General features: G+C 33.4%; 1 protein-coding gene across 1 annotated transcript; it reads left to right on the plus strand.

Annotated features, from left to right (window-relative positions):
* Positions 1-47,781: 47,781 nt before the first annotated feature.
* LOC124368576 (homeotic protein deformed) lies at positions 47,782-108,995 on the plus strand. Its single transcript, XM_046825819.1, has 2 exons — positions 47,782-48,586; positions 106,473-108,995. Exons 1-2 carry the CDS (start codon positions 47,962-47,964, stop codon positions 106,994-106,996), a joined length of 1,149 nt encoding a protein of 382 aa, XP_046681775.1. The 5' UTR covers positions 47,782-47,961; the 3' UTR covers positions 106,997-108,995.
* The last annotated feature ends 35,184 nt before the right edge of the window (positions 108,996-144,179 follow it).

Here is a 144,179-nt window from a genome sequence, read left to right on the forward strand (position 1 = left end):
ATACAATCTACTGTAGCATATTGGATGTGTACCTTGTTGTTTAAAAATTCAATTGGTTATATACTTTATTTAACTTGTAATCATTTATAGAATTATAAGCTTAAAGGGTTTATAAAAACATGTGTGTTTTTGTAAATTAATACCTTGTTGTTTACTAATACCTATTAAAATTGTTTAGTTGGTAGTACTAAATATGTAATTTTAATGGTTTTTACTTGTGGTTTGCATTTCTTGGAAAATTGCAATTTTTTTAAACTTGTTGCAATGATTGATCTCTGTTTTACTTAACCTTGTTATTAAGGAACCGTAGATGCAGATATTAATAAAAGAATATATCAAGAACAATGAGATCAGTCATCAATCGAATAATACGTATTTTTTCAGTTCATATAAACTGACACTCAAAAATTTGTTTAAATTTTGTTTACCGTTTGAAATAAAATAGGCTTCTGAACACGATAATTTTGTTATTCTTAATCTGTTATTACCAAAACTCTTATGGGGTGATCTAAAGCTTGGATGATTTAAAGGGTCTATACATTAAAAATATATCACAGCTTATCCTATTGTGTAGGGTATGTTTATAAGAATATAACTAATATGTTTACTGTCATCGATGTTGTATACAGAGCGTAGTTAAAATCATTTTTAATATGTAAGGGTTTTTAATATTATAGTTCTCACCAATCGCGATACATAAAAATAAAAAGTAGTTTAAAGTATTTTAATAGGGACTATGTATAAGAAGTTGGTGTGAATTTACGAAGCAACATAAACTGCTTTTTTATATTTGATCTTTGGGCTGAACCCAAATAGTGATTATTAAGAAAATCTACCATTATTCTGTGTACCATCTAAATACGCAACATGTGCCTTTTTATGTTAATGGCTTGTTTTTTCCTAATCTTGAGTGACATTTCTCTGTTGACTACGCCTACTGTTTAAACAGCTACGGAGATCGTATTCCAAATAATATGCATTATGTTCCCCATTTCAAACAAAAAATTAGAAGAACTCTTCCGCTGCCTCTGAAGAACAGAAGGACTTCCTGTTCCCGAAGAGAAACTGGGTCACACACAACTGGGGCACAAAGGCATAATTTACAACCCTTGCAGACTAGAGCAGAACCACCCTCGAAACGTCGTAGAATTCATTTATAACTGTAACTAATGGCTGGACAGCGAAGCGGTCAGCTGAATGCATGATAAATCATGTAGGGCTACCGGTGTTTGAGAGAGAATGCTCGCCCAGTTCGGGAGAAAGCATTCGAGACGTTCGCGTCAGTGGATAGCGGAGGGTTCCATTCCCGTTTGGCATTTCTTTGAGGCTTAACGGGGAGAAAGCTGTGGAAGTAAACGCGTTCAGAACCTCATGTCGATTTCTCATTTTATAACTAAATAGCTATAATACGTGCTACTGAACACAAACGTGCAATTTAGTAAATAAATAACATTAAAAAGATTAAATACTGAATTATTTCTTTGATTATTGTTCTTGCTACTAAAAATGAATTATTTAAAATATTTACAGGATTACTGAATTACCATCATGATGTGTTATTAAAATACTGAAACATTAATAATCGAGAAATTGTATCTGTTCTCCTAACAAAGTGCCAAACAATAAACATCTTATCTTATTTGGTTTTAGGTAAAGGTTTTGCAAGGACAATTTCTATTATATATTTAAAAAGTTACTATCATTTTAGTCTTATGTTTCAGGTTTTCACACCTAAAGAAAGAGGAGATACTACCTTTAAAATACCATGTTTAATATATTTATTAAGACAATTAAAAAGGTTTTAGCCATCCTGTTGTTACACTTTCAATTCCGTTGAATTCTTCGTCATAGAAGCTAAAACGTAATATACTGAAATCAAATTGAAGAAGTATATTAGTTCATGGTTATTTATTTCAAATTTTATTGGTTCAATTTGTTTCGTTTTGTGAAAATTGGAATAAAGTATACTAGAAGATTCTAATAAAATCTGAACTGAGAAAATTCTTTGTGTAATTTGTTTAATTGAAATAAGTGTTAATTTGAAAATAACGAGAGTGGAATGTTGCTAATGTGGAAGGCCTGATAAAATGAGAAACAATAGATACACGGCAGGGATAGGTCAACATGTATAAACAATTTGCAGAAGTATTTCGTAAAATTTTGGTGTATAAACGAAATACAGGTCACGTTAAGAAATTAATATTTCGGTTGTTCAAAATTAAATAAAATCTAAAAATACAAAATAATCCATTTCTAAATAGATTATGTTTCTATAAGCCATTTTGAAGTTAAATTATGAAAGCTGTTTATAGTTATGTGTAAGAAGCTTCGTGTGAGTATGCCTAAATATATGTCAGATAATTATAGAACAGATCGTATCAGCATATTAAATGTAACTCGTGTGTAAATTATTAGGTTTAAATTTTTTATCAATTATCTGGTATTGTTTCTTATTTTAACACGATGAATTTTCTCTAAATTACCTGTTACATAACATGTTTCTTTAATATTATGTGTGGGTATATAATAATAAACTTTATCTCCCATTTTTAATACATATCTTTCATGATATACAGTAAATTAATATTTTGAGGAATAATAAGGAACAATATTTTGTTTAAGAACAAACCTCAAAAACTTATCCTATATAGCAATTACAACAAAAAATGTTACTCTAAATTCATGTTCAAAACTAAATAAATACGCTCAGTGTGTTTTTAAGTTGCAAGCACAAAAAATAACATTGTATGTCTTAACTAAAAAATATTTTTTTATAATATTGAAAATTATTGTGTAATACGAAATGTATTCTACTCTTATATAAATTTTTTTTAAATTTTAATACGACACAAAACACGTTTTTTATTTTCAGCATACAACAGAATATTTAAGGTTTCCTCACGAAACATTTGGGCTTCAACACATTGGCCATGAAGTATCATTATTTATACATGGTCTTGAGCACATTACATAAAGTGTAAGAAATAAACAGTCTATATTATTTAATAAATGTCGAATATATTAACAGGAGTTGTTATATTCTGGCTGCTACGGGAAACGAATTGGTAGGTTATGGTGCACAGAACAAGTGGCCGTATCGATCACTCGACCCAAAACAGTTTTTCAGACATGGAACCGCCCATTTCACTAGTCGCAGAGGGATTCACGGGTTTATACGTCGTCAAAATATTGTTGAGCCACATTCGTCGGGCATAATAGTCGGGGACGATCAGTCATTGCAATGACAGGCGGACGTCAAGGATCAAGTTGTTGTACGGTGTATTACAGTCGCAGAGCCTCCTCTAGGGACCTCGAAGGGTCTACTGTGAACTTTGTCAGAATGGGGAACCGTATATATGGAGCATAGGGAAGAAAACGTCTGGTACTAGTAGTATAACTACTGAACATTACTATTGCCAGATAGTGTGATATAGTTTATACAAGGTGTTTGAAAAGTATGGTACGGCTTAATATTTTACAAATCATAGCAGATAACATCTATAAACTTTGCCCAGTGTCATATGGCTATGTAAACTATTTTTCATTGCTATTACCATGACATGTCAACCATGGGGGGACGACCCACAGAGGAAAACATGCAAATCTTAAATAAAAGCATGGGTCGAGTGATTTTAGGTACACATTGTGAAGTACATTATGCGCTGCCATTTCTGACTGGATCGTCGTATACTGATGCGGTAGGCGGCCTTTCACTCCACTAACCGATGTGTTTTAACTGATTTTTTTTTAATTAGCAAGTTATGTCATAAATTTATAACCAATAAAAAAACTAAAATGAATTAGTCGTCTTTACGTTTATGAATTAATTAAGTTCTACCATTGTTCTTTGCTGGTGAAATAGTTAACTTACCACTTCATTTTTTAATTAAATTTTTTTGTTATTTTTTATAAACACTAATCAGTGAAACCATTAGTTAGTAGAGTGAAACGTCGCATACCGCATCAGAATACGACGATCCAGTCAGAAATGGCAGCGCATAATGTACTTCAAAATGTGTAACTAAAATAACCCGCCATTTCTGATTGGATAAACCTTTTGAGATGCGGTTTGCGGCATTCCACTCTACTAAGTGAGCTCTTTCAAATAAGGTATCACTCGACCCATGCTTTCATTTAAGATTTCCATCTTTTCCTCTGTGGGCCGTCCCCCCATGGTTGGCATGTCATGGTAATAGCAAGGAAAAATAGTTTACATAGCCATATGACACTGTGCAAAGTTTATATATGTTATCTGCGTAGCAAACGTGTGGAGCACGTATGGGAAAGATACCGTTGGCTATTCACATATGAAACACAACTACCAACATAAAAATCACTTATAGAACAGTATACGAAAAATATATTATTTTATAGAAAGTGAATGCATATAACGAGACAAGAATGTCAAATTATTGTCATACGTTACACAAAATCTTTTGTGGCAGCCGATGAAAATATTACGATGGCCGCAACGCACAAGTTTTTTGTTATGGGTCGAACAAATTTTTGTGTATGTGTCTCTAAGAATATAATACACAATTTACCTCTAATAACAGATATAAAAACTTCTGATTAAATAAGTTAGGCTTCATAACAGACTAGAGAGGTTGCCACCCTTAAAAGTACAGGATGTTAAAACGTATATACTTACTAAATTAGTTGTTATAAATATCTTAACAATTCAACAAACTTATTTTCAACAAAAGCTTCTAGGTATATATGTTTTACGAAGGAATTATGTACATGTATATAAAAATATTATTGAAACATGGAGTCCTGAGAATAGTGTTGCATACAAAAAGTAATATGAATGTTATAGCTCTTTTGAACATAACAGTCTTTTTCTAAAAATTTGTCATACCAAATATAAAAAATGCCAATCGTTGTAGTCAGATATCCAGACAGATTCGATTTGTGTCCCATATTTTTTATAGTAAAACTAGATAAATTAAAAATTTTCTGTCGTATAATGGGTAAAAATATCATGTATTTATTATGATTCATGAGTTTAAATGGCTGAAAATAATTTTTAATTACGATCAGATTAAAAGTAGGCTATATTTATAATCTGAAAGAACTTTTGCTTTTTATAAATCTTAAGCTTAACCAAAAATAGAAAAGTACCAAATAATAATTAGCAAAGTATTAAAATAAACTTTAATATATTAATAAGCTAAAGTTATTTCCTTTCCAATTCTAATAATACAAATAAGTTTTCAAGAACAAAAAGTTGCTGTTGCTAGAGCTTAACATAGGCTGTTAAATTTGAAAATGTTTACAAATCTTTAGATTTACCTAATAATGTAATAAATTTATAGTATATTCTTTTATGATATAGAAAAGCTTTTAGTTTTTATACAACTCAAAAATTGATATAAACATTGAAAGATTAAATTAATTATTAAATGAGTTTAAACTAATTTGGTTTTTCAATCACCTCATGTGCACATTTTTTACATTTTTGCTCATGAGGATCCATACCAATATATACATTTTAGCAGACATTTGTTTATTATTATTACATATACATTTATAATCACAGAAATAGAAATGAAATTTTTGCCTATAGACATCTTAACTTTAAGTACATGTCCAAGAATTTCTAATATATCATCAAATGTGTGTTCCTTGGCATTTTGTATTTCTAGCGGTCATTATTTCATCGTTTATTTTATTACTACATGAATTGCTATTTAATGTTAAGGGATATCTATGGCGACATTTATACGTTTTTACTACTTGAGTATGCAATAAGTTCTCTTTTAATGGTGAATTATATTGTGCTTCTTATTTTACAGTGCAAAATTTATTGGCTGAGCAGTATTGAAGTCTGAGGCAGGGAAAATTACATTTGCGCACAATATCTCGAAAATGAACTGACATAAAGACTTGGAAGTTTCCATTAAGATTCATTTTTGTATGAGTAAATCTGAGTCTCCGTGGGATTTGGCTAAGCGTTAGTGAATTGTTTATATTGGCCTTATAGGTAACTGTGACGGCAACGATAAAATAGCAGAAGAATTAATTTGTAAGCAAACTGAGTACAATTGTTTCAATTAAATTCACAGAGTTATAAGAAAAATAATATTATTCATACATGGACAAGAATGACTTTTATTATGGTGCAGGTTTCATTATGGAATTTGGTTGAGAGTTGTTGAAGAATATCACTCAGGAGGTTGACACAATTTCTTATACAATACTTATCCAAAGATGGAAAGAGCCGGCATTAAAAAACCGTTTATCGTATTATTTTTGTGTTCTTAGATTATTTCTAAACAAAGTCGTGAAGAGTTTAGTGCAAAGCTTTTAACTTAGTGAAATATCAATAAAGTACTCAATTCACGGCCATAACAGTCTAGTTAAGTAAAATTTAAATTTGAATGTTTGAAAACTGTGTTTTTACTAGAAGACCTCAAGAGCTAAGTGTATGGTGACCTATCAGGATATGTGACAACTGTAACTGCTACGATATGCACTAGAGTTACAATATTATTATCATAGGTCAATGCTGATCCTCTATTGCTATATAAAAATTTAATTTATATGAATTATTATTTTATATTATTTTTTTTTTTATTTATTTACTAATTAATTGAATCAGTTTGAAGGCTTGTAGTATATACCATTCCAACAGCTCTTTTTAACAAGCAGAAAAACAAAACTATTAAACTTGAATAAGTTTTATCATGCCCAAAGGTTTTAATTAAAAATGATGTATAACAAATAATTCATAAATTATTAAATATATTTATAAACAATATCTAATTACCAACAAAATTTGTAAAATTCAATTGCATGACGTCATTCAAGTATAAAGAATACAAGTCACGTAAAATAATAATAAAATACTACAAACCGAACACCATAGGCTTTGAAAGCCCCAAAAATTGCTTTGTTTGATACACATCCAATTAAAAAAAATGCTAGAATAAATTATTTATTGTTACTTAATGCTTCTACTTATTGTATTTAGAGTATTGATCAATTTTACTTCTTCATGAAACAAGTTGCACATGGGTTCTTGGAATAACCGTTATAGTAAAAACTTCCATAATCTTCTGTCTTTTTTCTAGGAAAAAAAATAAACTGTCACTTTTACAAAACATATCCTAGTAGTTTAATGTGTTGATTTGAAAAGATCAGAAGTATCGATATACGTATAGTATCTCATAATACAGTATTGCTCAAATAATTTGTTCACTATTTGAAGAAACATTATCTAGTGAAGGAGTTTTTTTAACAATTAAGAACCAATTTCTTGGTCTCCACCGAATAGATTGAGATGAAACTATACAGTCAAACTTAAACTTCACAAGTAAATAAAAATAATAATATTAATTTTTGAAAATTTTGATGTTCATGAGTTATGATCGGCAATATTTTTGGGTATTATGGTGGACAGCAATCTAAAAAGTAAAGAACACGTAACATTACTTGCAGCCGCAAGAACAGGTCAATTTTGAGACGTTGAATCTACTACCTTTCTTCGCATCTGAGACATACAGTGGTGTTTTTGGGAATGTCGTTGGACAATGTCAAAACCTCCATAATTTAAAAGAGTTGTACAAATGACGTTTCAGCTTGGGTATAGATAGTCAAGCTACAGACAGTATTCAATTAATTGAAATACCATGATATTGATTGCAAGTCAAAACAAAAAAGTAAACATTTTGCATACACCGTTCTAAAACTAATTATCAACTGAAGCATAGGAATCTGCAATACTCAGTCCACCGATTACTTAGAGTATACAGGTGTATTACCTGTATTACCCTAACGACACTATAGAAGACTCCCTAAAAATCTCAAAACCCAAATTTCTTTAAGGCAAATCAAAATTTGTGTAATACAATGTATTTTAATACAGGAATACTCAGTTAATAAATTCCTTAACCAGTAATTTAATCATTTTCATGAAAATTTATGTTACGTTATATAGATGATCTGTGAAACAAGACTGTTGTTAGGATTAGCAGTATTTTTTACTTATTCACATTTTATTATACGTAACTTATAAAAATATTTTGTTTTAGCTATAATATCTCTACTTTTTGATATGTCATATGTTAACTTCAGACAAGCTCAAATATTTTGATCAAATGATGAATGAAAATGCCAGTAAAAGCACGAAACTAAGCACATTACTTGAAACACATAATATTAGTTTGAACTTTTTTTACGTATCGACTTGAAGTAAGGTTTAGGAACAAAGTTTGGAATCATCTTGTACGCACACACAGCTGCTGCTGCCTGCCCAGAGCGAGTGAGGGTCAGGAATGCAAGTCACCGGCTTCCCTGTTGAGGCTGAGCCGCTTTTCGCCGCATTCATCACCCAAATCTCAAAGTGAAATGGGATAAGTCAGATGCCTGTGACTTGCTGGATTTATTTGCCTTGTATGGGTTACCGTTTTGTAGCCCTTTCGTCTCCCTTCCGTACAAGAACTTATCAGTTTTGATCTAAGGATTATTTCATAATAAACACAAAATTATTCAAATTGATAACAACCAGTTAGTAAAGCCTGAAAAATAAATCGGATTGATCACTCTCAGTGTAATCATTTTCAGACAATCTACTATATATCACTATTGTAGTTGTATTTATTCCTTTAAATAACATTAGCGAATTTAATAGCTAAGTATCAGTCAACAGAAGAAAGACTAATATCTTTTGCCTTGAAGTGTTGACCTTTTGATGAACAAAATAGAAAATGAGATGTTCAATATTTCCCACCTAATGATATATTGCTTTACTTTGTTTTCACCAATTTCTGACTTAATATATGGTTGTTATTGAAGATCTTTACTTAAAGTTATTCTGGGTACTCTTTGATACATTTGAGTAATCAATATTATTGTTCTTACTATGTCTTGTTATGGTTCTTAATATTATTGTTGCTGTAGCTCTCATATTTGTACCTATTGTTAACGGTTTTGTTATATGTTTGTTACCTGTTTATGATTCCTTATTTGTTAAGTTATCATTGTTTGTTAGTTTGATTTTTCTGTTATTTTTGTAATAAATAGTTCATATCAGAAGATTGCATCTTTTTGTTTGTCCTGTACTTTGTTAATAACTGTAACATTTTTATGTATTTCCGTTACAAAAATTCATAAAAAGCACACTTACAGTACATATATGCTATAGTAAAGGCTTATTAGGCATAAATTCAGAGAATACATGGAATAAATTAATAAAAATGGAATAATCATATAAAACATATATGGCATTATAAATGGGAAAGTGTATTTTTAAATGCAGATCAATCTGCAAAATTAGGAACCTTTTTGATTGTTAATATTGGAAATTAAATAATGTAACACTTATATATCAGAACTAATAAAATTGATAAGACTACTTAAATGATCTAAAATTTTGGCAGATAATGGCAAAAATGTGCAGTTAACCGTTTAGCAAGAGCATCTTACACCGAACTATTGGTTTTTTTTAATCTAATGGATTGTTATAAAATCCTATCACATAAACCACAAGAATCACTTGCCACCGATATTAATTTAAGCAACTAAATAGTGAATTGCAATATTTTAGTTTCGTTTTATATTGTAAATGTTATACATTACTGCCATCGTCAGTTGAAGGTTGTAAAATTAAGTCCAAAAAGGGTTTTTACATTTTGAGTACCTGCAGGTTTGTTTGACTCAATGTTTGCATTAATTTATTGCTGCTAATAAAATTTTTATTTGATTTGTATTATTTACTTTATTTTGTACTAATTCATTACATATGAAAACAAATAAAATCACATGTAACGTGACATTTAAATACTAACATAATTGTAATTAGAATAAAATATATATATATATACACACACACATAATATATTAAAATATATAATATCATCAGTTTAGTATCTTATAATGTTTAATACGTATATTAGAATAAGAATATTCACTGTGCTCCCAAAATGATAATACATTTTAAACATATGTTAAACATTCACCTTTTTCTGAACCCCCATTGTATTATTATTCTTTTTAACTATGAGAAAGGTTCTTATGAAAACATTGTTGAATCTTTTTTAATTAGTTCACTAATAGTACTGTTTACTTTTAAATAAGGACAATGGTGATTTTTACAAAGTCAGTTTAAAAAAATGTCTACTTCCATAATATTAACTTTCCATAACCTAGACCACAACACCATTCCACATTTTACAGTGCACATCGCTAATGAAAGGCATCTTACATCTTTGAGCCTTAAACATCTCCTGCCGAATTTCACGTTAAGTAAATAGCACCTTTCAAATTACTAAACGTGTAGTGTCGTTCAAAAATGCTTAGAATAAAACTCAAAAATGCTTGGGTATAAAACTCAAGACTTTTCGAGATCTGGCAACTGCCCTCTTCTTAATATTCATATCTCGTATTGCCATATTTTAAAGCATTAACACGTACAACGTAATAATAATGTAAATAATTTAAACACACGTTTCGATATCTCTCTATTCATCACTTTAGTAAATGAGCATCGAACTAGAGAATCAAAAATTAAATAAAATGTTATATTATAAAAAATTACTACGATTTTTCGATTGCCTGAAAATTAAAACAATTCCAGATAAGTTGACAAACGAAAAATAATAAAATACATCACTAATGTTTTACCACAAAGTATCACAAGTGACTAAAGTTATTGTTAATTTGGTATCATATGAATTTGGTAAATCTGTCTTTTTAGCATCAAATTAGGGTCAGAATTAAATTAAGTCTAAGGAAAAAACTGTATTATAAATCAAAGATGACTAAAATAGACACTGATTTAAAAATTAAAAAAAAAAATAGTTTATTTAATATTTCATAATAAAACCTGTCATTTCCGTAAATCTTAAAGCGTTAAAAATGTAATCTTGTCCTTCAAAAACGACTAATTCGCTTAAGTGATTTTGTCATATGCATAAAATACAGCAGGAAATTCATAACTAAATCAGCAGACACGTTCCTTGGGCATGGTGAAAAATCGTACAAAACTAATATAGTATAGGTTTATAATTTATTGTTGAGTAATAAGAAACTTGAGTAATAAGAAACGACTGTGACTGTTTCTAAATTAACCAAACTAACAACCAATTATACTGTGCTTTTCATTACATCAAAATTCATTTTTGTAGGTTTTAAAATTAGGCCAAGCATTGATAAAGACCAGATTTGTACTAGAATTTTTAAATTTTACTATAACAAGTCGATTTATAACTGCTTAAATGTTCCCGTAATAGTCTTAAACAATTATGATTAATCATTAACAATTGAAGATTCTCATCATTGGGAAAATTCATCCGCATGAGGTTATTTTTTGGTTTTGTTTTCTAGTGTTGGAAACTTATCTTACATCGATACGGTGAAATGTGTATGATGATGGCGATTTTTTTTAAGTTTTTCAATACGTTTAAATATATTTTGTTTATTTATTAATAACCTAGTATAATATAATTGTACAATACATCAAAATTAAGTAATATTTCAATGCAACAAGGGGGGAAGAGTCCTTAGCTTTTCTTTTGATAATTAATGTATGTCATGTCATTGCTATGAATTAACAGATCTAGGAATAAAAAAAGTTAATTTCGCTGGTCCAACATTGCGCTGAAACTTTTCGAATTTGAAGATCAGATTTGCATTAATTGGAAGTGCTGATTTTATCTACGATGTGACTGGGAAGAGGATCCAAGTGGATTTTTTATTTGAAAAGCAGAATTGTTTAGATTCTTGATTCACAGTTGCTGATATCTTAATCACCGCCTGAAGGAGTATTGAGGAGAGAATCTCAAAGCTTTTAAATTTCAGGACAACAATTGCATTGATTGTAATTGCTGATTTCATTCAACGTCTGCGGGAGGATCGGGGGGAGAATCCCTGCGAATCCTGGGATACAACTACCTGCGGTAGAAGAGTAGCGGCACCGTGTGATTGATTGTATTTCTAGTCACTGTCTTGTGTGGTGAGTCCATTCAGGACTGATCATGAGATACATCAATATGATATCACTGGATGTAAATTCCATCTCTTTGAAGTTAAAAAATTCTTTATATATCATATCATTTTGTAGCTGAAACGAATTAACCTGTGACAAATTATTTTTATTTAGTTCGTAACCTACAGTTCTGACGTTCAGGGAAATTTGAATAAATGTGAACTTGTTTCCGTAGATAAAACATTGAATATCCATTCAGATTCAGATATGAGAATGGATTCCGACGCTAACTGCTTCAATGCAAGTTAAATCAATGAGAATAAACTCAAATAGCTTGTAATTTTGAAATTACTGCAATAGGACCTATTGCAGTTTTTATAGTATGAGGGGTTTTTTGGTAACAACTGGAATCTTATGGTTGTACTCACGGCATGTTCTTACAAGTCGCGTGTTATTTTAATTATCGTTAGAGTTGTATCACAAACTTTTGGGGGAGGTTTATAGAGGCCGGAGTAGCGAAATTAGGGGTTTTGTGTTGCGATAAATATTTTTAGTATGCACTATTACATTTTCCCATCGTTCTGTTACCAAACAAGTAATATATTTTTAAATCCAATAAAAATATATTTCATAAGAAATACAATTTTATTCATTTTGTTGCCTTTTTGTGCAATTTTCACTAAACTCACAAACAAGTTTTCAAGGGCCACAAGTTATTTTGGTTTGGGTCCTAGAACTTGTAAACCGCCTCGGGGTTTATTAATTGAGTACCGCAGTTTTCAAAAACATTTAGCTGTATACAATCCTATAAGGAACTGTAACGCTTGGACTTCAGCAATTATACGTGTTAAGAATTATTTTGAAATTTCAACAGCATAATTTCAAAACAAGCAGGAAAGAAATATATGAGGAAATCAAGGCTATAACGAAGGTACTAAACTATTGCGACGAGACGTCGCCCTCTTCCTCAGTAACTACATTCGTGGGATAGTTGGAAGAGATACCAGAGTCTTTATAAGGCCCAGACATCTGGAGGAAATGTTTTTCCACCTATTACTCTCGGATGAATATGTCTACTCGTAGATACCCAAGTTTCAACGTTAAGGGCAAACTAAGTATTACGGCAATAAATACGGGCGTTGGGTTGACATTTGGCTGGTTTATTTCTGAGTTTAGAAATATAAAGCAAATTATTTACAACAATAACTTTAATAAGAATAATTATTTAATAAATATAATAATCTCAGCATAAGGTACAGGTTTTTTTCAACCAAACTGTAACTAAAATTCATAACTCGGAAACTTGTGATCGTTGTACAAACAAATATACAGGGTGTCAATTAAGTCTGGAACCTCTTTTTTAATTTTTAAACCACAATATAAATAAAAATACTAAAGTTCGCACGTGCTTACTGGTGATAGTAACACACATATCTGCCCAATTACCGACCAGATAATCCCTTTGGGGGACAGTCCACAAGGAGTCAGACAAAATTCTTAAATAGCAGCATAGGTCAAGTTTGTTATCAAATTAAAGGTCTTACTTAGCAGAGTACAATGCCGCAAACCGGACTTAAAAAGGTGGATTCATTCAGTAGTTATAGCTATTTGAATTTTAAAACAATTGCACAATGTAAATTATTAAGTATTACAAGTAAACACCAAGTTTTAAGTACCTGTGATCAAAGTAAGTGTTCAAAATGTTCCCCTACCATCGTTTGGCAATGTCCTAGGCGGTTGTAAAAGCCATCCACTGCATTTTGAAGGTAGTCACGAGGAATATCTTGAGCTTCTTGGACTATGAGATTTCTTAGGTGCGCCAAATCTCGAGGCTTAGTACGATAAACTTTATCTTTGAGGTATCCCCAAAGAAAAAATCCAGCGGAGATAAATCAGGGGAACGAGCAGGCCACTCTACTGCACCACGTCTTCCAATCCATCTGTGAAGGAATATTGTATCCAAGTATTCTCTAACAAGGAGAGCAAAGTGTGGTGGCGCGCCACCTTGTTGGAAATAAATTCTTTGAAATTGTCGACCAAGAGCAGCTTGTAGTGCAGGAATTATCTCATTTTGGAGCATTGCTAGATAGGAGTCACCATTTAAATTACCATTGATAAATAATGGGCCCATAATTTGATTTCCTATAATACCTGCCCAACGTTAAGTTTCTGTGGATGCTGTGTATGACTCAATCTGCCACTTTCACATTCTAACAGTAGTTGTGTTATTGGTACTAATAATTATTGATTCCTGGCTTCGATTACTACATTGTCAGATGATGGGAGGGGAACATTTTAAACACTTACTTTGATCACAGGTACTTAAAAATTGGTGTTTACTTGTAATACTTAATAATTTACATTGTTCAATTATTGTAAACTTCAAATAGCTATAACTACTGAATGAATCCACCTTTTTAAGTCCGGTTTGCGGCATTGTACTTTGCTAAGTGAGACCTTTAATTTGATACCAAACTTGACCTATGCTGCTATTTAAGAATTTTGTCTGACTCCTTGTGGACCGTCCCCCAAAGGGATTATCCGGTCGGTAATTGGGCAGATGTGTGCGTTACTATCACCAGTAAGCACGTGTGAACTTTGGTATTTCTTTCTATTATGGTTCAAAAATTAAAAAAGAGGTCCCATACTTAATTGACACCCTGTATATACAAGATACGTACAAGTGCATTGTTTTTCAATGTCTAATTTTATAATTTTTAAATTATATGAATAAAGGTTGATTTAAAAATAAAACTTTTACTTTTATTCTTGACCGGACGGAATATATGGGTTGCACTATGAACTCTAGTCCATTCTCACAAGGAAAACGAAAGGATTCTCGGAAATCGCTTTGAAAGTGAGGCTGAAGTTTAAAGCTACATGCCTCGGCTCCTAATATGTTTTTAAATATAATTAAAAAACAGTATATTTTAGTTTATGTAACTTATTAAATTGTCCAGTTTATATGTGATGTTCCAATCTAACGTGATAAGATTTAGTTTGTGAAATTTAGATGAGGGTGAATCATCACATCATGAATAGTTGATTATTAATATTAATAAAACAAAAAAATTACATATACAGTATATAATATTTTATATATATATATATATACCATATATATATATATATATATATATATATATATATATATATATATATATATAAATGAGAGAGAGAGAGAGAAGATTAATTAACTACATATAGTTCATTAACTTCTGTCTAATCGATGTTTTATTATCAATATTCTCATCTGAAAACATTTTTGTACATAGATGTGAAGTGGTGAAATACGAGGTCCAATAAATTTTCGTTCATTCGAACGTATGTCAGAGATTTTGTATCCACGGTTTGCCCTACTGGGCACCATGTCGGTACTGGTTCACTCTATTTATCCGTGGAAAATGCAGATATACCATGTTACCCACGTGCTAAACGTATCCCCATAAATGCTAAATGAGGAACCGTAGCTCGTCATTAATCGTATTTACGAGCGAACCCTTTCCCGGTGGCAGAGGCAGCTCTGTGGCGAGCTGGCGGGTTATATGGTACAGTCGGCTGAATGCCCGGCCCGGGGCCGGAATGTGATATATTGTGTGCCACCTATTCATGTCAAACTGTATAGCAAGCAGTGTGCCTCTGCAACAGAGGTACGCGCCGCGCCACGCTTGCCACCATAACTACTAAACTGTACAGACTCTCTCGATATTTACACTCTGATCAAAATTATTGTTAACAGAGTTTGAACATTAACTACAAACTAAATAGTAAAACTGCAATAACGGGAGTTTCATGAAAACTTTGTTTGTTTTTTATGCGTTTTATAAAGCAAATTATTTAAAAAAATAACTTCTACTATTTATGTCAGTAAAAACGAAAAAGGTACCAGTTTTAGCACTTTTCAACCAAACTGCAACTTTGAACATTTATAACTCGAAATCTTGTGATCTGACTAAGGCTAAATTCTTATACAAGATAGGTCAATGTGTACTCTCTTTGTATATTTAACTATAATTGCAAAAGTATTTTTAAAAGTTATTATTGAATTACCACCTTAATTTCTGTCCTGAACCGGATGGTTTAAAAGTTAGGTCACGTTGTGAAGCTCATAAAACCATTATCCTGGGCGTGTAATTTTGCAAAACACAGTTTAAAACGTTTAACTTTTAACACAGATTTAACACAGAGGAGTGGTTTTAAATATTTACTACTGTTTATACTTTTTGATTCGAGAGTAACTTTTCTATTTAGTTCACAATAAGGCTGAAGTTCAGATTATTCCGTAATTAAAATGTTACTGCAATAAACTGTAGTAGTATATAGTATAATAGTTACTTCATAAAAAAAAACTATACTTTACGCTCGGCCTTAGGGCAGGAAAGTTACGCATTTTATTCATTAATATGTGACAGAAAATTTGTCCTATACGTTTTTTATAAATATTTGGTTCAACCCGTATCGCACGGGTATAGGAATGTCACCATTACAAATGTAAACATTCTTGCTGTTTCAGAAAGTAATGCAATGGTACTATTATTGTTGTAAACGAATAAAATAATAACAAAATAGTATGTTTAAACATAAAATTTATTTTTAAGTCTTAACCTATTCTATGATTTAATGATAAGACATGAATGAGGTTAAAAAGTTCTGACAATTTTTTGGTTCCAAATATCAGTTGTATATTTTTATTAAATCATTTAGTTTTATTACACACACACACACACATACATACATATATATATATATATATATATATATAAACATCAAGAGTTAAAGACTGTATATGAAAATTCTTAAGAATGGTTACAAGAGAATGAGAATATTTTAACCGTACATATAGCTTATAGGTAAAAACGGTTTTGATGTATTTAGAATTCTTTAATGATTTAATATTAATAATTTGCTTCATTTTGATAATGCTAATAAACTATGGAAGCATATATTTTTAAAGGTGTCGTAAGATACTTTTTACCGTTATGATTCAGTCATTTGTGAAAAGGAAGACATCAATGTTAATGTATCAAGAAGTATAAGCTTAATTCACGGTCTGGTGGATGGTTTAGTTGCATCATGTATGCATGACACACCAAACTCAAGGCCATAGAAGATTTACATGTCCTACTGTTAATACGGGTTAAGTGAGTTTCAAATGTCCCCTTCCTCCATTTCCGCCATTGAGATCACGAGTCCGGAAAAGCTGATCATTGTTAAGTAGCAAGTACTTTTTTATCGTATTTTCGACCACCATTTTGGATCCCCCATATTAGAATTGGATAAAATGTTTTTAATGTAAAGATGGTGTGTTGGCATATAACAAAAAGATGTAGTATTTTGCGATGAAAATTACGCCACAAAGGACTTTTTCAAGCCGTGTTTTGTTGTTTATCAGACAAATGATCGTTGCTTGAACACATTAATATTCATGCCAATTTAGGCATGTTACAATTTATATTTAACCTAAAATGTATAATATGTCTAAAAATGAATAATACCTACACTTATAATATTGTAGTTATTGTAGTCATGCTATCTCTACCATAATATAATCAATAATTGTAAAAATGGGTTACCGTTGGAAATAAGTAAATGACATTACTCATCACAATAGAATAACTTTTGAAATATTATAGTCATAAAATGTTTACACGATCAGTTTAAATCATTCATTTAAGTTTATCATTCATTTATCATTCCTTTAAGTTTAAGGTTAAAGAAACAATTTTTACAGTGTGACATGATTTAGAACTGCCATTAAAATAGGAAAAGAATAAAAATAGAAATATTTTTAATTAATACATGATAAAATACATGTCGTAAAACAAAAAAACCACGTAGGTTATTCTGTTATTATTGTACATCAAATTGAAAATACACTTTACCCTTTGATGGATTTCGCTAAAAAATCTGATAAGTTACAGCATATAAGTGCACTGAAAATTACAGGGAGTGTATGAAATAAAAGAATATGTTAGCCTTAATGGCGTATAACAACAATGTTATATAAGGAACAGGTTACATAGGATATATAGCGCCCTAGACGAGTTGCTGACGGATGTTTTAATTTCACCATTCAATATATACTGGTTCTATAACCCTTTTCTACTTACTAACCATAACACTTCTTTTCTAATATCCTAGCCTAACCCTATAACCCTTATCTTACTGCTAACGATGAACACTTCCTCTCTGATATCGCAACGTTTATAATATTTTCAAAATGAAAACACTTCCCTTTGACTGGATATGTTCAACCTTCTCAAGATCATAGGGGGTACTGTGGTGTGGTTTATCAGAATAATTTAAAGATGTGACTTTTCAATTCTGGCTCTATATAGCCTTTAATCTACAAAAAAGATGTATATCACGCCTAAACCAACCCTAAAATAATTAGCATTAATCCGTCATTAATTTGTATTAAATAACAAAACAATTGTTGGACCTAATGGGTCAGGCACTTGCTCTTAAAAACCACTGCATGAACAATTTAAAAGAAAAGTTAACTTTGTAATATCTTCCATCATACATTAAATTTAGTTAAATTTAGTACATAATACTCTCAGGTTTACTGAAACTATTTTAATACGCTTATCAATTACTTGCGGGCAAGACTCGCAAGATTTGGCTCCTTGCTGAGACATGCCATTTGATCGGAATTCACAATATTTATACCGGAAGTGTAAGTTTAACTAAGCCATAAAAGGTCAGAGGCGTTAAATATCATTGTTTCATCGAACCATTGCATAATATAATTAATTAAAATGCGTATTATAAATGGTTGATATTGCAATCGCGAGCCTTTACAATAAAGAGGTAAAGTAAATGTAAAACATATTGAATAATACACTGTTGAATATGATAATATTATCACTTCTTGTACTTAGCACCTCTATCTACTGCGTGCAAAGAAGACTTATCGGGAATTCGTACACGAATAGTGAGACTACATCGCCAATGCCATTATTGGCCCCAAAAACAACCAAGCTGATTATTCCAATTTCCATACCTTAACCCATCTAAATACAGGAAACTTAACGACATGTAGGCTGCAGCACAAGCACAATCTGAAACTTTTGGATGCTAAGGTCTCCTCAAGCACATCAGAGGTCAATGTAGGTAATTATAAGAAATATCCATATCTGAAGTGTTGCCCACGAGGCACACCACCATTCTCCATATCGTATAGCACTCCAGGTCGAAAAATATTATATGAACAAATATTTATTATGTGTCATAAATAATCTGAGGGGTAGGAGGACTTTTATAACAAGGCTGTCAAAATGGAGAAATACTCTGCTCTGCTGTTCGTAATTCATTACAATAACCCACATTATCCTACTAGTAACTACTAGAACACCCGTTTACTGTTTATTATATATATTTTATTTAATTTTTTTTTTTTTATTCTATTTATTTATTTTTAGTTTCATAGAGAACCTTCATTTCATTTTATTACTTTATATAAATATAGATTATAATTTTTGAATGTAATATAGTAATGTAGACTATATTGTGACTCTTGTTTTACACTAATAGTATAGTTTATTAATTTATGGTTAGGTGTAAGAGAGGACTTGATAGTCATAACCTCGCCATTTGAGTATGTTTTACGTTGTATTCAATAAAGACATTTTTTATTTAATTTAATTTAATTTTCATTTCATTTTATTTTATTAGCTGTATTTAATCATCATAGTAACATTACTCTACAGGTAAATTAATATGGAACTTTTAAAAAAGAGTGCAGAGCTTTTGGGATTAAAAAGTGGAATGTCAGAGGTATCACTGTAACAAGCACACAATCATGTTTAAGGGTTTTTGGTATGTTTTGCTCTAAAAACCAGAGGATGGGACTATTTAAATTGAGAAAATGAGCTCACTAAATTCATGGAATTAGGTGCAATAGTTTATAGAATTTCGGTAATGCTTCAAAAGTTGTTTTCTTAGGTTCAGTTTCGATGCCAAGTGTTGAGCCCCGAAGTAACCGAGTCTCTCAAAGAGCACACTCAATTAAACCTTTATGAGTTATCAGTAAAGTTGTATATAATTTCACTTGCTGGAGTTTATAGTTGTTTGTTTTTGTAATTCAAATGCCAAATCAAATTTTTTAATTCAAATGGTTTTATATTGTTGGTTTATATAATACAAATTTAATCAAAATCTGCTCAGTGGCTTAAGCGAAACATTTGATAAAAACTACAACACTTCAAAAACTACATGAAGGAAATAGGATTTATTTGGGACATTTGCCATGGTTCAGAGAAACAAAATATCAGTAACACTACGTTTCAAGATATGAAATCTGATCTCTTCTTCAGGTAAATAACTAACCTAACACATATTTACAAACTAGGTTAAAATAAACAACCTTCGAGTTGCAGATCTCGAAACGTAGTGTTACTGATTTTTCATTTCACTGAACGGTGGCATATGTCCGGAAAATCCTGTCTCCTTCACAATCCATCCATCGTCAAAAATAAACTTCAAACAAAGAAAAACTACATATCCTGCTGGAATTTACTAAATACTAGTCCTTACTAGTAAATACTAGTCGCCTTGGGCTACTTCGACGCTAATCATACAGTGTGCTCCTACACTACGTGGCCTATGTAGTAGCATATGAAGTGAATGCTGATTGTAGGTCTACTTTGAGTACCATTTTATAACAATATAATATTTGTATTTTCTACCATTTTACACTTTATAACCTTCCAACTTGAGAAATATTTGGGTTTATTTAAATTCACACTTTGGTTTTAAAACATTGGCCAACGCACTATTTAAAACCTAGTGTTTGTTTCAGTGTTCTTGGTGATTGTTGAAGATACAAATAATGTCAAAAGATTCTCAGAAGTCGAAAATAATCCTTCTCCAAGGATATTTATCAAATATCAAATGAGGCTAATCAAGGAATAATTAATATAAATGTATAATATTGATTTCAAACAATAATATGTTAAGCTCAAATTGTCGATCGTTTATATAGTGACTAAGATAACAGTGTTTCAATAATCCGCTACAGAATTCCTCTGCTAGTGGAAAATAATCCCTGTCCAAAGATATTTATCAAATAGCAAAAAGGCTAATCAAGGATAAATTAATATAAATTTATAATTTTGATTTACCACATAAGAATTTGTTCGCTTTAGATATGAAGGTGCTATGTGATTTGACCGCTTAAAATTAAAATGTCCTATTTATTTATAGAAAAATGTAAAATCCGGAACAAAACAACTGAAGCTTGGAAATGAAGTCGGAACTCTTGTTCTCTCTTGATCGGTTCCAGGAACGTTGAGAAAGACATCGCGTTCCTGTGATAACAACTTAATTATCAGACCAACTTTCTTTATCCAATTTTCTCGTCGAGTGCAGGCGAGGAGAGAGAGTGGTGCGTCCACCCCATTTGATTCTGTCTGTAATTACTGCCCCCTCTTCCCCCTACCAACCGCCAACTCTCCCCCTAGATGTCAGTACAGGCAGCCCCTCTCAACAATACTACTCAAAGTTGTCTGAGTGACGTTTTAATCAGCTAGGGAGAGCGCCTTGTGCCGGCTCTGAAATCTTCGAAACTGGAACAAGCTCTGATTACGGTTCACTACTAAATCAATTATAACGCGGTTCAGCAAAGCGTTTAGTTCTTTGCGAAATTCTATGACGTTTTAAAAAAATAAGTAGCGTGTTAAATGGAAAAAGTATAAATGCGCGTTATTTTTCGAACACTTTAGTTTTCAGTTGGCTATTGTGTATCTTTTAACAACAGTACAATTAATCGAAAAACTTCACAGTGCCCTTTGTCTGAAGACGATTGTTAGGAATTTCAAATTCCTAAAAGGGTTCAAACCCGACAAATTACATTGAAAGGTGTTCTTAGCAATACTCATATCTTTCATTTAGTATTCATTTACTAAGTTTAACTTTCACAACTTGAGCCAAGACAAGAATATTAAACTATCTAGAACAGGACCTACATTGTAAATGTTTCAAACTTTAAACCAGAATATTTCTTTAAGGAGTGAACCCTTTGAAGTCGTATTTGCGGCATCGTACTTGACTAATAAAGACCTTTAATGTACTACTCGACCTACGCTCGCATTTAAGATTTCGTTCTGGCTCCTTGCGGGCCATCCCCTTGACATGGCAAAAATGTAGTTTTACTTCATTTATAGGTGCAGTAATGCTGGACCAAGTTTTATTGCTTTACCCGTAATCCTTCGGGATTCATCAAGCCCGTGCGATACTTTTTTACACAATGTATATTATAATGGAATAAAACAAAATAATGTACAAAAGTCTTAATAAATTTGAACATTTCGGAACAGGCAATTTGAAACATTATTTCTCAACATGGTGGAACATATTGTCACTGTCCTGCTCATTGCAACGTAATGGAATTAACGCACTGCTTATATTTATTCAAACAGTGAAATACATTTTCTGATAATGGTTTCTAACCATTTACAACAAATAAAGTTCAAATAAAATTTGCTTACCTTACCGTCAATATTTTATTACCTATTTTTTTTACTATAATATAAAGTGGCTTCTTGCAATAAAATACTACATCGCCATTTTTCAAATACTTTTAATTTTAACTGAATGTTTTAACACTAAATTAGGTTGCATCTAAATTTTAATTGCAACGATGTAATTAAGAAGATTTTTGAGTTATGGATTTTAGGTGAAAACACAAACACATGTCAATTACAGATAGAAAAGGCCGTGTTATTGTTCTAATTAAAATTGATTACTTACTTTTTTAACAATCAGAACATTTATGAAATAAAATTGTATATTTTACATCTATTGCTTATTCAAAAGATATTTATATAAATGTATAATAAGGTACGGACGTCTGAAACAGTGTTACAGTCAAGAACCAAAAAACAGAAACGCTTCGAATACTCTTTTTATTGCAAGCTCTAAAACATGAAATTAAAAAGCATTAGCATTTTAAAAAAAATAAAGAAACGTGGTAATGAAAATTCCGGAGCGAAAAAGTACGTATGACCAAACCTTTTAACTGAAATCGAATGTCAACAAAACATTATTGATTAATAATAATATCCCCCACTTCAAAACATAGAGACCGACGCATAAATAACATTTAAATAAACACAAATGAATGGTCTATCGGTCAATTTTTTTATCAGTATATTACATTTATAACCAATAGTAATACTTACCTCTATGTATATGTAAGAAAAAAAATCAAAGTTGTCCCAAAATAACCTTAGCGGAAGTATACAAGCGCGGACAAAGTTTGGCAATATCATTACAACTACATGCGTGACAATCTCTTCCACTAGCCTCAGTGATACTATTTTTAATACTAAGCGGTCAACCTCAGACGAACCTAAATCACGTTGCATAACCGAACCAACACCAGAAAAAAAAAAAATAAATAAATAAATAAAACAGAAAATCTATATAAAACTGAAATGCAAGACTTCGCTTCACTTGCCGTACGTTAAGTAGCCACGAAACGTAGGGGGTTCACTATACATCCTAGGGTTTTTTTGTCTAGTTTATGCAGATACTTGGGGGGGGGGGGGCACGATTATGATCAGCAATGGTAATTGCTTGTAAGTAATATTAATGTTCAATGAATACTTTGTTCGTTATAATAGCGAATTGTTGCAAATTTAGGTTGTGTGAGTACCATATTTTTTTTTTAATTTGGACATATTGTCATGATTATATTTCGTAGATAGAATGATTCGAAACTTACGGTTCTTTATTAGACAGTTCAAAGAATCCCATAATCGGTTTTTTCGGACTCTTAATTTCCATAATCTTGATATAGGATATAATCTTGATATATGAGGTAGAGAGGGCTAAATAGCCCTAACTCCGCCTCTTAAATAAAGGCATATTTCATTTAATTTCACATATTTTCGGTAGCTTTGAAACATTTCAAAATAAAACCTTTGGCTTTACAAACTTTATTGAACGACAGATGTTCCAGTCAGTTTTAGATTATAATCTGCCATTTTTATTATAAAGAAACGTGTTCATTAAGCTGAAATAACTAGAGTGAATAATTTTAGAAAAAACTTTTTGCAGTAAAAATATTTATTATTCAACTCTTTCACGTGCAAATATTTTACTTCATAACTAGAGAAAGAAAGAATACAGACAATTAAGTCCTGAATTTGCGATGATACTTTATGCATTACAGCATATTTATTGATAGATCTCCCAGCATTTAGCATATAAGTCTAGGTTTAATGCATTGTCTAATTACAGCTTCTAGGGAACGGATAATGACAAGTACATCATTTCTTTTTGAACGTTACACTTTGAGGTGTTTTCTAGGAGAGTATGTAATATTAAAACATCAAGACAAAGATATGACATTTTCCCTGACATTTTTGTAATCAATTTATTTATTTCTTGAGCCTCAGTAATTTTTATGGTTGGGCGGTTGGTAATCTCATTTCAGATCCAGGTAAACCAATCATGAGTAGGCACAATAATATTTTAAAGTTTTGTGTATTCAAAAATAAGATATTGAATTTAGAGCTGGAATACAATCTGTATGCAAATAGTCTAATGCCGTTTCACTCGGCAAATCTGTTCCCAGTGTCTCGGAAATGCAGCATTCAGTCTTCATTAGAAAAATAATTCCTCACCAATTTTAGACTTACGTGTAAATTGTGTCATTTAAATGACACAAAGGACAAAAAATATTATCGGGTTGAGAGATTGGATTGAAACATTTTTTTTATTTATTGGTAAATTTAGCATAGTATATTCTAGTGAGTACTTTGGCATAACTCGATGTCATTGAAAGTGAAAGCATATTTTCCATGGTGATGGGAGGAAAAGGGAGTTTTAGTGTATCCCAGATTCTATAAGAGATACAGGAATGTTTTTTACATTCGTCCCTGAAGGTAAAATTTGCAATACTTAGTATGGGTTTTACAAAATACTGATTAATAAGGTTAAAGCGTTATATCCTAGGAAATATCGAAAACATTACTTTTTAGAGTCATTTTGTTCACAGTTTTTTTACAAACCTATGTTTTAGATTATAAACAAATCACTAATAGAACAAAATAAAATAAATGATCTCTCTATAACGATATGAGAAAAAGATTTGAATTTTCGGCGTGAACTGGCCTTTTAAGTTGAATAATTTAATTGTTATACCTGAGTAATGCGTAGAGCAGCTAAGGTTGTTCTCAGTGATTTTACTTAAACGATTCTCTTGTGTTGGTTTTTTGTTTATAAAATTTGGTATAAAATTGTTTATTAATGAAGTAGTCATTTTTATACTTCAGACTTTATAATTCTTACTACTTAAATAATCATTGAAAAAAATTTGGCAACTTACCTCATTACAAAATTACTTGAAGACCTAAATTGGTACTCTTGAATAGTTTTGGATTAAAACCCCCACCAAAAAACGTTATCAAGGTAAAACATCTCGGTTTTGTAAGATAAATACTGCAACTACAATCTGGAATGAAAAGTGAAATCGTTTAACTCTTTGAGTGCCAAACTTCTGAATGGCTACTCTTAAACATATATACGACCCTATATGTGACACGATTATTAAAAGTGTTTACATAACATGCTATAGCTATTTAAGTATCATCATAAAAAGGTATAACTAGATTTAGTGAAATTGTTTTTTGAGTGGAAACCTGTTTTAAAATTATATAAACTGCTGATCCAAACTGTACACCCGAGTTTTATTAATCTATTAAATTATTTTATCTCCCTTTGATCTCTTATAAACCTACTTTATCTGTGGTATACTATATATAAATATACATCCAAACCTAGCCATGAAATTAATAACAATAATTGATAACTTTCCAGATTATTTTCAAAATATTTAAAATATGGAAAGAGATTAAAAGGGGCCTTTTTCAATCGAACATTTCAAGTCACAACTGTCTTAAAGGTATTTCAGTACATGTATCTGAAAAGAACAATAACCAAAATTTGTTAGAAATTACTAATATTCTGTACTTTCAGGTTAAATCAGGTTAGTAAATAATCGTTTCCCAAGGAGTAGTCCCTTGAGTTTAATATCGGTTGGGCGTAGAAAGAATATATGCATACTCTTCAATAGAGGTGCTACTACGGCAAACTGGTTTGTAATGGTTTGGTTTTGTAGTATACTTTACGGTTTACGGTTGGTAATCTCATTTCAGATCCAGGTAAACCAATCATGAGTAGGCACAATAATATTTTAAAGTTTTGTGTATTCAAAAAATAAGATATTGAATTTAGAGCTGGAATACAATCTGTATGCAAAATAGTCTAATGCCGTTTCACTCGGCAAATCAGTTCCCAGTGTCTCGGAAATGCAGCATTCAGTCTTCATTAGAAAAATAATTCCTCACCAATTTTAGACTTACGTGTAAATTGTGTCATTTAAATGACACAAAGGACAAAAAATATTATCGGGTTGAGAGATTGGATTGAAACATTTTTTTTATTTATTGGTAAATTTAGCATAGTATATTCTAGTGAGTACTTTGGCATAACTCGATGTCATTGAAAGTGAAAGCATATTTTCCATGGTGATGGGAGGAAAAGGGAGTTTTAGTGTATCCCAGATTCTATAAGAGATACAGGAATGTTTTTTACATTCGTCCCCTGAAGGTAAAATTTGCAATACTTAGTATGGGTTTTTACAAAATTACTGATTAATAAGGTTAAAGCGTTATATCCTAGGAAATATCGAAAACATTACTTTTTAGAGTCATTTTGTTCACAGTTTTTTTTACAAACCTATGTTTTAGATTATAAACAAATCACTAATAGAACAAAATAAAATAAATGATCTCTCTATAACGATATGAGAAAAAGATTTGAATTTTCGGCGTGAACTGGCCTTTTAAGTTGAATAATTTAATTGTTATACCTGAGTAATGCGTAGAGCAGCTAAGGTTGTTCTCAGTGATTTTACTTAAACGATTCTCTTGTGTTGGTTTTTTGTTGATAAAATTTGGTATAAAATTGTTTATTAATGAAGTAGTCATTTTTATACTTCAGACTTTATAATTCTTACTACTTAAATAATCATTGAAAAAAAATTTGGCAACTTACCTCATTACAAAATTACTTGAAGACCTAAATTGGTACTCTTGAATAGTTTTGGATTAAAACCCCCACCAAAAAACGTTATCAAGGTAAAACATCTCGGTTTTGTAAGATAAATACTGCAACTACAATCTGGAATGAAAAGTGAAATCGTTTAACTCTTTGAGTGCCAAAACTTCTGAATGGCTACTCTTAAACATATATACGACCCTATATGTGACACGATTATTAAAAGTGTTTACATAACATGCTATAGCTATTTAAGTATCATCATAAAAAGGTATAACTAGATTTTAGTGAAATTGTTTTTTGAGTGGAAACCTGTTTTAAATTATATAAACTGCTGATCCAAACTGTACACCCGAGTTTTATTAATCTATTAAATTATTTTATCTCCCTTTGATCTCTTATAAACCTACTTTATCTGTGGTATACTATATATAAATATACATCCAAACCTAGCCATGAAATTAATAACAATAATTGATAACTTTCCAGATTATTTTCAAAATATTTAAAATATGGAAAGAGATTAAAAGGGGCCTTTTTCAATCGAACATTTCAAGTCACAACTGTCTTAAAGGTATTTCAGTACATGTATCTGAAAAGAACAATAACCAAATTTGTTAGAAATTACTAATATTCTGTACTTTCAGGTTAAATCAGGTTAGTAAATAATCGTTTCCCAAGGAGTAGTCCCCTTGAGTTTAATATCGGTTGGGCGTAGAAAGATATATGCATACTCTTCAATAGAGGTGCTACTACGGCAAACTGGTTTGTAATGGTTTGGTTTTGTAGTATACTTTTACGGTTTACGGTTGGTAATCTCATTTCAGATCCAGGTAAACCAATCATGAGTAGGCACAATAATATTTTAAAGTTTTGTGTATTCAAAAATAAGATATTGAATTTAGAGCTGGAATACAATCTGTATGCAAATAGTCTAATGCCGTTTCACTCGGCAAATCTGTTCCCAGTGTCTCGGAAATGCAGCATTCAGTCTTCATTAGAAAAATAATTCCTCACCAATTTTAGACTTACGTGTAAATTGTGTCATTTAAATGACACAAAGGACAAAAAATATTATCGGGTTGAGAGATTGGATTGAAACATTTTTTTTATTTATTTGGTAAATTTAGCATAGTATATTCTAGTGAGTACTTTGGCATAACTCGATGTCATTGAAAGTGAAAGCATATTTTCCATGGTGATGGGAGGAAAAGGAGTTTTAGTGTATCCCAGATTCTATAAGAGATACAGGAATGTTTTTTACATTCGTCCTGAAGGTAAAATTTGCAATACTTAGTATGGGTTTTACAAAATACTGATTAATAAGGTTTAAAGCGTTATATCCTAGGAAATATCGAAAAACATTACTTTTTAGAGTCATTTTGTTCACAGTTTTTTTTTTACAAACCTATGTTTTATATTATAAACAAATCACTAATAGAACAAAATAAAATAAATGATCTCTCTATAACGATATGAGAAAAAGATTTGAATTTTCGGCGTGAACTGGCCTTTTAAGTTGAATAATTTAATTGTTATACCTGAGTAATGCGTAAGAGCAGCTAAGGTTGTTCTCAGTGATTTTACTTAAACGATTCTCTTGTGTTGGTTTTTTGTTTATAAAATTTGGTATAAAATTGTTTATTAATGAAGTAGTCATTTTTATACTTCAGACTTTATAATTCTTACTACTTAAATAATCATTGAAAAAAATTTGGCAACTTACCTCATTACAAAATTACTTGAAGACCTAAATTGGTACTCTTGAATAGTTTTGGATTAAAACCCCCACCAAAAAACGTTATCAAGGTAAAACATCTCGGTTTTGTAAGATAAATACTGCAACTACAATCTGGAATGAAAAGTGAAATCGTTTAACTCTTTGAGTGCCAAACTTCTGAATGGCTACTCTTAAACATATATACGACCCTATATGTGACACGATTATTAAAAGTGTTTACATAACATGCTATAGCTATTTAAGTATCATCATAAAAAGGTATAACTAGATTTAGTGAAATTGTTTTTTGAGTGGAAAACCTGTTTTAAATTATATAAACTGCTGATCCAAACTGTACACCCGAGTTTTATTAATCTATTAAATTATTTTATCTCCCTTTGATCTCTTATAAACCTACTTTATCTGTGGTATACTATATATAAATATACATCCAAACCTAGCCATGAAATTAATAACAATAATTGATAACTTTCCAGATTATTTTCAAAATATTTAAAATATGGAAAGAGATTAAAAGGGGCCTTTTTCAATCGAACATTTCAAGTCACACTGTCTTAAAGGTATTTCAGTACATGTATCTGAAAAGAACAATAACCAAATTTGTTAGAAATTACTAATATTCTGTACTTTCAGGTTAAATCAGGTTAGTAAATAATCGTTTCCCAAGGAGTAGTCCCTTGAGTTTAATATCGGTTGGGCGTAGAAAGATATATGCATACTCTTCAATAGAGGTGCTACTACGGCAAACTGGTTTGTAATGGTTTGGTTTTGTAGTATACTTTACTTTTTGTTCCTGGCTTACTACATTTGCAGGTCCCAGACAGTCTACACCATACGAAGAGAAATAGGAACTGCTCGACTTATGGAGTGGATTTAAGTAATTACCAGCTGGGGTATACGTGAGTATATGTGAAATATGTAACACGGGCGTTCGCCGAGCGGCAGGCGGCGCTGGCTAGGCGGAAAGCGAGACAGGATCACCCTCTGTCTCTCTCCCTCTCGCGGCATAATCAATCACCGGAGACAGTCGCTCTCTCTCGCTCTCACTATCTCTGTCTCCGTCGCTCCCGTGGAAGGATCGATACTCATTCTACACTCGCTGAAAGCTGGGACGCCTGTCAGACCACCATTATAAATAGCTGCTAATGAACCACCCACGGCGCGGCGCAACGACCAGACTGAACTTTTTAATTATTATTGTCGCACTTTTCACAGGAAAGTTTGCTTTGACACGGAAGTTTCGGTGGCGATTGATGGCCGCGAGCTGCTATTGGCGTTTTATCGATATGAGAAATAGATCATGACTTCGTAAAAACACGTTTGCTCGATAAAGTGGATTTTCTGTGTACTTTGTGGATGGGATTTTGTTGTTATTCTACCCCTTCCCCCCATTGGTACAGAACCAGTGATTAAACTAACAGGAAGAGAAAGTTTGTGCAATGCTATAGAGGCAGTCGTTGTACCATTGTTTGAGATATAAACGCATGTTTTATTAAAGTACTCATCGACCTAATGCTTAAATTTCAATATAACACTGCTCTTTTTCACTAAATTGTATGTGAAGTGATAAATAGAATTAATATGAATAATTGTTTGTGACTGCACCTTTATGACTCCAACATAACCAGCACACAATGCTAATGGAAGGTTGTTGACGTTCTTGATACGAGGAAAGGTTTTATGTTTCAATAGATCTTTAGTTAGGACATTTCGTTCAACAGAAATAGCCGTTTAATACAACTCTTCTAAAACAGAAAAAAGTAGAAACACGTTAGTTTTTTCTCTACAGGCATTTAAGGTAGGAAATTTTGGTAATTTTTTAACCAGGCCCAAATAAAACCTGCTGAAATTTAAAATGTGAATGTATATTAGCCAGGAAAGGAAGTGATAGGGTTTTCAAAAGATCTATGATTAAAAAATGTTATTTTTCAGTTGCATAAATAATAAAAATACATGTGTGAAATAACAAGTTTCATAAGAAAATTTGTTTTTGTCAATAAAAAACACGTTATTCCCCACCGTTATCTTCATATACGAATTATAAAATTCATTTGCTTATAACCATTTTCTTTAGTTTAATTATAATATTCACCAAAAATTCTGCTTCAAATGCCTATCAGAATTAAATGATAACATACGTTTGATTAACAATAAAATCATGAACACCATATACTCTGAAACTAGAACTTTAAACTATACAGTTACATATCTTTTATTAATCTCTTCAGTAACACCACTTCCTAATTACCTCTGAAAATGTAACACCGCATATCTTTCTTAAAACCCACCTTGTACAATACCGTAAATATATTTGTGGCGTAGAGGAGTAAGTAAACAAGTGTACCTCGTTATTATTTTTGTTATCAGAAAATGAATAATTATTATTATGATTTATTATTTTATAATAGAAGAAACCATTACAGAATTGTTTCATATATTTTTAGTGCAATGAAGTGAAACGAGAAATGTTTTCATTTTGCGATTAAAATGGGAAGTTAAAACTTAACATTGTAATGTAACATGAGCATTTACCTTTTTAATGCATGTTATATTTAAAGTGCTCCAGTAGTGTGTTATATTCGACCATAACATTAAATTAGGTGCATCTACGATCTCTCCTTCCCAATCTTTCAGAGGGGTAGCCTTCAAAACATTTTCTTCGGAATCACGCTCCCCAAGGGGAAAATCATACGTCTTACTTCTTCATCCCTGGCTATGGAGAACAAGAGCTGGGTTAAGAAGGAATTAAGGGCCTAGGGCCGGGGTTAGGGGAGGCTGGAGACGGGGACAAAGGGCCTGTCACAAGGGATGAGGATGGTGACGGGGACGGGGGGTGTGTGAGCGTGGAGACGAAAATGGCGTCACTCGGCAATCCACACTCACACGACTGCCCAGGGACCAGATGATCCGTGATGGAGGATGGCGATGGAGGGGAGAACCGAATGGCAGACACTGGAGAATTTTTGTAATCCCTTTGAAGTCGGGGACGGGGATGTTCAGTACATTTGTAACTGTGCAGCAACTTCAGTAGCAGACGATCGTGCAGTAAAAGTTCAAGCAGCTCAGTACTTTATTACTTCTGGATAGTTCTTTATTGGCTGGAAAACGTTTTAACATTGACTAATTACAATTTTGATTTATTTGCAGTGATTGAATACTTGATTGTTCACATACTTTCCTTAAAATCTACCCAATTGAACGAAAACAATGTTTTGAATAAGGTTTGGGACAGTAAAATGAACAATATTGTATTAGCTAAAAGCACTTTGCAGCAATAAAAGCAATTCAGATAAATGATTAAATAATAAATATTTCTTACATATTTACAGCTTTTTTAGGATCAAAAAGGGTTCAATGCTTAATAACAAGAATACTAACCACTGAATATTTACAAAACATAAAACTAACATTAAAAATAAAACAATAATATTTAGGCCTACAACCATAAATAATTTTGTACTAGCTGTGCACCATTAGACACTTATGTTGCATAGAACAATTTTTATTCCATTAGTGATCATTAATAACATTGAACGCACCAACAACAATTTCATTAATTTTACTTTTGAAGTGTTTAAGTCTCATGAAGTTACAGTAAAGGTCACTGGGTCAAAGGACCCCAGCCTCGTTCTAGGAAATTGGTGCCAGTTTATTTATTTATTTATTTATTTATTTATTCTTCCAACGGAATTACACCACTTGTACATGTAATAAGTTAAAAGGAGTATAAACTATTAATAGCACTAATATAATGTATACATATTATAATTAAATAACAAACAGTGTTAAAATAAGTAATACAGAAAAAAACAGCGAATTAGTAATAAATATGAGTTAACAAATAACCAACGAAAAAGTAAAAAAAAAACAAAAACAATAATAAATAGTTAAATATAAAAACGAAGCAACAGTAATAAATGTGTAGTGTATGATAAGAATTAAATAACAACTAAGTGATAACAACAAAATTTGACACATGCAAAAGTAACAATAAATAACTAGCGACATGCAAAAAAAGATAAATAATCAGTAACATGCGTAAACCTAATAAATAATCAACAACATCTTAACATCTTAAATAATTTAACATTGAAATAAATATAAAACTAAATCCACTACATGCATACCAGTGACGTGCGTGTTTGAGTGTTTGTGTGCGTGCGCGCGCGCGAGGGGGCAGGCTACTAGTTAGTTGTTTACAAGGGAAGCCACTTTCCTCTTGAAGGATGCGACAGTCTCATTGAAGAAATCAACATGTGGAGCAGCATCACTTCCAGTTCTAAGAAGTCTAGAGAGACCACTGTGGTAATTCTTTTGACTGTTGTCAATAAATTTATACACTGTACATGACTTCAATAGTCCATAGCTCTGCTACGTAGTGGTATATCGATACACAGTTTAAACTGCAATGGTAAAAGACAAGATCTAAATTGATGTACAGAACATTGAAGCTCGTGAGTTGAGCCCATGATACTGCTCATGTAGGGTAACAATAAGTAAATAATGTGAAAACTAAAGATTTAACAAGGTTCGTTTGTTAATTCGTAGAAACATATTTGACACTTTAAAGTCTCTTCAACCGGCTAATCATCGCTTTCTTATTTATTTATTTATACACGGCAATACACCATTTTACATTGTAAATACATAAGACTACAAGATTATAGAAATTATGTCCTAGCGATGCCTACAGAGAGATATGATATAATAAGAAAACATACCATCGATGGATCTAAGAAGTCCATTGACTTTCTGCAATCAAAGTTCTTGTGGTGAGTGGTTCTGGGATTAGATAAACGGCACATTTAGATGATCATACGATAGGTCACTGGATGCCGTCCTACGTCAGCGAGAAAATTGCCTGCAAGCTGTGGCGGGCGTTTTGTCCGTTATGAAGATAAAATAACGGATATGAATCATTGTGTCTTGTGGGAATGACGCGAGTGGGCTAGGTGACATGCGTGAGCGTCTCTGGAGATTCTAAATAATTTGTGATTGTCCGCCACCCCACTACATGAACAAAGGGAAATATCAAGCGTTTCCTTTACAAAATATACACATTATTTTATTTCACAATTTTAATCCTATCAGAGACCCTTGAAAGTTTATATATTAGAATGTTTAAATTTCAATAAAGTAAATATACATTTTGTGGTTGAGGCTTAATAGCCCTAAATCCATCTCTTTAATAAAGAAATGTTTTTTTTTATTTCAATCATCATAGAAATATAGTATATACAATTGTCACAAATAATATAAAAACACTTTCATTTTTAGACTACAATAGTAATAGATTTAGATTTTAAAAACCTCAAAATGATAAATCAATCCCCAGAGATATTCATAAATTGAATTTATATGCCTAATACATATTTAGTACCAATTAAACTAACTGATTTAGACGAATGCAGCGTGCGCTTTTTTGTTAAGCATCAAATAACCTTTAAATAGGGATAAAATATATTTTTTTCCAATTTCATTATGGAATAAAGCATGGTTAGAAGCCGGGTGCTAAAATTTGATTCCGTTCAAATTGTCACCCAGAATCCATTTTAAGACTGAAAATAATGCATTGGGAACAAAATTCAATTTTTTAGCCCATCGCAACACTTTTCCAAATTCTATGTTCGGAGTAGAAAATAATAAAAATCATTACTCATGTGACCGCTTCAAATTTAAATATTTGTTCACTCACATAATAACAGGACATTGTCGAGGCTGCTAAACTCAGCTAGCCACACTTGTTATTTGCGTTATTCATCCTGGTTGTAAGGGAATTTGGAATTTTTTCAAATAGACAGATAAGAAATTAGTAGGATAAGTTGTGTGGGATATGCGTATATCTGCACTCCAGAAGAACAATAATGAATGCTATAATATGTCATTTAGCAGCTGACCAATTCAAATGACTTCTCTGTCTGTAATCAAAATAACAATACTATCTTGTTATATGAAAATACCGCTTTGCCAATAACAAAATAGTGTGACGGTATTATGGAAGCACACATCACTAGCTGTGCTTGTCAAATGGCTTCTCTGTCTGTAATGAAAATAACAATACTATCTTGTTATATGAAAATACCGCTTTGCCAATAACAAACTAGTGTGACGGTATTGAGGAAACCCACACATCACTAGCTGTGCTTGTCAAATAGCTTCTCTGTCTGTAATCTAAACAACAATACTATCTTTTTATATGAAAATACCGCTTTGCCAACAACAAAATAGTGTGAAGGTATTGAGGAAACCCGCATTACAAGCTGTGCTTGACAAATGGCTTTTCTGTCTGTAATCAAAATAACAATACTATCTTGTTATATGAAAATACCGCTTTGCCAATAACAAAATAGTGTGACGGTATTGAGGAAACCCACATCACTAGGTGGGCTTGTCGAATGAATTCTTGGCACTAATCATAAAGGATTCCCTATCAGTGTCACCAAAAAACCCCTTAATACTAGCTGGGCTTATCATATGCCCATTTACTGGTAAAAAAACATTTCAAAGGAATTTAATAATAACAACGCACACAATTAGCTGGTATTTCAAAAGCCTTACGTGATGATAAATAAATAGCTTTTCAATGGAACCACTAGGTATTTTTATTAATGTTGTGCTTATAATTTAACATACATAATAATCCGTTTCCGTAAAGGATAGAATCATTGCAATTAACATTTGGGCACATTAGCGTAGCCAAAGGGTGTTATAAAAGTTATAACTTCCTTCGTGATGTCTCATATCGGAGCCACAAAATATAATGAAAGAGAAGAATTATCGAAAAACACCAATCCTCGCTGCAGCAACTTAAATCTACCAAACACTAAATATGTTCTTAAAATAACTCATTATGGCTTTTGATGGAGTTGTTTCACTGTGCATGCATATAAAATCTTTGCAAACCATTTCATTTATTTTTATAATCCTTGCCGCTGGTTAGACTTCTCAATGATAACCTTCCGGTGGATCCCGTCAAAGACGGCACTTTAACACCCCAGATCACTAACTAGAATTGCCAAACTAACTTTTTGTCTGCTAGTAACGAAGGGGTTCTATCGATGGAGGGCACAGTGCCATACACATCACTAACTGAGTTTATTAAACAAATTTCCTAGCATAGAATAAGGCTAATATCCACATAACAGCATGCTATAATTCGCTTGTATGTGGAAGTCAAATACTTTGCGGCCCTCGGCAGTCGATGTTACTACTCAGCCATATGATTTTTGCAATCCCCGCTTTATAATAGCTGTATGTAAATGATTAGAACATATACTGAAGTTCATTTCAGACAGTATAGTATGTTACCGCATGTGTCATCACTTACATCACTGCAAAATCAGTTTTATAGAAAATAGTGAACATTGATGTATTTATTCCTGTGGCAACGGAAATATTACATAAGATTACAAGGTTAGATTTGTTTGATATGATGGTGAGACATCTGAGAAAACTGTTTCTTTCATCCCTCTTCTAACACACACATTTTTAGAATCTGAAATTGAAAGAACGATGTTATTTTATGTTTGAGGAAACATATTTAAATTTTATTAACACCCTAGTTCGTCCGTAATTGTTGAGCTGTAGCATAAATGAATGTTACTAAAATAAATAGATGGCATCGAGTCATACTGAAACTATTTTTAATATTATATGTGCCAAATATAATTAGACAAAAAAAAAGAAAATATGAATACGCATAAATTACGCCTGTGCAACCTCACCTAACAGTAACTATTCATTCTACACCACTAACAAGACTACACTCATATTATGAACTATTACACTACTATTAACTCGTAATTTTTGGCAAAATTACGTCACAAAATAAACAACGGATAGAGCTGAATTCTTCATGACGGTTGAAACAAAGAATGTGAAATATACAAGTGACAAGTTCGAAGAGAACCTATATCGCATTAATATCTAATACTCATAACTTATAATTACATATTTAATTGTTCATCAACTTTCCTACCAGATTACTTCATAACGGTATCCAGCAACGTAAGGAACAGTATTGTTAATTCGGTAGAAACATGTGAAAATTACATCATCTCAACTAGCCAACTGTGAGTATTTTTCTCTATAATAAGCAGACAAATATTTAACAAAGCAGCTGGCGAAATGAAATCAAAATAGCTATGCTGGAGTCTGTAATTGTGGTGGCAGGTCATTATCCCTTTATACACTCAGCTATGATATATGATGTTGATTTTAACTGTAGTGGGTAAACAAGTGTAGATAAGACAGTCAGTGAGGACGTTATGTCACCTGCGGTGGAGCCATGTCGCGGTGGCAGGACATCATCTCTGTATATACTGAGTTACAAATGATTTCTGTAGTGGGTAAATCAGTGTGGATAAGACAGTCAGTGAGGACGTTATGTCACCTGCGGTGGAGCCATGTCGCGGTGGCAGGACATCCATCTCTGTATATACTGAGTTACAAATGATTTCTGTAGTGGGTAAATCAGTGTGGATAAGACAGTCAGTGAGGACGTTATGTCACCTGCGGTGGAGCCATGTCGCGGTGGCAGGACATCAATCTCTGTATATACTGAGTTACAAATGATTTCTGTAGTGGGTAAATCAGTGTGGATAAGACAGTCAGTGAGGACGTTATGTCACCTGCGGTGGGAGCCATGTCGCGGTGGCAGGACATCATCTTCTGTATATACTGAGTTACAAATGATTTCTGTAGTGGGTAAATCAGTGTGGATAAGACAGTCCAGTGAGGACGTTATGTCACCTGCGGTGGAGCCATGTCGCGGTGGCAGGACATCATCTCTGTATATACTGAGTTACAAATGATTTTCTGTAGTGGGTAATCAGTGTGGATAAGACAGTCAGTGAGGACGTTATGTCACCTGCGGTGGAGCCATGTCGCGGTGGCAGGACATCATCTCTGTATATACTGAGTTACAAATGATTTCTGTAGTGGGTAAATCAGTGTGGATAAGACAGTCAGTGAGGACGTTATGTCACTCCTGCGGTGGAGCCATGTCGCGGTGGCAGGACATCATCTCTGTATATACTGAGTTACAAATGATTTCTGTAGTGGGTAAATCAGTGTGGATAAAGACAGTCAGTGAGGGACGTTATGTCACCTGCGGTTGGAGCCATGTCGCGGTGGCAGGACACTCATCTCTGTATATACTGAGTTACAAATGATTTCTGTAGTGGGTAAATCAGTGTGGATAAGACAGTCAGTGAGGACGTTATGTCACCTGCGGTGGAGCCATGTCGCCGGTGGCAGGACATCATCTCTGTATATAACTGAGTTACAAATGATTTCTGTAGTGGGTAAATCAGTGTGGATAAGACAAGTCAGTGAGGACGTTATGTCACCTGCGGTGGAGCCATGTCGCGGTGGCAGGACATCATCTCTGTATATACTGAGTTACAAATGATTTCTGTAGTGGGTAAATCAGTGTGGATAAGACAGTCAGTGAGGACGTTATGTCACCTGCGGTGGAGCCATGTCGCGGTGGCAGGAGACATCATCTCTGTATATACTGAGTTACAAATGATTTCTGTAGTGGGTAAATCAGTGTGGATAAGACAGTCAGTGAGGACGTTATGTCACCTGCGGTGGAGCCATGTCGCGGTGGCAGGACATCATCTCTGTATATACTGAGTTACAAAATGATTTCTGTAGTGGGTAAATCAGTGTGGATAAGACAGTCAGTGAGGAAGTATGTCACCTGCGGTGGAGCCATGTCGCGGTGGCAGGACATCATCTCTGTATATACTGAGTTACAAATGATTTCTGTAGTGGGTAAATCAGTGTGGATAAGACAGTCAGTGAGGACGTTATGTCACCTGCGGTGGAAGCCATGTCGCGGTGGCAGGACATCATCTCTGTATATACTGAGTTACAAATGATTTCTGTAGTGGGTAAATCAGTGTGGATAAGACAGTCAGTGAGGACGTTATGTCACCTGCGGTGGGAGCCATGTCGCGGTGGCAGGACATCATCTCTGTATATACTGAGTTACAAATGATTTCTGTAGTGGGTAAATCAGTGTGGATAAGACAGTCAGTGAGGACGTTATGTCACCTTGCGGTGGAGCCATGTCGCGGTGGCAGGACATCATCTCTGTAATATACTGAGTTACAAATGATTTCTGTAGTGGGTAAATCAGTGTGGATAAGACAGTCAGTGAGGACGTTATGTCCACCTGCGGTGGAGCCATGTCGCGGTGGCAGGACATCATCTCTGTATATACTGAGTTACAAATGATTTCTGTAGTGGGTAAATCAGTGTGGATAAGACAGTCAGTGAGGACGTTATGTCACCTGCGGTGGAGCCATGTCGCGGTGGCAGGACATCATCTCTGTATATACTGAGTTACAAATGATTTTCTGTAGTGGGTAAATCAGTGTGGATAAGACAGTCAGTGAGGACGTTATGTCACCTGCGGTGGAGCCATGTCGCGGTGGCAGGACATCATCTCTGTATATACTGAGTTACAAATGATTTCTGTAGTTGGGTAAATCAGTGTGGATAAGACAGTCAGTGAGGACGTTATGTCCACCTGCGGTGGAGCCATGTCGCGGTGGCAGGACATCATCTCTGTATATACTGAGTTACAAATGATTTCTGTAGTGGGTAAATCAGTGTGGATAAGACAGTCAGTGAGGACGTTATGTCACCTGCGGTGGAGCCATGTCGCGGTGGCAGGACATCATCTCTGTATATACTGAGTTACAAATGATTTCTGTAGTGGGTAAATCAGTGTGGATAAGACAGTCAGTGAGGACGGTTATGTCACCTGCGGTGGAGCCATGTCGCGGTGGCAGGACATCATCTCTGTATATACTGAGTTACAAATGATTTCTGTAGTGGGTAAATCAGTGTGATAAGACAGTCAGTGAGGACGTTATGTCACCTGCGGTGGAGCCATGTCGCGGTGGCAGGACATCATCTCTGTATATACTGAGTTACAAATGATTTCTGTAGTGGGTAAATCAGTGTGGATAAGACAGTCAGTGAGGACGTTTATGTCACCTGCGGTGGAGCCATGTCGCGTGGCAGGACATCATCTCTGTATATACTGAGTTACAAATGATTTCTGTAGTGGGTAAATCAGTGTGGATAAGACAGTCAGTGAGGACGTTATGTCACCTGCGGTGGAGCCATGTCGCCGGTGGCAGGACATCATCTCTGTATATACTGAGTTACAAATGATTTCTGTAGTGGGTAAATCAGTGTGGATAAGACAGTCAGTGAGGACGTTATGTCACCTGCGGTGGAGCCATGTCGCGGTGGCAGGACATCATCTCTGTATATACTGAGTTACAAATGATTTCTGTAGTGGGTAAATCAGTGTGGATAAGACAGTCAGTGAGGACGTTATGTCACCTGCGGTGGAGCCATGTCGCGGTGGCAGGACATCATCTCTGTATATACTGAGTTTACAAATGATTTCTGTAGTGGGTAAATCAGTGTGGATAAGACAGTCAGTGAGGACGTTATGTCACCTGCGGTGGAGCCATGTCGCGGTGGCAGGACATCATCTCTGTATATACTGAGTTACAAATGATTTCTGTAGTGGGTAAATCAGTGTGGATAAGACAGTCAGTGAGGACGTTTTATGTCACCTGCGGTGGAGCCATGTCGCGGTGGCAGGACATCATCTCTGTATATACTGAGTTACAAATGATTTCTGTAGTGGGTAAATCATGTGGATAAGACAGTCAGTGAGGACGTTATGTCACCTGCGGTGGAGCCATGTCGCGGTGGCAGGACATCATCTCTGTATATACTGAGTTACAAATGATTTCTGTAGTGGGTAAATCAGTGTGGATAAGACAGTCAGTGAGGACGTTATGTCACCTGCGTGGAGCCATGTCGCGCGGTGGCAGGACATCATCTCTGTATATACTGAGTTACAAATGATTTCTGTAGTGGGTAAATCAGTGTGGATAAGACAGTCAGTGAGGACGTTATGTCACTGCGGTGGAGCCATGTCGCGGTGGCAGGACATCATCTCTGTATATACTGAGTTACAAATGATTTCTGTAGTGGGTAAATCAGTGTGGATAAGACAGTCAGTGAGGACGTTATGTCACCTGCGGTGGAGCCATGTCGCGGTGGCAGGACATCATCTCTGTATATACTGAGTTACAAATGATTTTCTGTAGTGGGTAAATCAGTGTGGATAAGACAGTCAGTGAGGACGTTATGTCACCTGCGGTGGAGCCATGTCGCGGTGGCAGGACATCATCTCTGTATATACTGAGTTACAAATGATTTCTGTAGTGGGTAAATCAGTGTGGATAAGACAGTCAGTGAGGACGTTATGTCACCTGCGGTGGAGCCATGTCGCAGGTGGCAGGACATCATCTCTGTATATACTGAGTTACAAATGATTTCTGTAGTGGGTAAATCAGTGTGTGGATAAGACAGTCAGTGAGGACGTTATGTCACCTGCGGTGGAGCCATGTCGCGGTGGCAGGACATCATCTCTGTATATACTGAGTTACAAATGATTTCTGTAGTGGGTAAATCAGTGTGGATAAGACAGTCAGTGAGGACGTTATGTCACCTGCGGTGAGCCATGTCGCGGTGGCAGGACATCATCTCTGTATATACTGAGTTACAAATGATTCTGTAGTGGGTAAATCAGTGTGGATAAGACAGTCAGTGAGGACGTTATGTCACCTGCGGTGGAGCCATGTCGCGGTGGCAGGACATCATCTCTGTATATACTGAGTTACAAATGATTTCTGTAGTGGGTAAATCAGTGTGGATAAGACAGTCAGTGAGGACGTTATGTCACCTGCGGTGGTGGAGCCATGTCGCGGTGGCAGGACATCATCTCTGTATATACTGAGTTACAAATGATTTTCTGTAGTGGGTAAATCAGTGTGGATAAGACAGTCAGTGAGGACGTTATGTCACCTGCGGTGGAGCCATGTCGCGGTGGCAGGACATCATCTCTGTATATACTGAGTTACAAATGATTTTCTGTAGTGGGTAAATCAGTGTGGATAAGACAGTCAGTGAGGACGTTATGTCACCTGCGGTGGAGCCACATGTCGCGGTGGCAGGACATCATCTCTGTATATACTGAGTTACAAATGATTTCTGTAGTGGGTAAATCAGTGTGGATAAGACAGTCAGTGAGGACGTTATGTCCCCTGCGGTGGAACCCTGTACATACTCAGCTATGAATGTTTTGATCTATAATGAGAAGATGACAAGGCAGCCTGGGACATGCCGGGAGCATGACGGTTGCGGAGGAGGCATATGGAAATGACACGATACCAGAACTGTTCATGCCAAAATATGGGTTTTTATTGGTAAAGAGTAAACAAGATAGCCTGTTTATGTCCGCATTGGATTGCAATGGGAAGTCATGTTGCTATCACTGTACAATGTATCAAATCTGTAGTCCAATCTATCCAACTATGAATGTTTTATCTATAGCTAGCAGACAAGTGTGTGACAAGGCAGCCAGGGACATGCCGGCAGCATGCCAGCTGCGGAGGAGACATGTCGCGATGACACGGTATCACTCCTTCATTAGTCCACTTGTCAGTGTCAGTCGTTTCAGTGCCAGACACTTCCTCTGGCCTCTTTGACACACTCCACTCCCTCGCACTGTTATAAAATGTGCGCAACGTTTCTTTCAGTCAGAAATATCTATTTAGAATAAATACCTAGTTAATTCAAGTCAACTAACTGACATTTTAGCTTCATATAGTCAGTTCAGACAATAAAGTATTAAAAAATTTAATTTATGATCGCTACATCTATTAGTATGGTAAATTATAGCTACACTATCCAGAAAAGCATGAATGAGTTTGGAAAAACGTGAGAAAACTTACCGTAAAATATGCCTTAGATATTATTACCAAAGTAATGTTGTATGCTGCCTAATTTTCAATGTAAAAACCCGTATGGATGAATAATAAATATACAATATGAATATAAGTAATAAATAACACCGATCTGAACTACATAACCACGTAGGTCTATTAAAAGCATGAAAAGCGTGTCTTTTATATGTGTAAATTTAAGACAAACATTATTGCCCATGTCTGCACACATACTGTGATGAAACCAGATTCGGAGCAAGAACATCTCAACAACACCCAAAACATAAAGCTCAGTAGAACGTATGTTCATGTACAGATTATTGTTAAATGTCCTTTCCCACATGTTTTCCCATTTACTCAAATATCTATATCCGACCTACCACTGATCATATTTTAGTACCAAGTACTTCATTTTAATTCATTTTGAAGTAAGTTCAGATTTTGTCCCCTATCTTGGATCCGCCATATTGAATTAGATAAAATTATATAATTTTAAAGGGGCTGTTATCATAGTTGTTTACATTCCATCGTTGTTGTTTTACACTTTTATTAGTTTTTGAGATATTGGTATTGTGAAATCGTATTCAGTACAAAGAAATGTGCCTGTTTCCAATATGGCGGATTCAAGCTGACTCCATTTAATATTAAGTTAATTGAAATAAAGCACTTGCTACTCAGTAATGACCGGAGGTAGTCCGGAGTCCGTACCTATCTGAGAAGTGTGGAAAAACGTGGGGAGGGGGAAAATTTAAAAGTCAGTATGTGTATACTTCAAATGTTTTCACTTACGTATTAAGTATATTAGCAAACATTGTGTTGCAAAAATAGACTATACATAAAGCTGATTTTGTAAATCACAATTATCAACCTGTATATTATATGTAGATTTAATTATAGTTTCAATGTTTTTGGGTTTACAAGCTACAGTCGAACGAAGCACACAAGCTACGAACTTTCACATGTCCCACAACGGGAGATCGTGCATTCAAATTACTGGTCCAAGTGTATACTCAATGTACAGCCGAATAGCTGTGGATAAGCTGATATTTAATTGAAATTAAAAGCTAACAATTTTTGAAGGGGCGCCCCATCTAGGGAAGACTTTCTTTGATGACCACAGCGCCACATGGGAGCGGCCAGTATATGAACTATGCAGAGGAAATTAAAGCTACAGACAGTATATTGTTTTCAAAACCGGATACGGAAGTGCTTCTCGATTGTGTTGCACCTGTCGACGTCGCGTTGTCACAAACGTGACGAGGTAGCGATAAACTAACACAAACACATCCTCTGGCTTAGCCAGACTAGTGAACGTTTCGTAGAATTTCAATCCAAAATCCCATACTTCAGTAAGCTGAATTTGTATTTATATGCTTTTACAATTACGTATATGCAAATAAGCTTGAGAAAAATAATAATCAATACATTGCCACCAATACCTTTTCTGGCATTTTAAGGATAAGGATTCACTTACTGGAGTTACTGGACAATGCTCTAAGAAAACAAAAATACAATAACAACTTGTATCGGATGAAATGAAAATCAGTACGAGTGTCTGAAACTAACAACGATTGACGAGACTATACTTAGGTTATCGGGAGTACTACATCCTTTTAAACTTCTTAACTCATGATATTCCCATAGAAAACGCTTGTTTTAATTTGCAATAAAATATTTTATTCTGAATCTAATAAATTCATGGTACAAAGTTTAACATTCTAGTACAAAGTTAATACATTTTTTAAATACAAAATATATTCAATTATAAGCAGTTTTTCCTTTCCAAAAGTTTTATGTAAACACAAACACGTCTATAATCTAGTTTTTAAAATTATAATTTAGGTATCTGTTCAGTAGTTATAGTAAATTTTTATTGGATTTTATTAGTAATCATTGTTATTTGACATCAAATTAACCTTACTATAATCACATAATAAACACATTTAATTGAATATTATCTAATTTTATTGGAACTTTATTATTGAAATAAGATCGATGCACGGCCTATTTAATTGAAGCAACATAAATGGTTCAATTAAGATTAATGTATCTTGCAAGGCTTTATAGTTTAGGAAAATTTCACTCGGATGATGTGTAACGAAAAAAACATCTAGGTAATTAATTGCTGAAATTTGATGGATTGTTAATTTATTCGGTTCAATAGAAGATTCAGCTGTAAAACTATCAACATACTCTATTTATAGTGAATATTATTTATCATTTCGTGTTTACTAGCTTTTTATGTAAATAATAGAAGTAAAACTAAATTCGAAGTAAAAAACGTGATTTCATTTATAATACCAGTATGATTGGTTGTATTAAATTTTAAAGACTTTTATTGGTGAATATATAATATATCTCTTTCCACATAATACAGAACAAAAGTTTATATGATTTTCAAATTACAAACAAACTTGCATGATCGATTATAATAATAATTGCCACCCTTATGATGACTCTAGAGTTTATATGAACAGAAAAACTTATGTATTGGCACTTTAAAAACTAGTTACGTTTATAAGATTCAGATATACGAGCGGTTAATATGTGAGGTGTACTCTCCGAATGCCAATCTATTTTCATCCGGATTATGGACATGATACAAAAATTTAAAGTGTAATAACTCACTGTTGTCTGGTATGTGTGGTAAGGGTGGACATTTGAAAGTACTGTTAGTTGTTGTTTAATGGTGAGAAAATTATCGCTACTGTAATAGCAATAGTAAACGATGCTACTAACTTATTGCTTAATTTTTTGTTACCAGTATTGTGTGAATGCTATTGAGATTTCGGCAGAAATTTGCCAAGAATATTTCTTAAAAAAAAAAAAAATTGGGATTTTTTAAATATGCAAAAAATAGCTTAGTATAATATTATTTTAATTTAGATAGTTAGCCACAAAATGTATTATTTAGTATCGTTATTCTGTTTTGTATTTATATTATTTAAAAAAACTTTCCTAACACAACGCACAACTTTTAAATTCGTATTTTTATATTATACTAAATTTTTTTATTTTTAATTTAAATTTTACTGTAAATACATCCAAAAAACTAATTCTTCCAATCGGCACTATCTGCTCTTATGATTTTAGCACAGTAAGCGTGTGTTAGTGTTAGAGTGAATGTGTTAAGGAAGTTGATTAGTCTACAAACAATAGTATGCATAAAAGTAAAAGTAAATAAATATTTGTTACTGATGCCACCCTTGAGTCTTTAAAACGACCAACTATACACACCTGTTAGGAGTTTTATGATTTTGATCCCAGAAAAAACTATATGAGTCCCCAACTCAAATTCCCTATGCCTTCCTGTACTATAGCCAAACTAACATTAGAGTCCTTTAGAAACAAAACAGGTCAAATGATGCTGAAATGTTTTTTGTAGATCTCTAAAAAGGATTGGTACTTATAAAGGCTACACAAAATGTAAGTCATTATAAGCACAATTTATATGGTGTATTGATATGTGCTCTTCCACATGAAGATGTACTACTGACTGTAAGAAAACAGTTTTAATGTCATTGAAGAGTGTGTCTATCAATTACAATTAATTAGTCTGCTATAAATATAATTATCACAATAAAATGTTTAAAAATGAATGAATCTGTAATTGCTTATTTAACTTTACAATAAAATTAATGTTATCAACCATGTCTGTTACTCATGTTATGTTTATTTTATTATGGAATTGGCCATGAACCCACTTTCCTTTATTCATATTTGCTTATTAAAAATAAAATTTGGTATATGTAGTCTACACTCGTGTTGTTTAACATTGTATTGAGTGTGAATCCATTTCCCGTACTTATTAATTTTATAATGAAATTGGACTTGAATCCAAAACCCGACAAGAGAGCTTTACCTGCTTCTATATAATATTTATTTATTTAAAATGGGATCTGATGTCAACAGTCCATCCACTTGACTATATTTGTGTATAAAAAATACAGGACATTTTTGTCACAATTAACAAACACAGAACGAAATAGAAAGCTTACATAACTGTCCTTTTTATCCAGTCGTTCGTTACAGTTATTTTCTTTAAGAAAGACTATTAAGGCTAAAGTTCAGTTTTCTTTTCTTTTAAGACGAAGTTATTGTGACCTTAGAGTTTTTTTGGAGTCGAATTTAGTCACAAAAATTATAAAAAACCTGAAATGTATTATACTCAGACATGATATATAGATTCATAAATGTTATGTAATGTTCGAATAATCTGTTTTCCTTTTTTTCGTTAAGATCTAACAGGTTTCAATTACGTTGCTAATTAACTGTAAATACTGGTTATAGATAGTCACCTTATCAGTTGAAAGTGAAAAATAATATATTTTAAAATATATTAATACTATCTAAGAAAATTTTAAATAGTTGAGGGATATGTAGAGTAAGACTTGAGGAGAAAAATTATTTGACAGTGATAATAAGTGAGCGGCCACTTATAAACTTCAAGATACAACTCAAGGACCTGTTTATAACAGCATGCTTATATGATATTAATGAGTTTTTTGTTGTGTTGTACGCTTACACCTGTGATAACCAATAATTACTGTGACGTTGCTATGCATCCTTATGTTTTGGCAATAAAGATTCTTCATTGTTGACAGATTGCATACAGAAAGTTTGGATAAGAAAATTCTAATTTAGAAATAAATAATTAGTAGTTGTTTATCGCTATCCCTAATACAGTGTCTGACGGCCCCATCGCTTTGCATCACCGAGCTATACCTAAACTACACGGGCATTTGTCAAGGGCTAAGTAGGCTACCCTGTGTTAGTCATCATTATTTAACTTAATTCCACACCGTAAAATCATCCCTTTAAATATTCAATTAACAATCGATTTGTCTTGAAGCACCCCCGACGTCGGCACAAAAGCCTAAAGAATCAAACCGACAGTTTCGGCAGAAAAGGTGTATCTCCAAAGGGAGGGACAAAAACAGCAAATAAGTCCGAGGATGAAAACAATCCCCACCAAATCGTCACCTCGATTCCCGCCAAAGCGCGGGCTCGGTGATCCATCATGGCCTGCCCTGCGATTGGCCAGAAGAGTCACGTGGTGTGATAATTGTCGGGGGGCGGGGTCTGTCCTCCTCTCGCCCCTCCCATCTCCGCGTCAGCTGGAGATCGGATCTTGAACACTCACACACTGAAAACGGCAGAAAAACGTCGTCTGCTCTTCGTGTCCGATGACCGTTTCTTGTGTGTGAAATAGCGCGAGTGATTCTGTGACTTTTGTGATCGTACCATCAGTGCGTGAAGTGATGCCAGGAGATTTCGGTGTAATACTTCAACAATAGTGTTTTTCACATGTGACTGTTGTACGATGGTGATTTCGTTGTTAAACTTTAAGTTTGACCTGTGTTAGGTTATAGAGTGACTCTTATATCGGTGAAATGAGTTCCTTCCTGATGAATACGGGACCTTCATACCATCACCACCAGACCACTCTCCACCACCAGAGTGTAGTCGTCGACCCAAAATTCCCTCCCACCGAGGAGTACAGTCAGAACAACTACATAAACGCTGACTTCTTCAACGGCCATCATCACCACCACGGAGGTCAATATGGTGGATACCATCATCAGGCCACAGGTACACCCTACGGAGTGCACGGAAGCCACGGAGGTGTCGCAACAAACTATGGGTCCTACGCTGCCGGGAACTACTACCATCAACTGCACCCTCCTGAGATTCATCATCATCACCCTCTGCCTCCTGAAGCACAACAGCCTCCTTCCATCCTTCAACCTCCTCCTCAGTGTACCCTCCCGCCCACATCCACGGTCCTGGACAGTCCAAAGGGATCTTCCTCGCCCTGTCACCTGAAGAGTCCTGACCTATCCCACCAAGAACTGCAAGTGCATATAGAGGACGATGTGGTGTCTGACGAACAGGACGAGGTGGACGACGAGGATCTGATGAATGGAGAGGGCAGCCCACTGACGATAGACGAAAGTTCAGAGTCCGGAGATAGGATCATCTACCCCTGGATGAAGAAGATACACGTAGCGGGAGTCGGTGAGTCGTACTATCAAGTAGATTAGGTTACTAGACATTTAATAAATTGGGAAACTCGAATGTTTATTCAGGTTGTACATTTACTGGAACACTAAATTATCAAAAACCTAGTACAATAATATGAGAACTAGGTCGTAGCAAAGTACGCCTACAAATAAAACTCAACCATTTAAATCCTGAAACTCGCAATCACATCCCAGAGAACATTACCCAGACAAAAATACGTATTGGTTCTATACAGATAAGAATTCTGTCAATATTGAGCTAATAGCAAAAATCATTTTGAACACTGATTTCTTAAGATGTAATAGCCTAAAACTATTTTGAGTTTCGAAAGTAGAGAAACTCTAGTTTCTAATTGTATAATATAATTATTTTACCAAACAATCACAGTTTTTTATATAACATACCTCATTATAAATATATAGCCAATACCTGTACACATAAACACATCATTTTAGTCATAGCACCCACACTGACACTACCTGTCAAATCAAAACAGACCTGAAGAAACAGTCAACAAAATACACATAGACTCTACTTTGAAACAGGGACATATTATACATAAAAAGGGTACTTCTCAGACCTTTTACAACAACAAAAATTTAAGTTTTGCAGCAATTTTCATTTGGCTAGAATTTGATAGTTTCGCTTTCGGCGTGCCGTTAGAAAACGGTACCCAAGCAAAAGAAAGGGTCAAGCATATAACGAGGGAACTCTGCTCAAAAGGCAGTTCTCTGAGGACTGACTGAGTTACAGCGCCCACGTCTGAGAACGGATCTGCCGAAATGTCAACTTTTGGACAGTTTGACATCGTTGTTGTGCGGCCTTTTTGTTTTCCTTGTGTGAGTAAACTTTTCGGCGACTGTCCAAACACGGTTTCCGGTTCCGCAATTTTTGTTTGTTCGATTACGAAGGCTATTATTTCCCCAGATCTATCTATAAGTAAATGCCCAAAGACACACACATTAAATTAATGTAAGACACATGGAGAATATCGTGTCAAAATTTAACACTATCCGATCATTTGTTAGCCTAGGCAAGTTTTGTTATTGTTTGATTAGGCCAATTAGTTAAAACTTTAGGTTTTTTTAGGTATAATTAGTACTCGTTAGATTGAAATTTCAATTTCTAATTCAGTTGTTATTGTGATGCCAAGATTGAGGCTTATGTTTCTTGTTTAATTACAATACTGAAATAAAAACAAATATTCCATAAACTCTGTATATGTAATGCACACTTTACCGACTTACTTTGCTGCTATCATCCAAGTTAAACCATAACCAAGTAATAATTTCTCTACCGCTATATCATTGTTGATCATAACCAGATAATTATTTTTGCAGCATTGCAATTGCTGAGAATAACTTAAAACTAAATTGATACCATGTAAGTTTTAAAACAGATACGAAATGTAGTACTATAAATTGGTGGCGTTCAACATCAGTGTATAACAAGGCAAGGGTACACCTGACTTGTGGCCACTGGCGGACGCCGGTGGCCACTTTTGAACGCCACCAATTGTTTATGGAGTATATTGAATAATTTGTAACTAAAATTAGTTACATGTAATCAATGAAACCGTAGAAGACTGAAAAGTTTGTTAAAGTGTTTGTAAAAAACATTTGTAAGAGCTCCATTAATGTGCCTTCTAAATTACCTTATATCATTGTGTTATTTCTACCTTTAAAAAAGTGTATACACCATATAAAACAAATAGCTTGTTAACGCTACTTAGATTTTGGCGGTACTATGTTAAGTAATTTGCTAACCACAAAATAAAATTTGAGATTTACATGTGCCCAATATCTATGTAATTTTTATATAATATAGCCCAAAACTTTGAAACCCGAATTGTCGACCTTTTTATCCATCTAGTTTCTTAAATTATATTTGATTTGTTATTATAAATAAGTAAGAACGTTTACAGTATTTAGATAACTTTTTCACTAAATATTTCTTTGGATCTGTTTTATACAAACTGTACATTTTATTAAAAAGACAAAAAATTAATTCATCATATTTAAATAGGAATTTTGTTAAAAATGTTCGTACATAAAGTTTATACGTCAATCTTATTAAGTCTCTTTATTACATTCTAAAATATCAGAACAACTACTAAAATGCGATTTCGTCATCGTCTCTATTTATTAAATTAGAAATTTGTTAACCTCATATGTTAAATAATAAATCAATATATCAAATGTCTTTATAAAGTGTGTTATTCCTTTAACGGTCTTGAAACTTGTTTTGTTTAATTGTGGGCTACATATTTACTAAAATTACAATACTCGTATGTTAGGACCTGTATGAATCGGTATAGATATGAATACAAGTAGACTATAAACTAGTATAAATAATAAATTAGTTGACAATAACATGCCGATCAGTGGAAATAGAATGGCAATTTGTTAGGTATTTATATTATTCTTTTCATCATATTCTTTATTACTGCATCACTGAAAATTGCGAAAATAAAAAGCAATAGTTATTTTGTATCTGGTTATTCGTAGCAAAATAAAAGAAATCCAATAGGTGGAATAAATAAATATATTTACAGCCGATACAACAACATTGTTTGCAATTTTAACATAATTAAATTTTATGGAAAGCGTTTCCCGTGGGTATTGAAAACTACACAGGAACAATTTAGAATTAACAACTTAGGCAAGATAACATCTTATTACCGTATTAAAAATTTCAAAATCTAAATCAAAACAACATTTCCAATTTTAGTTTTTAAATGAGTAGTATTAAGAACAGAACAAACACATATAACAAACTCTATAACATTACATATTAAATTCAGTATAACTGGGCGATAAAAATATTGTATTTTAGGCCTATACCATGTAAAATATTTATATTCAGTTTATATAATTTATTCAATAATATATGTAAACAAACTCAATGGCCTATGTAATTGATAGCGTACCATTACTGATGGCAGTACATGTAAATAAACTATAAATAGGGTATAATTATCCTTATATTTCGTACACTTTCAAGAGTTAAGCTATTTTGTACCAGCTGTGTTTAGAAAATGACACAGAATATCTAAAGTATACTTTGCTGATATTTTAACCTGAATTTAAACTGCACCTTATTTTTATTATTCAAACTGAATTATATTGTTTGAAAATTTATAAAGAATTAACTGCTGGCACAATTTAAGTCACGTTAAATTTAGTTTACCCGCTATTCCTGTTTGTTACTATATATGTGTTATTTACAAATCCAAATCCATGCTTATACTTGAATTTTTTATTTGACAACTTAGTAGGTTCAAAGTTGTACAAATTGATTGAAAAATGTTTAGTTAACATATTTGCAAGTTAATAATATAGTTTTTAAAAAAAGGATTTTATAACTTATATTATTGCTATTTCATCATGATACTGATCACTTAATACAAAACTATTTGTCTGCCTCAATGATCACCTGTTTTAAGTACCAACATATTTATCTTGCTCTTTAAATATTGTTAAGAATATTATTATTACATAGAAATAAAAATTAGTAATTTTTACGGGTTCAGGAAGATTCGTATGAACATTTTGATAAAATTTATAATATATGGACATGTCGGTACTTTACAACAGTTTAAAACAATAAATATTAATTAACGATGTAGGCCTATATAATTGATTTCTCTTTTCATGTACATATATGTGTATATATATATATATCAAACTTATATATCAAATATATATAATTTAGTAAATATTTGTTAAATTTGCATAAATTCCATATTTTGCTGCGTATATAAATGAGAATGAGCTGTGAAGTACATAGTTCTTATAAAATAACCAATTCTTCGTAATAAATAAAAAAAGAAAATTGATCTGGGATTATTCAGAACACTGTTTGAATATGTTTTGACTTGACATTTCATCTTCTGACCACGGTGTGTGAAAATTTTTAAACCGAACATTAATTTTTATTTAAGCTGAAGCAAAAAATTGAAAGGGATGATAAAGTATAACAACAAGACAAATGTATATTAGAAATATTTATATTTTAACTATTACTTTTCTTTAAAAACTTAATTTTAGTTCAGAACTTCACGTCATATATTCATAAAATTAGATTTATTCAATAAAATCTTGTAAACTGTGATTTTATGAGGACTATTTAAAATATCTTCTAAGTAATACTTTCATTTTTTATAATCTTCAATAACTCACACCATTTCTGAAAGAAGATAACGTTGTAATGTAGTTTTCTATATAATTGTATACGTTTCAAACTACCTTTGTAGTAATTCATTGCGTAGTTAATAGTAGTTTCCAAAGAAATGTTCCATTATTATTAAAAATGTTCCTATAATATTCACGAGCTTATTCTTTCTGTGTAGCAGGTAGGCTACTATGCCACAGAGTAATAAGGTATATACCTTATTACTCTGTGACTATGCGCTGCTCAAAATCATTTTGCTACTGTAATAAACCTGTAAAAATCTGCACAAAGTATGCAGCGAGCCAATAAAACTTATAAGGAGTAAACTGTAACTTGCAAAAACAAGTAAACAACTTTTATGATATATAGTAAATCGACATTGCTTGGAATTTTGCATATTTGATTATGAATTATAAAAACTTTCAAATCGGTCGTAAACTTACAAATGATTATTGCAAAACTTATCCAATGTTATACGCTGTTTTCAAGAGCGAACTAAATGTCTCTATATGGTGCTAGTAATTATCACAAATTAAACAGATGCAGACAGTGAAAAAACGTTTTGTATATGAAATGATGTGCAAATACTTAGAAATACTTTGCGAGGCTATTTTTATTTTTAAAAACGTTCATATGAATATGTGTTTTACTCAGTGAGTTACGACTTGTAGAGACATTCATAATTTTGTCGTTAAAATAAATTCTATAGAACATCGGAGTCAAATATTTAAATTTTACAATTGGTTTATAAGAATTATATAAGTTTAAAAATAATATATAAGTTGGTTTGTGTAAACATACACAAATACAAATATATTTCAATTTTATTTAATAAATACATTTTCATATTACACAACAAGAGTACATGGAACATTACACTACAGTAGGACCCTAATGTTGTATTCAGGTTTTGTTAACATACGCTACAACTTGAAAAGTCGCAAATTACAACATTACATCCGTGAAAGAGTTATACATAACGATTTATAATTTTTAGAATATTTTCAGCGTTTATTTCCATTAAAACATTTTATTTTCACTCAATTGATGATTGCAAACTATTTTAAAATAATGACAATGGAATGACTTTTGTAGAAACAGTTTTGGTAAAAGTTTAATTTAAAACATTCCGAATAGTGTTTTAAATTAAATATTTCAAACTGTCCAACAATTGATCGTTTTTAGCCGAAAAATTATTATATCTGTGTAAGAATTTACAACTGAGCTTCGATCTATGTAAACTATGTAGGTAAACTAGGCGTTCATAGATATTCTGTTTTGGGCTGTGTAATTATTAAAGCAGTAGGCCTAATTACATAATTATTTCCAATTAATTAAAAAAATATTAAGATGGTGAATTGTTAAAAGGAATTGCAATCACAATTCCTTAAAATATCATTCCTGATGAGAGGAAATATAGAAAATCAATATTTTATCATTCCATGATGATTGATAGAAATAGACATTTTTAATAATCTTCAACGAGAAACTGTTTAAGATAAGGCGATAATAAGAATAAAATAAACTTTTTACAGTTTTTTCATACAAGATGACTGGAAGAAGTGTGTAATTTTTATTCTAAAGGAGATTTAATTGCTATAAGAAAAACATGGCACTTCCTAAAACTATAACTCCGTACAGATTGTAAACATTTTACATTTTTATCTTAAGCCAAATTTGTTTGTGTCTAATTACAAATTTCTATTTTAAATGCCTGTAAATCCTCGCGATGTGTTCAGAAACATGTTTTTGACTTTTCCTTTGTTCAAGGAAATTATCATCTAATAAATTTCAACTTGGAGAGATGTGAACTTTAAATAAACATTTTCGAACAAAAAATTATTTCCCCCTTTAACTAGTTGATGAGGGAATTGCAGTTATTAGTTAGCACAGAAAAAGATAAATTTATCGCAGAATTACAAATTAAAACCCCTTAGTATACAGGTACTCGTCAATATTAATTTATTGTGGATAAACTTTTAAAAACAATTCATTTATTAATACATGGTGAATTTCTAAACTGTTTGTACTCACACGAATAATGTGGAACACGCTAAATAATAACAATATTTACGTTTACCACACATAAATAGGGCCACTTCTACATCTATTTATCACTTGGAGTTTTGTAACTAATTAAATACTCTGCAAACTCTTTAAATGCATTTTGATATATCGATTAATTCGAATGATATAATTGATAAATAATATTGGCGATTAATGTACACAATTAATTTTTAATCTGTTGATTGGACTGTTTATTTTACAAGAGTACTTGACGTGTCAGATGGTTTGATTGTATATGGTTTATTCAAAAGATTTTCGAAATTTGGTGAAGACTTTATTTGCTATTGTATGCAATGCGCCACGACGGAATAGTTCCAGCATTATGGCACCACATTGTGTTCTAATATTGCTTTCACCTATTTAAATCAAAAGTTCTAAAAAAATAGGATCATTCCTGAACTTTATATTCTCTGATCACATAGATCACAACAGTTAGTGTTTCCGATATTTCACATAGGGACTAACAAAGGAAGAAGATTTTTGAAAATCAAATGAAAAGTCATGTAAGGCACGCATGTATAATTTACCTATTTTCACAGTTAATGATAGCCTAGCGGAACTAAATGGGGCATTCAAAGCCAAACGAAAAATCTGTATATAAACAAACTGCCCAATGAAATTGAGATATAAATTTTCAAACATATATTGTAGTTATTATTTACTATGTTTTGACGTAGTGATATTTTTATACATTTTGCTTTGCACTCTTAGAAAGAAAATTTGTTTGATTTATAATATATTCGATTTCTGTTAATTTAATTTCACTAACCTTGCAGTTAATAAAACATTTATAGAAGTTTACACGAATACACAAACCAAACCAATACGAAATACGTTTTATTTTGTTTATTCCAATACTAGTTTACGAGTAACACAATAATATTGTGATGTATGGAATCAAAATTTTGAATTTAAAAAGAGCTTTATTATTAAATTTAAATTATAGTACTAATTTTATTTAAATTTTAATTCTATTATCACAAGGAGTAAGTTTTCTCGCTATGCGAACTAAAGTTTAAAAACGCTTTAGTTTATTTCTGCAAGAAGAATGAGCTCGCGCAGTTTTGGCATTTATTCTCATATCGTAATGTCTGCAATGTATTGTAGCAGTAAATTTAATTTACAAATAAATTTAATCTTTTTTACTATTTCCAATAATACTTTCTCGTTACATACGCGTATCATACAAAATATTATTCATACTATTTATTTCGGTTATAAAGACGTAATTTCTCTTGTAACAGTGGTTTAATCTGATTTTGGTAATTTTTAGACGAGCAAAATAAAATCTGGAAAAATAGATGTAAATGTTTTACAGTATATGAGTTATAATTGAGTAAAGTATTTTTATTTAGTTATTTAGCGAAACTACATTTTCTTAGTTAAAAATAAATTAAAGAAAAATTACTTGTTTTGAAAATAAAAATATTACGTAAGAAAATTTAAAATGTAGCAATGAACATCATATAACTCAACCTCTTCAATCATTTTTATATACTATAAAAACTTCATCAACAACAAAAAATGCTTCTTACCAACGGGTTTTTAGTGTGATGATAGGATGACCTTAAAACTACTTTAGACGCTTACAATTTCTTGTAAAGTTGAGCCGTGGCATCACTTCTGTTTTAAAAAGGTATCCTAAGGAGCTGTAACTAAAAAATTTTAAATTGTGTTATCTTTTCTTCTGATACTAATGACTAAACAATAAACATTGTTACTATATAATGAACACGTAAGCTGTTGTGTAGTTATTTCCTTGCCCGACATAGAACACTGAACACCTTACTAGTAGTGATAGTTTCGTGAGACCGCTTACTACTTCATTGTTATAAAGGCTCTCTGGTACACAGGGACTTTAAGATAGTTCGGTGGGGTTAATTTTCTTTATTATTTTACTTGTTTTTAGTCTTAGTCCTTTGAGATCACTTTCCTCATTACAGGAAAACTAAAACAATAGTAGGCATTATCATACTAACAAAAAAACATCTTAAGAAAAACATGAACATGACATATATGTATAGTATATAAAATGACTGAACGGAATGACATGTCTTCACGTATACAAATATTTAATTACCTTTGTGTCATATTAGAAAATCATGCAATTTCTGTAAATTAGATTCCATTTAGAAAATGTGATTCCCGAAACGTATAACTCGTATACGTGCAGTAAAACATTGAATTTCGTGTCTTTAGTTGGTTTTCTTTGGGGTTCGTTACAAAATTTCCCAAAATGCCAACAATACATTTCTTAGTGAAATGATATAGATTTTTCCTATTTTTCTGCTTTCTGTGGTGTTATTTTTAAGGGCTATGAATAAAAAAACCTGTAAAAAGTAACTCAAATAACCGCAATTACACCACCGCAATTAACTTACTATGCAAGTTGAATTATCATATATTAATAGCAGTCGGCCGGCTGTCACAAACCCCTCACTCTGCCTTACAACGCGTAACCTGAACCGCAGAATACTGAGTAAGCGTGTAATTATCTCTTACAATTGGAGTAATAACACCAACAGTCGTTAGTACCCAGTAGTTAGCAGGAAGCAAACACTGACACAACCACTGATACACTACAGTAGTCGCTTGAGTAATCAATCTTGTTCTACTTTAACCTAATCACCACAACTAACATAGTCGGAGCGTAGCGGCGAACAGTCATTGAATAATTAAACTAACCTTTACAACAGCTGAAAGTAAACATAATATGGTCTTATTGCGTTACGCTATCTTGTCTTGAGTACTTTTCCAGAAGCTGTTCAACTCATTATGATTTATGAGCAGTAATTAAAATAAAGATGATTTACAATTAAGTTGTAAATTTTTATCTACATTGAGATCTATTAATGGAAATAGAACCATTAAGGTCTTATCTGAACTGTGAGGGATTATCTAGGTTGCTTTTTATCACCCCATGCTAAGAGACAATGGATCTGAAAAAAAAATAACACCAAGCTACTTGTTATGTCTTTTCTGCCTCTTTTTAAAAAGTGTAAGGTAGTAGCGAGGGAATATTTAAAAGCATAATGGTTTTTCTGGCATTTACCATCGTTAATATAAAAAAAATAGAACACTAAGTTTTGATAATAGGAGTCTATATTCTTCTTCAGGTGTCAACAAATGTATCCACAAAACCTAATCGATGCGTGATGATGAACTCCCTAATGTCATGGTTAACAACAGAACATGTTTTATGTAAAAAGCCCCAAGCATACCCTGTATGCCTGAAAGTTCAGACTGTTTGGAAAATACCAACCCTGCCACTGCCCAGAAAAATCTAAGTACACAACAACTCCAGAGAAGGCGAAAAACCATGGTTGAAACTTGCTCTCCGGACCTTATTTAAAGAAAAAGAAGAACCCCTATTAAGTCTTATTCTGGCCGTCCTCATGAGCCACTGGCCTGTCCGAGGGTCTTACTAAAGAGAATAAGGGAGAGAGTCGTTACAGTACCGAAGGTTGATGGTACCAACAGAAAGTGCAACGATCACAGAGAGGATTTGGATCCGCGCTATCTAACTCTGACCCACAATCCCATGTCTAAGACCACTTGCCATCGGCACTCAGAATAATTGCTCCCTTAGGTAATTGCTTCTGTTCTATTGTTCTAAAATCTTGCTATCTGCCGTGTTATTATTTTTTACATACAGTTTTAAAACGATCATAATAAAAGAAAGATTTCTTTAGCGTCTGCAGGCTACTTATGGACTGGGTATTACTTCTGGCTTCCTTCTCTCACAGTACAGCAGAATCATTGTGGACAACTCCGTTCAAACAATCTTGAACGAAATTCGAGCACTTCTGAAAGAATTATGTACAATAACCGAATGAGGGCTACTAACCTCGCGTGCCTTTTTGAACACGCGTATTTGAACAGCTACAGCAGCGGGGATCTGCAAAGTCAACTGCAGCTCCACACACGATTTTCCATGTTTTATGAGCAAGAGCAAGTTCGTTCCAACCAGACACCATGCAGGCAGTGTGTACCTTACCATCAAGTAATGCAGGGTAACCGGTAATGACCCTGACGCCACCTGAACATTTTGCAATTTACCGTAAATTGTGAGAAAATTTAATTATGTATATATAAACATTTGATGCTAGAAACCGTCAAGCTTATCTTGATACAGTCGGTTATTTTCGCTATTAAGTTTCAAAGACCGGAACGCTCCGTACTGTTAAACTAATTGCCGGAATAGTTGTAGGTTTCAAAATTCCAGTCGGCAACCATAATGAATTATGCGAAATAACGGGGTTAAAAAATAATTTTAGTGTCAGCTGTGGGGGAATTCTCATATAAGGAATTGGCTTTAATACTCGTAGGATTATAACTTTGCCGAATTATGAATTTCAACGCTACACTTAGATTGAAAAGCGCTTAAAACGGGTACCTCTATTCATTCCAACATAAAAACTTAAAGCGAATTTTTTTAAATATTTTGCTTTATAAGTTACGTATTCGCTAATTAGGTTAGTAATAGGCCTGTACAGAATAAATCTAGCCATAATCAACACAACATTTTACAAATTAATGATAGAGGAGGGTAAATTTATTATATAAATTGTGATTCTTGTTAAGTTAAAGTGTCAAAACGAATTGAGTACTACGTAGGGTATGTAAGTTGTTGCATTTTTAAACATTATATTTATTTATGTTCTGAAAGTATTCAAATGTTTGTTTATGGAATGAAATCAAATACATAACAGTAGCTAACATAGATTAATAATATATGTACAGTCTAACCAAATAGAAAAGTTAACAGATCAGTTTGATTATATTATTGGTTGATTTATTAAAAAAATAAATCAATGTAGCTTTAAAAACGCTACAGTGTCGCATTATAAAAATTAAGTATTACACATTTGCACCTAGTATAATTCTCATCAGAAGGACAAAACACCAGGATTATATCAAAATATGAAGCGTAAAGAGTGAATAAAATTATATATAATAAAGGCATTCATCCAAATGCAAAAAATGCCCGCATTTGAAAGGTTTACGTGGCAGCTACTTAACGAGCTACTTAGGTGGGTTAAACGTGATTCATATAAAAGACTCAAGAAATAATTGTATGGTATTGGAGCTAAAAGTTTTTTACAATTACAATTATATCTTACAATTACAAAGTATTAAAGTGTGCTGTTACAAACAGCATAATCTGTTTACAAAATAATACTGTAATAGTTCCCATTTTCTTACTTCATCATTTATTTCCAGTTCGGTTTTCATTAATTGTAAACAATTTAACGTTTTATGCAATGTTATGTAAGCATTAATAACGAGTTTTAAACGCAACTCTTCTGAAGTAGTGTTATATAGGTGCCCATAATTCCATAAATTTGTTTACTACATACAATGTTACTAATAATAACCTACCTAATAATTATTTTTCACCTTATAGAAAAAATGGGTTTTCTCCATATGTTACTGTTTTATTAAATGGAAAAAGTATCATAAGCGGATATGTTATATATTTTAGTACATGAATGGTTCTTATAATCCAGTGGTTTACTCTACGATATATGTAAATAAACCGATTTTCGAAGTTCTGACAGAACGTAACGTAAGTCTTTGCTATACTTTTACATTTTCTTGGATTATTGCACAATTGCTGACTTTTGCATCAAAAACCAATAGCGCTCTTTCTCATTGGACCAATAGGAACCCATGTTCCTAATTAAAATTCCCTAGGACCTTTCTATCATGAGTTATCGCATATAAGGAAAGACAGAAGACTGATTTTAAGAAGGATATGTCTTGCTCAGTCATGAACTCCAGCATAAATCTTAAAGGTATTTACTTTGTTTGACCTTTTTGTCCATATATGAGCTGCGAACATAATAATAAAATGAATGATTTAAATGCTCGACCCTGAACGAGCATTCGTATCTACATATTATCATGAAGATGCGATGATGAAGGGCAGTAGAGTAAATAAACAGAGAGGTCCATCAGTCTTCTGCTCCCCAGCCACCGCCTCGTCTGCAGTCTTCGGCGATAAGCCGTCGCCATTTATAAAACCACCCCGGGGCCTCCGGAGCGCGACCCCACACAGATCGCCCTCATTATTCCCGCCGCAACCCCTCATTTGTTACCTTCACACGTTCAAACAACCTGTTGTGGTCCGCTTTGTTTTATTTCCAAGGTCCAATCCATCCTTTGTCCACCCTTTACTTGGTGCTGGGTTTCTGGTACCTGGGGAGTAGTAGAAGATAAATGCTATAGGGGCGAACTCTGTTAATTTTATCGTTTATAGATATTGATTGTTACTGCACAAAAAAATGTATTCTATACCGTTATCACATGGAAATAATTAATTTTAAACCCCACGAGACATCATATTGCATTGTTTTTAAGGATCAAAAGATATGTAGGATAGTGCATGGAAGAAAAGATTCATCGAACTTTTAGATTTGTTTTGTTGTGTTCCAATCAATCAAATTATTTTCATTCTTTTCGTTGATAAGTAGCCTACATAAATAATGACGAGTCTCATTTTAAAAATTACTCGGTTTTTTACTGGTTTGACCCTCCTAATTTATTTACTATTATTATCATTCAAAATTGGGTATACCTTTACTAAAATTGCTCTTTTTTTTGCAAAAGAACAAATAAGGAATTTAAACTTAAAAGTCGGCTGTAATGAAACGACCATGAGGTTTACCTCTCAAGAACAATAAATATTTTGACATCCTTATTTTTGTTCATGGAATTGTGTAATTTAAATAAAGTTAGCGACGATTTTTAGATTTAACGACATACTGTCACGATTCAAAGTTTTGTCAGAAGGATATTTTTCTATTACGGTATGGAGTATGCAAAATAATCTCTGTTTCAATATTAACAAATTTAATTTTATTACTTTCCGTACATAAAAAATTTCACATAATGGTTACTCATTATAGTACCCTAACTTTGAAAGTGAAAAGAAGATAAAAAGGAAAAGAATATTTTATTTAACCAGACAAGGTTAGAGCTAGATACTCCCTCTGATACTTAATGTAAGGATGAGAAAAACGGTTTATAAAATTATAAACTGTTCTGTCTACCATGTTATTTCTAACTATTTCTTTACTTGTATAAACATAGTAAGGCTTGTTTGCACTTTATAAACTATTTAAATAGCAGGGTAGATTATAGTTGAAACTTGCTACAATTATCATAAGGTATTTATATGTAGTAAACACAATTTCACTTGAAAATAAAATGTTTGTCATTTAATAATGATTCGTAATGAACATTATAAACACACAAATATCACAACGGAAATATAACACGGAAAATTAGCCATAAAATGTACGCGAAATGTAATGCTTTAATATTGTTGGGTGTAAAATAGTTTTATGGTTTATTAATTAATATATTACTAAATTAATCTATTTATAGGTTCACTCCTTTCTTGCATTTTTGATTCATCATGAGACAATGAGTTAGCGCCAGGAATAGCTAAATTAATGTATGGTTTTGAAAACAAAATAAACGTATGTAAATACTACGGGCAATAAGTAAAATGTATTCAGCAATAGTCACAAAATATTAATCAATAATGGGAAATAAGTTTTATAAATGTTCTATATTGAGTTCCTTCCTTTACTTAGAATCTCTTGTTTTACTGCAACCATGAAATTCCACGAACTCTTCAGTCTTCTCCGATTATATCGCAGCCAATAATTTATTGCATGAATCTGAAAACATATCCTTTCTACATTAATTACTAATAAACCGATAAAAGGAAGTATTTATTGTTCGACAAAATGTTTTAAATTCCTTTCCCGAACTGATTATTACGTTGCTGTGCTTTGGCCTCTTGCCCCGAAATAGAGTCCTTCTTTGAACCAAAAGGATCCTATGCACTAATTGCCAAGTCCTAAGTACATTCCTATCAAAGTTCTGGTCACAGCAGAAATTACAGGGAGATGAAGAGACAGATGGACAACGATCAATTCCTTAATATTAAAAGGATTTACCGAACACTCATGCTGTCTATTCTGTATATTATATAGAATATTATGAAAAGTGAATACTAAAACTTTAGTCTAAATTTTAGACAAATATACAAAAAAACTATAAACTCTGAAAATGGCTGCGTTTCTCCAGTACCAGCTTCATTAATCTGCCGTTTCAATCGTCTTTTATTTTATTATTTCCCAGCAGATTCTATTTTCTAGTGCAGATTTGAAGGCTGACCTGTTAGGTCCTTAATGTCTAATACAATTAATGATAGCAAACAGCCTTACGCGCAGCAGGGAAAAATTAAGGTGCGATGATTTTTATTACGAATTCTTACGATATTACGTTATTTTTAGTTATTTATTGTTTGCACGATTTTGGATATGATTGATGATTAGAATGTCTTGCTCAGAAACACGTACCACATTACTTCAAGTTAGGCTTAAATGATGATTTGTTAACTGACAAAAATACCTTGCTTGTCCAAGGATTCGAACTGAGGTCCTTGGTTATTAGCCGGGACGCTAATCAACCAGGTACCAGGAACAGGTTTTTGCTCACATTTACCTAAATTTATAATAAAGTTATTGTATAATAAAAACAGTTCAACCGAAAACCTCCATTGGAAGCCAAAGTGTAAATGTTATATATTGTGGCGTTTAGCTCGAATTTGAATCCTATTTAACTAACCTCTCAATATGTATAAAAGTTTACCCTTACACATCAATACTTACTTTTGGGGTGTTTATAAATAATTCTTTAAAGAACAAATAAACATTTTGTTGGTCCTAATAAAATTAGTTGTATTAAACTTAGTCTTCGACATACGTTTATGCTTTCATCGTTTATCATAGGACCATTCAGTCAACTAATCTAGAACGAGTGGCTTGTTTCGTTGGTATCTGTGTCATGGCTAACAATGGACAAATAAAGAGTTAGAGATGTTGGTACCCGCACTATAACTAAACTGATGATGGTGCATAAAATGGTGATGATTCATAATCTGGTTGAAGGTTAAAGTGTATGGATTAAAATACAAATGTTTACAAAAAATATTTTAATATTTGATGGTTTAACGTTTTAAACTATTAATCTCACAATACAGAAATGAAAATATTTAAATAATTTAATATACAACCTTGATGATTTAAACTGTAAAAATATAAACATACAATTTCAACTAAAATATAGCAGCGTTATAGCATTTATAACAAACCTTTCTTTCTGACATCTGACGAAGAGGATAGAATCCAATAATCAAAACGTTGTTTCCTAATATTGCAATATATATGGATAGCAAATTTCCGAATTCGTAATAGTTTTTCAATCCATTTTTACTCAACCATCAAAAAATAATACGAGTGTACTATTATTATTCCAATAGAATACGTGGGCCAATGCATTCGAATTTTTCTTTATACCAACCCAAATAGTCACAGTTAGTTACAGCATATTAGAGTTAATTATACAAATATGAAAAAAATGTTAGCTAATATACAAGCAAGTTAGTTGCGGTTATTCTTCCTGCAACAGTAACAGTGTTTGAACCCCTCTTATTGGAAATCATCTACCTGTTATATTGGAGATAAGCCTTAAGACATTCTTCAACAGAGAGAAAATTTGTATGGTAGTTCTAATCTAGACCAATAACTGCAGAAAAGAACGTAGATACATTTTATAATTCGCCCTATTTAAGTCTATTGAATAGAGAAAATCGCAGTAAATGAGTAGGTAAACATTTAGAATCCAACAGCATAATTTAAATTTTAATTAGATATCAAGGGTCTAGTAGCAGTCTTGCCCTCAAAGGATAAATTTAAATTTAAAATTGAAAAGAACTTAATGGAATAGTACTCCATATAATCCGTGTTTAAAATCTGAGATAGCACATACCAGTTCACTTTACTATTAAAAAACTACATTTCCATTCAGCATGACACTGTTACTCTTTGAATAAATTCACGCCCCTTCATTCAACAGATGAAGAGTCTTGTACCTGTCCGTCTACAAGCACGTATCTCCCGCCCGACGTCCGTTGTCCGTCCGTCTGTCCGTCCCTCTATCCGTCCGCTGTCCACCTACGCCCTATCCCGCAGCGGATTTGTTAAGGAACCTCCTTGTTCTCTGTCAAACCCAGTGTTTTGTTTGGTTCTTATCGAGACTCACTATCGACTGAGATTTTCATGGGGTCACGAATGATTTAAAATAACATGAATACGTTAGATTGTGTGAGGCGTGGATGGGTGAGCCCGTGCGTGGCCTGTTCTTTGACGGTAAAATAATCGGTTAAAATTCGTACAGTTGGCAGCAGCATATCAACGGCAGATTGAAATATTGCACTAAAGGTAGACTTTTTTTATTAAAAACAAACTGAGTGTAACTAGCGTGTTCATCATAACAACGCTCAGTTACAGTTCTTCGGAAATTGCCGTGGATTAATGATGTCTGGAGTTAGGACGAATATTTTGGGTACATTTATTGCGATATTGGTATTAATAATATTTAGTACACCTATGACCAGAGTCGTGACTGGCTAGTAACTGCTTTATGATATTAGAAAACGTGATTATGAAAGAGTTAATATGATGACCAACCTACAATATTCGGTAATATTCAGAATTAATACAAATCGAAAATTTGCCTTTGCGTGGTTGAAGCCCAGTCAAACAACCAAGTCAACATGGATTTTCCAAACAGCTTTGGTAGTGTAAATGTTGGCATCAAATGCCATTTGTAAGTCATAAATATGAGCCTATCTTACTTAATTACACTAGTTTAACCATGTTTAATTCATCCAACCGGAGTGATGAATACTGGGTACTGTGGTACTCGTGTTATTCCACCTAATGAATTTCATATGATTGCCTCTGACAACCTTAGTCGTTTTACGAACAATCCTTTTGCCAGTTTAAAAAAAAATCTATGCTACAGCCCAACCAAAACCATTAATCATTAGCTGCATAAAAAGTCACCGTGTAGAATACATCATTCGCTTAATAGGACCACATGAGTTATGTGATAGCTTTTATCACATAAGTGCAGTTTCTGCACAAGACAATTGGCTTTGCAAAGGATATCCAAATGTCGCCATTTTTTAGAGAGGTAGTTGATTTTTACGTGAGCAAATTAAAAATAATCTCTACCCAGGATTCAAAGGGAAGTAGAATCCATTCTGCCATTGAGGTTAGGATTTTCTAACAGTTAAAAAAGCATCTGTAAAACTTTGATCCGCCACTACTTTTCACTACCATAATTAAAAAAATGTCTTCTCCACCATTATGATTAAAGACGTTCTTAGCCGAAGTTCTAAGCGAACGCTTCTATCCAGTACTCAATTTAACGACCGAAGATGATTGAATACACAAAGTTGCAACCCTCCCATGAGCAAACTAGGAATTATGAAAGCTTAAATTAACGTCACACGCGATAGAATGAAAATTATCGTGAGATATCTTTTAGCAGTCATCACCATCCTAGAACTAAGGCACGTACGGTGCGATCACACGATATCGTTTCTCAACGTTATCTTTACTCTATATCAAAACTGTACTAAAGATGCGGATTGAGCAACGAGAGCAAGGTTTTCAAGAATTTGGTGCCTCAAAGAAGCCCTTTTCCCCATGAATATATATAAATGAATGTCTCGAACCCCTTTCTTATAGGTAATAATTTAAACCTATCCTCCGTGTCGTTTCTACTGTTAATGGACTAGTCTGCCCAAGTATTACTTAAGAGATGTTATGTAGAGCAGAAATCAAAGTCCCTATTTCTGTCGAATATTAGTATTTTCATCTAGCTTCCAAGATAACATTATGAAACTATTTTACTAAAATCATGTTTTTTTAATTATGGACGATTTCAGTTGTACTTTTTAGAAACCGCATAAACGCACGTTATTACAAAATTAATAAAAACTATATTGTATAATAAATAATGTTGACCCTACAAAAAAACCTGATAGACGGCTATAAAAAACTTTAGCCACCCGAACAAACAAACATGGGAAGAAAAATTAAGACCATATTTAAAAGGCTCGTAGATATTAATTGATATTCCAATGATGAACAATTACAACGCTGCGCACTGTGGACGATCAAATCTTAATGAACACTATCCACAACATTGAATTATATTGATTACATTTTAAAAGTTCCCTGCAGAGATTAGACTGTCAATATGTCAGGTTGATGCTCTAACGGTATTTCAGCTCAGGAATTTCACAGCCTCCGGTACGAGATGGAAATTACACGCATGGCGCTTGACAGACACACCTACTTGAGTAAGTTATTTTGCCTTGGAACACCTTGTGATAGAATTAAATGTGTCATGTATAATTTCCCCATCCACCTACTAACCAGCTACGATTTTATGACGTAATTTTCTCAGTCATACAAGTTTTTAGATTTGTTGTATACTGAGTGTTTTAGAAATGGTAATGAAAACTTATATTTTAAAGGTTTCTGTTAAATCATTGATCGTAATTAAGGAGTACTTAACAGTGGACTTTCCGGACATGAGTACTGCGTTAATCAGCATATTATTTACTCTTTAAATTAAATTGAAACAGAATTCGAGTTGTACGATTTAATCGGTGTTCTACTTTACTGCAATTCTTGCTCATGTCTTCTAAATGGATGTCAATGAAAGCTACTTACAGGCTGTAGAACTGTTTCCTTCTGGAGATGCTCATACTTCAATAACTTCGGTACTCGTATTGAGACTTGGCGCAGAGAAACTTTAAACTCGGTCGCTGCAAATGAGTAAACGATCAGCATCACTGTTTATTGCGATTTTAGTGAATGGAAAGAGAGCATTTTTTTTTTTTATTTCGCCGACTAGTTGTAAATGCTTTCTCCTATATGAAATATGAAAGATGAAATATGAAAAGATGCCTTCCCTGTCACAAATGCTCTTGAATGGAAAACTTTCAAACAATGCAAAAATGTTTTGCAGAATTGGAAAAGTTTCAATATTATGTATATATGTATGTATGTATATATAGCTTACTATAGTGATTGCATTTCGTCCTTTTGACGTACAGTATAAAGTAAAACGGTAGTTTTAATTAATTAATTTAGTTTACTAATACAAGATTGACGTTAATAAAATTAATGCTCCATACTGAATGCAGTCTTACTTTCTAATGGGTAACAGTATAAATATGGGACATTGGAGAGATCAGTCCATAGTTTGAAATACATCGTTTTCCGGGACGATTTGTGGTACTTGCCATTTCATATATTTCAGTTTACATTACATTAACATATGTAAGCTAATTACTTTGAACAATTATAAAATATCGCAAAATATACGATTAAATTAAGGACACTACTATATAACGAATCATTTAATTTTAATAATGTTACAAGTATATTCATCATTGGTTATCTTGAGTATGTTTTTTAACATTTGTATATCGTCTCTGGAAGATTTTGGAACATGTTATATTCCAATATAATGATTTATTACTTTTTCAATGATCAAAAACATAACAAGTAATTAGTTTTGTTTTTTACACCTGAAATAATATTGTGTTCTTATTGTCTATATAGAAGAGTACACTTTTAAAGTTTCAATGAAGTACGTGTTAATAAATATTAAATTAAAAAAAAATATTTTATTTATTTGTGATGTGTGCCATTTGTATTTAAAAAAATACAAGAAACAATGAAAACATGCAGGAAGATGAACAGATTAAATAACAAACAAACAGTGTTTGTTGGGGGGTCATATACTTAACAACAGTCAAGACAGTGTTAAAGTATAACGACTAAGAAATACAATTTAGACACCAATACAAATACTGCAACTGTGATATAAGAGGTAACAACAAAACGCATTATAAAGGATAATCTGGACAGTAAATATTACAATACAGGCAAACTATTAAAACAAACAATTGTAATCTATTAAATCTAAAACATTCTGACAAAAACAAAAATGTCAAAGTGAACTTAACGGAGTGGGTAACGATACACACCGCTCGGACATTTTGGATAAAAATCACTGAATGATTTGTCTTGTTAAGAATTCACGGCAGATGTGAAGGTAGGCCCAGTACAAAACTGCATTACCCAGCCTCTTTCTAGGCTTGGAGAAGAGGTGCGCATTAGATAGTTGGTGTGTCCTCCTGAAGAAGAAATCGCGAGATCTCTTAGAGCTGTAGACAGAATGTCCTGGCTGCAAAAGAGGATTTGACGATCGGATGGCAAAATTCAGAACCTGAAAACAGAAATTAGATTTTTTATGAAGTACATCGAGTGAGATCAGGTTAAGTCCCGTTGCGAGATGCTCAGAATAAAGCAACCAAGCCACAAAAACCAATTCCTAAACGTAACTAATCTGCAGGATCTCTGTATTTACTGCACTTATGTTCAGTACTGTATTATCTCAATATATCAATATGATGTGTGTGATGAGTATGTAAAATTAAATGAAAAATGTCTTTATTAGACTAAAATTAGGACTAAAAAGTCTTCTTTCCCAGTTAACTTAATAAAATATTAAGCTACCAACATATAAACTTGTAACTAAATATAAATCCATGTATTTTAAAATTGTACATGAAATGGACCTTAGCTAAAACTATAAATAATTAATGTAACTTTATACATTTACTCTAATATTATCAAGACACACTCGCAATGCATTTAACTTGCTCTCCATGTATTGCATTGATGTACTGAGGATATGTTGATTTGTTTTCTACTTGGCGTTAATATCCCAAGTTCACTGGATAATTTTAGATGTATTAAAGTTTAACATTCCATTACCACTCTATTAATTAAAGACACATAAGTTTCTTTATTTTCCATGTTGTAAAAGTGCTATAATCTACCAGCAATCAACCTGGATATTCAAGCATAACATATTTTTTAAAACATTGTTATTATTTGTATTTTATATGAAAACTTTGGCTGTGTGATGAAACTAATTTCTAAGATTATTTCAGAGGTGAAAATTATTTTTGTATATATACTGTTTTTTTAATGGATCCAAATGATTAAAGTTTTATATCATCGAAATATTTTGAAATTATGGTTCGTAAAATCACTCATAATATTAGTTTTTAATATTTTCTGTTTGCATGGACGATGTAAGTTACGACTCTGCTTCATCACGAGTCAACCGAACTGTTCTCTAGTACAGATATTCTCCCCTTGGCATTTAAACCGATTTGTTTTAACTTCATTTTGAAGTACGAGGCAATACTTAAGAGATAAAACTGATTTATTAGTACTATGGAAAGCACAGCACCAAAATTGTTTTAAACCTTTGTCAGTGGTACAAAACGTCACATTTTTACAACTTAATCCCTTAAAGTTTACATGAGTACAAACTATATGTGGTATGAAATATACCATATCAAGTTGCTGGTGCTTGTAGTTGCCTAAAAGTTTCATTGCCATTTCGATTACGATGTGCAATACTAATACCAGTTGTGCAGTAAGGGGATCAACAAGAAATTAAAGCAATTAAGTATAAAATCAGGTGATATCACGGTTAGGACAGACCGGGCACAACGTAAAGTTAATGATTAAATAAAGATAAAGATTCGTGGGTGGGAGAATAGTAAGGTAAACCTACGAGAGAGTTTGAAACAGATTATAAGATGAGCTGCAGCTTAGACAAAAATATTTTCATCTGCCACAAATTCGGGCTCACTAATTCGCATACATCTTTGGACAGACAACATTCTATTGGCACTTGATGAAAGTATGACACGGATCACAAGTAAATTGTATTGTAATCTCTAGATGCATCTTCGAGAATAGGTTTATAGCGGTGTTTTTGAGGAAGCCTCAGATTTTTAGGAAAACAGAGAGGCCGATTATCTTTAAAGCCTTATTCTGCCCTTCCTCATAGGTCATTGGCCTATTTGAGGATCTTATCAAGTAGAATAAAAGGGAAAGGTCGATAGTACTATGTGCTATGGTCACAGATAGGATTTAAACCTGCGCTATCTCTGTCTCAGATCCAGAGACCGACGACACAGACCTCTTAGCCATCGGCTCTCCCCAGCGATAGTATTACTAACGTGAGTAGGACTCTTCACTAAAAGCAGAAAAAAGTAAAGACCAGCTATAACAGCGAGGCAAGCAAAAAAAAAGCATTCAACTGATAAAGAGTTAAAACACAGCACGTAAAAGAGGGTACACAGCACGATGCTGTATACAAAGTGAACCTTAACTGAAGCGAGTGCTAGAATCCCTCACACCACGAAGAACACTGAAGCAAAAATCTTCAACCCTAGAGATTCGGACTCGGATGACCGAGGAGAGAGGCAGTGTCAGGGTCGGCTGCCACCACCCTATACAAGTGGCATGATGAGTAGTAAGGGCCCAATGAGAATCTAGTAAAGGTATATTCTGTTTCAGGCTTACTACAGACTTTACCTGGCCAGTATAATATAATGCAAGAAGAATCCAAGAAGAATCGTATTTAAATAATTTTAGTAAAGAGGGCTTTACGTAGTATATCTCATTTTACATATCAAATTATTTGATTGACGTGACATATTATAAAAAAATATCACATTATGAGATCAGTAGTATAGCGGAAGTTTGCAAACTATTGCCTATAACAAGTAAAACAAGTTAGAGAGATTACTTTTAATAGTAATGTAGTATTGTACATACTATACACCAGTACTGGCAGAACAAATGGTAAACTCTGATATATTACCCTGTTATTGTTATTTTTCGGACCTGCTATAAAATCGTGAAACGCTACAATGACTAAATAAGTACAAATATCTGTTTGGTTTTTAATCTAATTTGATATGTATTTATACACCCAACCAAAGGTACAAGCTCAACATTTCATGAAATTTAAAAAAAGGAATTAATAGCCTTGAAATATATGTCCGAAATAGCTGAAAATTTCATAACTTCCTCTATACTACTGAGTTCATAATTTGAAATTTTTTTATAATATATCACATCAATCAAATAATATAATATGTAAAATTAGAGATGATTTACTTCGTTAATCTCTCTTTACTAAAATGATTTAAACATGATTCTACTTGAATACCATTTAAATGAAGGATATTTTTCAGTTCAACGCCTCAGCTACTGAAGCCAAACTAGAAGTTGCCTCACCTCTCCCCTCCTCAATACAACACAACCCAATATTGTGATAAAATCAGTGAAAGGGTGTGGGTGGCAGCGGAACTAAACCTGGGAGTAAGCGGTGCAGGGGAATCTCTAAACCAGATTGAATATCTGGACATTATATTCCCTCTGGCAAATAGACCTCACAAATTTATTGAAACATTAAGAAACTGTTAACGTCAAGAAAAATTCTTATATTTAAGAACTTCATTTAGGTATAGGAAATTAAATCGAAATCGCTACTTTCAGCAGCCGAATGTCCCCGGAAATTCCTGGAGTTAGAGGCAAAGCCCTCAGCAATGCCACTGGACAACAAGGTCCTCAATCTACTCTCTTGTCGCTGCCTCGATATCTATCGGTAGCCGGGTCGGACTCGGCCGTAATTTGAGTTTCCACATCGGCTCACGTGTCCACGACAGTTCCGTTCCTCATTTATAACCTCCAACAGAGCTGTGCTGAGCAGAGCTGTCATCACCAGGAGCATGCTCGGCAGCAGGACGGGCTCTGGCGGGTTACTCAATCAAACACACGTCCTCGTATAGGTTTCTTACAGAACTCTTGTAGCCCTTATTTCCGCATGAGAGCTGACAATGTTTAGTTTTTCAATATTTGAGGAATCGCGAAGACAAAATAGCAAAACCATGATGATTGATCCTTTTTCCACTCAAAGAAATAATTAATCCTATCAGGTCTTCGTAGTTTCCGAGAAAAGGTTAAAACATTATTCTAGAATCTTCAAGAGAGTGTGTGTCGCTTCAAAGTTACTTAAAAATGATTATTTATGTATTTTTAATAGTGATAAGATGACACTGCTCAATAATTTGGGATGTTAATACATTTTTGTTCCTAAACCATTTTTCCCGCTACTAGGCTTGTATTCACCCTTGTACAGGATTTCCACAAGAGAACTCCGGGAGTTTTAGGTTAAATGTTTTGATTAAGTCAGAAACTTCATTTAATGTGTTATACATGATTTAAAATTTCATATGACCCAGATTTTTCTAATAGAACTAAAGTGGGGCAGTTCTCTATCTTAAAGCTGATAGTGGACTAAATCCTTCTTCGCCTCAATGTATTCTAAGTGAGGAAAAACATACTCCTCCGGCATGTCACAATAGACATTACCATTGATAGTGTTTTCAACAAAAATCAAGGACCTTATTATAACTCAGTCATTCATAAGGGAACCAAACGTTCAATTTGGGTGAGTCACTTTGATACTCAATGAATTCTTGAGGTGGATTTGAACTATAAATTCTGCAGTTGTGTCGGTTCACAGTACCGTTTACAGGAAAAGTTGCCTCATCGGAAACAATAACTCTTAAAAAAATAATTTATATTTTCTTCACTTCTGTCTAGCATAGTAACAGTTAACTGTAATCTCTTGTTCTTGTATGTTATTTTAATTTTGCGCAAAAGTTATTATTAACTTTTTTGCCTTTATGAACCACCTTGTGATCTCGGAATTCCCAACCCAAGGCTGCGTTGTGTCAAGGACTTTTAAAGGCTTCGTAGGGATGGAGTTCGGATTCTAATCACATTTTCTTCTGATACACGAGACCTACCAGGCGATCTTTGTCACAACACACTTCCAGTTTCTTTAAATGCAGTTAGCCACTGCAGAATGGTTTTATCAGAAGGCACATCTCTACCACAACTGCGGCGTCAAAATTTCCTCTGAACCGTAACAACTGAACGAGGTTTTCTACACTTTGCTCCTTTTGTTGAGGCGTTGCCATTGCAGTACACTAACTGAGTGAGTGTCTGCTACGGTATTTTTAAAGTCAACAATCAGCAGTACTGCCAACTACTGTCAATGAAAAACCCAAACCATTGATCAGGTAACATATTCTCGCTCGCGAGGTAAACCCTATATGCTGGGCAGGACATGAAAAGATTTAGCCTAACTTTCGCTACGTTTTTCAAAGTTGGTACATAGCTCTAAGTCTTATCCCGTGAAAACAAATTTAAGGTGTCATTTTTCTAAATTATATTTAATTTAAAAAAAACTATTCTTTAGATTATGAACGAGGAAAAAACATGTCAATAACGAGGAAATAAAAACATCTTGGTGAGCATTAGTCAGACAAATATCGACTCTTTTCAGCCAATAGAATTGCTCTTATATTTCTACGCCCGTCTGCTGGTAATCGATACGGACTGCTTCTTAAAAAAATAAATAGCATTAAGTCATTTTTTTATTATAAAAGTGTAAAGTATATAATAATGCCATATGGCAATGCTATAAAATAAACTCTTTAAGAATTGTGAATTTTTCATGGGAACAGCAGACAGATCGCAAAATAATACTATATACTATTTTCTTATTTTAATTTTTTTAAGCATTTACTCAAATGTTTCCACATATGTTTTGAACGCTACAGTTTTACGCTTGCGCCAAACATTTACGATTTTCGAATACAAAAAAAGGTAAGACTTTCGTTCAAAACTCTCTCTTAGGACTTAGAATATCCTTTTGAATAAATAGATTGTATTTTATTGAAAGGAAGCTAAATATTTCAAAAGTTTGAAATCTCTTCGAAAAAAAAAGATTTCAGAGTAACTAATGTCTGCAGCTGGGAAAGTTCAGACTTGATTACAAAGGTGGGAATACTAATGACGGTTGTAAAGAATCATGTGCTGCATAGCGTTATATCTCCAACTAGAATACATGTAGAAGTCTCTAATATTAGGTACAATTCGTTCAAAGAGCATACCTGCAATAAAAGATAAATGCTCAATGTTTCAATTCATGAACTTTGAAATAGCATATTTTTAGAAACAAACATATAGCAGAAAGTTTTTAATTTCAAGCTTTAACATCCAAATGTCTGGTATACTCCATATAGTCGAAATAAACCTTGAGTGCACACTTATGCATGATAATTTGTTTGAATCATCATGCTGAAAAACAGTATTGGTCCAGGATCGCCTAGAGTATGTTGGGACTCCAGGGGATGAAGACAGAAATCAAACCTCATTCTCAGACTTGTAATAAAATACTCGTGATTGCAGTTTTTATGCTTAGTTCATCCTCAGAGCTTGATGCCTGTAATGCCACAGTGTTTCATAATTGAGATCTACACTCTATACAATTAGTAACGCACGTTTTGTTGATTTAATGTTAATTTAAGGTTTAAGTGCAGTTAGTAAATTGATTTACATTTCATGTCAGACTTAATTTGATAAATTCTTACATCGTGAAATTCTTGTCCTTCACATCTATGTGCTGCTCTTCAGTGATAAGTAGGAACATAACAGAACAGTGTAGTATGCTGATTGGCGACAAACCGATATGAATACTTCACCAATATCCTGCATTAGCTTTAAGTTGAATGATCTGGTTGGTGCTATTCATTCCGGAAATTCCATTACGTCTGGAACTATGAACGGCCGGTTCATTTACAACCTCATAAGGTTACGCCAAATACCATACATACTTGAATGGTAAAGTTAGTGTACCATAGATTTGATATCATTCAAGTACCTTGGAATACTATCAAGATAATATATTGAAACTATTGTGCACTCCTAAATCTACGTGTGTCTATAACGCACACAATCAAAAATAAAATGCATAGTCTAAGTATCAGAATTTTTTAAATGTTTCGATCCAACCATAGAATGCGTTTAAATTCAACAAGAACCTTTATATAAATTTCTTGTTGATCGTGTCCATTTGCAATAGTTAAATAGAATCAACAATTGAAGGCATAATACAAAATCGCATTTTTTAATTTTATAACCGCTCCCACGTTTTATTTCTAAAACAAAGATATCAAAACACACAAAGATACATATAGCATGCCAATTACAATATCTGGCTGTTTTAGTCTGCAAAGAAATGTTTCGGAATAGCTAATCCGTAAGTTATTATAGTTTTGAAGCCATATGACATTATAGCTCATGATAATTTTTTATTTTGGTATGAATACCGTCTAAAATTATATATTTCATATTTACGTAGTATCGATAGTCATTGTACGCTTTCATCCACTCCTGTACTACTGAACCACTGCTAGATTTATGTTAGACTACATAGCTGACAATATTCCGAAGACCGCTAACTGAATAGGTAGATTATGGATCAAAAACGAACATAATTACATCAATTCCGAAGATGCCTAAGTGAGAAAAAGAGAATAATTTCAAGCATTCTTGCTTTTATAAAAACAATAAGAAAAAACTGATGATTGGGTACATTAAATCTGAATCTGTAGCAGTGTAAGTAGAGTTCAAGCAAACAATGAAAAATTTTGGTTGTTATTGTTTTTCTTTTGCTATTCCAGTAAAGTGCAGATAATGGACCATTCTTAGGAATAAAACATCAGATTATGTGACATTCAAAAGTTGCACTTAGTGTTCTCTAACCTCACTGACTTCTCACTCATAACATTGCTTTTGTAGAAACCTGCACTATCAAGGAATCAATCAATAGGAAGTAAGGCACAGAAAATTAAATTCCCAACACTAAAGATGATAGAAATGCAGTAACAAGATATAAAATGTTTATAACTCAAATTTACAAAAGGAACCAACGATCCTGAACATGCTGCAAACAGCTTCACCAATCTTTACTGCAAGAATTGGTTAAGTCACCTTTAAACAAACTTTTAGAATGAATTAAACTAAATTTTTCATGTATAAACGTAAATTACACTGGGAGGAGCGAGAAACACATTTTTTCTGAAATTTAATTTTCGTTTCTCCAAGACATTTCGCAAACCCCAAGATTTTGAACTTTTCAACTCCACTTAGAGGTAGTTGATAATTAATTTTAATATTTTAATTACATAAATTCTGTACCATACTACTTTTTAGATCTTATACCGTCCTATCGTGCATGGTCGTTCGTTTACTTTAAAGTAGCTCTATAGTAACTCTTGAGTAATCACACAACTTTGTTGACCTACAGAGGGCAAAATCATATGGCTCGCTCTTCCATTAAGAATTAAATGTTAATTCGCAAGTGTCACGGTAGTAAAGTACCGATTTGCACAGGTAACACCACCATATTTTCTATTCTATTCAATTCCCTTTGCCAATGATACAATCCAGTTATTTAGCACGACATTTTCACTACGAAAACTGATTCCAAGATTCATCGCGCAATGTTACACTTGGACATACCACAGATAGACGATCCTCCAGATGTGTGTATCGTGTCTGTTCGTTGTCACATACAAATTTTGATGTTGAGAATGAGTGTTAGAGTAAACTATGTTCAGCCAAAATGTCTTATTTTCATTTAACTTCTATGAACAATTCAGAACACTATGATTCTGGGTGATGTACAAATTCAAAGCTTACATCGGCTGTAGCGGTCTCCTTATCTGGACCGTACTGCAGTATGGCTATGTTGAAGTTGACTACACTGCCCGTATAATCACTATGATTAAGGAGGCAAGACCGTGAGAAAATTAAAAATACTTGATAAGATCTTGGTCTTCATAATAGGATGAGATCTTTTTTAGCCGAGGAAAGAAGGGCAGGCAGCATATTTTGGTGGCTGCATTCAGCTTCCTGATGATTTCATCTCTTGATTTGTAAAGGTGGCGACAACTTATACATTTGCAGCATCTGTTATAACCGGAGTAATTGGACTGAAAACACGATCAATGGCACAGCAGGTTTATTACAAGGAAGAGTTAAATGAATAGATGTGGTCGCGATTATATAGAAGCGATCCAATGAGCCAAGGACATATACCGTATTCACTATTGCGTACCTCACCACAGAAGACAGTTGGATACGACCACTGCTCTGCGCCGCGCCGTCTTGGGCATGCGCCGTGACTGAACATGCGCGTGCGAGTGTTCAATCACGTGTCACGCTTACGTCACGCACGGCTCTGCGTTACACTGGGCTAACACCGATTGACCGGTTGTCACGGTTGCTTTCAGACGAAGCAGAAGAGGGTATTAAGCGTCCGCTTTGGTCATTCTGGATGGTGCGGTGTTTAATCAAAAGTAGCTTAAAAAAGATTCGGGTGCAAATTGTGTTAAGGTTTATCAACAAAGCAGATTAAGTTTATACATGTCTGCGCTATTAATAACTGTTTAAACTGAGCAATAGAAAAACTTATATCCTCACCAAAGCATGAAAAGTTCCCATAACTACTGCTTCTGGATGGGGAACGATCAATATCAGTCTCAGTGGTGAATCCAGGGAAAGGGCTTTGGAGGCCATGCCATCTCCAAAGATACTGAAACATGTTGTTAAAATACTTACTCTCGTATTTTAACCATGAGAAATATAAAAAACAACATAATGAACTACACTTTTAATTGTAAATAAACTAATTTCTAAAATTAATTTCTTTTTAATATTAAAATGCAAAATCACCTGTATTTACGGTAAATAATAAACTAAAGTAATTTAACTCCTCCTCCTTTTATCTTCGATTTTATCAAATACTTTGTAATTTGCCTTACTTTGTAATTAAACGTTTCGATTACTCACCCACGGCTAGGTTTATACGGCTTTGTGGTATATTTGTGAACTATGTCAAGTACAACTTTAAGCCCAGATTTCACTTGAAACACTCTGGCTACAAATAGCTATTTCAAGCAGGCCGTAAGAAACATTATTGTTACTACCTTGAGATTCACCAAACATACAGAAAACATAGTTATATGCATTTAAATATTAAATAAAAGTTATGAATATTAAATATCGTGTCATGTATAATTATTAGTAGCCATTTAAGTTTACGGCGCAAACCTATCGAAGATAGTTTTTTCGTGTTCACTTCAATCCTATTCGACATGTTCATTATAATCTGGTCAGGTAAAATGTAATATATAAACAGAAATTAAATGTTTTTATGACAATTGAGTTTGGTGAAACGATTTTCCTTACTTAGCTAACAAATTCTGAGTCTTTCCATGGTTGTTCCAACTGCCACCATCGTCCTTTCCCTTTAATTTATTTTTCTAAATATTATGTTCTTCTTCGTTAATAACTCTAACAACTCTTCATCTTAATGGGAATTCTGGTTAATTTAAACAATGGTACTGAGTAACCTGCGATTTTCTTTTTATAATTCAGAAAACTGTAGGTTCCTCATTCATTATTGGACTACTGTGTTTATCTAAGATTAATACGATAGAAAATATCTACGTGTGTCAATAATAGTACTATGAACATTAGTAAATGTGTATTCCTTATCTTAAAATTATGGAACAAAACATTCATCTAAGTTTGTCTGAAATAAAATATTTATGTGTTTAAAAATTAATTTTTTGATAGTACTTTATAGAGTTTTTGTTATTTTTCAATATTAAGGTTTGTGACAGCAACATCGTTTGAAAAATTAACTTTGTACCCGCTGAACCATTTCATTTCATGTTTTAATCCATACAAAAGTTAAATTCTTTGTAGAACTTTTAGTAATTCTGTATTTAATTCACTTAAGTAATTGTGGAATTAATTTAAGTAGTCATAACTTACATTAAACATTAATAGGTGTACATTATACGGTATGATTGCGATTTCACTGCTAAAACAGAAGTCCTGTCAATTCCGCTATAAAACTGGCGAATTTTGTTTACCAAGTCTACTAACGTTCGTATTTCTGATTTATTATGCAAGAAGTGAATTTTGCCATGTTTATGATCTCAATCATTATATGGCTAGTGAACACCGATAACACTAAACGTAACAAAGCATGGTGGGATGGATTAATTCAATGTGACTGTTGAGTGTAGATCCATTTAACTTTCCTCTTAGTGCAGCGTACTTAGTAATTACCATGATTTCAGAACCATTGAACACACCAGTATCACCAGAGCATCGAAATATAGAGCCAACGAACGGTTCACTAGTCGGCGACGAAAACGTACTCTTCGCAACACGATGCAGTTGTTGTTTCGGTCTTGCTGGATCTATATATATATATATATATATATATATATATATATACTTCTATAGTAAATGGTACGAATAAATTATTTACCTCCCTTTCATCTTTCGCTTAGTGCACCGTCTGAAATCTGACACTGTAACAAACTTGACCACTGGAATCTGAATTCCTGATGTTCACATCCACCACAAATATATAGCACAAATTATGCCAGTAACTTTATTTATACTATACTGTTTCGTTAATGTGAGAAAATTAATAATTATCATCGTGGCAGTTACTTGCTGTGTTCTGTTGATTTTTCCAAGTCTTCCGTCATTCACACACCACGATGTTATAAGTTCTTTCGATATATTCTGCATCTTAAACCACAATCAACTGAATAAAGAATCTAGTTATCGAGATGAAATGAATATGTCCGAAAACATCAGTCGACAGAAGGGACAACGGACATCGTGCTACTCGCTGCGTGTTTATTAACGAGCTGCGCCCACAGCCCACTTTGGGACCAATTTGGGCAGCTGGCCGAGCCGGGCGTGTCACGTTCGTCGTCCGCGGCTGGGTGACCGCGATCACGGCAGAGATTGCGATGAAGCGATGATGGATCGATCTCCATTTCGTGTTTGGGCCACTGTACTCTTCCGTCAACAAGTTATCGACGAATGACAGTCCCTCGTAATATCGGATGTTTCCGAGATCTTCACGAATTTTCACTTTTTTGACTACGCCCCTGTTGCCTGGCCTCTCCTTACAACATTACCACTAGGTGCAACAACGATAGATGAGGCAATTTCAAATGCTGTGCACCTCTACCTTCAATTTAAACTATACACCTAGACAAGATCCCGTCTTCATAACAAAACAACGAGGTTGTTGTAAATCTGTGCTACGTTCTTGCGTCACAAGACAAACCTGATCCACGAGTAAGGTCACCTGCTATGCTATGGAAAGTCTCATTTCCTGCCTTTTTAGCAAAACAAGCTCAAGCAGCAGAATGAGTTGTATGAGGTTTCCTGGCCTTCAAAATACAGCAATATGATTGGGAGTTGATATTTAGTATGTGATCACTAAACAACCTTTTCTCTCCAGCACTCTTTTAAACGAGTGAGTGCTCATCTCTGAGACATCGCTATCTAAAATTAACGAGAGCTCCTTTGAAACCTAAAACTTAAGAGTGGTAATCAAAAGCACGCTCCCTAAAGCAATCTAACAAAAATAATTTCAGTTTATTTTTTATTGAGGAATGCCGTTTATTTTACGGATGGAAACAGCTACGCATGACATTTAAAACTATTTACATCAGTTCTTATAACAAATGAGGGTTGAAAATTTTAGATCACCTAGACCCCATTTCCTTTTCTGTATGACCAAAGACAACTACAAAGCTTTCAAAGAAGGTACCTGTAGGGTTTCCCCATATTGCTTTACGTTGCGGCGCTCTAAAGTATCCAATTTTTGGCTACCCTATGGTGGTAGCTTTCAAGCCACGTGTAGAATATAATTCATATTAGTAAAAGCACTGTCCTAATCCAGATTAATCTCATTGAGAATCCTGAAGAAGGAATGGACCTAACTATAGTTTCTCGTAACGATATAAACTTATTTTTAGGAAGGGCCCATTGTTGGTAGAACACCTTGAACTCAGAAAAAGACTAAATAGGTATGTCTCAAGATGATTGGTCGACTTTGTTCCTCCTTGAAATCACAGGTCACTATTATTACTAGTTTGTTCTTTCTAACATTTTATATCCCTTAAAATACTCATGATATCAGGAAAGCGGCGTTTTTTTTTTACTTAGGTAGTTGAAAGATTGGAAGGAAGTAAGACATTACTTAAGTAAAAAAGCAAAGCCTTTCAGTATAGTTCATTATACTGTAAATTTACTTCAAAAAGTATATATTAAGATAAACAAAAAGACTACCTTATCTAGGAAATTTTGATAGCTGTTAAAGACAACAAACCAGCCTTTATACCTTTGACAGAAATGGTGTAACACTTTTAATTCAAATGAAGCACAGACAGAACATCGAATATAAGTTTTACAATACGTTGATTAAGAACATTATGAAATTTTAGGTAATCTTTAAACTTCAGTTTGACAATAAGTCTGGCATTGTTCCATCTGTACCACCATATTTAAAGTAAGGCTACACACTATGTCGGAACATCCTGCTGTTACGCTGGCATTTTGGTACCACGCGATGACCATCTTTCATCACAGCCACGCGGCACCTAATCCTGTAAAAAAGAAAACAAACTGATTGAACTTCTGAACCAGTTGCTGACAGTGTGGCTGCTCGTTTATCTCCGTCGCGGGAGAGCGGAGGAGACGGCCGCAAATGTCAGAGCTCCCGAGTTGGCGGTGACCACGTCTACTGACCACTGGTGGTTCTGACCACCGGAGAGCTCCGTGACAACCACCTTGTTATGAACGGCCCAAGGACTGATTTCGATCCTTCCAGGATAGCCACTTCGTCTAATTGCCCACTGGTAGCGGCCAACAGGACCTGTTGGCATTTCGGAGGCACGAGGACGGTTTCATTGATGGAATCCTGCAGCGCTTTGGGTTGTGCAGAACGATGAAACAACCCGTTTCAGATAAATTTATGCCACTTATAGCACACAAATCAACAAAACATCAACACTGCTTGCACTCTGTTTTACACCACAGCACATTTGTGATTGCATTAAAAGTCATGGATGCATGCGAAATCGATTTCCGTTGATATTTTACGTTGCATCCCAACCACTTACAGTCTTTCACGTCAAGTCCTTGTAAAGTACCATAAAGCTTATACGATGACCAAATAGTAGTATGCTATTAGTTAAACCTATTTAAACTTGTAAACTGCTATAAAGCAAGCTGAAAGTCTTCGTTCTGATGTTTCTCTGATATTGTTTGTAAAATTATGCATTCTATCATCTCTTTATAAAATTTTCCTGAATGTTTGGCATGTACAACTCCATGAGTATTTATATTGAAGCAAGACAGTGATTTTGTTTGGTGGCGCAATAAAACGTGATGGTAACTATACAAGACAAATAAGACGGACTATCTCATCCAACATCTCCTAAACTACTACATATATTTATATGAAATTGTGTACACATGTACGATTAATCTCTTATGTTTGAAAAAAAAAACAGCCAGAATACTTAAAAGTTAAATCTGCTATTAAGGTCCCACATAAGCCCTGTATATACGTTCAAGACGAGTGTTTATTTTAATGTTTTTATATACAATTTTTAAAAAAAAACCATGATGATACTCACGTATCAACTCATCGGGATATATTCGTAAATATGGAATATAGTTTACCTTTAGGTCACACTTCCTCGATTTAATTTCAAAAAATTCCCAAACTGATGACGGAATTTTGCGAAAAACCTTGATACTGAATTATAATTTCAATAATTACAAAATCTCCGGAACTGCACATGCTCTTACCTTTTTTTGTGATTTATAAAAAGGGGGGTTGAAAACACCACAGCCTAACAGGGAAATCCATGAAAAACCGCGATACTTTTGATGACAATTTTGATCAAATTAAGAATTTTTAAATATTAAAATTACCTCCAGAACCGATATAAGTCCTATAACTACCGCCAATATGAGGTTCTTTCATGATTTCACGATATTTCGTGGAAAATCACGATATCACTCACGTGAATTTAACACTCTTGGTTAGTATCGGATAGAGAGGGTTTGAAATATGGTTTGAAAATTGAAAACGCTTGCTTATAATGATGAACAAATAGTGCTCGATAATATCCATCTATGATGCCACGCAATTGCGGGCGTGGTGGAGTGAGTTTGGTTTCGAAAACTGTGACTTCTTATAATGACTATCGCAGATTTTACACGGTGTTTTGGAACAGGTTGGCACCAATTTAATGGACCCTGCCAAACCGAACCGTAAAGAGCCACCAATATAAATTTAAACTATATATTTTTAAATAGTATATAGGAAAAATACTTTTTTTAACTGTGATGCGCGTTTGAATACACCTACACGTATAAATAATTAACTGCTAATTTAAAATTTGTCAACAAAAGCACTTCAATTTTATAACAGCGCAAAGAGGCAGTCATGATGTTCAATGAGAGCTACAAGATTGTCAGTAATAATATCTAGCTAATTTAGATACTTTAAAAATTACATACAAAAACTTGAAAAGTGAATCACTTACGATTACATCTAGAAAAACTAGATTGTACCTGTCACAAGATATCGTTATCCTCAATATAACCATTAAAACAGTGTATATTTCTATCATTAACTCTCCCGTTCCTTAATAATGGTTATGATAAACTACTCCCCAGAAAAAAATGAAGACCAATTGGTGAAACCACATCATTAATCCAAACGACATCTTTCTTTCATTCTACAACCTCTACAGTTATCTACACAACGGATTAGTTTGTCAACTCTCGGTTGTAGGATGTTCCCAAAATGTCGCAAAAGGATCACATCACTTCTAATACCGATAATTAGTAAGTAAATTAAAGGATTATAATTTTTTTAAATTAATCATTATAACTTGTATTAGTATAAGGGTTTTAGTGATTAGAGACCATTAAAAAAGGGATTTGCATATTTCCAAGCCGTCGTCCGATTAAAATTGGAGCCAACAAGGTCCGGACCCTAGACTTTTAGGGCAAAGGCTAGGATACGACGCGCCGTCACGACATAGGACTAATACAGTGTGAGGAACATTATGTAATAAGTTATTTTTAGAGAAAAGTGACTTATTTAACCATTTCAATTATATGTTAGCTTTTGATGTTGTAAAACTAAAACATTTCATTTGGAAATCAATTAACCAACACAACTGCTCTTTGCATAAAGTGAGCGAAAATGTGAGGCTAATGGCATGGCATGGTAGAAGTAAATTAGATAAACGAGTCTGCTTGAGTGGCCAATCACACACAAACGAACTGTGTGTTAAATTAATTTCTTAAACATCAAAACATTATTGATGTATAATAACAGCTAAACAAAAATGGTGCGATACAAAGGATTTGAAATACGGTATAATTATTTGTGGTGTTATTCAAGGTTACAATTACAATTACGTGTACCTTCTCAGCACCCTCAAGTTTTCCGAGATCGAAAAACTGAGTACTAGTAACAGAGTAGCCTTACCTCTCCTCACAGATTTTTCATTTCGTTTCGATCTTACTGCATCTCTTCAGGTAGGGGTCGATCATAGATTTCAGTGATGAAACCTACGCAACGGATTTAGATTGCAGACAACTTGAGGATGGTGAGAAGGCACAAACAAGGGTAATCAAAGGATTTACTTCACTGCCTAAATTTTAATAAATTAAAAGATTATGCATAAACAGTGTTGCAATATGAAAAAGAAGGCAATTACAATATTAAAAGAGAGGTTGAATATGTATAAATGTGAAGGGACTTGGAATTATAAATCATTGTGTACACTTTTATGAAATGATAAAATTTTTTTTAGTGTTTAATATTCGTCCTAATCAATGAAACATTTTCTAAAATTATTTAAATTTTTATACTTTATTACCTTTTTTATGGAAGCATACACAATGTTCGAATTGCTTGTCTTTGGAGCAGATTTACTTTCAAGGGTGAAAAGCAACATTCGTCAAAAACCTTCAAGAGAAATAATTTTATACCTCGGCTGTTGTTAATTATACTAAACATGTGCTAAATTTCTTGAATAGTAAGTGAAATGGATATACACAGGCCTACGAATGTGTATGTTTTTAATCTAACTCTAAATTTGTAACTTCCAAATTTGTCATCGGTTTACTGCCTTAATAGAAAATGGAGCAATTTTCCTACAAAATATTCAAATTTTATTTTTCTTAAATGTGAGTAACAACCTAGCCTTCACTTTGTTCCAAAGGTATTTTAATTGATGTTATCTATTACGATTTATTAAGGATATGATAGGCCCTGCTTGAAATAGTGTCGTTGTTTATGATATCTCTTGACAGAATTGTCCTAGAGATTTGGTACGTTACATAGATTCCTCTTGGTCCTAGGAATAACTCTATTGGTTTGGAGGTCAAAAGGTCAAAGTGCAGTTAGGGTACTACAGCCCGGGAAAAATTTAAAGTCACTTAGTTAAAGACTTTCGTTACGTTCTGTTGAGCTCTTCGACTCTCTTTCGTATCGTTTTATTGTAGCAATATCAAGAACCGAGATGTACAAGCATGGAGGCATTGGCGGCCACTTACTCTTTACAGAGAGTTGTGGAAAGAGGTTGCGAATGGTATCTTCAAACCATGAGTAATGGAGTTCTAATAGTGTTCGAAGATTAACGGCTATTCTCTAAAATGTCTTAAACATAATTACAGCCATAGCAGAAAATTATCTTTTAAAGGAAAATAAGTTAAAAAGTCCTTACAGAAAAATTAGTTTACGTTGCTACTAGTATAAAATTCCTTGACTGTATCTTTGGTAATTTGAAATCATATTCCATATAATTCTAGGAACTGTGTATGCCTACCAAGTCTGTACACCCCTCCTATCAAGAGATAATACTCTAACGGATTGACGGACGCACAGGCAACGCCGCGATTTTAAGGAAATGCTGAATCCTTAAAATATTAAAACGTGATACTTTTATTTTCACAAAAATAAAAAAAAGAATAAAAAATAAAGATTAAACAGTATTTTTACAATTTTGATCTTTACCAATTCTTAACAGAAATAGAATACAAAAGATACTCAGCAAAGGAATTTGCTTACGTTCCGTATATTACCGTTTTAAAATTTAAAGAAACCCTTCAATGATGACGTAATGATATAAAAGAAAAGATAATATTCGAAACGGAAGCAGCATCTCTCGGTGAATAAACACGATTCATGATGACATGTTCGCTGATAGTGGCCGAGTTTGACTTTCCCATTTATATATCCGAAGAAGAAGAATGGGGACCACCTCTTGTTGAGAAACATCGGACTGAATATTGATGGCATTTATCTGAGGAATCACACCCACACATCAATCTCCATTTTCTCCTTGTCCTGCCGAAGCCGCCACCCTCTCCATCGTACCGCCTGGCAAGTGGCTCTTGCCCCCCTCGCTTCCCTAGTTTGATACATTCGAATTATCAATGCCTATTCTCTCCGATATCGGCTAGGCGTGAGGAATCTTAAATGGTTCTTCTTCATGGCGGGTGAATGGCGAATCCATAGTTACTATTCTAAAATTCTTTCGGACACAAATTATATACTAAAGTCCTTATTTTGAAAGCATTTGGATTCGGTACAGTTGTTCTAACTCATGTGTGGTATTACTTGTAAATTACATATTTTGTACGTGATTCAGCATATCGTGAAGGTTAACACACGCGAACGTTTCACATTGTAACAGGTAAGAAAAAATCTATAACAGAAAAATTGCATCACATTTACAAAAATCCAAAGACAAAAAATATGGCAAATCACGCGCTGATAAGTTAGTATATTTAAATGTATCTTAAATTTTTTTAAAGATTTATTTATTAAGTAAAATGAAAATAAATAAATATTTTTGAGGAACCTATCACGATATTAGTTTTAATAATATATTATTAATTCCTAAGAATTACTAATCAGTCTAGTCTGACATATAACTATAACAAACTCCTGATTTTGTCCTTCTTTGTAAATAAAATATGAAATAAAGAATATTTGTTTTATTTTTTCTCTCTCTTTAGTTCTTTTACAACTTATTTAATAGTAAAATATTATTATAAGTAGTTACCTCCGTTTCCTGAAAAATACCGTGTATTCTGAATTGCATTCGACTTGCACTGCTTATCTAGAAAATTTTAGAAAATTAATAATTTTGTGTATATATTAGATACTATATTTCACCAAAATATGGATTTCACGAGTTGACAGTAAATAAACCCGTATGTTTGCCCATAATACATATCGGTGGAGTTTAAGGGATATAGGAAGAGGAATTATTTCTTTAAATAGACAATACTCTGTACCTAAAACTAAGTTTATTTATATTATTAGATTTTACTATAGCATCTGGTTGCGATGTACTGTTTTTTAAAATGGAGTTTCGTGGTAGGATTCTTTGTAGGAGAAAATTCCCCTGCCGGGAATAACCAGCATAATTTAAACAGATGGAAGCATAAAGGGGTACTGGCACAAAACCCCATTCTACGGCGATAATATATATAAGGAGGTTATAAGGTAGGTAAGAACCCTAACTAAATCAAAATAATAGCAACAAAATACATTAGAAACTCCAGAGTTTCAATTTCAAATCGGTGGAGCATTTAAAGAAAATGAACGAAAGAGTAATAATTTATTTTGAACTCAAAAGGATCTTCCTAGATGTTTGATATTTTCAGGTTCAGACAAACTTCATATTTGTATATAAAGCTTTATCTGACCTAAAATACTGTCACAGTTCAATCGTAAAGATTTTATCGGTAAACACTATACGGATGGGTATAAAATACATGTAAATATATTCTTTTACAAATAAAGCGTTCATTGTAATGGAATTTATTTTCATATTTCTGTATTTATATAATAACACATGTTGATAGCTTACCCAACATTCTTTTTATTCAATAATTGTTAGCCTAGCACGTTGAAAAGGGTTCAACATATAAATTATAGTGCTTGTTCCATTCTATAGGCTTAAAATATTATTTGTTAGGCTGTTAAAAGGAAATTTAAATTCAAAGAGCTTTTCATTGCAACTATATTGATACAGAAGACGCAAAAAAAGTTTAAAATTTCAACATTAGAGAGTAAATGGTTGTATAATGTTTTAAATTTGAATTATTTTCAATGTTAGTTGTAAACAACGAACGTTAATTCCTGTTAAATTATATGAAGATTTGCTTATTGTATCATTAGCAAACCAAATATTGGTAGTTATTATATCTATTATTTAATTTTTCTTAGATTTTCTATGAAATTCATCAATATAATAAAATTCGAATAAATATTTTTATGTCTAAGTAATTTCGTTGTGTTTACAGTTACAGTTATTGATGTACACTTAGCATGTTTAAACCTACAGATTGTTATTAATAAAAACCACTGTGCGTGAAATACTAGTACATGTATTGAGAAACAGTTTAGTTATTAATTGGAACATAATCGTTCTGAAAATAAACCCTAGAGTTCGGAATAGTACGTCAAATTTTTACTGCCCGGTAATGCACAGTGTACACATATTAGCAACTTTAATCTTCGTAGAGTTGAAATTACAGAATTTGGCCTGGTGATGGATAATGTAAACGAGTGTGGAGACTCACTTACTGTACTTGGCCACGATGCGGGGCCGTGATGTGAGGCGAGGCGCGCTGCGGCAAGGCGGCAGAATGTGGGCCATATTGTAACAGCGGGGCGCCCAACACACGCACACAAAAAACAAAACAAAAACAAGTTTTAAAGGAGCGAAGGTCAGCTATTGTGAATGCGGTCGCCATCACTGCCGCAGGGTGCTGTGCTGGAGCCTGTATTGTTCCTTGCTTGATAGGGCTCAAGGCGGGGTTGTTTTAAACATGGCGTTCACCTAAAGAGGGTAGACTGGTTTGTAGATTAAACTAAAGACCACTCGTTTTATTGCCGTGAATTATGCATTCAACCTCCACAGCCAGCTGTTTTTGTAGACTTGTTACTTCATACTACTAGGCTTAATTTTTGTACCTAGTGTACTATTTTTTATAATATCACAACATACACAGTAGCTATAGATGTACCGTATCATAGTTTAACACATAAACTGTGGCATATAATCGCTTCTATTATCCCGGCTGTCCTGAAGTCGTTATATAACCCCTATCTCGCATTGAAGGTGTTGAATACTTTCTTACTCAGTGCTCCAATAACAGCGAACACTATACAAACTCAATATTATAAATTGCGAACTACATAGTCGGTTTCTATATACTTGCTGATAAGAATCTGGGTGAATAAAAAAATGCAATATGCCTCCAAAGTTGTTAAATAGATATATCTATTTTCAATATGAAACGTGAAGGCCACAGAATGATCAAACAGTGTGTTCCTCATGCAAGATTTTCATGGTTCAAGAGTAGGAAACGGGACATGAGGAAATATGCAAATTGAACCTGATACATACATATATCCAGCTCGAAGTGGTTAAAATGCATTTAGAACCATTGTAAAGGCCCTAATAACAAATTGGTTTAGTTTATCTTTGACTTATATGTATATTATATGAATCTGGGCATTTTTGGAATTCTTCAGATAGTTAGGTTTTTAATCCGTTGATTCATGACAATAATATAAGCCACCAACCGCATCTCGCCACCAATTTACGCTATAAAGTAATAAAGATTGAGCTATAATTTTGAATGAAAATGCAATCACAAACAATCAAAGTCACAAAGATGCCTTCTCTCCACATGAGAGAGTTATGTTCCAGAGTTATGTCGTATTAGAAGTGGCTGTTTAGTTCTGGAAATATAGGGGCTACGTAAAAACTAGTCTTAGCCTGTCAATCTCAAAATCCTCTCTACAGGGGATTCGATACATCAAAATATTTTAACACTTCTTCCTATTAACAACACTTATCTGTGAAAACTGCACGCTCCGTGGGTGATACCACTTACATTTACTCTAACGATTGTTACACTCTGGAAACTTCTTATTCGCTGCTAGGATCTTTTAATAATTGGTTCCGTGTTTTCACCAGGAAAATGTTAATCCAAGATCGGGTCGTCAACTTTTATAACTAAAATTTATTTATGGAGCTTAGGTTAACATGAGTGCCAAAATAAACCGTAACAATATCCTGACAAATATGAGATCGCAGGTAGATTGAGATAATTTCTAGGAACGTGCTTTTATTTACGAGCTTGTGAAAATACTACAGAATCTGCCAATGGACCAAGATAATGAATCAAATCGAAAGTGCAAATCACGGCGCGACACTTGCTTTCTCTGAGGTTGTAGAAGATGACTCCAGCGATGCCTCTGAGGTTGGAGAACGGAAACTCAGGCCGGGACCGCCGTGCCTTGCGTAGAGACGGGCCGCGGCCGTGTCGTCCGGGCTGATAATGAGATATTGTACTGCTGATGGCTAATTGTACAGCTGTCCACAACGCGTCAGCTGACTACGTTCAAGGTCAAACAAATAAATCCCATCTCTAATGACTTGCCTTCTGGTACTCAACAATATACAATGGCGGGTTTGGACGCGGGATCTTTCGTACGAATAGAGATCGGTTTGGAGTAAACTTCACACAATCCGTATACGAGACGGTTTCTTTGAAATGTAACCTTTTTTACATTTTTACAACTAATGTACTCTCCAACCATTATGCAGTTTTAGGAACATATATAACAAAGAGTACTATGATTTGAATATAATTAATTTCCTTTTGAAATTTGTATCTCAAGTTGCTTTAACACAAAATCTTGAAACAATGCAGAATTACAGTCTTTACTAATTTCTTCAAGATATCTTCAAACTGCCTGTTTTTCATACTTATTTATTTACTAATTCTAAGAAAAGTAATTAGCTGTAAAACGTCCTTTGCTTGAATTAGACTAAACAAAGCAAATTTTCAAAGCACTCGAAATGAAAGTCAAGGCCTATAAGATTACTTGTGAAACGCATTGTTAGCCAATAGGTTCTAGAAACTCCCAATTCTTATTAACTATAGTTGCAATTTAAGATCAAGAACTATCTTTGAACGGAACTGAATAATAAATATATAATAGGCATATTCTCGAGAACTTTCCAGATAAAACTACAACCAAACCACTTGTAAACACAAAACAATGAAGAGAAAATTTTATTTGGCTCATAATTCTAGGCTGAGTTTGTTATTATATCAAAGCTAAAATTCCGTTCATTCAAAATTCATGTAAAATCTGACATAGCCCACATTTTAAGAATTTTGTCGTATTTCTAATTTTATCCTTTAATATGTAATAAAAAAATGTATTGACAACTTCAACATTTTTATACCCTATTAGAAAGAGTAAAAGGTATTTTATCAAAGCTTTTCTTTATGATTCATTGATTGTTCGAGACCGTTTGCGCATTTAACTTGTAATATAGCACATTTTACCTATATTTACCAACAGTTTTAAACTACGGATGGTTTGTATTTTAATTTCACATACGTGTAGGAAATTAAATCCATGAAATAATTAATTTAGGTCTACACCATAACTAATGCGAAATTGTTAAAACCTCAGTAAACCTAATGGTGCTATCTTTCGTTGCTAGTCTATTAATACCACTTACAGCATTACACTAAGATTTATGACACACGATGTATCACATCTAGATCTAATATCACAGACTAACAACCCTAATATGTTTACCGACGTGAGGCGGGGAGAGTGACTCACAGGAGGGAACTATAAATAACAAGGGTTTGATAGCCAGAGATCAGTCATATCGAGGAGCTAGGGTGGTCTTGAGGGGTGGTAGATGAGTGGCATTGTACAGCTTACCTGCCGTAGATAATATCGGTCTAAATAAGACTGATTTGTTGGAATCTTAGTCCGTCCCCTCGCCACCCTCCGGGACACCTTCACACTGAGGGCTGGAGGGCACTTCATCTCGTGCGCATCACCATTCTTATGGCCACAGATTGTATCTACTTCAGATGTTCTGTTCTCTGTCCGGGGAACTGTAGCCCCTGAAGGATTATAGACCCTTTACATCCTTAACACACCACAAATTCGCAATCCCTCTTCCTGCATTACCTGAGCTGTCAAATGGTACCGTGGTGTGCAGAGGCTACTTTTAATGTACTGAAATAACTTTATAAAATATGTTAAAATCCAGAACTTTGGATTGTAGAATCCTAAACTTAAAAAATTGATTCTTGAACTTCGTATAGTTATTAGCCCTAGTTTGTTCAGGTCATAATAAAATGGTCATCGATTTCTGGTTTAATATCTCAAACCTTGTCCATGAACATATTTAAAAAAGTTATTATAAACACTGCGCTGGAAGTTAAAGTAGTGGAATGATCTTAGTTCTTAGTCTTACACGGCCAGTGTTAAAATGCAGTTCAACATCCCTTGCGACTGAGGATGGATGGCTCTTCTCTGCGAGGACGAAATATTTCAAGATTTGACTGTGTGAGCAATGTTTCGACAAGGCGGAAGACTTCGTTAGAGGAATCATAATTGATTATATCCCTATAAATGTAAAAACTAGCTTTGATAATTTCAAAGACAGTACTCCACCACATGTAAAATGATCACTGCTTATTATAAAGTATGAAAAATAATTTAAAGCCAATGTTAATCTATTAAAAAAGGTATAAAATACCTTTCACTATTATCATGATAATAATAAAATATCTTTCTCAGATAATGCTGATGATATCATGTTGAACAACCGTAACCGCTCCTCCAGTAACTGACAGAAACTCGTATTTTCAAATATTTACAGTTATAGCAATGTTAAAATCCAACTTTGCTATAACAAAAGCTGTGTGAAAAATTCGTCTTGTTGTAAAATTATTTGAGCTAGAAATCAACGATGTTTACTCCTAAGCTCTATTGACCATACATAAAAAGTATTGTAAATTATTGTTTCATCTGTAAATATGCATTTCCGATTAAACGAACAAATATATTTTCATTCCATTTATGAACCTATCCAATTAATTGTGTCAATGAACAATGGAAAATATCCAAAAAACCATGTTTCCTCAAAATCCATACATCCATCGTCAAAAACTAACTTCAAACAACAAATGACGGTGCTTACAATATAAATGTAGGTTCTTATGAGTTAAAATATAAATTGTTGTGCTTTGGAAGTATTACGGCATGGTTTTCAATAAGTTTAATAATTACTATTAATAAATGAAGAAATAAACATTACTGATTTTAAAAATAATGACTGTTAAATTTTACTCTTTAGGAACTAATGTATGTGATGACTCCTTTCATTGCAGTAACACTGAAGAGTGTTGAAGTAAGACCGTAATAAATTACTTCAGGGTTCTTTCAATACTGCAAAGTCTATAAGGTCGGATAGAACTGAACTTATTTGTTCCAAACACTTACAGTTAAGGACTGCCGCCTATATCGCCGACACCGCACACTACCCCTCAGCCGCCCGTGACCCTCACATTTGTACCTGTAGAGGACCTCATTTGTAACATCTCTCATTGTGAGGTCTTTCTGATTAATGGGCATCATCAAATGTCTATTCCGCACCGTTGTCCCCTTCTGACGCCTTATAGATTTCGGATTCACACTGGCCCGCGTTAACCTAGGCCATCCTTTATTTAATCACGAACATTCAACCTCAGACAGCCTCGTTTTGTACTTACATTATTTTTTACGTTTCAGTAGAAGAATACAATTGATTCTAAGAAGTGGTTTTCTAACTTTTTGTATATGTGTAACAGCTGGTGCTTGTCAATCGCGGTAATCCCACGATTGCAGTTGAGTGTCCAACACCTAGAAAACTCTATAGATCCAACTTCTCTCGGCTGTTCTTTTTAGAAGAGATCTTAAACGACAACCGTGTAAGACAATCAATAACTGTTTATCTTTGGAGGAAGTCCATTCTACGGAGTCATTTTGCTGCGTCAGCTATAAAGATACTATATCTGTCAAACGAATCCTAAATCGCAGAATTAATAGAAATCAATAGCTATCATTATACAGTGTGTTTCAAAATTCATGCACATTGAAGGGGTCTTGGAAACTATAAGATATAGAGCAAAGATTAAACGGACAAAGTTGTGCGTAATAAGATCATCAAATCAATGGGGTTAAGTTAATTATTAGTTTCGTCGTTCACCCAGTGCGCTCAAAAACTGTTTTCAGCCAAGAATTGCAAACTGTTGCAGCTCTCTTATACACTTTTGTAATTGAAAGCTTCTCCCGTGAAATCAGCTTGAAATTTCTTCTAGTTTTAAAATATTATAATTACAATTTTACACTACCGGCAAGACGGAGCTTCTGGGTTCAAGTCAATTTTTAACGCAACAACCCATTTTTTACTTAATCAAAAGAAAGTCGATATTTTACTGATTTCAAAAATACTACACGCACACACACACACATACATATAAATAAATAAATAAATATATATATATATATATTTGCATTAAATTGTATAAATGGCAATAGCCTTATTTAATTTCAATTAACATTGAATCGCAAAAAGTACTCCCGGCGGAGCAAGTACTTTTTGCGATTCAATGTTAATTGAAATTATATATATATATATATATATATATATATATATATATATATATATATATATACGTTATAACTTCTTTGTGGGTTACCTACGTAACATTATTGTTAAAATCCCATTTTTTAATGGTATTTGGATAGTTGGTAAACATGACTATTAACTGTAGTGTCGTAATCAGCTGTATTGATAAAAGTAGACATTATATGACGATAAGTGTCTAAAAATGACTGTTACTGAGATTTTTTGACTTACTAGTACAATAGCATGTTAGTTTCAAATTGTATCATACTTTCTAATCTTTGAGAACGGATTGTTTTTAAAAAAAATCTGGTATCTAGCTTTATAACCCAAAGACATAATAACAGAAAAATAGTGATTTTTGCAAGCTGTTTCTTAGAAAGTTTAAAAATAAATACCTTTAAAACAACATATAATATAAAAAGAAACATTTTATTTCATTTGCCCACATTTTAAAAAATGAAGGAATTGATTCCTTTTACAAAGCCGAGTATGCACAATATCATACTGTCATGTGGCAGCACTGTCATAAGAATTAGCTGTTTTAATTTTAGCTACTTTAATCACCTGATTATAAAATTAGATTGTTGGATTGTGGTTATAATATCCTTAACAATTGCAGGATTTGTAGCTTTCTTTTGATAAAAATATGTTAAAATAACAAATATTTATAAAATACAGAAAACCTTTATTTAAATTGGACTCTAAATAAATTGAAAATACTCTTTATATTAGACGAGGGCAAACTAAGTTTGAAAATAAAACAATTTCCGCGGTTTTAGTTATACGCTATGTTCAATACTCCCACTACCAGGTTGATTGTTCATCTTGAACCATTCCACTAGAGTCAAGCTAACCTTTCCAAATTTCATTTTTACTCTGTTTTAAAGAAAAAGCACAAGTTACATTTATTAATAAATATATTTGGTATTTTACCAAACTATAATCTAAAGTCTAAATTTGTTGTAGACTGTTGAAATTTATATTTTTCTGTGTTTTCATTAAATCATACCACAATCATTAGCCTTTACATTAGTTTTTTAAGTGAATTATCTCTCTTTTTTACCAACCGACTTTCTAAAACTTGGCATTGCTGAATTTGTAAATAAATTGTGTAAATAAAATATAATAACTGTAACTTTTTACATATGACGTTTTTAAAGATATTTGAGTGTAGAGTTTTTAAGAAGCCATTTTCAAAATGAAGCTTGTTTAATATTATTATTTTTTTCTGTATTAATGCATTTTGGTTGTAAATCACTTTGTATTTGAAAAATATGAAACTATACACAAAACACTTTATGGTGAGCAAAGTTTGTCTGTGGAAAGTTAGCTTTTGTATTTCTCGGTGTGCTTATTTACATGAAAAGACAGTAATCTTGAGTTATGACTGTGTCAGGACGGCTGTAAGTAACGGTTTGAATATACGCAACAGGAAGTAACACTAAGGCACGACAGGACATCGTCCACCTGCCACTTAACTTCCGGTTTTATTAATTTATATTGTAGCTGTCACGTGGTGTCCGTATCAATTCACTGATCTCATATTTCAGGAACCATTACGATTGTAATACTCGACATGGGTCACAGTGTCTCATGTATATAACTTTGTACAATATTTATGGAATTTAATTCCCACCCGATGTAAAATGCTATTAGTATGACATGACATTTAGTGGTGATTAAAATAAGTAAGTAAACAGAATAATAACTCAAAATGAGTTAATACCTCACTAATTAGACATTCTAAGCAATTCGTAAACATTCTGTAATATGTTTTGTACTTGCTAACAACAGAAGCAGCACATAAAGAATGTAAATATGCCAGAAAAGGCAAAGAAATATTTCAATTGTCTTACTTAAGATGATCAGGCATCTGGCCTTTTAATGCTTTTTCTGTCTCCTTGCTGTATTAACGTTCAAATAAATGCCTTGGAGAAGTCTACCCACAATTCTGTCACAACCCGAGATATAAGGCCCTAACTTATCAAACGACTGCCAGAAAGATCCTAAGAATGTGAGAAAATGTGACGTAGTCCTATCCTTGTCTTTAGAAATACAGAATATATTTTATATTAATATATCCAAGAGCTTCTTCCCACGCCAGACTCTTGGATAGGAAATAGTGCACCACAGGAATATATGTTGTTGGCCTTGGAATCGTAATTTTAAGAAAGAATCAGTGACTGATTATTTATAAATTTAGTTAACTACAGAAAAGAATTGCTAGAATTTTGTTCTATATGCGCTAGTTTAGTTTGCTAACGTGACATAGTTTTACTCAAGATTATTGTTTGTTTTAGTATTTTTAGGCAATTTAATAGGGTACCGGGTTCTCTGGCCTAGGGTTCTGAACGAGATCACTGCTTTTTTTTATTTAGGTTGATAAAAATTGTTGTTCCTTATACAGGGTTTGGACCAGTTTCAGCTGTGGTTAGTGTCAGAAATATAATTCGTCTAAACAACTTTTACCTTAGAAAATGTTATTAAAGGTCACCATGCTGTTATAAAAAACAGCAAGTCACCATTGTGAATATCTTTTATTTATAATTAATTTTTATTACGGTGAATGCTACTGAGAGAAATCCGGTTCGAATGGCTACACAACTATTGAAATAAAATAAATTAATTTCTGTAGTAAACTTATGATAGCACACTGGAATGTTTACCACACTAATCTAAAACTTTACGGTGTGTTAAACAATCTGTAGAAATTTTAGTAAAAGTATAAGTAACAATTAATTTATTAAACAGGTTACAGCTTTCTAGAGTTCTAAAACTAAGTGCTTCGTGAAGGCGGCTTAACGTAATACGTTTGGTTACTTGGTGGTTTTTTTTTTTTTTTTTTTTTTTTTTTTTTAATTCAGAGTTAAATACCTTTAAATTAATTTCCTAAGAGGGAGGAGAAATATTGAAATAATTTTATTTATTGTGTTATAAATTATGACATAATTTGCTAATTAAAAAAAGTCAGTGAAAAGAAATATGTTTAGAGTGAAACGCCACCTACCGCATCAGAATACGACGATCCAGTCAGAAATGGCAGCGCATAATGTACTTCACAATGTGTACCTAAAACAACCCGCCATTTCTGATTGGATGAAACCTTTTGAGATGCGGTTTGCGGCATTCAACTCTACTAAGTGAGCTCTTTCAAATGAGGTATCACTCGACCCATGCTTCAATTTAAGATTTCCATGTTTTCCTGTGTGGGCCGTCCCCCCATGGTTGGCATGTCATGGTAATAGCAAGGAAAAATAGTTTACATAGCCATATGACACTGTGCAAAGTTTATAGATGTTACCTTAGGGGTTTTAAAATATTAAGCCGTACTCCCATACCTTTATCAAACATATATGTACTTAAAATATTAAACTTACCTATCTTCAGCTATTTTTAGGTAGACCTAACAGGAAATTTCTTAATACTACTTTAAAACCCTAAAATTCCTCGTGGAATTGCCAAAGATATTACAATACTTAAGATATTATATTACATCTTAAAAATGTTTCACTAACCCAACACAGTTTGCACTATTTTATACAATACACGAAGAAAGATTCATTCACAAAGTGCCGAGAAACAATCTTTGGCCTAGGGGACTGTAAAGGGATAGTCTGTCTCCACAAGCAGTCAATTCTTTCGTTAATAAGGTGGAAAGTAAGCCGAAGGTTACATTTCAAACGGTTTACGATGTACGCTAGTAACATTACAGAAGACTTTAAAACTGAAAAAATGTGGATTTATGTAAGAAAGGGAATTGCGAAGCGCTATTTGGACGCTGCGTACAGCTAGTTAGCTTCCATATTGGTTCAATATGTTTTCGTTTAACATGTCTAAAAGGTTATATACCTTGTTTGTTATTTTATATCCTAAATTTCCAGGATCTACAAATTCCTGATGAGAATTTGGCGTTCCTTACCATTTTTCGCTCATTTCCATTTTATTGATTTTTAATGGATTAACCATTAACATAGTGTGCAAAACACAATGCTTAAATAGTAAATATTAGAATTAGCCGGCTTATACAGAAGTAGCAAACAAAATGCAAAAATAAATAGAAGAACAATATTAACAATAACAATTGAACAAAGTAACAGTGATATATATTACAACAATATCAACAAAAAGACAATTCACATAGTGTGACCGTTTAAAGGCACTATCAAAACACCACTAGCCATCATCCGTGTGATCCCTGAGTTTCAAGGATACTAATCCATCCCAACTGCAAGGATTTTGGTCAGAGAGGACTGGTATTGGTGCCGAACCGACTGGATAAACGAAGCGGTTACAACGATGTACCAAAGACTCCATTTATATCTCAGCCATCTAGACTACTTTCATTCCTGAGGTGTAGTCAAGACATATCCAGTATGGGACACCACGAACTGGCTACGTCTGGTTTTGTACATTTTTCATCTGTACAAATCAGGTTTCCTCTTAGACAGTCTGCATTATTAAATGTATAATTCTATATAGGTACTTTATATTTGGAAATAGTGAGAGTTAATCACTGCCACCATGAATCAACACCCTAAGAGCCGCAACCTGAAGGATGGATCATCCGGAAAGTGCGTTATCCGATTCTATGGCACCAGTTTTCTCCAGGAATTATCGAAGGACTATTGCAGTGGTCAATACTGCCCTTCTAACTAATTTGGGTTTAGGACTACAATACGTAGGTCCTCTCGTTTTGAACTTCGTGTGGTACATCATCCCCAGTACTGCTGATATCTGGAGGACCTAATTCTGACCAACATTAAGGATTCCACATTAAATATCTTTGGCAACTGGTAAATGTGAACTCAACGCTTAATGAATCGTCAGTCGCTCCGGCTTCATTTGGAACATGAATTAATACGTAAGGCCTTTCTATTCACGAAACACGCCTTTTTAGATGTATTTCAATAACAACACATATATTGATACACAACCAATCATAAAATTGTAGAAAAACTGCTCACAAACGAAAACAACGCGTACTAAACACCAACGCGTAATTCTAGACTTATTTAAAGAGAAGTCTGCACGGGTCGCTTACAAGGTAGCTAGCTAGGCACTATGATTTATTAACTGCAAGTGGAGGTGAGAGAGAGGACCTGGTTGTGAGGCAGGGGGGCAGGGGGTGACGTCATACCGACCTTGGTGTTCTCGTGGTAATGTACGTGTCATGTAACGCCTACTCAGCTAATGCGTCATCCACTATGACAGATTGCTTTGCACCCAAGATGTTTCCTTAATTGTTCCCAATTAGATGTGTGGGCCCCGGGTTTGTTATATTTGGGTGTTCCACAGCGTATTTACATTGAATCGGACTCGCTCTTCCTCGTGCCAGAGTTCTTGGCGTAAGGCAGCTTTCAGTTTCAATTGTGAAATCCACTTTTTATGATGGCATAGCATTCGAATATGTATGAGATTTTTCAAAGAAAGGGACATTAACAATCCAATTTCAATTTTCTTTCTAAAGAGAAGTGATAATTTGACTTACAATAGTATACACACACTAGAATTAACATATATAAATATAGCTACACCTTTGCCTAAACACTGAAAAAATTGCGTTTCATCTCTCCATGTTTGTAAACGTATCAAAGGCTTGTAAAAATATAAAGTTAATACTTAAAAATAAAATATACCATTATAAAAAATATAAAAATAATATTATGGTTCAATCTTTTTACTTTGATCTTGAGGTTGTGCAATGGATTTTTGGTTAAGAAAGTATTATTTACTTTAAATTCATAGCCCTTTAAATTAATTTCTCAGAAGACATAAAAATTATATATTAATTTTTTATTATTCCATGAGGAATTACAGGCATTTAAAGTAGGATATTTAGATAGTGTTTTAACGTTAACTGACCAAATAACAACCACTGAGGATTAAAAAGTGAGATTTTAAATCTATGATGATGAGTTTTAACTTCAGAGAGTGACTTTTGTTACTAATTTATCACTAAAAAATGATGTTTTTTAAATTAAATATAACTTAAGAAATTTACATATTTATATAATTAATGTTGTAAAATTATATAGAAATATGTTGTAATAATTAATTGAGTGTTTTTATATTTTAAAACAAAATAACTCCACTTTTTCAGTCATCCTTTACGTTCATGTTCAATCACTGCAAAAAGTTCATCATCATCAACCTTTTCTTTGGGCCTAATTATAAGATGTACTTACATTTTGCTACATATTTCTTTCAATCCTAGTGTAATTATAAAAAGTGTTCAATTTTTCATGTCCTTAGAAATGGTATCTAAAGGGTTGTAACCAATATATATGTATAAAGATAAAAAGCAAAAGTATTCCTAAACAAAACCAACCGCTCTACCTTAAACGGCCATAGAGTTGGTAGAAGGATCATATAATATCCTAAAGGGCGTAATAATGCATAAATAGAACCAAAGAATGCTAACCCTCAACATTCACAGGCTGATAACTGCGAAATATTGCTTAATGGAAACCCCGTCCGAAATAACTCCAGATTAGTTGACTGTTATTGCAGTGTTCAAGGGAACAGAGGGTAGCCAATTTTGGTTACAGGTTTCAGGATCATATTGTTCTCAAAGTATTGGTTTTGTTTGTGTACCATCTTATATGTTTTCCCTTGTTTTAGAAGAATATCTTGAATAATCCATACTTTAAATATATTTGAACGCCGTCAACACCTAAGTACTTCTAGATATGAACTAAAACAACATTAACAATAAATCGCTTAATTTTACCATTAATATTATAAGATATCATGACAGCTTCCTGGAGTTATCATATTTCGCCAAAAAGTCTTATAGTATGGTGTATGGGTTACATATTAAATTACATGTATTACATAAATTAGAAACACATTTCATTAACAATTATTGTGTATTATGGACGTTATATAAATATTAAATTAGGAAATTACTTTTATAAGTATTATAAAATTTTGTTTGTTCTTCTGTTAATGTTTTAAAATTGCTGTTGACAAGTATATTAAGCTGACACTTTCACATGTTTATTCAGTAATCCTTAGGAATAAGCACTAGTTATTTTATGCAAGTTAATATTTATAAAACTAAAATAAATGTTAAAGCTTCATAGTTTTGTGCTTTAGTTGTTTGAGATAAATGACTATATGATCAAATTATTTTGTATCTAGGAATATAGGACCTAATCTTTTTCTTACTCTTACTCTTGCTGGGTTTGTAAAAGTAACAGAATATTTTTCGGAGATATACCTTCGCTAGTGAAACAATATCAACTTTGATGCGATATCTGTAAACTGATCTCTCACTTAGATGCTAACATACCTAACCTACAGACCACAAAGTAAGTTCAAATGAACAGATAAAACCAACAAGTTGTGACACGTATCATTCAGAAATAGAAGCAAACATTTCAACTATGCACACTGAGTCTAAAACTTGCACTCAATAAAGTTAACACAAATTGTTCTAAACTGAATTTGACGGTTACAAATACCACCGTACGTTTGCTTTTGATAACAAACCATGAAAAACAAAGTTTGGGAAGCTTCTGCAAGATTGCCTACAACATCTCTTTATTGTTACTACTAGTATTGTAGTTTGTAATAAATTAAAAAGCCTAATCTATCTAGTATGTGTTGATGTTAGCACCTCACTACATCTGAAAAGTCACTAGCCTATGTTACTCCTGTGGCATACAAATGTTTCTTATTGAGAGAAAAAACATATACTGTATGTATAATTTCTCCCCCTATGTATATACAATTTTCTTATGGGCCAAGCTTTCGTTTCCATTGCCGTTTTTAGAAAATATGGAAAACCATATTCTAATTATATATAAATTTTATGACATGTTTTTTTCTTTAATTAGATTTGCTGTGAAAATATTGTCCTATAAAATTGGTTGATGTAAACACGGTACTGCTTATTAACTAAATAATTTCAAGTAGATTGATGCAATCGGCTAAGATATAATCCATACCTTTATTTAAATATTTTAAAACCGATTGCAATTAAAATGAAAGGTTTTGTTTATACCTTATTCTATCCTACTAACAGGTTTAAATTTTCATTTGATTTTGCTTCACGTTACAGAATATTTTGTAAGAAAACTCATCACGTTGACTAATGATACTTACATTAAAAACTAGTTAGCTACAAATGAGAAAACTAATGCAGTTTCAAGCCCATTTCACCTGGTGTTGTAAGATACTGCTATTTCTTCAGGGGTAATACTTGGGTTTCAAATCAAAAGTATTATTTAATTCCGACTGAATGAAATTACTGACAATGTCATAATTGTGTTTATTTTATTGTCCCAATCCAAAAACTATATATGATTGTTGCTCAAATCTACCTCGGCCAAAAAGCGACTACATCCGCTTTCAGTCTAAGGTATTTCCAATGCTATAGTTGAGTTAGTCTTGTAGGAAGAAAATGTAAATACATACGTAAGACTTAATGCGGTCTAGGGAGAGATCCTACCTACTTCTTATCTACTTCTGGTATCAGTGTCTAATCTGTATTAAGATCATTGCAACTTTAAACATAACCGCATAGAACGTTTAACGGTTTTGCTGTTTTTCGAACTGTAGTATAGGAAAGAATGGATCGTTAAGGTATTTCAGTGTTGATTTCTTTGTTTTTTCTAAAGCCGCAGTTAAAACGCCACATCACAATACCAATAACGCACACCAATTTCAAGTACCTGAAAGAAAAAACATTCACAACATTGCTCATTAAATCTGGTTTTACAGTCTATAGAGTAGAAGTTCTACATTAGCTGCATCACTACTGGTCAAGCACTCTTATAAAAAAATATATTGCAAATAAATATTTCTGCCTCCGGCGATTTTCAACTGAAAGTATGATCAGCTTTCGTGTTAATTTTGGATTTTGGAACGTAAATATTACCATTTCCTCCAAATTAAAAACAAAAATGAAATATTTTTCTTCACATAAATCTTCATCTTGTTTTACCAAATATTCTGCGAACAATTAACTGAATTGGTCTAGCTGTTCTTCAGATTAGTGCTTAGCAAAACATTCCGTGATTTACTTATATTTATAAGATTGGTTTTATTGTTGGAAAACGGAATCACAGAAAGAGGTTTGTTTTTTATCCGAAGCAGACATGAGCCATTCTACGATAGTTAGAAAACTGAAGCACTAATTTATTTTATACCTCTACAAATCTGCAATCACAATTAACAGAAATCTTTCTCAGAAAAACAGAGATCAATCCTTAAAAAGGAATACTTCAGTCTGTTGAAACTCAAATAAAATGTATAGATAGACACAATAAATTAATTTCTCCCTGTCTTGATAAATGTGGTTCTTCCAATGTGTAGGTATAGAGAGTACTTCTTGAGCAAATAACTATAATCCGACAATGTATGTACTTCTCAGACTAAACAAATGGATCCTTTATCATTAAAAAAATATGAGATAAAGCGACTGGAGGGTACTGAATTTATAAATATAGGATCTGTTGAAGCTGCAATTGGAATGATTCGGCTGGTTCATATCAGGACAAATATAAGTGATAATAACAATTATTCAGCTGTTTATTATTTAGTAGCAATTTCAATTAATTTGTTTAGCACCAAATGTAGTACACAAATTGAAACATAAGCAATGAATGGGAAAATACTGATATAACACTGAACGTTTCATTTCTATGTTTTAGATACTCATATACGTTTAATTTAAATTTTATTTAGGATACAGTGTTAAGCATAAATTGGCATGTCTTATGAATTAGCAAGGATGAAACAGTTAGTTATAAACATATAACTATCTTGAAACATCTTTTTACATGTCACAACTCAACGATACGTAATTTATAATTTGTTTTGACCAAAAAGGCAATTAAGAATAAAAGAGTAAAGTAAATGTTGTTTTCAAATTCAGAAATAAAATTTATATGGATAATAACTCGTAAACTCGTGTGAATACCAAAATCAGTAATGAAATACGTGTGGAATCATTTGTTTTTGGGGCAGTTAAAAGTTTTATATACGGAGAGTTTCATGGCCTGTGTTTCATGTATGAATCTTATTCACTGGGTAACATATCCAAAAATATTGGTTGAGCCAATGCCTAGGCGCACATCAAAGAAGAAGGGAAAGAATAAAAAAAAATCATAATATGTAGTATTTGAGAACATGATGTCCCAAAATCACGATTTTTCCATCCGCAGCAACCCATTTCGTGAAAATATTCTAGACCTTTTCTAGAGTTTAATTGTGGTTAAGCTGTTGCTCCGAATATAAGTGCAATTATTCTTTACTAAGTATATGTAAAAACCAAATATGTATGACCTTTTATAGACACTTTTTTTACTCAAACGACGAAGAGAAAGTAGTAGAACATATGACTAAAGGTATAAAACGTGTAGTATATTTTGTGTATTCCACAGTTATTAAAAAAGAGGACGAGAAGACGAAACCCGGAAAAACATGAGAAAAGTGCCCTTTTCAAAATTTCATTACTTTTATAATTATCAAAACTTAAAAGCTTACAAATATATAATTTTTGTAGTTAAAGCTTAATTAAAACTTAACTGACTAATCTTTATTGAAATAATAATATTTTGAAACTCCTGGAATTATCTTTTATCATTCTTCGTGCCGATTAATTTATATAAAACTCAGTCTTAAATAGCCAGTTCATGAATTTATAGTTCAATTGAATTTACAAGGGCTTAATATGAGGCAGGGAACATAGCTGAAACTCACTACACGGAGCTTACATCACCATCAAATCTGTTCCCAAAGCGGAAGAACCGCAAGCATTCAGGGCTTAATATCCGGTGAGGAACATAGCTGAAATGCCAACTTACAGGCAGCATGTACATTCCGGACACATATTCCGGTTAGATTGTACATTCCTTCGCTCGGCCCGTACATGATTGGATACCTCCCTTCTTCACCCTCCCACACCCTTTAGAGATACAAGATTCCTTTGTCTGTTCCGACACCCTCACACCCTTTTCCTTTATCGATCTCGGATTATGAGATGCTTCGTCTTCTTTGTCCCCGTTTGACATTGCTTTATAAAATATTGTCTGATACAACAGGGGTCTCAGTCCTCTGTTTTTTCTGATATTTGTTCGAAATGCTCCATTATAACCACAAACTTCTAAGTAGTTACATAACAAATTATAGAAAGCAATATATTTCACAATCTCTCAAGAAATCATTGTTTTATTTTTTTCTTAATTAACAGCTAAGTTTGTGTCAAATTTGCTTTGCTTTTTCGTTATATCTTTGCAGACGATTAATATATTACTTTAGGTGTCTACTTTATTCATATGTATGTGAACTTGGTCTCCTTTAAAATATATAGCATTGTCCTTAAAAGTGGAGGTGGTGATGTTTAAAAAAATTGTACCGATTTACTACACGTTGTCTTCGTTCGTTTCATTCAATAAATACAGTCTTGTTACAAGAGACGGGGATAGTTCTGGAAAGTCGTATTCGTTCTTAAGTTAAGTTAAGAATATTGTGAGTTATTTCCTATTTAACAATTTACATCTATTTCAGCGAACGGGTCGTACCAGCCGGGGATGGAACCCAAGCGGCAGCGCACTGCGTACACGCGGCACCAGATCCTGGAGCTGGAGAAGGAATTCCACTTCAACCGCTACCTTACAAGGAGAAGAAGGATAGAGATCGCACACACCCTCTGCCTCTCCGAGCGGCAGATCAAGATCTGGTTCCAGAACCGGAGGATGAAGTGGAAGAAAGACAACAAACTTCCGAATACGAAGAACGTGAGGAGAAAGAACGGCCAGGCTCCTCCAGCGAAGAAGCCCAGGTCGAGGAACGATCGGAGGAGAAACGTTTCCCAAGAGGTACCGATGACCATGGAAGACCTAGCAATGCACCACGATCCCCATCACCTACCTCCCGATCCACTGATGGGTCTGCACCCCTCACACTCCCTGACTCCCTTGATGAGCCAGCAGCTGACTCCCTTGGCCCCCGCCATGCACGGCAACTGTGGTCCCGTTCATCCACAACCACTTCCGGTGAAGACCTCAGACTACGGGCTCACCGCGTTATAACCTGACCTACACACCTTCAGCCATTAGGGATAGATTAGGGCAGAGCTTTACTAATAGAAGAATTATCGTATAGAGGTCATTGAAACGTTCGAATATTGTCCTTTTTGGCTTACTGACCAAAATCTCACATTCAGTATTTCTTCTTGTGTTTTTTTTTTAAGTTTTATTCAGACAATAACCAGTTGGTATTCTTTACTTTTAGGCTTGAAAACCGGCTGTAGCGGTGGCCATCATGAATTCCTTTTCATTGGCCCCATAAGAACGATATGAAACTGCATGCACGTTTGTTGGTCGCAGAATCATGGGAGGTGTCTAATTAAAAAAAATATAACTACTAAGCATCCAACAGCTTTGTTTAGTTTTTTCGATATCTCTATTAATTACCGTATTCTGAAAATTATTAACTTTTGTTGTACTTAATCATTTATATATTAAGAAAGTAAAAACTTTACAAGAAAAACTATAAAGCGCTTTTAACATATTGATAAGATCTTCAAAACGAAACACCTCCCTTACGCTACGGTAAAAAATAAGGCCGTAAAATTCGATAAGAATTAACATTGTTCTTATGGGGGAAACCTTAGGACAGTTTTACTACAGCTGCCTCTTAAGCAGCATCTATCTATTTTTGTTAGTTGTAATAGTCATCACTAGATTTTGGTAATTCAAAATGTTGTCAACATTAATTGGAGAATACTAACAGGAGCCTACAATGTAAACAATTATAAATTTAACATATACAAATTTACTAACGTACGAAAAATTAGCTCCAAATAAATGTTGTGTAAAAATTTCAATAGCTATATCTTTAGACCGAGTTTTCATAAACCCTGTTAACCTTATCCAGTAACTCTATTAAAGTTTTAATGAAAATTTAATAAATATGAAAATAAATCATAATGAACGAGTTAATAATATTGCTAACGTTACCAAAGAGCTAAAAATACGTCATTTAAATTTCAAACTAAAACTGAACTAGTATTTTCATGACATTTAGTGAGCGAGTAAGTGACTTGGAGGGTAAACTGCTTTTGCTGACCAAAACCTTTTATTTAATTAGGTAAGGTACATTTTTTGATCCAACGTTTTTTAATAGTGTGGATAATCCCGCACACTCAAAACTGTTTCTGGTTATAATATATAAGTACTATACACAAGTGGTTTCTCTTGGATAGTAGAATTCATTCAAGAAAAATGTTAAGTATGACATGTAAGTAATATAGCTAATTTAACGTACGATTAAACTTATTTAAATATATTCCTAAGGTTATAACTGTGAACTCTATTTAGCCACACATTTGTTCTAAATGATCAATCATATTTTGGTGGTGAAATTTATTATACCTTTCAGTGAGTATTGTTTTTTAAGTATGAATGTAAGAATGCTCTCAACACGATAGGTATTTGGAAGTACACTAAAAGGAAATGAACACGATATTGTTTAAAAATATAAACGTTATTATGTAAAGATTCTGCCCTTATCTGCCTTAAAAGAGACTTGGATAAAGACGTATTTTTTTACTCGCTGTGCATAGCCCGGAAATCGAGTGTCCTGTGTAGTAAAGTACTGATAAATTTGTGTACAGTGCCGATATACTGCTGTGTACATTTTACGGTGAGCTAGAGCTGTACTGATATAAAATATGATACTGGGTGTCCTAGACTCATAGATATGACCAATTTAGAGGAATAATATTGTAAACTTGGGAGTACAGTATTTGTATACAATATTATTGTTTACTGTATATTTAACACCATTCTTTATTATTTATATGATACATATGTTTGAATATAAATTAGTTCGTATAAACCGTTATGGGAATGATTGAGTCAACCACATATAAATTTGTTTCCCAGTCCAAATGCATACTAGTCCATTGTGTTGCTAATTATACTTGTGTTCTTGTGGCCAATGATTATTTATAAACATAAAAATTTCAGCATTATATTTGATACCGATCAAATTAACATTTTTTTACTCATCGTTATTGGTTTAACACCAAAGCAAGTATTATTAGAGTAAAAGGAAACAAGTTTCTTAAATGTCATCGTAATAATTCATGTGAAAGTAATTATTATATATTTTGGACAAGCTTGATTACATGAAGATTGTTTTCTGTACTATAATAGCTACAATTTTAGGCTGCAACCAAAATGAAGTTTTATATTTATTTCAACAACAATAATGGGTGGAGAGAATGTTTAAATTGTAACTAAACTTGACCAAAAATGTATTTTAATCATCAGAGAATGCTATTTTTCTCATAACAATGGAATTAAATAGTAAACTTGTTTATATATACAAAAAAAAATTGTTAAGCTGCTATAATACAATATATAGTAATAGTAAAATAGCATTTCGTATGTGGTCTAGGACACCCGGGGAACTTAGTTTGTATACATTCTGTATAGTAGTTGTATTTTCGTGAACTTTACTGCTAATGTCGTTGCTGTTTTCGTATTATTCTATTGTAAACTTCTCTGATTTGGTCTATGTTCCTTCAATTACTGTATGTACTTCATTTGTGGAAAATACAAAAAAATATTGAAGTATTTAAGCAAGCTTTAAACAAGCCTTTAAATATATGACAAAGAGTAATAAACAAGTGTACATAAAGAAGCACATTAATATTAAATTACAGAAAGAGCGAAGTTATTGAAACATTGTGCATACCATAGTGGTGGAATTTGTTTAATATACTACTTCAATATTTTTGATTAAATTTGTATCTCAACAAAATTTAATCCTTTTGTTTATTTCTTTTCTCGTCGAGTGGCTAGCAACTAATAAGGTAGCTTTTGAATTGTTGGCAATTATTGATATACAATTATAGAGCTTGTAGTAAATTAATTCAATTTATTACAAATTTCTTGCAATAGTGAAATTATATTTTAAACCTTTACGTACTTATACTAGTACGAGTTAACAGGAAATTTATACAGTGGATTACAACTTTACAAGTGATAAAGATTTTGTTTTAAATTTGCTTTCAATTCAAATAATAGACCTTCATTCTAACACGAAGTTGATTTTAAAAGTCACTTTAATTTGCAGGATCGTTTTCAATTAATATAATGAATAAATTAAAACTTATCATTCTTTAATTCAAAACAATAATTCTACGGATTAAAATTCAATATAATTGCCTTTATTCCAAATTTATCTCAAACTTATAGGTCTACAAAAAATTTAAGAAAATCAAAAACGATTAATTGGCAAAGGATTAAACCTGTGTGTAAGACGCAATTCTCTAATTCCCAATTTTCTATTCTACATATTAGTTTTGCTATTCGAAAAACACAAAGTCATAGTTGTTGTGTTCTCATAATTTTGAAACAGTTAATTTTAAAGCCAAGCATTGAATTATATTTGACCGCGAGTAAATTGAATTAATTGGATTAGATGAAAGGCGTAATGTATCATTAAATATACATTAATTTTAATATTATATAATTGTTATTACTATTTATTTAAGTATTAAAACAAGCTTCAAGTTAAAATGTGCAACTATATAAAAAGATAAAAGGACCGATCTTACATTTATCATAGATCTCTGTAGCAGAGCAAAAATGTTGAGACCATTAGAATAATCTATATTTCTTTGGCTTTATGGTCAGTAAGCACGTATCTTAATTTAAAGAGTATTTACATAAAGATCTGATGGATAGTTTTATGAACAAACCTATCAAAAAAGTCCGGTAAGTATTATTACTATTAACTAATTTATTAAAATTTTCAAACTTTACGCAATTTTAAACTTCTTCTACTAAGTAAGAATTAATTTTAAATGTTACTAAAACTCTTTTGAATATCTTATTTTAAAAGTTTTTTTATGATTTACAAAACGATTTCAAATTATGTAAATTTGAACACAGAGAACATTTTATGCATTATTTTTTTAAAATAATTATGTTGTACTAGGTTATATACATGTTATAACTTTGGGACACCTGACTTATATATGGTCTAATTAATTATTGGCATGATGTTGCTTGTAACAGACAGAGGTTTTTGGGACAAAATTTTGAGAGAATTTGTAAAATATTTTATTCTTTAACTCTGCTTGTTTAATAGAGCATCCCAACTTTTAAAATAACTTATGTTTTTAATTACGAGCTTTACAAGAGAACTGTAATGTGGTATCACGGGCTATATGTTTGCTCTGCATGTGATACATTTTCGCCGATTTATCTCAATCATGCAAACATTCATGAAAATGAAATGTTGTTTCTTTAGTTCAGCAACAAATTGTGACCAGGTTTTAATTCCAGTGATACCTTATCACATTTGTTTTAAAACATGACAGATTAGTTTGTAATGTGTATCAATAATACTAAAATATATTATAGAGGAGAAACGTTCCTGGTATTTTAGTAACACTTGTTGGTTTGTTCCGGTAAGTAAAATTGATAGTATAACAATTCTACGTATTATTCATATTTATTTCTAATTGGGCCAAAAGAGGGACCTTTTAATTGGCCTAATATCGTTATGATTTATACCTACACGATGTTTACAAACTTAGACCTGCACCTCGTTCCTAATTCACGGATACGTGATCTGCCTACTATACTACTATAAATAAGTTAATTTATAAGAGAAGGCAGATCATGTAGACGTTTTCGAATCAGGAACGAACGGCGAGTGCGTGCAGTTTCCAACCCTGATTGACCAGTTTGTAAGCCCGTTATCTTTAAATCGATAAGACGTTTTATTCGGATAGTTTCACTGATAACGCCATAAAACTGTTCTTAGTTGTCGCTTAAAATGAAATAACGCATAAAACTGTTTTATGTTCGAGTAACTGTATGGAAAAATGTTTAAGTTTTGTGGGCATATGGTATTTAATCCCTTAAATTTTTACAATACGACTAAAATACACAATTAGTTATTTAATTGTGAATTCCACAACCACCACAATATGGTAATGGTTATGGCGATACGTGCGTGAATGTGTCTTTACTGAAATCAAAACCTATTGACTTTGACGTAGCATACATGTAACCTACGATATGTCATTTAAACCGTGGAGTGTACAACCGCCAATTACATTAATGTTTTGTGTGCTACAACTCGAACTTGTATGTTTGAAATGTAATTCTTGAGTCTCTTATTATACCTTACGTGAGGCCATTTCTGTGCCATACTCTTTGTTATCTGTATTGTATATAGTTATGTCAAAGTATAATTACTATGTTGCAGCGACGTCTGAAAATAAAATTGCTATCGATAACACTGCTTATGATTTATTTCCCTTAAATTGTTTCCCAAATTTCCCTGCATGTTTTGTTTTATTGAAAACTGACACACCTGTTTCAAAAATTGAACCCGAATCAATATTTTGTACAGTAGATTACCAAATTTTAATGCTTTCCAGAATTTTATGAAATTTAGAAAAAAATCATCAATGAGTCCACCGAGAATTGTGACACATCTATTTAATATTAAGGACGGAAAAGATGTTCCAACAATTTTTAGAATTAGGTTATATTAATTTTGACATACTGACGTATTGCATAAAGTCCAAGTAAAGTGTGAATCAGGCTTTCTTGGAGCTGCCAACTTTGATCCACACTGGTTCGGAAAACTGCGTCTCATGTACAAGATTTGACTACAAGCATTTTAGTGTGTTAGTGTGCAAACATCCATCCGTTTATGGGTCACAGACTATAAACATTGGCTACAGACTACAAACATTTTCAGATTTCTATAAAATTTCTCATGCAAATTTTATAACTACCAAAATGTATTTCACTTTGTTACTTCTTATATTTTTACCTAAAAAAAAATCAAAAGTTATAAAAGTATTTACAACAAACCTTTACTAGCCTGTTCTATGAGTCAAAGATTACATATTGGAAAAAGTTATATTCAACATATCTCAAACCAAACGGATGGAAATTTAAAAAAAATTGAATTTGGATCTGACCTTAGTAAGATATGACATTTGGCCTTAATAACAAGTAAATAGAATACTTAATATAGTTTTATATATTACAACGATACTTCAAAATGAAACCTAATAAACTATTATTGTTCCAAAAAAGTTCTTATGATTTATCAATTATTAAATCTCTGATATTCCGCATTCGATATCAGTGATATCTTCATTCGTTATTTTAAAGGGTAGAGTATGGTCTAAGTTTCCATTCTAGCTGCAATGCATTCTTAAAATACAGTAATAGAAACTATGAACAGAGTTGACGACCCTAATCATATTTTTCAATAATGATACTCCATTCAACCTGCAATTGTCTGAAGGAACCTGCGGCTCGACCCATTAAGAGCGTCACGTAGAGTTCCAAATTTCGCAAATTCCCTATTGACTCGGAGACCCAGTGACCGCCGGCAACAAAGGTGGGGCAGCGTGGGAACGATTAGTCACGGGGTGCGGGGAGAAAGGGTTAACAGGCCTCGGAGAGTTGTAAGTCTTTTAGCGGTGACACCGCGACAGGTAAAGGAGGGTGGAAGTGGAAGACGGGCTACAAGACGGCAGATCCGTCTACAGCTGTCAAGGTACTTTACTCTTATCTGAGGGCAAAAGTTCCGCTGAAGCACCCTCGGGAGAGTTTGTCGTCACTGACATCTTTCTTTTCACCTCATGTCAGAAGTTGCCGCTTGAGATGACATCGCCCCGCTCGAACCGCTTGCAGTTCACTGACAGCGTACGCATTACAGTTTGAACTTTTTTTTTAAATAATAAAGGGATAAACGAGGTTTAAATTTAATTCCATTCACATTACTTTTAATTACACATTTTAAACTGAATGAATAAGAATATTATAGTACTTTAATTAAATTATGTTTAGTTATATTTACATAATAAAATAAAATAGCCAATGATAACAGGTCAACAGTAATTACAACCCGATAACCACAGAATTGAAATTCAATGTGAGTCATGTATTAAACTATTCATTAATTTGTTTGTCTCTTTCTCGGATTAATTTCTTTTAAAATATTATAAAATTGATGATTAAGTAACGACTATTATGAAGAATAATCATTAGTAATCAACAACATGACACTGGTGTCAGACAGAAATCATCAAACAGCCTGTAATAGTTCTTAGAACTCCCATACAAAGGATTGTGGCTACTCGCATGTTCACCATAAAAATGATCACACATACAGAGGTCAAAATGCAAAACGTCTATATTGCGTCATTTTGGCACTATGACAATAAAAGCAGTTTATCTAAACTGAATATATGAAAGCACTAGCCTCTTTGAAAATATCAACTCATTTAATTATTTTCTAGCTGATTAATACAAATATTGGCTAGCTAAGTTTTTACTTTAATTCAAGTCTAAATTTTAACGTGAAATATAAAAATATATAACACTATTCTAAAAATACAAAAACTCGTATATCTCATGTTACGCACCAGGATATATATATATATATATATATCGTTTAAAATTGTTGTTACGATTGCATTGTAAAAAAAGTCGGAATAATATTTTCGATTACACTATCGCCGCCGCGTTCACAAACACCGTCAGTGTAGACCTTTTTTTGTGTAGCCTAATCGTAGAAAATATGTATTTGAGTTTCAGTGTCACCTAAAAGAAGGGATGATCTTCAATTTAAATAATGGCATGGGGCATGGGCTTGGGTCTTCAGATCTAGCATGTAGCTATGTGTTGAATCACACTCAATATATTTTACGAGCCAAAGCCAATACTTCTTATATTAACCCGTGACAGATATTTTTCAAAATCCAGATTATGATTACAAAAGTACTACTGCTATAGAATTACTCAGGGAGTTACTGTAATAGAAGTAACGAAGAGTAAGTAATTTTGTGAAAAAAAATTCAATAAACTCTATTAGAAATCTATTTAGAATTTTCAGTTTATGGGCAGAAAAATGGTCCGTTACCTACGTCAATGTAGTTTATAGTCAAAACAAAATCCCTCCATCATAGTACTGTATATATTTTCCACTAATATTTACCTTCTACGCCAATACTGCCAAAATGAAATTAGTTTTGTAAAGTTTCGTGAAATTAAAATTATTGGATTTGCTTATTTCAATGATTTATAGTGTTAGACCATGTTTTTTTTAGGCCATGGAACATTGTTATTATTTATGTTGTCGTTGATCATGATATATATTATTTCTTATTGACATTTTACATTAAGCAGGTGGTTTATAGACCATTGACACTGTTCATGACGGTATATGTTCGTATTAGTGTTATGTTTAAGCGATTTCTTCATTTTTTACCTTGATATGTTTCTGGGGATTTCATTCTTGTTTAAATAATTTTGTTGTAAGGAAATCATGCTTCATTCCTAAGAAAATCAACGATGTGACATTTGGACATTGACGGAGCGAGTATTCTGGCACTGTTGACTTAAGCAAGCAGTGTTGGGTAATTCTTTATACCTAGAACATCGTCTCTTGTGGTAAGCAAGTTAATAAAAGTTCGTTGATATCAAATAGAAGTTATATTAAAATCTATAGAAAAAATAAATTGTTTTTTTACCTGTATTGATATCATTCGGTGAAACAAATTGTAAGCTCTAAGGGATGGAAGGAAGATGGAACACTATTGGAAGATGAGACTATCACCTTTTGTTGATCTAGAAGCAGACTGTGATTAAAAATCTCTCTAAGGAACGTGAAGTATAATGGGAACATTATAAATACTAATTATGTTATATCAGTCTGTATTGCGACTATTACCTTCTGTACCTTCATAAATAAAATCATAGTTCATAAAAAATATTCTGTAACCCAAAACATGCATTAATTACAAGTGACAAATTAATTAATTACATTAAGACACAAATCCAACCTTATGCCATGCTGAAGCATAGCTTTTTTCGTAAAACTTATTTTATTACTTTATGTTTTGTGATAATCCATACTATATAAATTGTGCCCTTCACTACATGGGGCTGAGTTTAAGAAGCCGCTTAGCTTTTATTCTAAAATAATGAAATATGTATTGAGAGTTATTTTATATTGACTCAAAAGTAATTATACTGTGCTCCATCTAAGAGAATAGTTATTTTAATTACAATAGTATGGCCATTAACAAATTCACATCATACAAGAAGAGGTATTGGACAGTATCCTTATAAATCCACACTCAAGCGAAAAGGTCATATTTTGTAATACATTAGTCTTATTGTAGATCATTTGAAATAAAATGGGTTAAACTATGACTAGATAATAATTGCGTGAAACCAAGAATGGTTGAGCTAGTATCGACTATGAAAACAAAAACTGTATAAATGTTTTGATACACCATTATAAAGTCATACAAGTAAAAAGGTCTTATTACAGACTACTAGTCTCCCTAATTCAATGAAGAAGTAGCCGATACCAAAGTACGTGTACACTACTTAAGAAGCACACCTACATGAAAATAATTGGGGCCAATAGATTGACTTTCAATTTAGTAAACAATATATGATATGCCATAGGCCAGGCTATCCTGGTAACTGTATTTTCATTAACTTATTCTCACGACGAGCACTCCCCTCCAAACGGTTTCACCGTTTCCTTTTCATACCTGATCATATCCTCTACCAATGCCCTACATTATGATGGATATTCGACCCGATTCTTACCCGATTCTTGATGTTTTATCAGGATACCTTATAGGTCTAAGTGATATGGTCAAACATCATTCTAGTAGATCAACTAATTGTGGTTTCCACTTCTGCGTTGTGTCCAAGGGAATTTCAGATAGGTCTAAATCGGATCGTTATATAATCGTCTTTATCAGTTGCATAAAACATCATAATAGTCACTACAGCATTGCTCCGTTCCGCGTGGTGTAGAAATTACTTTACTCAGGGCGGTGAGGAACGACTACTACATTTATAATTAGCTAATTAGCCATTATAGTATACTTTGATAGACTATGAAATGAATACAGTACTTTACAGCCGATATAGCATTTCAAGCTTTAAGGTATCCTGGGCATCATTTCTTCACCAGAATAGGAACTATGCTTCCCTTGGAATATCTGGTCATGATTAAGTCTAGTTTCATGTAGTAATCGTATTTTCATACTTCATTTATGTGCATACCAAGAGAAAACTTACTTTAATTGACTTTTATCGTTTTTTGGATGCTATTTTATTATTATTGCCCGGAAAACAAAATTTTATTTTAAAGGCTGTAATTCTGTATACAGAAACCCAGTAACCCCAGTGACCCAGTGACTGTGATTTTACCTTGTGCTTGTTGATTGTAACGTTTCTACATTAATGACATATGTATAATATATGTATATGAGTTTGATGGAGTTACGAGATGATGATATTATATTGCAGTCGTTTTTAGATTTCGTCGCTTTCGTTGTTAGTATTTAGTTGTTTTCTAGCTTAAAGGTTAACCACGCATTTATTATCATAACCAGTTCTTAAGGTAACCTCAGCTTCAAAATTCAAAATTTTAATTTATACAATTTCAATACTGAAGACCATTACGTAATAAGTTATGATATCACACAATGGCTGCTTAATTACATTGCTGGGACCGTTTCCCCTAACTATATATATAACACTTTCATCAGCTCATCATCGTACCACATTACCCGGACAATTTGTGACTTTTGTTTTGTGAGACGGTTAGAATCAAGAATCCCGGATCTTGTCGAATCCAGATTGTGGTCCACTTGTTCACATTTAGAACAATATTGTCACAGTAATACGCAAGGAATAAGAAGACGATGTGACTTTCGTATTTTCATTCTGAAATCAGAGTGATTTCCATGGAACTGGAGGGAAGTGGCTGCGTGTGGCTGGGGATCGAAAACATGCCAAATAAAGGGGGTTCCTATGGCGGAGCGGTGCACGACATTGGACCTTAGATCTGAGTTAGAGATTGCGCAGGTTCAAGTCCTGGCTCTGACCGTAGCACTTTGTAGTACCATCAACCTTGTACTTTATAGAATCTGCCCTATTCGGTTTGATAAGATCACACGGAAAAGTGGCCCATGAGGACGAACAAATTAAAGCTCAGAAGGGGCCACAATAGGCGCATGTTTATTATAGCGTCACACTGGTGTGATCTGACGCTCGTGAAGGATTGCGTAATCAAACATGGTTTATAAAAGCAATAACCTTTGTGTGATTGGCACTCAAAAAATAGATAAGTAGAGTGTCTATGGTGAGAGGTTTGATTCTGGATGGTCGCCAAATATAGAGATAATTAGCCATTAGGGCACCATCTCTCTCAACATTTCAACGATGAGTTCAGTAACATCGTGTTCAATTTATGCATCTCCTGGCACAGGATCTTGTGGTTTTAGATCAAACATTTCTTGTGAGTGAAGTAATCAAATATGAGCCGTTAAGTAACATGACTATAAATCTATAAAGTAATCATCTGTACCTTATAAAGATGGTCTCTAAACGTGTTCTTCGACGAAGCTTTTACAGATATTTCGGAAAATTGGTAAAGAGCAGCTGAGAGATATGATAGATTTCTTTTCAAATTTGTCAGACTTCCATACATGTATGGTAAAGCTAAAAGACGTTTGAATGCTGGAAAATGTAGAAGCATCTAAGGTTTAGTGATAAAACGTTTTATAAACTCTTGGGTGCTCGCTTGCAACATTTCAACGATGCGGATACCATAGGTGAGCTTCACAAAATAATCTATAAAACCGATCTATTTGCTAAGTAACCGAGAATAACCAAAATTTGATACTAACTTGTATCATTCAGTGTGTGTGTATTACAATGTATCACCATACACTATTTACACTTAATAAATTTGTATGTATCGTAAGTAACCACACCGCATAGCCAGTACGTGTAAAGTGTTATCATGTAACATATACGTTTGCCTGTAGAGTCTTGGGTTTATTCTTTTATTCTTTCTAATAATTTTTACCAAGTTAAAATATTTAGAAAAGTTATAAATCGCTTCAATATTAGTTTTTTTTTAACTTTGTATATTTTACCGCGGATTTCTCGGAAAATCTGATAGCGGGTCAACTATAGCCTCACGACAGAGGGATGGAAAGAGTGTGGCTTTGCAGACCTACAAGTAGCGTGATACTAAAGTCCAACTTAATGTCTACCAAGAACCAATTTTTCTTATAGTAAATGCTTCTTGCTTTTTCTGACAACCCGAAAAGTAGAACTTAGATCTGGAGACAAATTACGATCATCATGTTAAATGCCAGGGAGCACTGATGTTCTGATTAGTTACAACAATCATTTATTTTATTTAAATATTACCTAAAATCTGCTTTATTTTGCGACCGAAAACAATTTTTTCTACTCGTTTAGTTTATTTAGTACTAGGTGTTGATTTAGGGATTTTTCATAACTTTTGACATATGAATCAGTATGTTTTGATTTTGTCTTGATATAACAGGATTTCATTTTTTTTTAATAGTTTTTATTTTAAATTTTAATTATGTAAATCAAACTTTCAAGGAGTTTTAGACATTGAATTTTTAGAATCTGTTCTGACCATGTAATAATGAATTATCAATGTCCAAGTCCTTTATTTTCCGAAAGGGTGGATCCTAATTAATTTTCTTATTCAAATTAAAGGTCCATTAAGAAGAAATATGAATTTTAGACTTTCAAATTTAAATAGAATAATTAATGACTGTGCTATAAAAGCCTACCACTCAAATTTCTGTCTGACAAACACTGGGAGACCCCGAGAATAATATCAAATGAAATTAAAAATTTCTCAGTTTTTTTAGTCTGATTTCGGGTTGGCGTTTTACAAGAACCTTCGTTTCTGCATAGCCAACATCGAGTTCAATAATGATGCATATTTATCTCTGGAATCTGACTGGGCGTTACCAAACCCTATAGCACAAATTATTTGAACTTTAAAAGAAACCTCATTTTTGCATATCAAAGAATGAGTAAGATGATGGTACATGTTCCTCCATGGGATACAACTCACCTGCCAGAATGTTATCAAGCAAACGTTTCTGATCTCCAAACAGCAGGGAGACTAGATGTCCCCTTGATATGATTACAGGTAACCTTTATTAGTTTTGGCGACTGTACTGTGAAACCATTTTTCGAACTATGGGATGACGTCTCAGCAGTATACCATCAAGGAAACGCCCTTCAACTCGAAACGATTTATTGTTGTATTATAACCACTAAGTTAAATAAGGTTGTCTTTATTATAAGAGGGTAACTTACCAAATATTATTAACTATAACCCTAGCAGAATACATAGTTCAAACTATATATCCAAATTCGTACATCTTCTCTATAATTTGTTCAATTGTTTTCTGAACAGTTCTGTATTGGCCAACTAAAAGACGAGAAGTATTATCAGAAACTAATCCCAAGTGTGCTGAGTTTATAAAAAAGTTCATTTTGTGATAAAAAGCTTAACTCACGCATGGTGTAATGTAGGCGTTCTCTTATCAACAAATAAATTCTACAGGTTCGGTAAACTGTGTACCAACAAAATCTAGTTATATGGCAATGATCACTTACTTAAATTTTGAAAGCGTAAGTTTTATAAAAGAATAACTAATTGCTCATGCATTCTTCATGAGGTTCTAGCTAAAGAAACCTCAGGGCTGAAATGTAAGTATGTTCAGTAAAATATACTTAAATTTAAGGACATTATCGGGAAAGAAATACTGTAGTATTAACGAATGACTGTAGTATCATAGCCACGAAGCTAGTAATACGTATTGAATGACGGTGTGATGCTTTTGCTTCTGAAAGAAAGAACAATTCGATTTTAACCAATTAAATAGCCCATGAAGCTGAGCTACGGATAAAAAGCGGGTGGACAATAGAACGTTGAACAAAATGGAGTCGCATGTGAAGGAACATGTGTGAGTTCGGGGTGAGTGTTACGGGAGGGGGTGGGTGAAGGAGGGCGCCCCGTCGGCACACAATTAATTCTGACTGGGGGTTGTCGGTAGGGGGGTGCAGGAGCAGGAGGGGCAGAACGTGACGGGCGGGGAGGGGATGTTAACCACCGCCTGTGAGCAATGTTTCTCAGCAGTCCTGCTTTTAATCTAAACCCCCGCCCCTACCGAACCCCTCCGCAGACCAATCAGTAAATTAACACCGTAGTTGTCTATGTCGTAAACAACCGAGCGAGATGGAATGGGATGGGATGGGGTTACTTCTGCTACTACTCCATGATTTCATCCCTTGAGAGGTTTTCTTTCGCCGTCTTCAGAGTAAACAGACTTCTTTCTCTTCAGAGGTCCGCTCTAAGCAATCCCACGACTGGAAAAATGGTCAATTTAAACTCTAAATATTCTTCCTTCATGGGTTATAAAATAAGATGTCTCAAGCTAACGTGACTCCGGATTCTCAATAAATCGACAAATCTGTATGGTTATGACCGGATATAATGAAAAAACTCTATTATTAGAGAAGTACGATGAAACGTTTTAACGCTAGAATCTTCCATTCAGTTTTTTTGGACAAGTTATTATGAACTCTTTGTTTAAAGTTTTGTTTTTGACGATGGAAGGATTTTGAAGGAAATAAGACTTGATCCGAACAGTTGCCATCGTTAAGTGATACTAAAAGTTAGTAACACTACGTTTCGAGATCTGCAATCTGATCTCTTCCTCAGGTAAATAACTAACCTAACACATAAGTACAATCTAGATGTTACAACTGCAAACACAGTATTACTGATTTTGTTTCTATCACTAAACGATGGCAAATTTTTGGAAAAGGGCCAGTCTCCTTCATAAAGGACTCCTTCTAAAGGTTGGAACACACATAACCGCACCGTGCCCGACACGTGAGTCGGCCGATTGTCGGTGCGGGCTCGGCTCGGTTACCGTGAGGCCACACATGTCCGTATGCAGTCCGAGCGCAACAATCTCACTGTTTGTACTAGAGGCATGTTTCTTTTGAATTCGAAGTGACAGATACTTAAAAAAATATTCGGAAGATTAAGTATTGCTTGAGAAAATTGTTAATATCATTGTTGTTATTTTTATTAATCGCTGTGGTGAATGAAACATTTGTAATGCTACAGTAAAGCTTTGTACAATCAGCTAGTATGTAAAAATTTGTAAATATCATTATCTTGGTTATATTTTTATCCCTATAATTCTTGTTTATTGTGTTTTCATTGCAATGAATTTCGGTCAAATACACTATGAACAGTATGGAAGGATTGTGAAGGAAAAAGGATTTTTTTTCGGACATTTGCCATCGTTCAGTGAAACAAGAAAACATCGTTCACTGTTTTCTTGTTTCACTGAACGATGGCAAATGTCCGAAAAAATCCTTTTTTCCTTCATGAACAGTATATTTAGTGTTTTTTGTGTTAAACCCAAGAGCTATAGTGTGATGCCAGAGAGTTTGCCATGTCGCAAGCCCTTTTTATAATAATTTGTAAAACATAGTAAATATTTGTAAAATATATACTGGAGAACTTACAAAAAACAGATTTTACAAAACGTGTTTTTCTTTTATAGCTCCGAGGACAAATAATGTATTGCCAGAATTAGTCAAAAATAGTAGAAACGTAAATATATTTTCTAAAAAAAATAGAGTATGGTTGATCGGTCAAAATGATATTGAGTATTTGTTTAAGATAATACATTAGTGTATGGTTAGTCATGTCTGCTAAGTTATAATAATATTTAAATAGACACGTTAGAGCATTATAAAATAATTATTTATAGTATAATATATTTAATGTTACATGTGTAAAGCCTAATATTTGAATTGTAAATCATGCGTAAATCCTTTTTGTTTAATACAGCACACTAGTTATACTAAATTTAAACTTTGAAACGTAAGAGTAACATCATTTACTACATAAGCTACAATAACTCATTTTTATCATTTCATTCTTGCTCGATTCCGCTATTTTTATTTTTTACCCTTTTTTCTATACAGTATCCCCAACACAGGCACAGCCTCTTATGGGTACCTAAATTTTCCCTTATTTTGTAAAATATATTGGCCTAATTATTAGTTTAAAAAAAAGAAAGGAAAATCTAAAAAGGATGTAACCTACTTTTTTATATTTTATTACTCTATAGTACATAAATTTGAAAAAAGTAAGTATAAAACATTTTTTATTTGTTATTTACTGCTATTGTAAATACGTTATATCATAGTATTATTTATTATTAAGCACTGGCAATAATATTTATTTGTAATATTCAGTTTGTTATTATGGGGAAATAAATTATTTATTATTATTATTTATTTTTAACATGGGTTTTTCTTGCTTGAAAATCTTATTGTAAATAAAATATATTTATTTTTACTTTATTGAAGTGAAAAGAATAAAAAAATAAAAATGACATAGAAACATTCTAAATATGACCCTTACAAAATACCGGAATAAATTTATCAAGTAACTTCAATACATCAAAGAAAAATAGATTTTCGCGCAAATAATTACATGCTTGTTATGTTTTAATTAATGAAAAATGTTTGTAGATTTTTCATAATTCGAAATTTAGTTGTTTAAAATCACTTAAGGTAACAACATGGTTTTCAAAATTTGTTGTAATAAGAAAATATGGACAATAAGAAAATATGAACTAGTTTACTCTAAGGTAAGAAAATGTAATACTTTTAATAATAAAATATGATTTTATACGCGAACACAGGAAGTAGAATTAGTAGGCTATACTAAATAATTCACTAAAATAGAACGTGTAGACTACTTAAATAGTTTTAAAAAAGAAGAACGCAACAGTAAACAACATATGATGCCTCTCGTAGACCGCACCGTGCCCGTCAAAATTCAAACTAAACATATCGGTGACGGTGCGGGCACGGTGCGGCCACGGACGGTCTGGTGTCGGTGCGGACATGTGTGGACTTGCAGGTTGGAAAACTGCGCTGCAATTCTTTCACCGTATGACGGTCAGCATACGGCCGACTGACGTGTCGGGCGCGGTGCGGTTATGTGTGTCCCAACCTTAAATCGTACAATTTGTTCAAAACTTGAATTAGTAGTATCGTCCCTGTTTCAACATTTTCTCATGAAAGTATAACTTCATGTTCATCGTTGAAGCAAGATAAGAAAAATATATCGGTGCTCTTCAGGGTTACTTGGCAGAGAACCCCTAACTATGTGTTATTATGTAAAAATATAAGGATATAATTTTGAATATAAACCTATTTTTACATCCCAAACGTTACCAGGTTGTTGCAAGGTGTTGTTCGCAGGTTGAAATCTACATACAGGTCGAAAGTAGTCGTACCTGAACCTGCTAAATTGGCAATAGCTCGAGCTGTGACTTTTTCGTTAATTCACTACGCTATACTAATTTTTTGTAATAGTTTGGATCTAGAAAATAAAAATAATCTTACAATGCTCCAGAACAGTGCCCCAAAAGACTTTTACAACCTCTCAAACACTTGACCTCATAAGCGAATATCACACAAGTCCTGTCCATTAAGGAGTGTTGCTCAATTTAATCTATTTCACTTGCAATAACTACTTCATTGTTTACGAATACAACTTCTTATCGTCTTACTTGAAACAAAGTGTTCACAAAATATCTAAAAAGAAAATGAAAGATGACCATTTAAAATATCTAAATGAACTTTTTATCATGTAAAGCAGAGTTTATAAAAATGCTTGAGAATAAAGCCATTATAATTGTAACTATACGATCTTTACGTGATTAGAAAACAATGTTAGTTTTGAAACGTCATTTTTTGTCATGATATTTCCTGGTTAATTGAATAATAACAACAACATGTTTCACATTGAATCACTCTACCATCTACTACTTGCATCTATGCTATCACATTTTAGTGGCAAACCACTTTATTATAAAATAAGTGAAAACGAATAAATATTAATGGATAACTACACTAAACAAACAGAATTAAAAATGTGGAACTGAATGACAAAAAAACTTAATTACATGTGGGCTTTGTGCCCAATTGAGCATACTTAATTCTTCTACTACAAAATTTAAAATAAAACCAAATCAATTATTTTATCACTTTTTCTGTGTTTTTTAAGTATATATAAAACAATTACCTGTATATAAACACTATTTGTGTACATAAAAAAGGAGATAGTGTATTTTAAATTTTGAACAAAGTCGTCCCTAAAAAGTAGTACAATAGCTATTCGAACTTTGATTGACTGCGGTATTTTAGTACAATAAATAGTATAAAAAAATATGCTTTATAGCAAGATTATTAAATTCACTTCTAACTTGTACATTGAAATACATCGAGTACTCCTAAAATGTATTGTTATTTCACTAGAAATGAAATATCGATCTAAAAGGAAATTAATACACTCCTTGACGGAGTGCATTTCTTACTCTTTACGGGTAGGATATGTAATGAGTCTTCTCATTCAAATGATTTAATGATTAGTATAAGACTGGTATCCTTAAGGAATTACTTTAATGTAATTAAAATTGTTTTCTTATTTTCCATTCTTCCACAGTGCACGACGGGAAATTAAAATATTTTTCTTACATAACGTGGAATGAATGATCACAAAACTATTAATTTCCAATTATTTAAAATCCTTTTTGATCAAAGTTCTTTTATTACGTTTATTTGTACCTTCACTTATTAATTATATATACAGGGTGATTCAAAACTAAACGGCAATCTCTCGGGAGCTTATTCTATAGCTAAAAACAAGTAAAAAAGTTCATATAACCATATGCCCGGAAACGCTTCGTTAGCGAGTTACGCCTAGCGAAAGATTTCGCCCGGATTTCAGAACCCTTGGTGAAGTCAGGCCGTATAAAAATGGTAAAGGTAGTTACAAAGATACAAATACGATTGTTTTTTATGTTTTTATATCTGAAAAAATTATTAAAATTCGTCCCAGAGCTGTAAATGCAATACTTTCAGAGATATCTTACGTAAAAGACAAGAATTGGAGCAAAGAAATAACACATTTTTGTGTTTAACGTAAGATTACTTCCATAAATGTTAAATAAAGGTCATTTTTTTCTTAAACAGATTTGTAGAAAATTTAATTCTGAAAAGATTCATGTGAATTACTTAGGAAAAAAATTAATAATAGGTATTGAAATTTAGCTTTATTTAAAAATAAAACAGACGCACAAAAATGCATATTCTTATCTGCATAAAATATTAACTAATGTTTAGGTTGTGAGTAACAGCTGATCATTTATTCTAGACTGAACATTAACATAAAATGTATTTACCTTTATAAAACTGTAATAATCACCTATAATAGTTGCTCAAAGTGTCCTCCGTTGTTAGCAGTGCACGTTTTCGCACAACGAATCCACTCTTTTCTAGCGCGTTTCATAACGTTTGGAGCATTCTTGATAGTTTCTGCCGCCTCTGTAATGCGATTACGTAACTCCTCTATGGTGTTAATCCGTTTTGAATAAACAATTGACTTCATACAACCCTATAAGAAAAAGTCTGCTGGCGTGAGGTCAGGAGAACGTGGTGGCCATTTTACTGGTCCATTTCGACCAATCCATTGTCTACCGTATGTATCATTTAAATAGTTTTTCACATCATTAGAAAAATGTGGAGGTGCTCCGTCGTGCATAAACCATGCATTTATTCTGTTTTGAACAGGAATCTTACAAGAGGGTAGGCAGGTTTGTTCTTAAAAAATTTAAGTACGCTACTCCATTAAGTCGATTAGGGAGGAAAAATGGACCAATCAAATTATCACCCAGAACACCAAGCCATACATTGACTGAAAATGTATGTTGAAAATGCCTCGTCGCAGTTTCATGTGGGTTGTCGTACGCCCAAGTATGGGTATTACGAAAATTTACAATTCCATTTCTAGTAAAACAGGATTCATCAGTAACGAGAATACGCCGAAGAAAATACTGATGTCGTAAACAATTTCTTCTTAACCAGCGGCAGAACATCTTCCGTTTATTAAGATCTTGCGGTAATAAGTCTTGAACACGTGCTATATGGAATGGGTACAACTGTGCTTCATGAAGTGTCCGCCATACGCTTGACTGGCAAATATTTAACTGACGTGATAATCGTCTGGTGCTTGTGGTTGGTGATAATTCTACAGCATTTATTATTGCTTGTTCATTATTATAGTTCCTTGCGCTACGTTGACGACCAGTATCTATTCGCTTCGGTTTAAAGCTACCAGTTTCTCTAAGTCGTCTCTCCACAGCTTCAAATGTTTTGCGATCAGGTGTTCTTCGATGTGGAAAAGTATCACGATATTCCTGAACTGCAGCTAAACCATTCTTGTTACCTTTGCCGTAAATCAGTATCATGTCCGTATACTCTTCAAACGAATACATACCATTTACATTATCTGCCATTATTTACTAAGATAATTACATACACTTTTATAAAAATATTTGATAAAATATTTTAAAAATAAATATTTAATAAAATATTGTATACACTTGTATAAAATATTTCCAAATAATCACAGGATCTCACAAAATACAATCTTCACACGCCACAATACAAAAACCTCCATAAAGGTTATTCAAATATTACTTCATGAACTTAATTGTTGATCAGCTGATATTGCCAACCTTTGCAAAGAAAATATTACGATAAAAAGTGTTGAATAAATGATCAGCTGTTACTCACAACCTAAACATTAGTTAATATTTTATGCAGATAAGAATATGCATTTTTGTGCGTCTGTTTTATTTTTAAATAAAGCTAAATTTCAATACCTATTATTAATTTTTTTCCTAAGTAATTCACATGAATCTTTTCAGAATTAAATGTTCTACAAATCTGTTTAAGAAAAAAATGACCTTTATTTAACATTTATGGAAGTAATCTTAGTTAAACACAAAAATGTGTTATTTCTTTGCTCCAATTCTTGTCTTTTACGTAAGATATCTCTGAAAGTATTGCATTTACAGCTCTGAGACGAATTTTAATAATTTTTTCAGATATAAAAACATAAAAAACAATCGTATTTGTATCTTTGTAACTACCTTTACCATTTTTATACGGCCTGACTTCACCAAGGGTTCTGAAATCCGGGCGAAATCTTTCGCTAGTGTGTGTGTGTGTGTGTGTGTGTGTGTGTGTGTGTGTGTGTGTGTGTGTGTGTGTGTGTGTGTGTGTGTGTGTGTGTGTGTGTGTGTGTGTGTGTGTGTGTGTGTGTGTGTGGTGTGTGTGTGTGTGTGTGTGTGTGTGTGTGTGTGTGTGTGTGTGTGTGTGTGTGTGTGTGTGTGTGTGTGTGTGTGTGTGTGTGTGTGTGTGTGTGTGTGTGTGTGTGTGTGTGTGTGTGTGTGTGTGTGTGTGTGTGTGTGTGTGTGTGTGTGTGTGTGTGTGTGTGTGTGTACATATACATACATTTCTAGTACAACAAAATTATTTGTGCATGGTTTACAAGCTTTTTGATGATGTTTAATACGATTAAAAGTTAAATGAAATACCCCACATCTCCTAAATTTTATCCCCCGATGAGACCAAGCTATATCACTCATGCTATCCAACCGTCCTTAATTGGTTGGGCTTAGCGAAGGTTCACTCGAGAGGTTGTAAAATTGTTCGTTCTGTCTGCTAATCTGTCTCTTTGTCCGCATTATATCTAAAAAAAAACCAAATGACCTGTACACTTGCAATTTGACTGAAGCTTCATTTCAATATGTATGTCACTCCTTGTGGTTTGGCTGATCATGAGCATATAATTTTACATTGGTCTTATGAGATGGCAAAGTTGAAATGACACAATAAATAAATTTATAAACAGAGTCAAATTATATGAAATTTTTACATGTGACATTAGTTGAATAAAACCAAAATAATATTGTGAAAAGTTAATAAGTTCGAGTATCTGGACCCATCTCAGATGACCCACGCTCTGGTCGACCTCCTTTAGGCACAATGTATTGAAGATCCGCAGCAGTCCGCCAAATAATAGCGAATCTTTCTGACGCTTCCCAAGGTTCTGTGGTACGATTACTGAAGAAAACTTAATTTCACTAATATAAAATTCAGCTTGTACATGAGTTAAATGAAGACGATTCAGACCGTCGTGTACAATTTTGTGAGGAAATGGAAGCACTAATTTCTGCTCATCCATCCGTTCGAAACGTTCTGTTCAGTGATGAATGCAGTTTTTTTATCAATGGGTCTGTAAACAAACACAACTGCAGGTACTGGGTCACAGAAAATCCCCATGTTTTCCTTCAATTTTGCATCTAATACACAGAAAAGGTAAATGTATAGGCCGGGATCTTTGGGAATCACGTTTTAGGAATCTTAATGGAGAACTGTACCTGTAAATGTTATAAGAATCAATTTTCCAGAAATAACATCGTTCCCTTCCAGCAGGATGGTGCCCCAGCACACATTAAGTATTTTATTTTTGAAAAATGGAGGAAATAAAAAATATATAAGAATTTTAAATAGTAAAACATCAAAATGTACTGTTATCAATATATGTCTTATTAACATTACAGTTTAACGGCAATGAAAGGAAATCCAACCTAATCTGAAGTGATCCTTGTGACTTCTTTCCATAGAGTCGATAACGTAGCCTATGTTCAATAGATTGTTTGGTTTGGAAAATATTTTTTTACTTTACATTCATAGCCCTTTAAAGTAACTTCCGTGAAAACAAAGGAAACATGTTTGGATCACTCCACAAAGAATTACATGAACCTAAAGTACGAATTTGAAGTAATCGGAGCCAAATAAAAACGGCTCAAGATTAAAATGGTACATATTTTTCTGTATGTCAATAGCTGTAGACAGTGTCATTTTCAGTGAACTCTTAAGAGGACGTATTTTTTTTTCAAGGAAACATAATTTAATAAAATGACATGTTTTTGAGTTAAAACACAGTAATCCCTCCAGTCTTTCTTCATATAATTACTGAAAAAAGTTTTTCTTCATCTAAAATATGTCTATGACCTAAAAATTCCCTCTCCACGCAAAAGAAATAAAGTTAAAATTTTTACCACTCCTCGTGGAATAATAAAAAGCTGTTCTATTTATCCTATCTCCAGAATTGGTATCTTAAAGAACTGTGACCAACATTTTCTTTAAGCAAAACAAAAATAGTGTAGCCGAAAACAGATTGCACCACCGATGGAAGTGGTTGTTCGGGTAGCATAAAGATGATCAGATCAGTGTAAGGTGTGAGGTCCCGCACAGGTCTGGGTCATACTCGTAGGCGCCCTGCCGTGGGTTTCAGGAACTAATTACAGTACTAGACGATTGTTCTCCTCCGTCTCGTCGCCTCGCCAGCCGCCACAGCCGCAGTCTGCTGGTAGTGTCGCCGCAAGCCGCGAGGGGCGTGGCGGTCGTCGGTGATGAATGGATCGCTGTACTATGTACTGTTCCACTTATTGAATCATTTGCAATTCCAGAGCAGGTTCTGGCAGCATCCGTCGAGAGGAGAAGAACAAGATGATATAGCATCCCAGTGGTCGTCACGTCGCGCCGTTCCCTGGATGTCAATCCCAACCAACAATAAGCCCTCGCCCGCCACACTAACCATTCGGAATGAACCGTTCGGAACGGTGTTTCCCCAAACTATACCCGTGTTATTAAATTTACACGTTAAAACTTTTACCGGTTTCATAATTGGTAGCAATAATGATGGAGACAGTCTCCTTTAAGTAGGTTAAGAGAAAGTACTAAAATTATGTTTATTTCAAAGACAGATGTGTTGAATCTATACAACAGATCTGGGTTATGTAGTGAAGGCCGTGGACTTGGAGACAGATTAGGGACAAAACAGCTGATTCTGATGTCTGCATTGTAGAAACATAACTGTCACATGATCTTTCTTCTCTCTCCTGGTTGTGTCTTGACATCCCCCTCCTTAACTGAATCATGGCCTTAGTAATTACTTGTTCAGATCAATTCAGCTGCCTTTTAGTGCGCATTAGAGGTCGAGAGCCCCTGTTTGCTTCAATTGGATAGCATATATTCTGTCATTAGAAGTGATATAACAGATTTTAAGTAATTTAAGGAAGTTATAAAATTAAAAATTGACGTCTAAAAGCTTAAAAATCATTAAATTCTCAATATGAGATATTACAGACTTTTAAACTGTTTGTGAATTAATGTTAATTGTTTCAAGGTAGTTCTGAAGTTTGGAATTCATGTTTTTTTAGTTAAAATTGGAAGATTATTATAATGTTTTTGAAAGGACATTAGTAAAGTTTTTGTGGAGACAACTTTTATTTTCATTTATAATTTTAATTTCAAATTTAGTTTACAGACCAGATTTTGAATTATGTATTTTAGTGGGCGTGGGTTTTAGCGGGTTAAAATTGTCAAGTGAGAAACTACTTTATAATATTTTTTTTTTAATTACTAATATAGCTTGAAAGAAAAACACTATTTCTATCATTGTCGGACAAATAGAAAACCCAAATTCTTATTAGTTCATTTTAATTTAAATTCGTTCATCCAATAATTTGGTACACAATCGTGCGTTGGAAACTTCGAAGTTCAGAGTAAATGATGGAGTAGTTTCCTTGAATATAGTGACAATTTTTCTTTTTTTTATTAGCACATTGATCTTAAATATTGTATTGTGCTCTAATGGAACGAATCATTCTAATTATGATCTGGAACCCTTTTGAACTCAAGCCAGTTTAAACAAAAACATATTATACAGACCAAGTGCAAACCGAAATATTTTACACAAGTTAAATTCCCTCCAACCATTGTATTTTTTGGTAAGGAATGTGATCTCAAAGTTGATTTTGCAAAGTCACAATGACATATGTATGTCAAGCTTCAGAGCAAAACCAAATCTGTGTGCCATTACACGATTATCGGATAGCAATTTACGAAGATCCTCGAACATTCGTTGGGAAAAGTTTGGCAAGATGTCACTATAGGCACGGTGTTATATAAAGATGCTAATAACAAAGTGAAACTTGGCTGAGCACCGGGAACTTCCTACACGGCTGTCCTGTCTCCTGCACCAGGGTGACAAATAGCCTATCGCGCACAGACACAATATGCGCATAACACTTAGCTGCTGCTCCAGGTATACCAGCCTACCTCAGGTGTCTGACTCTGGCTCACTGCTATTGGTATAAAACAACAACTGGGTAAAAAACCAAACCCTGTGGATGACCAAACTCAGCTTCATGCCGTATTTCACAGTGTAATCTTGTCTACTCATCGATAGGTCTGCAAAAAGACAAAAATAATTTTCATTCACGTTGGTTAATGAAACTGAAGGAACATTACACTCAGCCCTGTCCCTAATTCATGTGGTAAATTAACTAAATATTTAAATTTGCTTAAAATCGTGTTCTTATTGCATATGAATTAAGTATAAAATAAATGAGTGAACTATCGATATTTTCACAAGGCTGTCTTGTTTTGTGAGAATAAAATCTAAGTGGGTGGTACCGAGACTACAACTCAACATGCAAGAAGAGCTAGCTTATATACCTGGAACAGGTAAATTTCTTTGAATAAGTTCCCAAGCTTAGTGTAAAATACCATTATTTGACTATGCAAACCATTTCAAACATAAATTATTATGTGGACTTTAAGTGAAGATTCCTGATAATGGGAGAGTTATATGTTTTAGTGACTGGTGTAGTGCCTATAGTTTTATTTAGCTTACTTTAAATTTAATGACATAGCTTTTTTAGAATATTAGTATGGGCTGGTGACAGAAAACGTAAAATTTAGCATTTCCTTTACTCGTTTTCCAAGTGTAGTTGCAAGTCATTAAACAATACTCACTTTATGGAGAGCCCACCCATCCTGATACAACAAAACTAAAACTCCTCCTGTCTAGATATGCTAACTAGTTCCTCCTTGTCCATTGTAATTTCCTTATTCCTTAATCCCCGTCTCCATTCCTCTAAATCTTACAGTATCTCTCAGACCTCGTCAAAAATCAGTTAATTTCTAATACCATGTTCTACTATATTTAAATAATCACTTATCGATACTGCAAATTATATAAAATTTACTTAACTCTTCTATCTCATTACAGTTTTATAATGAAGAGGGTTTTGGTGGCTTTAATTCGTTATTGCCCAGCTACAAGAAGGAAGAACAAGTGATCCATACCATGATCTTCTGCGCGGGATAAGTTCAAAGCCATTTACAGTTATATTATTTCATGTTATGTCATTGTGTAATTGTTATTTTAAATTAGCTAATAAATAAAATACCTGACTAAAGTTAATGAAACATTTGGTTCTGCAATGTATAGGTGTACGCAATGAGAATAAATAGTACAGTTAACTTTCCTTTGAAATATCTTTTCGGAATTGTCTTGTTTCTGAGTGTTTTGGCACAGTGTCACGTTTTTCCTTTCCTGTCACCATCACTGATTCCGGAGCTCATTTTTCTTTTTGAGGGCACCAGAATTATTGCACTGATAAGGATTACGACCCTGGGTCAATTGCTTACAACCTTGAAAATTAACATTTCTTCTTATGCCAAGGAATTGGCTATCTATGTTATTCTTGAATACAGCATACGTAGAACCTCCCATTCAGTTTGGCTACGCATGGACAAAGTAGGAGTATAGTGCTGTTCCTTAGCAACAACACTAGGGCAACGCACGTACAATAGAAAAGTGATAAACGAACTTTAAATACTTTACTCAAAAATATACTTTACAGTGAATAGTTAGTTGTCTTGGTTTATTAGCCAGCACAACCTGCATACCTAGGATGATGTCAATGCAATAAGTTGCCGTCAATGTTTGACATGTTTAGAAACATAGACATTTGAGTTTTATAGTCTCTATGAAATACCACAAAAAGATTTCATTTGTGACTTTAAGGGTTTCGAATATTATTTATAGTCGTGTAGAAACTTTTCACGCAATAACTTTTACAAAAGTGAATGCAAATGACGTTTTAAGTAGCATTATCAGAATTTTCTACGGTTATAACTATGTATCACACTACGTACGTATAATTTCTAGTTTTTTTTTCTACCAGCTTAATCCTATCACTAAATAAGATTATTTCACAATCTGTTAACTTAAGTTCCTGCTTGTCGTATCTTAATTTAATCGGTTTCATAACAAATATTCATACTTCAATAAAAAATCGCTTAACAACAGTTGTTTATTTGGAGTAAGTCTGTGAACTAAAATGCAGAGAATGAAAAAGCATAAATTAGTAGCGCGGCCTCCAAAGTGTTTTATAGTATAAAAAACATCTATAACACATGTATTATATTTTATTTGTTTTATGTACGTACATTTAGAATGCAGAGAAACCATCATCAGGTAAGTAGGCTAGGGTAAATATTTATTACAATTAGATTCACTCATAGGCCAATTAAGTTAGTTTCATCAAAACTGGGGTGCAATGATTTTTATAGTGAATATATTTTTCATATAAGGTGATTTTATACGTATCCTACATTACGTATGTATTCCGTCGTAGATTTGAAGCTATGGGTAATAAAACAATTACACCATCGAATGGTTCATTTTCTTCTTCGGTTAGTTATTAGAGGGAAGTTATCGTGACTTCACTATGGTGAAATATTTACATCACCAATGAATTAGTATTATTTAAATAACATTAGGTGACACTCAAAAATGATATGAAATTATGATTTGTCTAATTAATTTACAACAATTATCGCATGTGGTGTCTGTTTTTCTATACTAAAGTGTTATACCGACTTAGGTTTACAATATTCTATGAACACAATAGTAATCATAAGGCATTTTCTTTGTATTTACTTCATTCAATACAAAGTAACATTTGGTGCACAATACAAAAGTTGCGATTTTCGTCTAAAAATAATTGTCACTGTAACTTCTATTTCTGTGTGGATGGTAGAAAAAGCGAAATGTGAGGAACAGAACAGCATTATTCTGTTTCACAAGGAGTTCATCAGTCATCTGCTCGCCTGTCTGTCAAAGCGAACTCCGGAACTACTCGCTTTTTTCGTCGTTAGCTGCGTCAAAACCAGTGTCGACTCGACTCCTTCCAAACTGTGTTATCGTATGGAATATGTTACGTTATTTGATATCCAAACCGAGTGCGGTATTTTTACTTCTGGTGCTAACAAGCACCGTGAATATTAGGAAATTTAATATTTGAAGAAAATTATTCATCTTTGCCAAAATTATTAATGCTATTTATGTATATACACTTCTACAAAGTCAGATTATTTTTAATTTTCACTAAGGAGGTCCAAAAGTATAAATGTGTTTGTAAGAAAATTATTATTATTTGTTATTATTTTCATTATCGGTTACAGTACGATACCTTCAAAGTAAGCCTAGATTCCAATATGCAAATGTTTACTGAATCTTGTTTGATGCACAACTTGTAGAGATCTTGGTTTTACTTTTACTAGTTTTTTATAAACATCTTCCAAATCAATCGACCACCAGAATCATGTTTTTGATTTCTATGCAATCAAACACAAGCCATATAGGACGGGATTGGCAAAAATTTTCAACGTATTAATTTTCTAAATGTAGTTAATAATCATTGTTCATTAACTACATCATTATCGTCCAAAGCAACACTTTTCAGCTTTAGAACTGGATTTTTATAACTATCTAACAATAAGAATTTCAAAAAATCTTCTTTTCAAGGGTAGCTCTAGTACAACTAAACCTATCTTCATTCATCCGTATCAAGATTTACCTATAAACGTTCATTCGTGTAACAAATAGAAGACTTCTGTTTTAAGCCATAACCTTTCCAAACATTAAACTTTAGCTTAAGAGTTATTTCAAAAAAATTATTTTAGAATTTTTTTAATTTAAAAAATGAATCATTTACATGATAGATTTTCTTTTGTTAGGATGCTATTTGAAATGGTTTCAAATAAATAGTTAATACATCTAATAAGAATAAAACATAATGCCTGTTAAGTCTGCTTGGGACACAAATATGGAATATGGTTTTACGAAGGTAATAGATAATATAAAAAGTCTGCACATGTCATCAGATATTTAACAAAAAACATGGATCTGAAAGAATGCAGTTTAAGAAAAGTGACAGTGTAGTTGCAACCAATTGTGTTTGTGGACTATGTACTATGGGCTGATCTAGACTGATCCTATGTATGATAGATTTACTTCGGCCATTTATGCTTTTTCGCAGTTTATGCTTTCTTTGAAACTGACCTAAATGGATCTGACATACTCTCCTTTATCTGATGGAGTGAAACTCTGAAGATTAAGTGCAAAATAGAGACTGCAATCGGTGTTTAAATCCAAAAAAAGGCAATTATAATCATTCCTAAACTAAAATTCTTGTCGAGAAGAGATGCATTCTAGGAAATATACAATGCTGGCCTGCCTATCATTTGTCAATACTTTGGTCAAAATGTGCATTCTTAGAAGGCACGATACACGAGATTGCATGTTCTTCTAATTGGATGTAAGCAACTAAATTAAGATTTTAACTTCTACAACCTAATATCGCAAATGTATTTACTATTTTCCAACTTCTATAAAATATAACTATTGAAAAAAGAGAAATAAATCATTTTGGGTTAGGTAAAAGATGATTTTATAAACTCTGTTTAGTAATAAGCATTATAATTTGCACACAAGGAGGAACTGAGCAACATTTTCAAGGTTACAGAAAACACTCTGTTGGCAAAGTTGCGTATGTTATTTTCAATGTAATAATAATAATACACGTCAAACATTAAAATTCAAAAAATGTTTTAAGATGAGTGCAACTCACCTATTTCAAAAATTCAGTTTTGGGTAAAACTTTATGTACATGTGGTTTAAACATGGTTTTACACTTTGAGAGGAAATTGTGAACTCAGTTGGCATACTGGAAATGTACTGTGTACCATACTGAAAGTTTACATTGTAGGCCTATTACACTCTACTCAGGAATATACTAGTCATGTAGACTAAAATCAGCTGTTTTTGATTCAGTACCATAAATGTGTTGTTTAGCCAATCGCAGTGAAGAGCCTTTGGGACGCATTGGACTCTACACTCCATAGCAATAAGGTCCCAAATTTACTGTAGAACGGTCCGTTTCTGACAGTAACAACCGGAAGTGGTCCTAGAGAGACGAATGGAATGTGTAGGTACTGAGTAGCAAGTATCACGAGGTACGGTCGTGACGAACCGGTAGCCACACAGAACGCCGTGGACGGTAGAACACAGGTCTGCCATTAGCATCCTAGCCAGCTGATCGATCGTCCTCGGCCCTGACTGAGGTTCTGACGACGGTTATCGGGAGTAGTGACGTCACCAGACCACCGCGGCGCTGCGGTCAGCGAGACTCTTGTAGCTTTTTAAAATCACAGGAAGACCGGAGTATAATATTGCATAACCCAGTTCTTGGAATTCAATGACTCATTTATATAGTGGCTAGTAAAAGGAATACTAAGTACATTCAATGTTGAACAACAAAGTACATACCGCAGACTTATCCCTCTTGAAAAACATCCAAAGGGCATCTTCAAAAAAACTCCACCCGCTAACTCACCTGGCAATGAACGGAAGTGACTATTCAGTTGCAGTTGCTGGATGTATTTATATCTATTAAACGCATCAACCGAGAATGTTATTTTTATAATAGGTTTTATAAATGAAAACGTTACTAAATTAATTATTAACTATTCATTACTCTTGAAACTTAAATACTTAGGCCAGCAGAATACTTAGCCGGTCCAGGCACAGGCCTCTTACGTATCTTATACTGTTACATGATTCATGGCCTGTTCATGATTTCATTTCAAAGATCAAAATGTATGAACACGGGTTCCCTAAACTCAGCATATCAGCGAATTGGGAGCTTGGTTTCCATTCTAAGTTTGTTATTCAAACTGTTGTTAAATCCTATGTCATGTTACTTTTCCGATCAGAAAGTTACAAAAGTGTTTACTTGCTGCCAGGTACCTCCATAAAAATTTTTAAATATGTGGTACTTTCTATTTCGTTCACATTGCTAGCATGGAAATCAAGGTAACTGGGAAAAAAGCAGTAGCTATAAATTTGAGAGGAATGATAAGGTGGACGGACGGTGGTACACAGAAATTACCAATTAGTTGGGAAGTAGTACCCATCATAAGTACAACTTGGGTTAACGGTAATACTCACAGTAATACTCATTACAGGCCCATTGCAGCACTTGGTGCTCTGGTGGTCATGTGATTGTTTTGACCTTAATAGGTCACGCATTCAGAGGCAGTTTGAGTGGAACCGGTGTACGCCTCGGAGACTGGCGCATAATAATAAATCTCTTCATAGTTAACCGGTGTTGAAAGTGTGAATTCAGTAGATTTTCAATTAGCTGGATTCCATAATTGTCTTGGCACATTTCCAGACAAGCTAATCACTCCCAATTTTGCATCTTTGCAGAAGTCCGATTCACATTACGTAAACCCCAATGTCTTTACAGCAAGAAAACCCACACCGCGGACGCATTTAGCGGATATTTTGCAGAAAGGTATCGCTGCAGGTGGGGAAGCGGCAGAGGCAGCGTCTAATAAGACGGCCCTATTAGTCACAGACCATACATCAAACCCTACATAGCACCGAGCGCTGTACGGTACGTAGACTGGTACCAACAATAGAGGTCGCCGTAACGAATATTAATCGCTTTAACTGCCTACACCTTGATGTTCCGAAAGCAAATCCCATGCGAATGTATTGAGAACGTTTAGTTTTTGACGTTGAATAGTAAACAATTATAGTACAGTATTAGCGGTTTGGTGTCATTTTAAATATTGCATTTAGCATTTCTCTTTTCTTGTAGATTGATTTTACGTTGGCACCAGAGAGAACATCCTGATGAAGTTGACCTCTAAAAAGGTTTGCCCATGTATTCAATAAGTAATAAAATTAATGATTTCATTACCAGAATAAAACATAATGATGAAGAGGATTTGAGCAGTGATGAATTTACTAATTTTAAAATTACCTCATACCTCATAAATATTTACGTAAATATAGAGTTAAATAATTAAGACACTTAATAATGTTTAAATAGTTTACCTTATACTTTCGTTTTAAGACGCTTTAAAATTTGAGTAAAAACTTTTATTAATACGTTTGTAAGCTTAGGTTAAGAAAGGACAAATCCACATGCATACAAAACTTTACATAGATATGCCAGACTATTATACGAATTCATATTTCTATTTACCAAACTTTGCAACAACAGAACCACATGTAGCGTGACAGGTTGATCCACTATCCAGAAGAGGGTAATCCTCGTCCCAGGATACTGGATGTCCACAGTATCCTTTAATCCTTCTCTCCACACATCCACGCTCTCAAATAGGATCCCTTAGGGTCAAAAGTGAGGCACCCCTCACATCATGTTAGTGAGGACGAGGATTCATTTGAAACGATCGTATTTTATCTCAAGTTCTTCTACTAACAGCTGTAGTCTGCAATCCAAAATATAAATCGGCCCGCCGTGTTGTATTGACGATAGTTTCTAACTTCTACCGATAATAATTGTTAGAGAAGGCTTATCCGATAAATTATTGATCCCTTACATCCTAAAATATATTTATTTTGGAGCTTTTTCAGTGAAAGTCCCATATACATACATAAACTATATTCATAATATAGGGAGCAGTAACATTTTATTCGTTACAAATGAGTTAAATTTCCATTTTAAATGTAAGTATAACTATGTATGAAAATATAAGTCAGAAAACATTGATAACTTGCATATGCTGCACTGATAGACGAGTAACAAAAGAAAATAATTTAAAGGGCTGAATTCCGTCTACCGCAACATTTTTCACTTACAATGTGATGTATTAGAATGTAATGTGCCACGACCATCTCAACCTCACCTTGGTTAGGTACGCAATATGTTCTTGTTGAATATTCCCCTTGAAACAAATGATTTAAACACGCTATCTTCGCAAAGTAACAGTGATATGATTGAATATGTGTTCACTATTGCAGCCAGTCACAGAATTAGATTACTCACTAAGTTTCTGTGATATTGGAAGTTCATTAAAAATCATCTCATACTTAGGCCCGTAAATTTATGAAAAATTGGGCATAAAGAGAAACCATAAAATGTATTCTTTACTAATCGCTTCATACTAAGGTGAGAATTTACTCTTAATTAGGAAGTTATTTATAACATGTATTGCACTTGTACAGACATGTCAGGAGAATATAACCCACTAGGTTAACAAAGTAAATTGTTTAGTTTTATGAAAATCGAAGTAGAACCAAACCGGAAACAATTATTTGGATTGCTGTAGTAAAGGAAGATATGAAAACGGGAGGTGTACCAGAAATTGAAATTGAAAACAAGAACACATTTAGGCAAAATATTTAATACTTGATTTTACACTGTTAGTTGGTCAGAGAGGAGTATGGAAAGGTGCCAGGGGAACTTGGTCTGGCAAAAGAAACAAAGCTCATTCGGAAAACGTGAAACAAACCGGATACAATTGTGGCGTTTGCCACTTTATTTTGTTGGCCGTTGGACGGGCCGGGAGCTGTTTCCCTACAGCTGGTCGAGTCGTCTGTTTTTCCAGATGGTTTATCTCTTTCTAGATGTTTCTGTGGAATTCTGCCTGTTTGATTGGTTGGAATTAGGTTTCTTGCTCTCTCTTCTCTTCTGGCTTCCGTAGTAGGGCGAGGACATCTTAGAGTTTCTGTGGTCGGAGTTCTAAAATCAAAGCTGGCTGCCCGCTCCCTCGACGAACCGGCACGGTGTTTTGGTGTTAATATCGTGGGCCCTACCTTCCAATCAACGTTTCACGACCTCGTTTAATATTTAGGACCCAGTCGTTCCAAATTCGGTGTACAAATTTCGTCGCACAATAAAGACCAAATCGTCAAAACCGCGTTTACTGTACTTCACGTTGTTTCGATGCATGATAAATTAAAAAAAAAAAAAAAAAAAAAAAAAAAAAACATTGTATTTTACAAGGTTGAATACGCAATATTCTTACATCTGATGATAAATTTCAAAATATCAAGACTTCTGCTCAATAAAAGTTGAATTTATAACACAATCTTGTTTTAATAGGTATTTTATTCTTATTTGAAAAAGTACAAAGGTTTTCTTTGAATTGTTGGCAGATAGCACAATTATTTAATGGAACTGAGGTAAAACCCGTTGTAGTAACTTCTCCCTCAAGACCAAGACTATCCGCTTTTAGCACTAAAACGTCCCAGAGGAGTTAAGGACTCTTCCACCAAGCTGAAATCCTTGTTCGTTCGTTAAACAAGATAACTATCTTTTGGTTTATTCACTTTATTGAGATTTGTTTTTGTATACACGTTGTGAACTTGAACCTTTGATGGTAAATTGATTTAAAATTGACCAATTCATGATACTGTTTTCAAATATACGTCAATAAGAGAGAACAGCAAAATAATGGTAAAATAATCATTTTGAGTTTTTTTTACTGGGTAAACAATTATATCTCCTTTAACTTCACCATTCCTACATTTCAATAAGGCTTATAAAAGTCTTCCAATGTAAATGATTTTTTAAAACATCAATTATAAATATCAGTCTCATTTCCCGATATTCTTTCAGTATGAAAAGTAATTAGTATAGACATAATTTTTATCTATTTATATAGCAGTACAAATGACTTTCATCATTGTAAACCCCTACTAAAACTTTTTCTACTATCTTTAAGGTGGTGCCATCAATTATAGGATTGAAAATTATTTGTTTATATTATATTCATAGCTCTTTCAGATAACTTAAATAAAAACAAAATTATAAATGTGTTTTGATCACTCTAAGTGAAATTAAGGCATAAAAATTTCGAAATCTTGGCAATTTAGTGTAATCAAGCCCAAATTAAAATATCTGAAGATATGAATGTTGAAACTTTTACAATATGTACATCCAATTGAGTTATAGTTTCAGAATTGATATATTCGTTATTAATTGATGTCTCAAGGAAATCCAGTTTTGTTATTATAATCATTTTCTAACAAAATAAAACCTTTTTTAAACAAAAAACACGCCTTTCCCTGAAGGAAACAGGAGGTTTCCTCACATCTGCCATCGCTCAGTGATATAAGAAATCAATAACACTATGTCTCTGCAATCTGATCTGTTTCGAAGGTGGATAACTAATCTAACACATAACTTCAATTTTGGTTAAAATAAACTATTCATACCAGAGCGTCGTGGCCCGCACAAGGCAGGAATCACAACAACCGTGTTGTGTGTCAATTACTTGCCAATTAACCCAATTCAATCAATCAATCATACACTCAATTAAAATGTATTAAAATGGAAGCTGTAAATCTTCGCTGTTAAATTAACATAACAAATATCTTCCAAACCCAAAATCAATTACAACATATTGAGTTAGTTAAAACTTAAACTTTTACAACCCATTGGATATTGTGCATTGTAAGTTTAAATGTAGCTTATCTGTTGTCATTAAAAAAAGTCTGAAAAGTTTATACGTTCCAATAAAATGTTTTGCTGGTTTTTTACTTATTTTTATAGTGGTCCACTTTTTCAAAGAGAATGGTTAATTAATAATTAGTTTAACGCTGTTATTATGTAGGTCTAAGCCCACATTAAGTACATCTAGGTCCGAGAAGACCAGTGGACCCTGCAAACAATATGTCAAATGACGTGCTGAGAGCAGGCTTATACGGGGTTTACGTTGTCACCGGCCAAAACAATACGATAACAACCCACACAAACACACGCGCACATACGTACTCACTCTTCTCGTTGTATAGGCGAAACCACAACGCTCTGAAAATTTAGTGGAATCGAATTTCCATTTAGGAAGCGGTTTCTAACTTTTAATGAGGTTGTAACGGTTTACTTATTGAATAACATGGTTTCAGAGTTTTGTTATTTGTTTTTGTTATTGTAAATAAACAATACTGTAAAAGTCCTTCATATACTCCCATTTGGATTGTTTTTTTATATACAAAAACGTGTGGTTTACTATATTATGCACAGCTAATATAACTACTTAACTATTAGGTTTGAAACTTGCAAATGACAACTAAAGATCGGAGATTGAATAAAACAAAATATCTGTATGATGAAACATTGGTATAATTGACTGACAACCTGAATAGAAAGCAGAATATTCCTGAACTACTTACCTATTATCCACTAGAAAATCTAGTATCGTATGTTTAAATTTACTTTATAAATTCAAAATAGATTATTTTTTTATCGTTCAGTATGATATTCATATGTAAGAATATTGTTCACTGTGTTTTCTATGCCTACAGTAATAATTGCATTACTTCACTGTTAAATCCATTTTATTAACCTATGGTAACCATATTCACGTGTCTTTAGAAATAGAATAAACTACAATAAGACAAACGCTCATGTCCAAACTCGGCAATAAACTTACATGTAACTTGTTATTGCAGATAGAATAAGATGGGATACCCATAATGTTACACTAAGTCTTTCTGTAATATAGGACTAATACAGGTATAACGTTATGTTTAGTTTAAACGTAACAAGTTTGAAGACTGGAAGTATGAAACGTAATTCAAAAATGAAATTAAATCTTTTTATTAGATGTGAAGTTAGGACTATCACTATAAAATTTTAAACATACATACATTTATAACAAAACATAATTCTATTTATTTAAAATTATATATGAAATGACCCTTACAACTTAAATTACAAGACACACTCGCATTCATTTAACTTGCATTCCATTGCTCCAACAACCCCACCCCAAGGCCACCAACCGCTATACCCCCTGAGCCCCCAGCATCAAGGCCCTGACCTCCGCCCCGAAACGAGCGCGTTTATCGATGGCTCTGATATTTACAGGTAAAGCATTCCGCAACCGACTTAGGGGACGCATCGCTCCTTGTTATAACAACAAGGAACAGAAATAACAAAAGTAATCCTAATTCTTAACTTTTTGAAATTCAGGTCGTAAATTATCTTTGCTCATTTTTTGTCAATATGATGCGTGCTTAGTGAGATGTATGTGTCCGAGTATTAGTATGATATCTGAATGGTGACAACAACTTCAACGTGCACCTGGTTTTGGGTAGAAATAAAATTACTGGTAATTGTTAAAATTAAAGGTTGTAATGTAATCATTAGTAATTTCAAAAATTAAAAACCAGTGTTTAATACTAATTTGCATTATATTTATAAATCAAATCCAATTTTACTAAACAAAATAATTTATAGTACGCATTTGTGAAACCTATATTTCTATGTTATAGAATGTTTATAGTTCAAATATTGTTTTGTAATCAAGGCATGAGTTTTGTAAACAATTGTCAAGTAGCACGTGACATAAAGAAACAGAAAGACGTGGAGGAGGCCGAGGAAGATGACAAGTCGGCGTGGTGGGTTGTTTGTCAGCGCGGAAGTCA

Source organism: Homalodisca vitripennis, chromosome X (genome assembly GCF_021130785.1).
Source record: "Homalodisca vitripennis isolate AUS2020 chromosome X, UT_GWSS_2.1, whole genome shotgun sequence".
Lineage (NCBI taxonomy): Eukaryota > Metazoa > Arthropoda > Insecta > Hemiptera > Cicadellidae > Homalodisca > Homalodisca vitripennis.

What these genes read in the sequence shown, in the direction of transcription:
- LOC124368576 (XM_046825819.1), top strand. Translation starts at nt 47,962, where the DNA reads ATGAGTTCCTTCCTGATGAATACGGGACCTTCATACCATCACCACCAG. An exon ending in GATACACGTAGCGGGAGTCG is followed by an intron (nt 48,587 to 106,472) that starts GTGAGTCGTACT and finishes CATCTATTTCAG; the next exon opens with CGAACGGGTCGTACCAGCCG.